The 139,770-nt window shown below is 38.2% G+C and overlaps 14 protein-coding genes, 2 long non-coding RNA genes and 1 pseudogene across 42 annotated transcripts; 2 read left to right on the top strand and 15 right to left on the bottom strand.

Annotated features, from left to right (window-relative positions):
* Positions 1-631: 631 nt before the first annotated feature.
* On the bottom strand, positions 632-17,260 carry LOC103447145 (E3 ubiquitin-protein ligase UPL1-like). 3 transcript variants are annotated; one of them, XM_070807420.1, is made up of 17 exons: positions 16,907-17,260; positions 15,188-15,283; positions 14,900-15,106; positions 7,063-14,611; positions 6,596-6,954; positions 6,196-6,513; positions 5,567-5,768; positions 5,188-5,471; positions 4,476-4,747; positions 3,203-4,334; positions 2,951-3,097; positions 2,674-2,754; positions 2,246-2,471; positions 2,017-2,156; positions 1,412-1,518; positions 1,129-1,297; positions 632-1,012 (listed from the first exon to the last, which is right to left on the bottom strand). In XM_070807420.1, exons 1-16 carry the CDS (start codon positions 16,937-16,939, stop codon positions 1,195-1,197), a joined length of 11,256 nt encoding a protein of 3,751 aa, XP_070663521.1. In that variant the 5' UTR covers positions 16,940-17,260; the 3' UTR covers positions 632-1,012; positions 1,129-1,194. The 3 variants fall into 3 exon arrangements, with proteins under 3 accessions (XP_070663521.1, XP_028943761.2, XP_070663520.1); XM_029087928.2 differs by having other exon boundaries at positions 6,596-14,611; XM_070807419.1 differs by having other exon boundaries at positions 6,596-14,608.
* A 3,301-nt stretch (positions 17,261-20,561) lies between these two features.
* LOC103447144 (poly(A)-specific ribonuclease PARN) lies at positions 20,562-25,551 on the top strand. Its single transcript, XM_029087925.1, has 7 exons — positions 20,562-21,019; positions 21,507-21,637; positions 21,766-22,097; positions 22,870-22,983; positions 23,507-23,633; positions 23,713-23,983; positions 24,496-25,551. The coding sequence occupies exons 1-7, from the start codon at positions 20,655-20,657 to the stop codon at positions 25,331-25,333; spliced, it is 2,178 nt and encodes a 725-aa protein (XP_028943758.1). The 5' UTR covers positions 20,562-20,654; the 3' UTR covers positions 25,334-25,551.
* A 2,507-nt stretch (positions 25,552-28,058) lies between these two features.
* Positions 28,059-35,037, top strand: LOC139189142 (uncharacterized). Its single transcript, XR_011572713.1, has 4 exons — positions 28,059-28,225; positions 28,686-28,790; positions 29,011-29,229; positions 34,576-35,037. It is a non-coding gene; the product is annotated as an uncharacterized lncRNA (long non-coding RNA).
* Positions 35,038-35,699: 662 nt separating this feature from the next.
* Positions 35,700-38,115, bottom strand: LOC103422607 (probable L-type lectin-domain containing receptor kinase S.7; annotated as a pseudogene).
* Positions 38,116-39,699: 1,584 nt separating this feature from the next.
* LOC103412727 (putative disease resistance RPP13-like protein 1) lies at positions 39,700-45,595 on the bottom strand. 4 transcript variants are annotated; one of them, XM_070807435.1, is made up of 5 exons: positions 45,442-45,595; positions 45,212-45,320; positions 44,754-44,967; positions 44,494-44,631; positions 39,700-44,205 (listed from the first exon to the last, which is right to left on the bottom strand). In XM_070807435.1, the coding sequence occupies exon 5, from the start codon at positions 44,138-44,140 to the stop codon at positions 39,935-39,937; it is 4,206 nt and encodes a 1,401-aa protein (XP_070663536.1). In that variant the 5' UTR covers positions 44,141-44,205; positions 44,494-44,631; positions 44,754-44,967; positions 45,212-45,320; positions 45,442-45,595; the 3' UTR covers positions 39,700-39,934. The 4 variants fall into 4 exon arrangements, with proteins under 4 accessions (XP_070663536.1, XP_070663535.1, XP_070663538.1 ...); XM_070807434.1 differs by having other exon boundaries at positions 44,494-44,622; XM_070807437.1 differs by lacking the exons at positions 45,212-45,320; positions 45,442-45,595 and having other exon boundaries at positions 44,754-45,037.
* LOC139187728 (putative disease resistance RPP13-like protein 1) lies at positions 39,740-72,284 on the bottom strand. 2 transcript variants are annotated; one of them, XM_070807427.1, is made up of 6 exons: positions 72,142-72,284; positions 71,902-72,023; positions 71,066-71,269; positions 70,808-70,941; positions 66,188-70,557; positions 39,740-39,856 (listed from the first exon to the last, which is right to left on the bottom strand). In XM_070807427.1, the coding sequence occupies exon 5, from the start codon at positions 70,491-70,493 to the stop codon at positions 66,237-66,239; it is 4,257 nt and encodes a 1,418-aa protein (XP_070663528.1). In that variant the 5' UTR covers positions 70,494-70,557; positions 70,808-70,941; positions 71,066-71,269; positions 71,902-72,023; positions 72,142-72,284; the 3' UTR covers positions 39,740-39,856; positions 66,188-66,236. The 2 variants fall into 2 exon arrangements, with proteins under 2 accessions (XP_070663528.1, XP_070663529.1); XM_070807428.1 differs by lacking the exon at positions 39,740-39,856 and adding an exon at positions 40,045-40,167.
* LOC103405916 (putative disease resistance RPP13-like protein 1) lies at positions 47,544-55,157 on the bottom strand. Of its 2 annotated transcripts, none has more exons than XM_029087919.2 (4): positions 54,854-55,157; positions 48,427-52,817; positions 48,224-48,319; positions 47,544-48,052 (listed from the first exon to the last, which is right to left on the bottom strand). In XM_029087919.2, the coding sequence occupies exon 2, from the start codon at positions 52,751-52,753 to the stop codon at positions 48,551-48,553; it is 4,203 nt and encodes a 1,400-aa protein (XP_028943752.1). In that variant the 5' UTR covers positions 52,754-52,817; positions 54,854-55,157; the 3' UTR covers positions 47,544-48,052; positions 48,224-48,319; positions 48,427-48,550. The 2 variants fall into 2 exon arrangements, with proteins under 2 accessions (XP_028943752.1, XP_070663552.1); XM_070807451.1 differs by lacking the exon at positions 54,854-55,157 and adding an exon at positions 53,138-53,296.
* LOC139189138 (uncharacterized) lies at positions 62,937-80,606 on the bottom strand. Of its 2 annotated transcripts, XM_070807456.1 has the most exons (7): positions 80,139-80,606; positions 79,394-79,703; positions 79,099-79,302; positions 78,542-78,696; positions 78,280-78,371; positions 78,077-78,172; positions 77,567-77,905 (listed from the first exon to the last, which is right to left on the bottom strand). In XM_070807456.1, exons 2-6 carry the CDS (start codon positions 79,655-79,657, stop codon positions 78,126-78,128), a joined length of 762 nt encoding a protein of 253 aa, XP_070663557.1. In that variant the 5' UTR covers positions 79,658-79,703; positions 80,139-80,606; the 3' UTR covers positions 77,567-77,905; positions 78,077-78,125. The 2 variants fall into 2 exon arrangements, with proteins under 2 accessions (XP_070663558.1, XP_070663557.1); XM_070807457.1 differs by lacking the exons at positions 77,567-77,905; positions 78,077-78,172; positions 78,280-78,371 and adding an exon at positions 62,937-63,060.
* Positions 63,361-65,734, bottom strand: LOC114819432 (uncharacterized). Its single transcript, XM_070807459.1, has 7 exons — positions 65,193-65,734; positions 64,927-65,109; positions 64,358-64,512; positions 64,084-64,190; positions 63,882-63,977; positions 63,645-63,704; positions 63,361-63,557 (listed from the first exon to the last, which is right to left on the bottom strand). Exons 1-5 carry the CDS (start codon positions 65,280-65,282, stop codon positions 63,931-63,933), a joined length of 582 nt encoding a protein of 193 aa, XP_070663560.1. The 5' UTR covers positions 65,283-65,734; the 3' UTR covers positions 63,361-63,557; positions 63,645-63,704; positions 63,882-63,930.
* Positions 74,901-75,303, bottom strand: LOC139189143 (uncharacterized). Its single transcript, XR_011572715.1, has 2 exons — positions 75,179-75,303; positions 74,901-75,095 (listed from the first exon to the last, which is right to left on the bottom strand). It is a non-coding gene; the product is annotated as an uncharacterized lncRNA (long non-coding RNA).
* Positions 80,607-80,998: 392 nt separating the features above from the next.
* On the bottom strand, positions 80,999-88,864 carry LOC114823242 (putative disease resistance RPP13-like protein 1). Of its 8 annotated transcripts, none has more exons than XM_070807449.1 (6): positions 88,725-88,864; positions 88,478-88,537; positions 86,955-87,050; positions 86,749-86,786; positions 82,226-86,545; positions 80,999-81,353 (listed from the first exon to the last, which is right to left on the bottom strand). In XM_070807449.1, exon 5 carries the CDS (start codon positions 86,479-86,481, stop codon positions 82,279-82,281), a length of 4,203 nt encoding a protein of 1,400 aa, XP_070663550.1. In that variant the 5' UTR covers positions 86,482-86,545; positions 86,749-86,786; positions 86,955-87,050; positions 88,478-88,537; positions 88,725-88,864; the 3' UTR covers positions 80,999-81,353; positions 82,226-82,278. The 8 variants fall into 8 exon arrangements, with proteins under 8 accessions (XP_070663550.1, XP_070663543.1, XP_070663545.1 ...); XM_070807442.1 differs by having other exon boundaries at positions 80,999-81,271; XM_070807444.1 differs by having other exon boundaries at positions 80,999-81,271; positions 88,732-88,824.
* A 3,848-nt stretch (positions 88,865-92,712) lies between these two features.
* Positions 92,713-94,999, bottom strand: LOC139189140 (uncharacterized). Its single transcript, XM_070807460.1, has 6 exons — positions 94,514-94,999; positions 94,222-94,422; positions 93,669-93,821; positions 93,427-93,518; positions 93,224-93,319; positions 92,713-93,052 (listed from the first exon to the last, which is right to left on the bottom strand). Exons 1-3 carry the CDS (start codon positions 94,769-94,771, stop codon positions 93,756-93,758), a joined length of 525 nt encoding a protein of 174 aa, XP_070663561.1. The 5' UTR covers positions 94,772-94,999; the 3' UTR covers positions 92,713-93,052; positions 93,224-93,319; positions 93,427-93,518; positions 93,669-93,755.
* A 406-nt stretch (positions 95,000-95,405) lies between these two features.
* LOC114819433 (putative disease resistance RPP13-like protein 1) lies at positions 95,406-107,046 on the bottom strand. Of its 3 annotated transcripts, none has more exons than XM_070807423.1 (11): positions 107,030-107,046; positions 103,993-104,056; positions 103,753-103,874; positions 102,917-103,120; positions 102,659-102,792; positions 97,261-102,408; positions 96,995-97,177; positions 96,456-96,610; positions 96,182-96,288; positions 95,980-96,075; positions 95,406-95,802 (listed from the first exon to the last, which is right to left on the bottom strand). In XM_070807423.1, the coding sequence occupies exon 6, from the start codon at positions 102,342-102,344 to the stop codon at positions 98,088-98,090; it is 4,257 nt and encodes a 1,418-aa protein (XP_070663524.1). In that variant the 5' UTR covers positions 102,345-102,408; positions 102,659-102,792; positions 102,917-103,120; positions 103,753-103,874; positions 103,993-104,056; positions 107,030-107,046; the 3' UTR covers positions 95,406-95,802; positions 95,980-96,075; positions 96,182-96,288; positions 96,456-96,610; positions 96,995-97,177; positions 97,261-98,087. The 3 variants fall into 3 exon arrangements, with proteins under 3 accessions (XP_070663524.1, XP_070663527.1, XP_070663526.1); XM_070807426.1 differs by lacking the exon at positions 107,030-107,046 and having other exon boundaries at positions 95,406-95,655; positions 95,743-95,802; positions 103,993-104,135; XM_070807425.1 differs by lacking the exon at positions 107,030-107,046 and having other exon boundaries at positions 102,659-102,783; positions 103,993-104,135.
* A 2,371-nt stretch (positions 107,047-109,417) lies between these two features.
* Positions 109,418-112,457, bottom strand: LOC139189137 (uncharacterized). Its single transcript, XM_070807455.1, has 7 exons — positions 111,990-112,457; positions 111,245-111,554; positions 110,950-111,153; positions 110,393-110,547; positions 110,131-110,222; positions 109,928-110,023; positions 109,418-109,756 (listed from the first exon to the last, which is right to left on the bottom strand). Exons 2-6 carry the CDS (start codon positions 111,506-111,508, stop codon positions 109,977-109,979), a joined length of 762 nt encoding a protein of 253 aa, XP_070663556.1. The 5' UTR covers positions 111,509-111,554; positions 111,990-112,457; the 3' UTR covers positions 109,418-109,756; positions 109,928-109,976.
* A 392-nt stretch (positions 112,458-112,849) lies between these two features.
* LOC114823241 (putative disease resistance RPP13-like protein 1) lies at positions 112,850-120,715 on the bottom strand. 7 transcript variants are annotated; one of them, XM_070807441.1, is made up of 6 exons: positions 120,576-120,715; positions 120,329-120,388; positions 118,806-118,901; positions 118,600-118,637; positions 114,077-118,396; positions 112,850-113,204 (listed from the first exon to the last, which is right to left on the bottom strand). In XM_070807441.1, the coding sequence occupies exon 5, from the start codon at positions 118,330-118,332 to the stop codon at positions 114,130-114,132; it is 4,203 nt and encodes a 1,400-aa protein (XP_070663542.1). In that variant the 5' UTR covers positions 118,333-118,396; positions 118,600-118,637; positions 118,806-118,901; positions 120,329-120,388; positions 120,576-120,715; the 3' UTR covers positions 112,850-113,204; positions 114,077-114,129. The 7 variants fall into 7 exon arrangements, with proteins under 7 accessions (XP_070663542.1, XP_028954539.2, XP_028954540.2 ...); XM_029098706.2 differs by having other exon boundaries at positions 112,850-113,122; XM_029098707.2 differs by having other exon boundaries at positions 112,850-113,122; positions 120,583-120,678.
* Positions 120,716-124,563: 3,848 nt separating this feature from the next.
* Positions 124,564-126,850, bottom strand: LOC139189141 (uncharacterized). Its single transcript, XM_070807461.1, has 6 exons — positions 126,365-126,850; positions 126,073-126,273; positions 125,520-125,672; positions 125,278-125,369; positions 125,075-125,170; positions 124,564-124,903 (listed from the first exon to the last, which is right to left on the bottom strand). The coding sequence occupies exons 1-3, from the start codon at positions 126,620-126,622 to the stop codon at positions 125,607-125,609; spliced, it is 525 nt and encodes a 174-aa protein (XP_070663562.1). The 5' UTR covers positions 126,623-126,850; the 3' UTR covers positions 124,564-124,903; positions 125,075-125,170; positions 125,278-125,369; positions 125,520-125,606.
* Positions 126,851-127,256: 406 nt separating this feature from the next.
* LOC103413682 (putative disease resistance RPP13-like protein 1) lies at positions 127,257-139,068 on the bottom strand. 4 transcript variants are annotated; one of them, XM_070807422.1, is made up of 11 exons: positions 135,844-136,054; positions 135,604-135,725; positions 134,768-134,971; positions 134,510-134,643; positions 129,112-134,259; positions 128,846-129,028; positions 128,307-128,461; positions 128,033-128,139; positions 127,831-127,926; positions 127,594-127,653; positions 127,257-127,506 (listed from the first exon to the last, which is right to left on the bottom strand). In XM_070807422.1, the coding sequence occupies exon 5, from the start codon at positions 134,193-134,195 to the stop codon at positions 129,939-129,941; it is 4,257 nt and encodes a 1,418-aa protein (XP_070663523.1). In that variant the 5' UTR covers positions 134,196-134,259; positions 134,510-134,643; positions 134,768-134,971; positions 135,604-135,725; positions 135,844-136,054; the 3' UTR covers positions 127,257-127,506; positions 127,594-127,653; positions 127,831-127,926; positions 128,033-128,139; positions 128,307-128,461; positions 128,846-129,028; positions 129,112-129,938. The 4 variants fall into 4 exon arrangements, with proteins under 4 accessions (XP_070663523.1, XP_028954535.2, XP_028954538.2 ...); XM_029098702.2 differs by lacking the exon at positions 135,844-136,054 and adding an exon at positions 138,924-139,068 and having other exon boundaries at positions 127,257-127,653; XM_029098705.2 differs by having other exon boundaries at positions 127,257-127,653.
* Between the last annotated feature and the right edge of the window lie 702 nt (positions 139,069-139,770).

The raw sequence follows: 139,770 nt of genomic DNA, 5'->3' as shown, positions 1-139,770 counted from the left end.
AGAATGCAACAACACTTCCATTTTCTTCATGAAGAATCCAATTTCTTGTGGAACAGCATTTAGAAGTACTTATCGAAGAACCTTGTCCCAAAAGTACTAAAAAAATGTTTTTATAATCCTAACCACATTGTACGTTGCCTAAAGCATCCAAAGGCAATGTCGAACAAACCCTTCCTTTCTTATCCCTTCTTTTCTCTGTATTTCAAAGCAAATGTCAACGGAAAATCAAGCATTTTTGCTCCATTCGTGAAAACTAATAAATTTTCAAGTGTGGAGCTTTTTTAAGCATAATTTTCTAGAACGTTCAAAGAAAAATTACAGAAAATCATGGCAAAAAGGCTACACGGATGGTGTCGTGCATACGCGAGTCAGGCAAATTGGCCAGAATACTCCCCTTTGCGTACTGCATTGTCGAAAAATGGTTACGAATCCGGCAAATCACGAGGACTTTCAGGAAAGAGGATGTAATTGTTACAGTATCCTAAGCTAATCATGCATTGCCATTAGCAAATGACAAAACACGGTTTGGCTTAGGATACCGCCAAAGCCAGACGAGTTTCTCTCGCAAGAACCACGAACAAGAGGGCATGTCAGCATGTCCGAGTGCACAAATAAAATTGAAGGAGCAAAATTGGAATCACCTTCTCGCCTTTAAATAAATTGAAACCCAAAAGAAACCATCTGGAATTACATATACATAAATATGTTCCTAGGCTTATTACCAAACATTCAGGTCGGAGAAAGTGAAAACTGACTAATCTAAAACAGATATCTACTATGAACACCAAAACAGATTTTCTATCCACGTCCATCTGTACCGAATCCCCAATTTTCCGACATGTAAAGAATTCGCTAAAGAATTTCTAAGATTCCAATCCATTGTCACCTGAGAAGCTTGCCGGCCTCCCGTCAATAGATAATGCTTTCGGAATTCTTTACAAAATCCATCATCGGTTTCCTCAGAAGTTGCTGTAATACTGGAAGACAAAATTCAGGAACCGGGTTCTTTCATCTGCGCAAAGAATGGTGGAGAATAAGAAAGAAACAAACGAATTACAATTAAGTTGATTTCAGAAAAGATTAACCAAGGTTTTCGAAATAAGGAAAGAAAAAAGATGTCGAACTGACATGTACATGCTAACTATACGACCGATGACTGGAATGCTGGGGAAATATCTGCTGAGATTCCTTCTGTCAACCAAAGCCAAATCCTTCACTAGCTTCATGAATAGCAAGTATCAATCGTTCGTGAAGCTGTTCTTTGGTGGTGTACTCAGGAAGGTCTAGCTGGTTAAAGCTGGAAAAGACATAGGACTACATTAGAAACATCGAGCTTGACGAGAATGTGAAGGGGACAAAGAAACTGACTTTTTCAAAGAAACTAACTTTTTCAAATTATGTTTACACTAACCATGTATGAGCAGAAGGTAGCCTGTCAGGAGCTCCATAAGCCTTGTGGATCTGAAATTTCTGAGGACCAGAGATACCTTGCAAAGCCCTGAAACCTTCCAATGGAACCTGAAAGTCACAAATATGTTAGTTTTACCGAGTACAAAAATTTGCCCCCACATATGCATCATGTTGCAAGCATACATTTAAATCATTAGCTACGCATGCCATCTCCAATCATTATACAATGGCAAAGTTCAATGAGACAACATGCGCATTGTGAAAAACCATGTTCACAGGAAATGAAATTGACAAATGATATCAAGGTAAAATCAACGCAAGTCACACTTCCAACGGACCCTGTGAAAAAAAGGAAATGAAATTGACAAATGATATCAAGGTAAAATCAACGCAAGTCACACTTCAACGGACCCTTTAAAAAAGTTATGAACATTATAAAGGGAGGGGTTGGGTTGTTGGGAAAAAGGGATGGGACAAGGGAAAAGAGGGGTCGCATACACTCAGAAAGTACAAAAGCACATACAAAATCCCTTTTAGTCGTGAACCAGCGGATATGGAGAAGTATATATACTATTTTCATATTTCTTTTGTAGTACAAACAGTTACCTTTGATGTTCCAGTCACAAATTGCAGCAGTCTTGCCATGTCCTCCTTGTCGAAACTTTCAACCACGTCCCAGAACCATTTAACAACATCAGATGATGATGTGTAGCCAGTGTACTCGGTATTGGCCTTCAAATCAGCCACTGTAAGGACAATGCCACCATTCAGATATCACAAGAGAAACAAAAGACCATATCAATTATGTAATAAGCTCATTTTAAATGCAACTCACAATCTATCTCTGGAAGACCACTGATAAGTAGCTCAAGCTCCTTGTCATTGAAAATTGAGATAAGCTCTCGCGGGACCAATTCCTTAAACCCCTCCATGAAGGAAGTAATTTGAGGTCGGATAGCATTTGTCAAGATATGTTCAGCTACAAGGTCAACATACTCGTGCTTCGTCTCTTCTGTAACCCGAATATTTCTTCCTCCAGGTTTCAGCTCATAATCAGTAACCTTTTCAAGAAGGTATAAAGAAAGGAAAACACAACAAACAAGTACAACATTAGTCAAACCCGCGAGCTCAATTTAATGTTATAACATTGAATGAAAATCAGATTGGCATTTAAGTAAAGACTTTACAATAACACTACGTGAAAACCCAAAAGCTTTCAAAAATAAAGAACAGAACTTAAAAGTAACATATAAATTCAAATACCTGGTTTTTCTCATAAAGGATATGCTTTTCTTCATCCGCATCCATGCTAAACGTCAGGTCAGGAATATCACTCACGTCATTCTGGACACGAGAAAAAAAATCAAATTAAAGAAACTTACGCAATAGAGGAACTGAGTCTTAATCCTGCAGAGAATTTCAGAATAACGAATATGACACATTTTAGATCAGTTAAAAAGATATAAAAACCTACAACGAAACCCATTCCAATCCAACCTTGAACTCTTAAAAATCAGAGTGTGATCAAAAGCACGCTAACCTCTAACATCCACTTTAAATTCTTGTAGTAATCAGGATCCACAGCCTCTATATCATGGTAAGTCACCTTTACACCAAGTATATGCTTATAGAAGGATCGAGTGAAATAAACATCCAAAAGTTGCCCATCAAAAAGTGCCTTTGCAACCTGAATAAATTATCACAGCAGCAAAAGTTAAAGAAAAATCTAACACAGACGGAAGAAGCTTATAAAGTCAGTTTCAAAAAGTCAATAATAGTCCAGAAGAATTACCACACGGCCCACAAATTTAAAATAAGACAGATGTTCTGTCTGGTAGACAGAATTAGGGTTTGGCTGGAAAGTTGCATTGTTTCCTACGGTGGTGAAAAGCAATGCCCCCTTGTCAAATATGACCCTTGACAGTAATTGATACCACTCTCGTGTCAGACCTCCAGCATCAATACCCTCTTCCCCTTGGAATTGGACATTTAATCGTCCCTTCATGTCCAGAGTAGGCCGCATGCGCAACTGATTATAAGAATCCTCCAAAACGTATGCCCGCCGAACACTTATTCTCAGAGGACCAGAGAGATGTTGCTCATGCTGCTGCCTAATTCTTGACCGGAAATATGCTCTTTTGTTATCAAAATCAATTAGCCTTGGTGCCTTCAGCATCATAGTAAGGGATTTCTCCAACAAACCTGGATTCTGCCTGATAAAAGCATTTAAAAGCCGGCGATGCTTCTCAGCGAACTTTGTAAATGTAATAGCACCATCAAGCTTTCTCTGAGAATCCCCACAACTGTGGCACTTGGTAGTTGAAGGATCTGAGTTTCCAGAGGACTCTTTGACTTCTCTTGCAGTCACATTCGCCTGGTCTTGCAGCATAGTAGAGAGGTTCTCTTGTAGCTTTTCACACAGAACAAAAAAAGCCTCCATAAAAGGCAGGAGTCTCTGGGTTCCAGGAGGGAGAGGAGACGAAGAAGAACCCTGTGCATGGTCCCCAGTATTTACTATAGACATGGTTCGACAAAAAGTACTCTGACCCAGTGCTGTTTCAGTCGCACTTATACAGTTGCTTAATTCTAGCCACAGTGGCTCAAGTGCAACATTTAGTTTCCACATGATGGCATGCTCCTCCTGATCCGCATCATTCTCCAATCCTGAATTCTCACTAGCCCTAGGTGAAGTGAGAGAGCAAAGTGCTTGTAATACACGTAGGATTGCTAACCCAGCCATTGATCCGGCACTCAAACCCAGCATATGTGTGTTCCGGAGAGTAACAAGCTCACCAACAGCTGAGGCACTCAAGCGATGAGCCAGTTCTGACAGCGCTGAGACAAATAGTTTTCGATGGGGTGCTGCAACTGAGGCCAACTTCTTCAAGACCTCACCAGCAAGCATATAAAGTTTATCTGAAAGCCTAATCAAGTAAATGGACTCAGATTAGACACTCATAAAAACACAGTTCATATAGTAGCACAAAGAAGAGAGTAGTTAATCTGACAAATACTGCATCTACGTTCAAAGAATGAACATATAAGAATTAGTGAGCTAATAATACCCCTCACGACCAAGAAGGCTGCAAAGATTGTGTAGATCAGATTCTGGCAGCTTCAAGAAAACATTATATGTATCCGTACTCCTCTTTCCATCTGAAGTTGATGATTCACCACTAACAGGCTTCTCTCCCTGATTAGATTCTGATTCCAAAGGAGGAACCTTTTGACCATCTCCTGAAGCTTCACCAACAGGCTTATCTGCCCTCTCAGATTGAGACTGGCCCTCTAATTTTGAAGCTGAAGTATACACAACAACCTGAAGCAGGCCCATCACCTGTAGCACACAAAAAAAAAAAATTAAAAACATGAGATGGTGCTGAATTATAATTTTTTTTGAAAGGATCATGCTGTAGGACATGCTTCAGCAATAAAATAATCAAGATTATGACTCCACATGTACAACTAGAGATACGGCAAGCAATACACACGTTCTCTACCATATACTTAGTTTTTTTCTTAATTTTTAAGGAGAGAAATAAAGTTATGGAGCAGGTACTAGCCTTTGTCCAGAATAGTTAACGAGTCAAACATTACAAACAATTGAATTACTCCAATCTTAAATTCATATAAGCTCTCAAGTTGAAGTACTAAATATGTGGATACCTAACAACTACCAAGGGATTTTACACACTACACTTTTAAATGAATAGACAAACAGCAGCTAATCTCTCCACGAGGTCATTTTAAACTGGTTAACCATAGAGTAGGTAGTACCTGCTCAAGATGAGCAGTGCCATAATGAGGTCGGTTCAGGAGCTTCAGGAACAATATCAGGGGAATGTCCACATCCTGGGTGTTTCCAGATGGTTTTGATGAAGATCCTCCTTCTCCAATTTTCTCCTTGCCTTTGTCCTTCTTGGTTTCCATATGGATAGGGCTTAATGACTCAGGAACACCAGAGAAATCAAAGAAGAATAACATATTTGCCACAGCAGAATGATTTGTGGCCAAATAAGTCAAGATCTCAAGAATTCGACGTAGCACCAAGGGAGGAAGACCTATTGAAAATGAATATAAAGCAAACAAATTGTTAGTCCATAAATAGAAGAAACAAATGTATTGCAGATAACTGTTGGAGCGTCAGATGACTTACCATCTAACAACTGTGATCGACCATAAACAACATTTGAATTGCAACCGTAAAGCCTTTGAGCATTAATAGCTGCTAATCCACCGACTGAGCCCTCAGCCTCAGGTTTGATCATATCAAGCAAATGACGAACTAAGATTGCTCGTGTAACGCTATGGGTACATAAGTTCAACAAGAGCCTCTGCAAGAGTCCTTTGCCCAGGGGCTAACCACACACAAAAAAATAAATGGATCATGTTAGCAGAAGATAGTCATTTAATGAATGATTTTATGTGACAGTATGTAGAAAAAAAAAAAAAAAAAGTAGTACATGTATGTGTACATGCGATTTTCAAATAATGCGTTATTTTGAGGTCTTTTAAAGCACAAATTGAGAAAATATAACCCACTTGGTTTTCTACTCTTCAGCCAACCGAAAATTCTTCATATGACGTTTTTTACACATTATTATTCCCATCAACAGGAGCTTTAACACTTATATAGTACACATAAATTTGTTCAAACCTCCAAACTTTCTAACCATATATGGATTTTTTAAAAAGAAAACCTAATATTCATATTTCAACGAAACATAAAACTTTCATAACCAGTTATAAACACTCCAATTACCATTAATTGGAATATGAATTTACCTGCGCTAATCGTAATAGCCTAATTAAGGCTTTCAATTCATCGGCATCCAGAAGTGGCTCTCCTTCGATTTCCTTAACCTTTAAGCTGTCTGCAAGAGCAGAAACTGCCCTCCGGCCAATTGTGACTCCAACACCTCTGTCCATCACCGTCTGCCGATCAAAACCCAATCCATTTCTCCGGTTGTTTAGCCTCTGGCTGGTTCCAAAAAGGCTGCGAGCCTGATAATGACTCATTGCTCGGTCTCTTAGCATTTGGGCTTCAGCGAGCAATGGAGAAGGCAATCCAGACAGAACTGCTTCTGAAGAAGTTAAAAGTACCTGGACCAAGAGAAAAATTACATATATAAGACAAATAATCATTACAATCAAGGTCATGAAAGATGCAGTTCCAGATGAAAACCTCTTCACGTAAATCAGCAGGAAAAGTAGCAATTATTGAAGCGTTGTCCATGTCAACTGGTCCCTCAGCCTGATGTGCAACCCTTTGTGCTCTTTGTTGAGCCAAAACTTCTTCTTGGATATCTGGAGGAAGGGCTGCTAAAAACTCAGGATCAATGTCGTCTGCAGAAGGTGGTGCATAAGATGGAGGTTGAACCGGCTGAGCTTGTTGTGAAGCAAGAACTTCGGCCCTCAAATATTCAGGTAAAGCATCCAAGAAGGTCGGATCAATTGTATTAGCACCAGCAGCCTCATTATTCAAATCTTGTTCAGCCTGATTAGCTTCTGGAGCAACAGTTGTGTTTTCCCTTGATGGTTCAACTGTACGATTTTCAAAAGTAGGCATGGGATGGCCAATTTCATTTATTTCACCAATGTAATTCATATCAACGTCAATATTTGTTGGCACCAAAGAAGTATGAGAATCACCTGGATTAGGCACATTGAAACCCAAACTTGCCGACACATTACCAACCTGACCCTCTGCTCTTGAGGATCTATCACAACCCACAGCCTCCACAGTAACATCATGGGGATTAGAAGGCACAGAACCCCCTTCACATTGTAAACCAGCACTTATTTCTGCAGACGAGTTGACAGAACCTGGCACTGACCCTACTTGCTCACCAGCAGCACCATTTCCATCACCAATGTCCATGCTATCGCTTGGTGTACTGTTCGTTGAAGGTGGCATAATTGACATTGGTTCAGGTGCTTGTAAGAACTCCCCTGCACCTTCGACTATAGATTCTGGATTGACTTGTTCTTGACAGGGAGCAGTGTCAGAACTTGAGTTAACTTGATGTGTTGTTTCATCAACCCCATCTTGACGCTGATCTTCATTTCTTTCATGGCTGTCATTGCACTCCCCTGCTACTTGACTATCACTTAAAGGAGGGAGATCTGGCTGTTTCTCCTGCACTCCTGAGTTCTGGGACTGTCGTTCAGCAGGGATATCAGCTGGAGCAAGACTGCGTAATTGCGATATAAAGTGTTCCTCCACTGCTTGTGCAATAGCAGCAGCTTGAGGACCTGCTTGAGGCTGGCCATCATCAGTCCATCGACCATCACCTGGCCCTCTTCTCCCCGATAACTGCAATGAGTCCATACCTACTGAATAATCAGTCAATGGTGGGGGTGCAGCACCACTCAACCGGTCACCAAAAAGATTGCTTGGTACGTGATCATAAGGTAGAACAGGAGCATCAAACATGTAGAAATGAGCAACATCAAAGCTCCCTGATGACAGAGCTTCTAAATCCCTGGATGAATTTCCACCTGCTGACCACATTGAGACCAAATCCCCAGACTGGGATGGTCTTAAAAGGAGAGGATGTTGAAATCCATTTGCTTCTGCAACAGATCGCTCAAAGGAAGACCTACTTGTCTGACGGCGGCGATCAAAACCTATCGGCCTTCTCAGACCAAACAAGTCATCCACATTAACACCTTCAAAAGGTTCAGCAGCAACATCAATGAGACCACTTCCAGCTCCAGGTTGTTCAAGTACCTGCAAATGATCAAGCCCATCAAGGGCTTCTCTCCATCTCACTTCTATGACACGATTCTCATGAAAATCATCATCATCTTCATCAATCATCCCATCATTGTAATCATCTCCCAAGCCGGTATCATCATGGTCTTCCACATCAGTATCAGCAAGTGACATCATGCCACCACCGCCCTCTGCTATATCCTCATCCTCATCCTCTCCCTCATCATCATCCTCATCATCCTCACCATCATCACCCATGTCATTTTCTAAATCAGCCATGTCCTCTCCCTCGTCGTCATCCTCACCATCATCACCCATGTCGTTTTCTAAATCAGCCATGTCATCATCTGTCCTATTCTCAACACGAAAAGACATCTCAATTTGATCAGTGTTGTGTAGTACATTACCTTCATCCATCTCCTCACGCATGAAATCCATCCCAAGCTCCATGGGTGGATTAGAAGCTATTGGTCCTTCAACTTCTATCCTCATATCTTGTTCCACCAACTGGATCAGATTTACTTCAGGATTACCTTCACTTTCAGAAATTCCTTGATCCCCTTGAACAACCTGTACGACGTCTCTCACACCCTGTTCACTGCTTGCATTCTGATTATCCCCCACAGTAGTATCAGCTGATGGGGCAGTTACCTGATCGTCAGAACTTCCATTCAACCCTGTGGATTTTTTCTTGCTCGTCTCATCAGATTTAAAGTATTGCTCACTAGCATTAGCAGCCCTTGTTAGGCTTTCTAACGTCTTGAGTATCAAATTCACAGTTTTGGGAGCATCAGGATGGTCTAAGTCAATCACCCGGAGGATACCAGTCAGACACTGAATCATTCCCCCATCTATCATGCTTTTTGCTATGTCTGGTGAAAACCCAGAACCAGGTAAGTTGCTGGATGATGAATTTTTTGACAAAATTGAATACACCAAATCAACAAAAGCATAAACGCTTTTATCCGGTAATAAGATGCTCTTGGTGGAAGTACATCCCAAATTCGAAAACGAGGATAAAGCCTTTACAAGTTCACTAATTACTCGTCTGCGCCCTTCACTGGAACGACCACACAGAACTACCAGGAACCAAGAAGCTTTTTCAGACAGTTTGTCTCTCCATTCATCAGGTCCAGCAGATTTATCAATGGTGCGTGGAAGCAATCGATGAATTACATGGTGAAGTATACCACCATGTCCAAGACCATCTGTTTGATTAGATCCCCGCAACTGAGTCATTTCTAAATCCCGTTTAAGTATAACCCCAACTGCATGTACATACATAAGAAGGATATCACTCAGTAATTTGAGAACAAAGGTAACTTTAGCCAACCCTGCAGATCTTTCAGATTCTGACTCCACTTTCCTTGTCTCGTCAACCTTTGATTTACCCTTCACCTTCATAGAGGGTTCATCTACTTCCATAGCAGATGGGTTATTCGAATAGTCTTCCTGGCTATTTGGGAAATGGTATTTGAAGACTATTTCAAGAAGCTGATCTATCACTTGAGTGAGATTGGCAGGGATCTTCTTGTGACTTTTTGCGCATTTACCAGATCCATCATGTATCTTATTTTCAGAAATCCGTACACACTCATTGGAAGATAATCCAGCCTCATCACCTACTGCTTTAGATTTTTCCTTTTCCTTCTCTTTTTCCTTCAATAACAGAACAAAGGTTCTACCTCCTGATGTCTCCAACTGACAAACTGCAGAAGCAGCTTTCATAAAAACTACTGGATCTCTAGAGATTACAGGTGCCATTGATGTCAAGAACGTTCGTGCAGAAGTGCGCCCACCATGCCTGTTTCCACTCAGGGCTTGGCGAATCTCCAATTCCATTGCTGTTTGCAGTGTTTGTGGATCTTCAAGGAGATGGCGAACAATAGCAGATGCAACAGTATCATATCCCGGGAAAAAACAACTTCTTGGAAGGCCAAATAGAGCTGCCAAGCCTCCATTTTCAAGGAATTGTAAAGCTAGAGCATGAGTTTTTGTCAAGCGAGCACATAATTGTAAAACAGCCTGCATGATCATTGCTGGGACATGCTGCTTTATCAAGTCACAAGCAACTGCTAGCACTTTATGACTCTCTTCCATAGTCAAATAACCAGTAGATTTCCCCAATATTTTCTCAAATGCTGTGGCAGAATCCTTTTCATAGGCATCCATAAGCTGTTTTTTCTCTGTATCTGATGCAGGGATTGACATACGCTCTCCAGATAATTCAGGTAAAGGCCCTGTCTGAGTATCTTCAACCTTTTCAGAAATTCTGGACCTTGATTGCAACATGTTATCCAAAATAAGCAGTAGAGCACTGATACATTTTGGGACAAGAAGCTCATTGCCTGACTCATCTTTGCCCTTAAAGTTCATCAAGATATCTGTTGCAGTAGTCACAATACCATACTGTGCAGCGACTTCCCTTGTGCTTCCATCCTCAGAAAGAAGTAATGCAATAACATGTGACACCATACTCAACGCACTGGTATCATTAGAAAAATCCAATGGACAATTCTTTAGCTGCTGAGTAAGATAAGATACAACTCTTGGACGGTCTTCCCCTTTGTTCTGGTTGCTAAGTGTCACAAGCAAATCTGTCAAAGGGAATGCCATGGTATCATTACTTTGAAGTAATTTAACCGACGCTGCAAGGACATCATCAACAGGAGGAGCTTTCACACAACCCTCTTCTGCCGGCACATCAACAGGCTTTTCAACACTCTCAGCTTTAGATGCATCTGATGAATTTCCCAGTGAAAGAGCAAGTGCTCGAGCCAGTTCATCATCATCCTGCACAGGATCCTCAGGATGACTAAAGAGCCACTCCATGGCCATTTCAACGCTATTTGTTCCCACCCGCCTAAGAGCTTCCTCTGCCCTAGCCCTTGGAAAACCCATCTCAACAATGGTGGTAATAGTATTTTCATCAAGTGGTGGGGGCATGAATCGCTGGTTTGTACTTCCAGCAATGCCACTGCGATTCTGCTTCACATCTCCAACACCAGAATATACATGCATGACAAGCGAGACAATAGAAGCAATGAAACCTGGACTACAATTTGGAAACAAAGGGTGGTTCCAGACAGGAAGTATCACATCAAGAACTTGAGATTGCAGCATACGAATAAAAACTTCTGGGTCCCTTGGCACAGGGAAAAGCCCAATTGACAAACCAACTGCAACTGGCTGCTGAACAAGCAACTGTGCTTGAGAAGCAGAGGTTGTGGATAAGAGTAAAGAAGAATTAACAAAATACTCGAGCACACGGCAATAGCTCTGTAAAGTATCAAGCAGCCACGAACTGTGGGACAGTTTACTTCCTTCACCTGTCCTTTCGGGATCAATACCTGACGTTGACACGGAGTATGGTAGTGTCCACAACAACTGACTAGTAGCTTCAAATGTTGTAAGCAGCTCCTTAAAAGTACCATGGACATAGAAATTATTTACTGTTGCAGTATAACAAGTACGTCGCCTGCTGTCAAATGTAAGTGATACCATATCATCGACAACTTTGCCAAGATATCGACACTTGACTGACAGTGATGTATCGAGCCCAGTTGATGTAGAATGCCTAGAGAAGCTAAGAGACTCGAGAAATATTTTAGCTAGGGCAGTTCCAAGAGTCTTGGAAACCAAACTCAACGACCCAGAGTCGACTCTACGCCGATTTGGTGATGTGAATCCCTTGACAAGAGCTGTGAAGAAGGAACGCAGTGTGGAAGCCAGCTTGTTGAGGATTTCTATCACAAGAACATCAGGACTTTTCTTTTTCAAATCTTGGGAAGTAGATGTCTCTGATACCGTTGAGGAAGATTCAGAATCAACATTTAAAGCCTCCAAATGCCGGCCTGTCCTTCCACCCCTTATGCGTGTAAAACCATGACGACTACGACGGTGCAAACCTTCACCAGAGCGAACAACTGATAGAAACTCACGTTCTCCACCCCACAAGGGCTGATTCCTGATAGAAACTGGGTTCATATATCTCACCATTGGAATATTTGCATCATCATCACTCTCCCTTCCAGAAGCATTAGTCGGAGCTGCCTCAGCACTCTCTGGTTCTTGTTCAGCATTGATCTTCTCATCTGACTTGACATCATTGCACAGAGAGATTTGCCAAATTATTTCCCGGTAGGTGCTCCCGAGATCTTTCAATACATCAGCATCAGCTGCACCCAGTTCAGACACCACAGTAGTCGTCCCTTTCAACAGAACATTAGACAGAGACAGAATAGCTTCAAGACTGGAAAGATGTCTCAAAACTTGAGTTTGCTTCACAGATTCCACCAAAGCAAGTTGAGTCCCTCCAACTGAAACTAAAAGTTCATTTGTTGATTTCAGATGCTCTCTCAAGAATGAACATACTGCCCGAGCCAAAGAAGCAGAATGTTGTGGTGAGAAGTTCTTAAATGCGACAGAAATACTCTGGCCAACTGAAACAGAAAGAGGCATCAAAGGCAAGGTAAATAACTGCAGGACAGCTTCAACCCCCTTCTTCTCCACAAATATACGACATGTGTCACCATTCTGAAGTATTGTTTCAAGAAGACGTGCAACATTGCTCACACAATCAGGAAGAAATAATTCAACATTCCCCACTGAAGAATCAGAAGGTGGTTCCACAGTCTGCTCTGAACTCTCCGTTTTGGATGATTCCCCATTATCAGACATGACCAAATTCCTCTCTTCTCCATCTGTTTCCATGGGAACAGGAGTAGAAGAGCCCAAAGGATCAATTGACATGTACGAAGCATCAACCCCATGTCCAATTTTTGAAATGGCATTTAAGATCTCAATCAGCATATCCACTCCAGGCCCACGCAATGAGGAAGCGTGGCGCATTAACTCATCCAATCCACTAGATAACGAACCTGGTGTGTCACTGGTCAGGGCCTTCAGATAAGTTCTTGAAGTAAATATCTTCACAAAGCACCTCAAAGCATTGCGATCTTTCACAGCCTGAAGACCATTAGTAGTATTTAAACATAGGGCATCCAGACACTGTGGTATGCATGTAATGGCTTCTGCAGAGCAAAGAACACCATCCATTATAGCATCCAAGAAGGCAGAAGGAAGGCCTGCTGCATCTAAAACTGGAAAACAGGTAGGATCTTTGTGTATTAGATCACTCATGACAGTTGCCGCAAGTGAGAATACCCCACCACCAAAATCCTTTGCCCTTTTAAATATTATGCATAAGCATTGTGGCAATAGACTCTCCTCTGAGCCATAAACACGAGCAGTATTTCCAGGGGCATAAGTCCCCAGGGATATAGCACGCAATAGAGCTTTCATAAGCAATCGTCTGTGATATGAAACCAGTGGTTCTGAATACAAAGGCTGCATGCTGTCTAGCTCTGTGGAAGTTCCTACAGCTACTTGTGCACTACTCCCAATGATGTCAGAATCATCATCTTCATGCTTTGAGCCATTTTCTACATGAGACACTTCCACCTGTAGGCGAGAGATTGTATCGTCTAAACCACCCAAATCCCGAAACAATGCAGCAGCAGGATTACTGTAATCCATAAAAGCTTCTAAAATGTGCACAGATGTGCTGACCAAATGAAGGTGTTGCGGGTCTGTATCTTTAAGCAAAGGCAGAAGGGTGGGAATAAAACCAGCTTCACGCATGGCTGAACAACCTGATGATGATGACACCAAAACTGTGACAAGAGACAATAGAGCCTCAGCAAAAACAACAGACCACTTTGATGTATCTTTGGTGACAAAATCAATGGCCTTCTGCATGAGACTGGACAGGATTCCACGATGCCCACCAGATGTGACAGCAGTTAAAACAGTAGGCTGCCGGGATCGATCTTGACAAAGAGCAACCAGTGAAAGAAGACAGAGAATTCGAATTTTCTCAGGAACCACATCCTCAAAGCTCAACAATGACACTAATTCATTGATAAACTCAGGTTCAGCATTGAAGAAAGAAACAAGGTCGTCAGCATCACTATTTGCTTGAACAAGAACTATGAAGGCATACAAGCGGATGCATGCATACTGCTGCCGAGTAGCTACAGAGCCAAAAGCCCTTGCAAACCGCAATCTTGTCAATAAAGAAAATCTTAAGCTAGAGGGTACTTTGTACTCGGCAATTAACTTACACAAAAGCTCAAGATCCGTCTCTGGATGAGTATTGATGTTGGGTAAGTGAATGATTTGTAAACCTTGGTTGGCAGGGATGTCACCTGTTGAATCATTTGATGCATAGAACTCAAAATGAAGGGTGCAGCCTAACTCGTAAGCAACAGGGTCACAACCATTCTGTATTGCACTAGCAATTAATCCAAGACCCTCTTCTTTTCCCCCCCAACCTTGTGCAAGAGCGAATAACTTTGAATTTAGTGCAGCATCCCTAATGGAATACTTTCCAACTGTTTTCTTTAAAAATGCAGCCAATGTCTGCAGGCAACCCTCAACCACATCCGCATGAGTGCAAGCAAGAAGAGATGAAAGATGCTGCTGCAATAACATATGAAACAAAGACATAAAACTAATGAATGGGAAAAGGAGGAATTGAAAATAAATGAAATTGACTGATGTAAAGAATAAAAATTAACACAATCAAATGCACAATAATCAGAGTTGTTAATTATCACAACCCAGCTAAAAATAAGCCTTCATCCCATATACAATACCCAAAAAGCAATAATGGTATAATTGTATATCTAGAAGGAATAAAAACTAACTAATAATAAACAACTGAAAATTACACACCAACGACGGAGAGGTGAATGATGGAAATTTTACCTCATAAGAACTGTAGAAGTGCTTATTTGTGCAATTCTCCAAAATTATCCTTATTACACGGAGAACTTGAAGAACAGCTTCTCTCGGAAAAGGAGGATCAGTGTCTAGAAAATTATCATCAACCTGCAAATCCTTCCTGGATTTTATGTGCTTCTCAAAAAATGAATCAAAATGGTTGAAAAGATCAACCCAATGATGGAAATCTCCCTGCACCAGAAATAAAAGCATATAAATCATATTGCATGTAAATAACTGTATTAATGTAACAGTTAAAGGTAATAAAATCACCTTATCGAACTCCCAGATGAAACCTTTCAGAGGTTCCTCTATATTCTCAAAGGGAACGGCAGTGACACTATTGATGAAGGATCTAATTTTTGGGGGCTGAAACAAAACAAGACCAAACAAATAGTTGTTAGTACTTTGCAGACTCGCCAAATTGCTTTTATATAAAATTAGTACCCAGTACCACAGAGACAACAAATAAACAATAAATAGATGACTTATTTGTAAACATAAGTTCTTCAAGTGCAATAAGGGATGTTCAAGGTGTGCAAACAATGAGAAGGGTACACACAACATAGTGCAAACAAGACCATATCCTAGAGATAATTTGTTTTAACACACATTACCCCCTATCACTTTGTTAGAAGTCTCCATACTACTAACAGGAAATAAACAACATTGAAACTAATGTCAAAAAGTTTCAAGAAGCACACAAGTTAAAATGTTGTTAATAGATGTTGTTAATAGTGCCACACTTGTCTGGTACCTTTAAAGAAAGGATTGAGGTGGCTTGGATTGACCTTAATGAACCTTAACATAATATGGTTAAGTTCACTTAATAAAATTTAATTACTGAAAATCTTAAGAGTGACATATTCAAAGAGATGCATATAAGGAACTAAGATCATTCACGCACTCACCATTTCATCTCACACTTTTAGCTAAGCGCAGTATCCGTTTGAGCAAAATTTTATTCTGTGTGATGTGAATGTACTAAATTTATAACTTGAAAACAATTCATACATCTAAGTCCCACATATTTTAATGCATAGAAAAGTCTTAAAGAAAACAACGAACTCCTAACTTCACACATGTTTAATGCATAGCGAACGAACTCCTAACTTCACACATGTTTAATGCATAGCGAAAGTCTTAAAGAAAACGACGAACTCCTAACTTCACCTTGCTGTAACAATTATCCAGTTTCCACACATTTTCTACAAAACATTAAAGCATAAATGTCAAAACCAATTAATCTTGTTCCATCTAGATATTGCCTCCTTATAAAAAGATTAAAACTTCTTTTTCGACAAAATAATCTGTCATGCATGACATTTGCTCCATGAACGTTAACACACTGATAAACAGACTGACGAACCGACCAAACCTCCACCCCCTCCTCTTCTTCTCTCTCTCTCTCTCTCTCTCTCTCTCTCTCTCTCTCTCTCAATGCTAGCAATTTCAACAAAAACATATAAAGTCATATAGACATTCGATGGAGAAAATAACTCTTTGAACTAAGAAACAATAACGAAACTAATACAGTCAACTGGGTTGGTCATGAATAATCATGTATAATCATGTCTCTAGGATCTTCCTAGTACTGGTTGTAATCCTCATGCAAGAATGAAAACCTCACTTCATAAGCTGAATATGTTTGCATTTTCGTACTCCGAATTATATAAACAATTCAATAATAAGGTAAAAAAAATTAAACTTTCTTATCTTGTATCAGTCCCTAGTTAAACAACCAAAGAAAACATCAAATTGATAGATGCCCAAAACGAATTATATAAGCAATTGCATACAAAAGTGCCACTCACTGGGAAATGAGAAAAAAAAAAAGAGAAAAAGAACATAACCCAGAACCATCAACTTCTTCTCGAAATCAAAACATAGGGAAAACCCAGTACTTTAATCATGTACAAACACATACATATATATATTATGCGCAGTATGCATACAAGAATCTAATCGATTCCACAGGTGAAATATACTGACCACTTCAACCGCCCTCCTTCTCTTTAACTTCATATTGGAACTGAAAGCATTGCACGATTGAGAACCGCCTTGAATTGGTACCCGATCAATCGCTAAAAAACCAAGAATTGATCGAAGAGCAGAGACTGAATTGGGGAAATTAAAATTATGCGGCAACTAAAATTGAAGTGAGGAACGTTTTGTAGCGGCTGTTTGACGACGATCGGATCGTCAAGCTTCGATTTTTCGAGAGTGATAAGAGGAAATTTGAGCTTCTTCGCGATCAAGATTAGGGTTTTGATGAGGATCGCACAGAGACAGAAAGGGAAGCAGAGAATTGGAGAAGAAATGAATAACTGAGAAAGAAGCTAGAGTGTGGTATATATAGAGGGGGCAGGAAATTATAGTAAAATTCGGAAAAACAAAAAAAAAATAGACATAGATAAAGGGAGGAGATAAAAATAAAATAATTGTTTTTCATAAAAAATAAAATATAATAATTAAATATACATTGTGCTCTCCATTTGGGCCTATTTTATTATCATGGTGAGAATGTAATTATATGAGACAAAACGACACAGTACTTTAGATAATTAGTCTAACACATATAAAATTCATCTATTATGAATTGGATGCGACAAACAAACACATTGACTTAACACACATATCTATCATGAAAATCCTGATACAACGAATAAGATAATTTGAATTGAATGTGACTCTAGATTATTGTGTTAATGTCTCTATTATTTAACTTGTTTGATGTTCAAAAAGTATAATTGTAATTATGTCCAGCTTGTTAAGTAGCTTAATTTTCCTAAATTATGTTTTATTATTATCCAGGAAAATAAATAAATTATATTACAATATTAATTCTTTTTCTTACCAAGCAATGTTTGAATCCAAATTTGCTACAATATCCTTCTAAGTAAATATTTGCTAAATCCAGACCAAAAATGGTGTTTGATCTTTTGTTCTCTGTTTTGATCTTTTACTTTTGTTGGTTTCTTATTTTCTTACTAACATCACCCGTATCTAATTTAAGTTTCTCCAATAAATCTCTTTGGGCCGAATTTATACTTGGTTGTATCGTATTTATCACATAAAATGGCCACCAAATAAATTCATAAAAATTGATTTATTGTAAGAATTTATATATATTTTGGATTCCTAACTTCGATGATAGAACATAACGATATGTTTGGCAACAAAAGCTAACCCTTAGTATTTTTATTTATGCGCTTTTAATAAAAACAATTTTACTAGAAGTGTTTGTGAATAGAAGTGTTAAAAAAAATAAAAATAAAAAACAGTTTCAAACGAGATTGTCAATCAAGTTTGCATTTGTGAAAATGGTATATATCCTATAGAGAAATTTTTCAATGTGCCAGGAATACGGCTCAATTGATTGAAATTTTTTTTTCAAGTTTCAAATTATTGTATTATGACAGTTAATGTACCGAATTGTGTTTTTGATACACTGAAAAATCTCTTTCCGATACGTGAGGGAAGAAAAAAGAAAAAGGAAAACAGAAGCAATGATGTGTGTTTCCTTGGTAAAATCGAAAATGGCTAGTAGTGACTAGTAGTGCATGTACGTGCATGTTTCGGCCCTCTACTTTTGGGACTTTCTTAATTGCGAAGGAAAAGAGCTTCCGGGGGTTAACAACTTTATTCCAAGACCAACCAAAACATTGAACCCAAATATGCTTTTTTTTTTTTTTTTGATGAAATAAAACAAGCAAAATTGGAAACATGGACACAATTTGGACGTCCTAAATGGTGACATTTGGAGGGTCATCATGTGGGGCTTTGTTGAATGATGACCAATTGTAGGAATAAAAGGATGAAGTTGAGTGCATATAGAGTATGAAAATATAAGATTGTAAATAATATTGCTATTAGTGTCACTTAGTATTTCAAATTAGTAATATTTATTTTCGCTTGTATATGAGATGTTTTAAATTCGATTCTCATCAAAGGTAAAATTGAACCATATTATTATGACAAACTCCCACCCCTTAGTGTAAATACTATTGCTTGTTAAAAAAAAATATTACTATTAGTAATTATTTACCATTGTAAGTAGTGGATTGTTTTGTGGTCAAGCCTTTCATCTTCAACTTTATTGTGTTTCTTTTATTAAAGGGGATCAGTTGGTCGCTTCGCTGTGACAATCTACTATTTGAGAGTCTAGAAGACTCACATAGACATTTTAACCTCCCCCAGGGCACCATCGTGTAATTCATCAACTTCAAAGAGAGAATACATGATGTGTTGTGTGAAATATAGGTTTGAAATTTGCCCCGACCACTTGTATTAAAAAATAGTGAATTACGACTTATTTATTAAGAGGTGAGGGAACTAAACACAATAATAGGTGTCTTACCACTTGAGTTTTAAGTCTATTTCATAATAAATTAGAGAATGACATAAATAAAGACACTGAAGATTTCACAACTAAAAACCAGTTGAAAAAAAACATCTAAGTTACCAACTAATTAAGTTTTTTTTTCTCCAACTCCCTCTAAGTGTTTTATATAAAATTTATACTTTGAAAATCTTTCTTTATAATTCATTTCATGGAAGAAAGTTACATAAAAGTTGGCAAAACAGTTGGACTAAGAGAATTTTTAAATTATAAATACTCCAACCCTACATAGACTTTTGTGTTGTCTACGTTGCACTTACATATCCATGAATCATGCCATACATTATCTGGTCCTAGTCGTCAATTAAGAGAATTTTTTCAATGTCCGAAGCACGATTGGCGTGTCAAGTATCAATACAATTGGTTGCAACTTTTTTTTTTCAAATTTATATTCAATTATATTATTACGCTTAGTGTATCGAGCCGTTTTCCGACACACCGAAAAATTGTTCGTCAATAAGATGTGCCTAACACAAAAAGATTTGACAATAAATATGTATAGCTCTCTACAACCAAACCACAAGTTTCTTGTTACTTTACATATTCCCAAAACATCTTTTCCCCTTCATCACAATGAAAAAAGTGAGCACAAAAAGTGTATGCCATTAAAATAAGTTATTCCTTTCTTGTAAATTAACCTCAGAACCTTCAATATGGACGTGCTCTAGCAATGGCTTGTTCTTGGTCCTTACTTTTGTCCCTAACTGAATAAAGATAATGTTATTAGACATACAAAATTGATTCACCTGCTGACACAATTTTTAATAAGACAACGAGTGAGTCTTATATACAATAATAGAGCCGTCTGTATTAGATTGTGTGTCATCATCAAGTGTGTTAATTTTTCAGGGGAGTCCTCTTTATTATTCGTCTCTATTTCTCCAACCCTTTAGCAAAGCGTTCCCTCGCATTAGCCGCTCGTTTAACTCGAGCTTTATGAATGTAAGTAAATCAAACGTGTAGTTTCATTGAGTTTCATCGTAACAAGAAATTCTAAGCACAAAAAGTATGCGTTTGTTAATTCGTAATCAGAATCAAAATAAGAAATGACTTAATCATACAAGAAGGAAAATATACACATTCCAGGTGAACGTTTGAAGAAAGAGAAAATGACGCGTAAAAATCATTTCTCCGGGCAGAAAACAGAACTCCCTTGGTTGGCTGGGCCTTTCTATATAGCTTTCAAGTTGGGCTAACCCGACCCGATTCCCCCAGGAAAAGATTTATTGAAAATTGCAGAAACGACGTCGTAGGCGGTATCATTTCATCTTCTACCTTGGGTCGAAAACTCTCTGCATAAACCCCCGAGGGCCGAAAGCTCAGGCAAATGCTCAGAAAATGAACACTCACCGCCCGGTGAGGGCACTGTCACGTGCGATATCACGTGCCCTATCCCACTCCTCTTCCTCTTCGTCGTCCGTACAACAACAATCCTCCACCTTCCCTCTAAAAAACGTGACCAAATCCAACTTCGAGCCGGCCCTCGCCGACCTGCGCCGCCATGTCGCCGCCGCCGATTTCGTGGCCATCGATCTCGAGATGACCGGAATCACCAGCGCTCCGTGGCGTGACTCCCTGGAATTCGACCGCGCCGACGTCTGCTACCTTAAGGTCAAGGACTCGGCCGAGAAGTTCGCCGTGCTTCAGTTCGGAGTTTGCCCCTTCCGCTGGGACTCCTCCAAGCGCTCCTTCATTGCTCATCCGTATGTGACTTTTTCTTTTCCATTCTTGATTTTTGTTTGTGCTCTGTTTGGCTGCCCAGAAAGTGAGGAAGAAAGTAAGGAACAAAAATTAGGGATTTTGCTTGATTTTATTGTTATTGAAACATTGGCAATTGCTTCTCTCTCTTGCAATTACGTGTTAGTTAGCTGATAAAATTTAAAGTTCGAGTCTTTTGCTTTGATCATGATATTTGGATTGAAAAGCTAAATGTGACTGGATTTTCTGGTAAATGTAGTAAGTTGAACTTTAAAAGGAGAAAAAAAATTTAAATTTTGAAATTTTTTACGTAAAATCGGTTGCTTTGCCGGGTTTGTAAATTATATTATACATGTGTTTGCTGTCTAGGATTGTTTGAAGCAAATGCGAAGGCACACAATTTCCGAGATGAATAAGTTTGTGCAATGATGGTGTTTCGTTTTGAACTTTTTATGTGGTTTTTATTGTGTAATACTATGGGTGTGCTGACAGGCACAATTTTTACATTTTTCCGCGTCAAGAGCTTCCGGTTGCAGGCCCCACTTATGAGTTTCTTTGCCAGACAACATCGATTGATTTCTTAGCTAAATACCAGTTCGATTTTAATGTCTGCATACATGAAGGTAGTGAAATTGTTTGATTTCTTTTTGAAGTAATGGTTAAGGTTTTGTAACTGGTGTGAAAGTTACTTCCCTGGCTTTTCTTTTATGATGGTTTCAGTTTGTAAAGTTAAATGGTTGTACAATCTCAGGAATATCTTATTTATCCAGAGGGCAGGAAAGTGAGGCACTGAGACGTTTGAGCTTGACATATGATGATGAGTTATTGACTAGATGTTCAAACTTGAAAGAACCTGTGCACATGCCAGTGGTCAAGATTGCTGACACTCTCTTTGCTGAACGGATGAAGAACACATTCACTGAATGGCGTGATGGTTTGTTGAACTTGAGAAGTAGTAATGGAGGATTCCAATTTCAGCAAAACTCAAATGATTCCCAACAGTTACAAACCATTTTCTTCAAGATGCGTCCAGCTCTTAGTTTGAAGGGATTCACTTCTCATCAGCTTAGGTTGATTCAAATGGTGGGTTTGGTTTTTACATTTTGATCATCTATCATAAGATTCTCACTTGTAACAAGTTAATCTTGGACATGTGATCCATGACATGATCCTAGGTATTCTTTAGTAATTGCCTCAAATAATTCAAAAACTTACTCTATGTCTATTCGCCTTTTCCCTGGTTGTTCAAGGAAAAGTAACTCGAAACCGGGTTTTGAAATTTTTGTTATAGATAAGTATAAAAGTTCTAGGAAGAGATTGAAATTGGTGAAATGCTCACTGAGGCTGGTAAGGAACTGAAATTGGAAATTATGAAGCAACAACTTTTATTTGACTTTGATCTGAGTCTTAAGTCATTGGATGGATATTTTGTTGCAGTTATCTTGACACTTTATGCTGCGAGTATCTTGACACACTATAATAGGTCTTCTTTTTGGCAAGTTTGTGTTTCTTATTCGCATTCATGATTCTGTAATCATTCACATTTGCTTTTGCATGATATCTCATAAATTGGATGTGAATATATTTATTGTATTTTAACCTTTTTAGCCAAGCAAATGATTTGATTGATACTTGGGAGCAGCCTCTCCATAAATGGGGGTAAGGCTAGCCAACATTCACCTCTCCCAGACCCTGCGTAAAGCGGGAGCCTTGTGCACTGGGTACGAAAAAAAAAAAAAAGTATTGTTTTACTTTTTATAATAATGCAGAGATGTACTCTATATGCGTAAAAAACATTTTTTCTTCTTCTTAGTCATGGTTTTGTTAAGCTGAATATTAAAATTAACGTTTGCAGGTCATGAGAAAGCATTTCCAAGATCTTTCTTATGTTCAGGTAAATGGTGAAAAGTCGTGTCAACAGCAACTAGTTGTGCGGACAGATTCCAAGGATGACAGGGATTTGCTTCTGGTAAGTAATTTGTGTCCTCCAGTTTATATGATGTGAAATTTTCAAATGCTCTTCAACTGTGAAAGACTACTTAGGATGTTTACTTTGTGAAATAGTTTTCAGACTTTCGGTTATTAGAATTTGGTTGTTTTCTTATTGAAAATGATTTACTTTCTAAAGGTCTTGATGGTCCGAGTTTGGGCCTGGAGTTGTTTTTACTTTTTAGTATTCCAATAAGTCAATCAACAAGTTTTCTCTGGATTTCTATCGTAGCCATCGAAACAACCATTAGAGATATTGAAACTCTTCTTTCTCTTCTTCTTCTAAGTCTTAACTAAAATGTCTCAACACTGTTAATTTCTCGTTAATAAACAAACGGCAGTGTGTATGATAATTACTATCTGGGCATAAATTTTGCATAATGCTGTTGGTGCATTAGGGAGAACAGAAATTATCACCAAAGGAAGTCAGTGTATTTGTTATTATGTGATGATCATCTACACCTCAGGAGGAATTATAGTTTTCTGTATGCAATCTTTTGCAGAAAGAGGTTAAGGATGAACATCGTAGGGAAGCAGAGGTGAAAGTTCAAGCTGCAGTTGGGTTTCGTCATGTTATTGACCTTCTTTCCTCAGAACAAAAGTTGATTGTTGGTCACAATTGCTTTCTTGGTATGAGTATTGATGTTACTTTCATAAAAGGTCAATTTGATTTTATATATTACTAAGATGTCTTCTTGTTGTCATACAGATATTGCCCATATATACAACAAATTCTTGGGACCTCTACCTTCGACTGCTGAGGAATTTGTCTCTGCTGTTAACAAGTATTTTCCACACATCATTGACACCAAAGTACTGTTGAATACAGATAATGTGCTCCAACAACGGATGAAGAAGTCCAGAACATCACTTTCGTCAGCATTTGCTTTGTTATGCCCGCAAATTGCTCTTGGGAAGAAAAGCACTGATTCAGAAGTCCAATTGTGTGTCAAAGTTGAAGTTCAGGTGGATGATTTGAGGTTTGCTTTTTCCATTCTCTGTCCATAATGATATCTCGGCCGTGCTCAATTCATTTAGTTGGTCTCAGTGGTTTCCATTGTCACAGTTTGAATGGAAAAAGATATAGAGTTGAAACCCGACAGATGAAGGAGAGCATTTTCATTAACTTTCATTAATGGCGTAGGGCACTTAGAGATCTGTCTGAAAACGACTAGGTTGGCATGACATTTTTGACCGGGGTTAATTACACATTACATTCTTTAGATGCAACCAACTTTAGAAATCTGTCGGATAACAAGTTCGTATAAGTTTGTCAATTTGTTTCTATTTCTACTTGCTTTACGAGATGTATATACTTGTGCATGCCACGTGGCTCTCTCTCATAGAATAACCATTACATATTGGTTAAAAGAATAACCATTACATATGGAGAAAGATAGTTTTAGTAATGTAACTAAAATTGGCAGTTTATATACAAATGAAAGGAAAAGCAAAGGAATAAGTCTTTCATATCACGATTATCTATTTGCAGGTCCTCCAACTGGAATTCTGGAGCCAAACATGAAGCAGGATACGATGCTTTTATGACAGGCTGTGTCTTTGCTCAGACATGCAGTCATCTCGGAATTGATTTTCAGGCTTGTTTGTCATCTGAAAAGTTGCCCCACAATGAGAAGCTCCAGAAGCAAATCAACCTTTTATACCTCAGTTGGAGTAATGGAGACATTATTGATTTAACCACCGGCAAGAAGAAAGCAATGTCTTCGGGGTATAATAATCACAAAAAGAGGTACGCGCAGATTATGTTTGAGAACATTGCTTTAATCTGGGGATTCCCATCAAAACTCAAGGCACGAGATATAAGGGAGTGCATCACAAAAGTCTTTGGCCCGACCTCTGTCACGTCTGTCTACCACTTGGATGAAACTGCAGTATTCATTCAGTTTAGCAAGGAAAAATTTGTCTCTGAATTTCTGGCGTTGAAGGAAACATTAGAGAGAAGTGATGGTCCAGTCTCGGTTTTGCATCCCCTCACGGGACTTTTGGAAGGTGGAAGCACCCGAGCTGCTAATTATGAAACTTACAAAGAAATCTGCAGTTCAGCTAGCGCAAAAGTCTTGTTTGCAGATCAGGCTGAGGCAGTTGGTATTAAATGGAAAACTAAATTGGTTGAATCCAAGGAAGCATCAGAGACCCTAAAACGAGAGATCTTCGATGAGAAAAGTGATATGAATCCTGCTTCGAAGTCTGAAAAACTGAGAAGTAACACAGATAATGCGCAAGATGATCCGTTGCGTGGGCGTCTCTCACATTACAAGATCATAGACACTTTAATTACTTCTGAAGGCGATCGAATCAGAACTAATTAGTACCCGGATTGGAGGTTTTGCTGACTTAGTGATTCAAACTAATTCATACAGTTTCTACTTATTGTGACATTGTCTTGAAGCAATCTGCAGGTTCTGTACTTTACTGAGATTTTGTTATGCTGTTAGGAACGTGAGATTATGAAGAAAAGAAATGTAATTATCTGTACTAAAATGGCATTTTTTTAGCCGATGCTTATATGAATTATTGATTTGATTTATTGCCAGTTGTTTCCAAATCTCATTTGCCTTGAATCCATTGTATCAAGGCTTTGGCACTTACGATTATTCACTCTTTTTTATGAACACAAATGAGGTTAATTGGAAATTATACATTACTTGTGATAACGATCAAGCAGATTCACGGTTTAAACGTAAGATGAACGATTAGTTCACTTTTTTAACGTATGAGAAATATCGATTAGACGAGTGACGTCAATGGATATATGTCTCCGGTCGCTCTCAGGCATCAAAATATCTGAATTATTTTCAGCATGCCTTTTCATTTTTCTTCTGTATCGGCGCATGAACTTCACCTGCATCTCTAGGGCATGAACACGTGTCTCGTGGCAGAAGGCCCCACATTTCAATCAATGGATCCAACGGTTGTGATCCATTCATCGATTCCTCTCCCCAGGACCATCTGAGATGATGAGGGGAGCTTTCTGATAGCAATATTGCAGGCTTCCTCTTGATTTTTGAATTTTTATGGGAACCATATATTTTACGTGTGGCTGAAAAGGGAAAACATTCATTTTCACATGAGTTTGAGTAATTTTTCAATATATTCGAAACATGGGTGGTACATAATATGTCATTATATATATAAACAAAAGTTTTATTTTAAGTTTTGCAAGTATCTTTTCATTTGTACAGTGTCATGTAATGTACAGTCTCGTATTTCAAATATGTTGAAAAATCTCTCCAATTATAGCTACAAGAATAAGACCTAACGAGTGTTGACCAATCAAAGATGCTCAGAGTCTATTAATCTTTCAAGCTCCTTGTCATGGCTGATGACCCCATTAAATGGACCTCCCTAATGCTGCTAATTTGAATTAGAGGGTGGACAATGACATTACAACGATCGATATTTAAACTATCTGGGTAATTAGTCGGGAAATATAATCAATCATGAGATTCGAACATAATATTTCTCATTTAAATAAAAATAAATAACATGATGAAATAACAAGTTTAGGTGTATTATAGTAGAAGATTAAAATCAGTACCACGAACGTCTGCAAAAGTAGTCTAATGCTACACTTAACTATAATTTTCATATCATATTATTCGTACCACTTTTTAATAGAAGTAGGACCAACCGACACATATAGATCCCCTTTTTATTATAAAGATGGTACAAATATAGTATGAAAATGTGGTAAAAGTAATATGTTTGAATTGTAAATGAAAATTTTGATTTGATTTGGTATATTAATAACAATGTATTACGAAGAGTTTCACTAAATCATAGAGATTAGCATGGCACCGATCTAATAATTAGTACACTGTTGTTTGCATTTTAAAAATTTTTATCGTGCACTTTTGACAAATGTATTATTTTTTTAATATAAAGTTTCGGCGTGGAAAATAAGATAATAAACTAAAGTATGCAAAATTCATGAGAGGAAGGTAGTCACTGTTCATATCCCAAATCACCAGCCTACCACCCGTGCATGTCCTCCACGTGGCACCACTCAACGGTCTCGATATTCTCCACAGTCGCGAAAGCGACGAGTTTATCGGTTATCACGGGTGATGTCAGGTGAGGTGAGAGAGAAACAAAGACCCTTTCTTGGATCCGGCCGACCTGAAATAGCCGGTCAACATCCACCCCCACCATTTTTGGTTACCCATTTATGACGTTGCTTACACCACGGGTCTTATTATTCTTTATCAACGTCATTTTCTTCTTTATTAAATACAATTTTAAATTTTAAATTTTATTGGTGCCATTAACGACTTTGAGTCCTTTGACAGTGAAAAGTTTCATCACGTTTGAAAAGAATCTCCCAAGTCCTAACACCAAATTTGTACAAACGGATAAGCTTGCAGACTCGAGAAAAAGGAAGTGTTATTTTATATCTTGTTATGTTAATCAGGTAGCCTGTTTTTAATTAAAATGTAAGTTTAATTCCGGATAATAGTAACGTTTGGGTTTGAATATATTTGAAATCCTATATACTACCTTGTGTTTAAAATATTTACAAATCGTCAATATTTTCGTTGAAATATTAAAAAAAAATTAAGAATCAATATAGAAGGGGTAAAATACAAACTTCATCCTATATCACCAAGATAAAGAAAATCAATAAATATCTACAATATTTACTAATACACTACATATATTTTGCGGGAACTCATTTCAAATTTCAAACTTTTGAAATTTTATGAATTTTTTTTTAATTTCAACTAAATCTGAATGAGATATATCACACATTGCAAATTTCTTTAATATTTATGAAGGCAACCGATATCGACGTGTCCACCTACATTTTTATAAATTTGCATATTGATATTTTCACGCATATTGATATTTAAAACGGTGGCTATCCATAATGTTTAATACAACATCTAAATCATAAAATAAAAACTAGTGTCGAAACCAGTTTACGCTCACTAGACGGTCATAAATCATACTACAAGTCACCGGTTATAGTCAGCGGCCAGGTCCCTATAAGATGAACACTATTCATCAACAACTGATACATTGAGGTATAGAATTTGTAGCTTATACGTATCTCTCACTCCCACACTTGTTCTCTGCTTTTATCTACTTCTTTATTTCTTCTTTCCTCTTTATCTTTCATGGAAAGTGAAGAGAAACTAGTAGTTTCTGCAGTGAAAATCGTATCTGATGACCAGCTAAGCAAAAGTTGAAGAACCCTAAGAGTAAAATTCTCACTCTCCTCTCTCTCTCTCTCTCTCTCTCTCTCTCTCTCAATTTTTAGCCAGTGTTTTGATTAAACTGTCATGATAAATTATATTTATTTGTATGAAGTAGTTCCTGTGATAAGTAGATATATTGTTTTAATCTGATTTTTGATGCATATGCATACATTAGGTATATATAAATACATATCTGAACACATTATATATACATATAAATTTTATAAATTCAGTATTGATTTCACTCACAAATTACCCCTTCATGGTGATGGATGTTGATATTGATCAGTTTGTTTCATGATCAGTACATATTTATTGGCTTGATGAAAAAAAAAATCCCAGATCATGGTTAATTTTTGGCTATATATAGAGGCAAGTTCTTATGTTTAATTATTTATCTGTTAGCAAAAATTATGCTTATAATAATGAATTAACGGATATTTAAAATCATATATCTATGCAGAGTATGGTGTGTGAGTAGAAGAGGAGTTTCACGGCACAAACTGTTTGTCCCCCGCAACTCATGGGCCAAAATCTGACTTCGAGACCGAAAGTTGCACTAAACCGGGTTTGTGCCATTAAATACCTCTTCTACAACTGCGCCAGTATCTATACATATGATATGCTTATATATATATATATATATATATATGTATATATATGTATATGTATGTATGTATGTATGTAAGGGGTAGTAGACATGCTAATATGCATTGTATACAATATATCAGATTTATATGAGCCTGAATGCGTTACCTCACCCTATTAATTGATGGTTTGCTCTGCAGGGATGAATGCATGAGTTTTGTGGCATTAAGGGTGTATAGATGAGATGGGGAATGAGGTTAGAGTTCATATATGTTGACAGAAGAGAGAGAGCACAACCCGCCATCGGCTAAGGAGAGTCTTTACCGTTGCTGGGAGTGTGCTTTCTCTTCTTCTGTCATCATCTCTTACATTCCCATCTGTCAGCACCGTCGTCTGATCTACTTCGATCTAACCTCAAAGTAAGATATTCTCTCACAAAATTAAGGAACATTGTTATCTACAAATATATATATATATATATATATATATATATATATATATATATATATATATATATATATATAGCTCTATTAAACTAAACATGGTAAATACCAATATTAAACTCAACATAGTAAATACCAAAAATATATATGACAATATTTGAGAATTTCTTATATATTCATTAATCTTCAAAGTGGAGTATATATAGGAGTTACAGTTGATATTACATATGTACTTCACCAATATGGGACAATAAACTACTATTTACACTTTAACTAATGTATAACTCGCAATACTCCCCCTCAAGTTGGTGCAAAGATGTCACGCATGTCCAACTTGTCAAGCGAGTTGGAAAACACACTATTAGACACAGCCTTAGTAAGAGCATCAATAAGTTGATCTTCATATCTCACAAACGGAAACATAATAATTCTAGCATCCAATTTTTCCTTAATGAAATGTCGATCAATCTCCACATGTTTTGTTCGATCATGTTGCACTGGATTATGAGCAATCTCAATAGCAGCCTTGTTATCACAATGAAGTTTCATAGCACCTTTGGGTTTAGACCCAAGATCTCTCAACAATTTTTTCAACCACAACAACTCACATACACCATGAGACATATCACGAAACTCAGCTTCTGTGCTTGACCTAGCCACCACTTTTTGTTTCTTGCTTCTCCAAGTAACTAAATTACCACCTACAAACGTAAAGTATCCAGATGTAAATCGCCGATTAGTGATAGAACCTGCCCAATCTGCATCTGTATACCCTTCGATATTCAAATGACCATTCTTGGAGAAAACCAAGCCTCTGCCAAGAGCCATCTTCAAGTACCTCAAAATACGGGTTACTTCATCCATATGAGCTTCACTAGGTGAGTGCATAAACTGACTTACCACATTAACTGCATAAGCAATGTCAGGGCGAGTGTGAGACAAATAAATTAATCTCCCCACAAGCCTCTGATATTGTTCCTTATGAGTAGAAACTTGATCTGGAAATAAGCCCAGACGATGATTCTGCTCAATCAGAGTATCAACAGGTTTGCAATCTAACATACATGTTTCAGCTAACAAATCAAGAACATACTTTCGTTGAGACAGAAAAATACCATGCTTAGATCGTGCAACCTCGATTCCAAAAAAATACTTCAATTCACATAATTCTTTCATCTCAAACTCAGTAGCTAGGTACTTTTGAAGGCGTTGTATCTCCTCATTCTGATCATCACCAGTCACTATCATGTCATCAACATATATAATCAATGTAGTTAGCTTACCATTTTGTCGCTTTAGAAACAAAGTATGATCTGAATGACTGTGGATATACCCAAACTTCTTCATTGAACTTGTAAACCTCAAAAACCACGCTCTAGGAGATTGTTTCAAACCATATAAGGCCTTTTGTAACCTGTATACAACACCTTTTCCAGGAGATGTTCCAATACCAGGTGGGAGATCCATATACACTTATTCCTTAAGATCACCATGAAGGAAAGCATTCTTAACATCAAACTGCAACAGAGGCCAATCCTGGTTTACTGCTAAGGACAAAAGAACACGCACAGTATTAAGTGTGGCAACAGGAGTAAAGGTCTCCTGATAGTCCACCCCATAGGTTTGAGTATAACCCTTAGCAACTAATATGGCTTTATACCAGTCAATAGAACCATATGCTTTGTGCTTAATAGTAAACAACCATCTACATCAAACGACTTTCTTCCCGTTTGGTAACGGAACCAAATCCTAAGTAGAATTCTTTTCCAAAGCTTCCATCTTAACTTTCATGGCATTAACCCACTTAGGGTTAGACAAAGCATCTTGCAATTTTATTGGAATTGATACACTAGATAGCTGACATATGTAAGATGCATATGGTTTGGACAAACGATGAGTAGACAGATAATTGTTGATAGGATATTTGGCTTTGGCATGCATATCAGGATCATATTGTACTTTATGTTTTCCACGATTAGCTCATGGAGGCAACTGATAAATAGAAGAATCGTCAGAATTTACTTCATGTGTACCAAACTGTTAGAAGAATCATCACTGGACGAACCATCATCAGGCAACTCTTTAGACATATTAGCAACAGACAACCGATCATCAGAATGTAATTCGTTAGACATACTAATAGGCAATTCATTGGGCACATCTGATCTGTCATCAGTAGAAATAGTTCCGGGAATGACAGGTGATCGATCATTATCTGTAGCCAACTGATTAGTATCACGCAACATAATAGGTTATGTTCCCAACTCTGCCTGTAACACATCATCCATACCATTTATTTGAATATGCATTTCACTCCCCCTCTCCGCCTGAAGTGGAGAGTCGGAAGAGAGCTTCATAAAATACAAAATTTTCTTATGCAAGGTAACATCCATGGTAATATAAGTTTTTTGAGTCGGATGATGATAACACTTATAGCCTTTTTGATTGTTAGCATACCCAATAAAGACACACCGGAGAGCACATGCATCAAGTTTACTCCGCTGATGAGAGTAGACATGCACATACGCAATATACCCAAACACTTTCGGAAGAAGCTTTAATACAGAAACAAGAGAAACATGTTTTTGTAGCACATCAAACGGTGTCTGAAAATGAAGAACCCTACTTGGAACACGATTGATCAAAAACATAGCAGCCAAAACAGCATGACCCCACAAATGATTAGGAACACATTTATCCAACATCAAAAAGTGAGCAACCTCCATTATTTGACGATTCTTCTGTTCGGACACACCATTTTTTTGGGGTGTAAATGGAGTAGTCTGGTGAATAATACCATAATCACGAGAAAAAAACATGTCAAAGTGTGATTTACACATTCTCATCCGTTATCAGACCTGAAGACGTTAACTTTGGTCTGAAACTGAGTAGACACCATTGTACAAAATTCTTGAAGAAGTAACGGAACATCACTCTTATTCTTCATCAAGAACACCTAAGTTAACCGAGTATAATCATTAATAAAAGTAACAAACCAACGGAATCCATTAGAAGTAACTTTCGCCGGACCCCACATCAGAATGTATCAAATCAAATGACAAAGTAGCTTTAGAATCACTTACAGGAAAGGAAGCACGATGACTCTTAGCCATGACACATGTTTCACACTTAAACTCTGAATCACTACAAGTGCGAAACAAAGAAGGAAATAGATGCTTCATATAACTGAATGATGGATGTCCCAATCGTCGATGTCACAACCAAATTTGATGTCTGTCATCCACTTTAGCTATAAGATCCCACATCGCCCATGTGAGTGATCCTTAAATGTATATTCTCATCCCTACCTAGCACGAGGCCTTTTAGGAGTTCACTGGCTTCGGAGTTCATCGGAACTCGGAAGTTAAGCGAGTTGCGCACGAGAGCACTCTCATGATGGGTGACCCATCGGGAAGTTCTTGTGTGAGTTCCTAAAAACAAAAATATGAGGGTGTGGTCAGGGCCTAAAGCGGACAATATCGTGCTATGGCGGTGGAGCGGGCCCGGGATATGGTGGACCCCGGGTCGGGATGTAACAATTTGGTATCAGAGCCTAACCCTGGCTGTGGTATGCCAACGAGGACGTCAGGCCCCTAAGGGGGGTGGATTGTAAGATCCCACATTGCCTAGGTGAGTGATCCTTAAATGTATATTCCCATCCCTACCTAGCACAAGGCATTTTGGGAGCTCACTGGGTTCGGAGTTCATCGGAACTCGGAAGTTAAGTGAGTAGCGCACGAGAGCACTCCCATTATGGGTGACCCACTAGGAAGTTCTCATGTGAGTTCCCAGAAACAAAATCGTGAGGGCGTGGTCGGGGCCTAAAACGGACAATATCGTGTTACGGTGGTGGAGCGAGCCCGGGATGTGGTGGACCATGGGTCGGGATGTGACATTAGCACTTAAAACTTGATGATTATTTGAACCGGAAACAACAGTATCCTCCATAGTCAAGATGTACAAACCCCCTATTTTTTTATCATGACCAATTATCTTCTGAGTTTGAATGTTTTGAAAATAACAATACGTAGGATAGAAGTAAGCAGAACAATATAAGGTATCAAGAAGTTTTCATACCGACAAAAGATTGCACTTAACATCAGGAACAAGTAAAACACAGACCAGTGATAAGGTTGGAGTTAGAGAGATAGTGTATTCACCCTTCACAGGGGAAAGTGCTCCATTTGCACTAGTAATATACGGATCACAAACATAGTCACATAACTCATCAAACACTCTAGGGTCACTAGTCACATGATCAGTAGCCCCAGTATCAATTATCCATTTATTTGTTCCACCAAGATGCATAACAATACTATGATTATATTGAGTCATTGAACAAAATCACGAACAATAAAGGCACAAAAGATACGCAGCAGAATGAAAACAATTTACCAGAACCTGTAGCAATCATTGTTCACAGCACTGTAGCAGAGAATATTCACGGCACTGTAGCAATCACTGTGCACGGCAATGTAGAGGACCACTATTCATGCACTGTAGCAAACGTTGTATTGTAGCGCGACACTATTCACTAATTTTTTTTTTCACATAGGAGATCACGAAAAATGTGGGCACAAAATTAAAGCACACTGGTCACCAAGAGCGAATTGCTCTGATACCATATTAAACTAAACATGGTAAATAGCAATATTAAACTCAACATGGTAAATACCAAAAATATATATGATAATATTTGTGAATTTCTTATATATTCATTAATCTCCAAAGTGGAGTATATATAAAAGTTACAATTGATATTACATATGTACTTCACTAATATGGGACAATAAACTACTATTTATACTTTAACTAATGTATAACTCGCAACAAGCTCAACATTCTATATGGTGAATCGGGAAATCACTTAATTTGTGGATATTGTGTATGTGTGTGTACATTATTGTTTAATTCCTATGTAAACCGCGAAACTCTATTTTCCTCGTGGATTTTGTATTTATATTATGCAGATGATTCTTGGAGCAGAATAATCAGTTGAAGCAAGTATATGTCAGTTTTGTACAAATTCTTATTTTGTAAGAATGATGAGAAGAAGTTGAAGTGCTTTTCAAAATGATTGAAATGTTTCTTTTAGAAATGTATTTTTTTAAGTGCTTTCGAGGATTTACTTGTATTTTCACAAATAATTGGTTCCAAAAATATTTTCACCATAAGTGTTTTCTTTCAGTGTATTTGCTTTTACATTTTTTTTAATATTAGATCTTATGAATTATTTTGAAGCTCTTGATCAAATATACAAGGTTAGTTTAACTTATTTCTGTCACAATTGATAAGCTACGGCAGTTTGCTGCTAATTTGCAGGTCTTGTACAGCATTGAAATGTTCTTCGGAAACTTGATGTTGTAAACCGCTTAGTGATTGATACGGTTATCTGCTTTGTCATGAGGGATACTTCTTAAGTTCCATACTCCTGGCTCATCGTCGACGTGAAAGGAACAGTAAAGACCTATTTCGCAAAACAAAGATCCGAAACCAGGATCGGAGAGGGAGACCACAAAAAGGGCCATCGAGAATTCACTGATGTTGTGCACAATTCGATTTCAGGGGAGAAGAACGATGTTGCATATTCTGGTTCAGCATTTCTCCAAGCTTGCTGCCTTGAGTCTGGGCCTGGCAGATTACTTGACCAGCACGGAGTTCTTACTTGCAGAACGTTCTGGTTTGGCTTTGCCTGGTACACAGTTTTTATCTGTACATCAAAAAGGAGTTGAACTGGAATAATGTCAATGGTAATTAGACGCAAGGATCCGGTAAATTTCAAAATCTTGTGCTCATAAGAACTCGTCCACTTTCTTAGTTCTGTTTGTGCATAGCAGGTCGAATTCTTCCATAACTGATTGCACGTACTTATCTGCTTAATACACTTCAGTACCAAACTTGAGAATTTATCCCGATGGCGAAAAGCTTCAAATCTGCGTGTATAAAGGAGGTCAATTATGAAACAGAAGGATTGCAGTGTACTATTCTTGAATACTTCACTACCAAAACTTGAGAATTTCTCCTGATAGCGATGCAATCCGAAAAATTCTCAAGTTCTGCAAAGCAGATAGTTCAAATTCTCTTCTGGCATAGAGGGAGATTAAAAAAGTTCAGAATCTGTAAGTTCTATGAATGTCATCGCTATATCTACTTTCTGCATCTTCTTACTCTCACACCCAAAGAACACACACACACACACACACACACACACACACACACACACACACACACTCTCTCTCTCTCTCTATCTCTCAAAAACCTTCCTAGTTCTCCTCCCTTTGCCATGGCTACTTTAGCCTGAGAGAGGGAGAGGGTGTGTGTCGAACAGATTTACGGGTGCAAACAGAATCACTCTACAGATCACCCACTGCTCAGTATCGTACCATTAGGAAAGACCAAATCAAACTACCCAAGAAACAGAACGGTATAAGAACAGTAAGATCGAATAGTATAGAAATCGTTCGTGTGTAACATTCAACTTGTAAACCAGTCAGAAATTAGTCTTCCATTACAGTTGAAATATTCAAGCAAGAAGCTTTTTTTGTCCTGGACAAAGTAGAGACCACACAGTTCAACAGAAAGCTTTGAACTCAGGCCAGTGGACTATACAGTCTCTAATCTTCAAACTACAGGATAGATAAAAAAAAAAAAAAAGCAGTGGTAAAGTTAAAAGAATGGAAGAATCCAACTATCTATAAACTCTTCAAATCTGCATATATTTTTCAGTGAATGACGATCTCACACATCGAGCTTGTAGGGCTATTGGAATCCTCCTCACAATCCGAAACAATGTCATCAAGGGACAAAGGCAATCTGCTAGACAAACTCAGACTCGGCTTCACCCTTGGGACGGCTTGAACTTCTGCCTCATTGCTCAGAATCTGCAGAACCCTCCTCATCGTAGGCCTCTCCGCACTATCAGGGTTAGCACAACTTAATCCGACAAGCAACAGATTTCTCATTTCTTTCACATTAAACTCCCCATTCAGCAGCTTGTCAGCCGCCTCGATAATCATCCCTTCTGAATGCAGCCCCCAAACCCAATCAACCAAATTCACCGCCTTCTCACTTCCCGGCTCTTTTTCTATTGGCCTCCTTCCACACGCCACTTCAAGGATCACCACACCATAGCTAAAACCATCAGTCTTTTCGGTGGCTTTTCCATATTGAAGATACTCAGGCGCAAGGTACCCCATTGTTGCCGCTGTCAGTGTGGAAACAGGGCTTTTATCGTGATCCATGAGCTTTGCAAGCCCGAAATCACTGAGCCTTGCGTTTAAATTCCCGTAAAGCAACACATTTCCAGTCTTTATGTCTCTGTGGATGACCTGCTGCTCACATTCCTGGTGCAGATATGCCAAAACAGACGCCAATCCGACCGCAATATTCAGTCTCCGAGACCAATCTAACAAAGTTCGTTGTACAGATTCTTGGTACAGCGCCTTTTCGAGGTTCCCATTAGGCATGAAATCGTAAACAAGAAGCAATTCACCCTTCTCAACGCACCAGCCTTGAAGGTGAACTAAATTCTTGTAACGCAAGCAAGCAATAATCGACAACTCAGAGAGGAATTCGGTTTTACCTTCATGGGAATGCTTGGATCTTTTCACCGCAGAAATGGTGCCTGAAGACACAAAAAACGCCTTGTAAACAGTCCCAACCTACTGGGATGAAACACTCCTGTGGCAGATTTCAGCTCCTTGTAACTAAACTCTCTTGGCCCTGCCACCAGCTCTGCTTTGAAGCTCTTCTGTTTTCTCACCTCCATCCATTTCATCACGGAAACATAACTGAAAACCACCAGCGCCACGCAAAAGAACGCTGGCCCAGCAATCCCAGGTCCCAAACCGAGCCGCCGGTGATGCTTATCCCCTGAACCGGACACGGGAATCCTCGGACTCACCGCCACCTAAGTATCGGACACATTGTGTGGCTACAACCTCGGCATTTTCGCAACAAACCCGAAGGTATGAAAGCTCCAATTCTCAACCAGATGAATATCCGTGCTCCCCTCCGTTGAGGCTGAAAAACCCACGAACATAACCTCCTTCAGATGCTCGGAGAGATCGATGTCCACGCTCAAAACCGGCTTTTCAGGCTTGAAATTCGAGTAGCTCAGATACACTTTAAGCTTTTATTGGTCGTTCTTGTAATCAATCCAAGCAGTGATCGAATTCCGCCCTTGAAATCGACACCCTGTGAAATCGGATCAGCGGTCTTGATCGAATTGAGGCTCTCAATGTCCAATCCGACCTGATTGTCGTTCGGATCGTCGAAGTGAAGATCGAGCTTCGTGTCAAATTCGACGGCTACGAACTTGTTCTTGGTCAATTGCGAGGAATTGACGAGACCCAGATATCCACCAGGGCTGCCCAGCGTCCAGTTCTCCTGCGAGAGGAAAAACGATATGCCGTCGCCGTAGGAGCTCGGATTGACGTTGGCGATGGAGAAAGCGAACTTTGTGGAGAAAGAAGCAGTGATGTTGGACTCCGGGTCGAAGAACCGAATTGGGTTGTTGTAGATGACGGCACCGGCGCTGGAGGAGGGGACGGTGAGCTCGCGGTGAGCCCCAAGACACCGTTTCGGATGTGGGAGTCGCCGAGGAAGGTGAGGTTTCGGAAGTTCAAAGATGGGAAGTAGAAGTTGACGTTCTCGGCCGAGCCACGGCGGAGGAAGAGAGTTATGAGGAAGAAGACGTCGACCCAGAAAACAAGAAGCTTTCTTGGAGACATGAATATGGAGATTTCGAGTTCTGATGGATGGAAACAAATGGGTTTTCGATTTTCGTTGCCAAAGCAGAGGACTTGGAGATTTTGACTGAGAACATGTATAGAGTGAGTGAGAGAGAGAGAGAGAGAGAGAGAGAGAGAGAGAGTGGGAGTGAGTGGGGTTTAAACGGTTGGAGAATGGGCGCGTGGGTTCTGAGAGAGGGTTAGCAACGGTTATGAGGGACTTTTCGGGGTGGGGGAATCTCAAAACGACAGCGTATTAGGGAGCTGGGGGCGTCATGTTTCAATGCTATGGAATTTCATGGTGGATTTTGGTCAGGTTAGGGAACATAGTCAATATAATAACATGGAGGAGTGGGTCTCCCTCTCAATTATGCATTTTGTCAATTTCTTGCATCAACTATTAATCTAACACGCAATGACACAAAAAATAACATGTTTTTGATCAACTCGTTAACGAATCAGGTCATCCATTAAGAGCCCGTTAACGAATCGGGTCATTAGGTGTCACCCATTAAAAACTCGATAAGACATCTTTTGCTAGATCTGGACATTGGATATAATAAATTGTGCGGTTAGGGGGAATTGGATCCTCGCCGGATCTAATTCATGGGGATCCTAGGGATCAATCCATGTGGGCCGTTGATAAAAAATTGTGCGGCCACAATTTTTTTCTTTTTTATATTTTTCAATCAAAACGAGACTGTTTTACTTTTAAAACATTTAATTGTGACCGCACGATTTTTGATCAACGGCCCACGTGGGTTGATCCCTAGGATCCCCAGCAATTAGATCCGGCGAGGATCCAATTCCAGGTTAGGGAACATATTGTCAATATAATAACATGGAGGAGTGGGTCTCACTCTCAATTATGCATTTTGTCAATTTCTTGCATGATCTAGACATTAGATATATCAATTTCTTGCATGATCCGTTATCTTGACAAGAAATGACATGATTCGTTAACGAATTAGGTCGTTATAGGGTCACCTGTTAAGAACATGTTAAAATAATAGTTTGACACGATAAGATCCATGAAGATATAACGGGATGAGACAAATAAGACCCGTATGCCAAGTCTATTCACGACTGCAAACTTTTTTGATGGTGTGTGTGAGGTTTATTGCAAGTCATGACTCGTTATTCATTAACGGTTATCAATTATTTAACACCAGTTTATCATTAAAGAAAGCTTTCTTTTATCATGAAGGATGATAAATTTATATTATTACACTGTTAATCTCAATTAAGAACGGTTAAATATAATTATGTATAATTCTTTAGTATCAAATTCGATAATTTGACAATATAATGTAACTAGAGTGTTTTCTTAGTTAGTTTTGTGCAAAAACATGTTAACCTTGACTCTAACCCAAGAAAATTAAAGAATTAAGTATACTTAAGGGGCATAGTTGGCATAAAGTTAGGAGAAGGAGTAGCACACTTATAATACAAACTAGCATTTGCCTACACACTTTTGTGTGTATGAACATATTTTTTTAGAAAATGAGAAGGAGAGAGGGAGAGAGAGAGAGAACGTGAGGGGAGTGGGAGATTTTTGTTTTTGTTTTTTTTTGTTTTGTTTATTTTTGTTTTTTAATGTTGAAGGTATTTTAATATCACTTGTGGATGAAACTTTAATAAAAAACAGTAAAATTTAGACCTATAAAATTACATTATTGTCCATCATTTTTTTTGTGTGTGATAAAAGATTAAATTATCTTTTTACCCTCTTTTGATTGATAAAGGGGGTTGCATTAATAAGTAGAGATAAGTGAAAGGGGAGCAAGCAAACATAGGAATCCGGAAGAAGAAACGTTGGCCGAGAAATATCCCGGTTGTCGCCAATTGAAGGCCTCCCAAAGCAGCCACTCCTCAACCCCCAAAACCATACTAATAATATTAAAACATTCCTCGAGAGATGATACTTGGACCATCAGCTTCAAATCATCTCAAAACAGATGTACGGCAGGGATGTGGGATATTTTGTGCCAGTAGCGTCCTTTTCCTGGTTGGCATCTCTCTTTTAGCACTGGACACTTATGGATGTTAAGATGCTCTAGTGAAGGAGGCAGACCCTCCTCTGGAATGGATGCTAGCTTTGGACAATTCCAAAGTCCCAGATATTGAAGGGAGGTGAGGAATTGAAAGCCCTTGCTGCTCAGTTTCTTCAGATTCGGGAAGCCTTCTATTTTGAGAAGAGTGAGAGATTTGGGGAGGGGTGTCTCTATCCGGACCATGTCGGGTGGAAACGACACCGTATCTGGGTCTTCACCGATGATCCATAATTCTCTAAGAGAGGTGAGTCTGTGCAACCCCCACTCCAACTCCCACAATGACTTACAACTCTTGACCTTCCATATTATAAGTGATGTTAGGTTGGGAGGAAAAGTCAAACCTTCACGGTAGTCGATGCTCAAGTACTCAAGAGAGTTGAGATTGAGCATGTCTTCGGGCAACGCCTCCAATTTGTCGCAATCGGTGATCTCGATATTTCTCAGGTTGGAGGGTCTTCTCCCCTCACTCAGTCTCGGGATGGAAACAAGACCTCCACATTTTCGAATACCTAGAGTTTGAAGATTGCTGAGGTGGCATAAGCCATCCGGTAAGGATTTCAGATTTTGGCAATTCCAGATGGTAATATATTCAAGGCAGTGATTGGTGTTGTCGCTGAAGAACCCGTTCGGTGCTATTAAACCCAGTCGTTCACAATTCTCTATCTCAAGGTGTTTAAGTGTCCTGGGAAGCTGGCCACTCAATGATAACGACGTCAGAGATTCACATCCTTTGATACTCAAGTACTCAAGACAAGTATGAGTAGAAGACGACCAAGAAGAACCAACAGTCTCCTCATCTACTAGTGATTTCAAGCTTTTGCACCATGTTATCTTTATTCTTCGGAGATTTTGGGGAATCTGGAATTTTGCAAAATATATCAACGAATCGCACTCTCTAATCTCGATGTCTTTAAGAGAAGGTGGCGGACCAACATCTGGGAAAGAAACTAGACTTGAACATTTGTGTATGCGAAGCTCTTGAAGAGACGACAGCTGATTTAATCCTTTTGGTAGCTTCAAAAGATTTTCGCACTTTTTTAACTCCAGAAATTCAAGCTTGCATTCCGATATTTGCAACTCCTCTGCTTCTTTTCCCAATTCTTCAACTAGACGAGAGTTGTCTTCAATTTTCAAACTGCCAAGAGAAGTCAACTGTTGCAATAATCTACCCTCCTCATTCTTCAGTGAAGACGTCACCTCCTCACATCCACTGATCTTCAAATCTCTAACCTTGCTTAATCCCTTCTTCAACAATTCCCCTGTTTGCAGAGACATCACCTTCGAAATGTTTGAAAAGCACAAGGACTCTAAGTACTCAAACTCAACCTTAGCAGCTGTGTGCACCAACACTTTACAACCGTCAATGTTTAACTGACGAAGTTGTTTACAGTTGGCAATTGAAACCACTAATTCTTCACATTCAACAATTTCAAGCTTAGCTAAAGAATTGAGGTTCTCTGGCAGTTTACCCTCCAGTTTAGAACATTTTTTTACTAAGAGTGTTTTCAGGCAAGGGAAAGCACCACCTTCGTGATCGGCTTGGAAAGGAAGCCATTCCTTCCAATGCTGCATTTCCACAAACTCAAGAGTCTCTAATACCCGAAAAGGCAACATACGCTCTCCACAAAACTCAGCACCAACACTTTCCACTGCATTCATTCCAATAATATAAAGTTCTCTGAGATGAGGCAATTGTCCGAGAGGAGGCAACGATAAACAATTGTTACATTCCTCTAAGCGCACAAGCACCATATTAGAGAACAAATGACCTCCAACCCATGATGAAAATTCCTTTCCGGCATAACTCTTGATGGTGAGCTCCTTGATCTTTCTATGAGGCTGTAACATGTCAAGCAAAGCGGATTCAGTTTCTCTTGTGTCGCTTGAATGAGACCATTCTAGAACCAAAGAATCAAGCCACTCCTTGCATTTTAAGTCAGCCTTCTGAGCATCCTCGAAATCAGTCACATTCTCCAATCTTGAGATGCACAATGTCCCTCGGAGATGCGATAGGGGCCCTATCTCTCTTATCCCTGATTCATCACTTCCACCACACACCACAAAATTGGGCAAAGATTGGAGATTCTCCAATCTACCTAGTTTTGGAGGCATTCCTTCCAACGAAGATACATTTGAGTTGTTGAGATGGCGCAAATTAACTAGATTACTCATGTCTGCAGGCAATGACTTCAAATCATTACAGCCTTCCAATATCAATGTCTGCAAGTTGTAAAGAGTACTTATCGATTTAGGCAAACTAGTTATAGCTGTGTAGGAAAGGTCAAGATACCGTAGATGTCTCAAATCACCGATTGAGTTTGGCAGCTCAGTTATACGATAGCCATTAAAAGAGAGCACCCGCAAGTACTGCAATTTTGGCAATAAATCAAAGGTAACCAGACGACTTAAAAAATTGTAGGTAGAACCCTTTCTTAGTGGCAAGAAGGTTCGCAAACATTTCACTTCAGAAAATGCCTCAAATCTTTTAACCCCATCACAATGACCCAAAAGGTAAGACGAATGGCGTGCCTTCGGATTAAGTTGTACACCATCATCATTTTGCTTATCCTCCAATCTAAAACAAATATCTCCAGCTGCCCATCGTGCTAAATCACCAATGAGGTCATGCATCATATATCTTGAAATATTTGCAGTTGATTTTTGAAACAATGACCTAGATACAAGCTCCCGAAAATAATCAGCACCTAAATCTTCAATTTGCTTATTATCTTCTGGTCGAGGATGAATCAAACCCTCGGCCATCCACAAAAGGATCATTTGCATCTCCCCGAATTCATAGTCATTTGGAAGTATTGAGCAATAGGCAAAGCATCTTTTCAAATGTGAAGGAAGATAAAAGTAACTTAGTCTCAACACGGGAAGTATGTCATGCTCATTCGAGAGACTCCACAATTTGTTGTCCAATATTTCTTCCCATTCGTCTATTTCTTTACGAAGTAGAACACCACCGAGGGTCCTCGCGGCCAAAGGCAATCCCCTACACTTTGCAACAATTTTCTCCTTAAGTAACTCGTAGTTTGGTGGTCTATTGTTGTTAGCATTCAAAAATGCATGCTGCTCAAATACTTGCAAACAAACATCATTTTCCATAGGCACCAAATTGTGAACCAGCGTGGCAGCTCCCATCATTTTTGAAACATCTGTATCACGTGTTGTCACAACTATCTTGCTTCCTTGTGCTCCATCACGAAAAGGGGACTGCAGCTTCATCCATTCACCATAGCTACACGTTTTCCAAACATCGTCTAAAACAATTAAAAACTTCTTCCCCGCTAACTCCTTATGCAGATCATTTTGAACCTTCTCGTAATCTTCTGTGGTATATTGCCGAGATGTGATTGATTGAAGAATTTGCTTTGTCACTCTTTCAAGGTTGAAGTTGTCAGATACGCACACCCAAACGGCTGGTTGAAACATTTGGGTTGCAACCATATCTTTGAGTACTTGTCCAGCAAGTGTTGTCTTTCCGACTCCAGCCATACCGACAATTGCAACTACATCGAAATTGACAGCACGATGCTCTTGTTTTGACAGCAGCTCAACAATCTTCCTTTTGTCCTCCTCCCTTCCAATCACAGGTCCATCTGGTAGGCTAGAACTAGGCGGTATGTGTTGGCGTGCCCTTGTAGTCAACGTCCCAGTATCAATTTTCAAACCGAGCTGGTCTTTTCGTACAGATATCTTTTGTAAACGCTCAGTAATCTTCTGTATGTCTGAGTTCATCTTGAAGTTGAAAACACCATTAGGAATTGATTTCCATGCTTTGCTTGTTGCGCTGGAATGAGCATGATGTATCTGACGTTTCAACATTTCAGTATGATATTTATCCAACACGTCTTCCGCATCAAAAGCCAAGTCCCTGAGATCATCGAGCCAGAGCTTCAGTATGTTGCTCTCATCCGCCAGTTGCCTTTTCTCCGCGTCAATCAGCACAGCTCCAATTGCAGACAAGGTGGCAATCCATTCCGTCAGTTTCTTATCGACGCCTTTTACGAGTCCAAAGTACTTCAAGACGTCGCGACGCGCCAACTTGTCAACCAGCAAGTGGAGGAATGACACAAGAAAAGCCTCTGCCGCCATAGTTTCTTGAATTGGAAGTTTGATCCGTTGAAAAAATACCAATCAAGACCCACAAGTAGTCACATCTGCACAATTTAAACAGATGAAACTAATTATTTGGGTACACGGGCTCCATCGGGTATGTGAGTCACGTTACGTTTTACTGTCAAATAGTTCAATTACATGATAAGTTCAATTACGTTTTACTCAAAATTGCTTAATTTGACAGACAAAGCACAAAAGATAAATTCGAGACTACAAAATCATATCTTTGTTACATTTTAAAATAACATTATTAATTTATAATCCGACACGGTACACAACTTGAAACACGTTACACTAGTAAGAGGACCAGATGCGTAGCAATAACTTACGTGAAAGTCGTCAGGTCGTCAGATCAAGAGAACACTTGTTTCCAGGGATCAAGTTTTTGTTGAAGTTGAAAACTTTAGCGCAGTTAAGACTGAGTAGTTCCCTGAAAGCTTGAGCTCTCGAGCTTAAAACTGCACAAACTGTTGACCATTAAACCACATAAATATATATATATATTTATAGCTGTAATTAAGATGAAGAAAATGAAATAATTAAATAAAAATAATGGATTTCCCATATAAATATAATTGGAAGAACTTACTGCATTAAATTGAAGTTTTCAGATGATCATGAAGACGAAGAGACTTGATTGCATCTGATCTGATCTGATCTCGTATTGGAGTCGAAGAATCCAGATTCCAGACGACAAAGACTTCAGAGCTTTCAATAGTTCAATTTGCTATGATAAATCCTCCTCTTTCTTTTCTCTATCTCTTCATTGTCGCAGGGCATAATTTTGTCTTCTCCTGTTTCCTCTGTGTAATAAAAAACTATTGTCCTGAGCGCACAGCACAAAGCACAAGAAGCAGCACATGGTAGTCACAAATGCACAATTTAAGCAGATGAAACTAATTATATGGGTACACAGAAGCTCAATCAGATATGTCAAAAATTATATATTGTTTACATTTTAAACTACCACTATTAATTTAGGACACGACAAGTTACATAACTCGAAACTCGAATGAATATAAAACCGGATGTGTAGCAAGAACTTACATGGAAGTCGTCGGATCACGAGGACACTTGCTTCCGAGGATCAGTTGAAAACTTTAGTGCAATTAAGATTTAAGTAGTTCCCTGGAAGCTTGATCTCTCGAGCTTAAGACTGCACAAAGTGTTGAACATTAAACCATATATATATAGCTGCAATTAAGATGAAGAAAATGAAATATTTAATGAATAAATAATGGATTTCCCATATAGATATAGCTGGAAGAAGAACTTACTAAATTAATTGAAGTTCTCGGATGATCAAGAAGATGAAGGGACGCGTTTCCATCGATCTGATCGCTTATGAAAATCAACAATTCTAGATTCCATATGGCAAAAGACTTTAGAGCTCTTCAATAATTCAATTTACCATGATATATCCTTTGTGGCAAAAATTTTTGTTATCCCCTCTTTACTATCCTTGGGTCATAAATTTTTGTTATAAAAAAATAAAAAAAATAATGTTAAGATGATTAAATTTGTAAATTAAAAAAAATGTTTAATATAAAAATTAATCAGAGTTAAATTAAAAATACATAACAGAATTTAAAATAGGGAACTTTAACGAAAAGCACTCTGTAATGTTCACTTTAACGAAAAATCATATTTTTACATTAAAAAGTCAATCCTGGTACTATTTACTTTACCCTTTATTTTATCCTTATCATTAAAACTCAAAGTTTTCAAAACCTTTTCATTAGTTTTTCTTTTAAAATATATGATGAAAGTACATCCTAATTTAAGATGAGGAGTAAAAATGCAACTTTTATCGTGAGCCACACAGTTGGAAGGACAAGAAAGCAAAGTTGATGATTTGGCAGATCACGAAAAAGCATTGGAAATTGGCAAACACCCCAAGAGCTCTTAACCCTACCGACACTAGATTTTACCGAAGTCGCCGCCATGAGTCCTGATTCGGCTTTTCCATCGTTTAGTCACAAGAGCAGTAACTCCACACTTATACTTACCATGTCCCGAAGATTTTTTAGTTAAAATAGTTCTTTAAATTTGTATAATTCATTATTTTGGTTTTTAAGATTTGAAATTAATAGAATTGATTCTTGAAATTGTCCACATTAATGGTTATTCTATGAAAAATATTCATTAAATAAGAATAAAATGACAAAAATATTCTTAATTTTTGTCAGATCATTTTGGCCTATTGTTTATTAAATTAAATGTATTTTATCATTTTGATCCTTATTTAACATAATGTTTCACGGAATAATCAAAATGATTGATGGTAGACAATCTTATAGACCACTTATATTGATTTCAAATCTCAGAAACAAAATGATGAGTTATGTAAATCTCAGAAACTATTTTGGCTAAAAAGCCTATCCCTTGAATAGATGTTTAAGAAATGAAAATTGAGTAAGATTCATGATGGAGTGAAGTTATTACAAGTGGATTGCCCCAGTATTTTGGGTTTAAATCCTAGTTCTTCCCATAATTTAGATGAATTTAATATAGATTATTTATCTTTTGTCATTTTATTTTGGTAATATCTCAATGGTACAAGGAATTTTTTTGATATAAAAAAAAACATAAACCTTACTCTTTGTAAAAAAAAATACATAGATAAAAAAATAAAAGACAAAATCTCTCTAAAACAAAATATAAAAGATAAGAAAGCTACAAAACAAACAATTTTTAAAAGGATTAGGTTTGCGATTGTGTCAGAATTCCACATGCTAGAAAAGTTGCAGTTCCACTATCCTCATGGCAATCCACGTACAACAAAAGTTAATAAGTTATATTCTTTCGAGTATCACTTATCTACTTTATCATTGAGTCAATATTTCAAATATAACACAATAATGCGCGATGAATAACTTAGCATCAAAGAAAAATAATTAGAAAAACTTTTATGTTTTGAAGAATTGATTCATGTGCCTAGTTTTAAGTGTAACGGTACTAAAACAATATACAGTTATCATGATATTATATTTCTTGAATAATATAAAGAAAATTAGAATAATATAAAGAAAATTAGTCACAAACTTATTGTGAACATCTTTTGACAAATGGTGGCACTTATAATTTCGCTTTTTAAAACTGCTTTTTTTAATCAATTTTATAATATATATGTGAAGGTTCGTAGTGCCCTTCATTTATCTATAAAAGGGGGCAAAAATACAACAACTACCTTAACACAACACAAAGGACAAGAAGACAAAGTTGATCATTTGGCAGACTAGGAAAACGCATGGCAATTGTTCCTATGTTTTGAATGACTAATTCATGTGTATAGTCTAAAAGTGTAACGGCCATAAATAATTTTTTTAGGGTAAGTACGCTATCATTTTGATATCACATTTGAATAATACAAGGGTAATTAATCACAATAGGTACGTTTTGATAAATTGTATCCGTAAGAAGTTATATAGTGTCCTTCATTAATTGGAAAGGGGGTGAAATATGAGCTTACTCAATTGACAATTTTTTAACTTTGAGCTTACCCAATTGGAAATTTGTCACCTTTGAGCTTAATCAATTGGAAATTTCTAAACTTTCAGCTTACCCAGTTGGTGATTTGTATCAGAAAGTTTTCAGATATGCTTTTTTTTTTTTATTTGGAGAAAGCGTCCTCTTAGACATCTTCCATCCGATATGAAGCCCTATACTAACCAGTGGCAGTCGAAGTGGCGGTGCCAAAGAAACAAGAAAGCAGCAGGAGATGCTGACCAAATTACTCAATAGCTTAGGCAATTGGCCTTCTGCCAATGGAACTTGTTACTCTTCTAAACTACAATCAGTCTGCCAATTATCTGAGATAACAATTACATTTCGGCTTGAAAGGGTGTCGCCTGCTCAAGAAACTGTCCACAAATAGACTTTGAAAATCTGCAACGAGAAACAAAAACCAATTATTACAAGTATCTTGGTTTCAATAGGCAGTAACTACAGGCATTTTACATTTTGCAGAAGGAAAATTGCTCCTTTAACAACCAAACTGCCAGCACAAAAGTAGTTTAGAGCAAGGAAAGGAAAAATGAGAATAAAGGTAAACATTACCTCTTCTTGATCAAAAGCTCTTATTACTGAAGAGTATACTGAATAGAGTTTATCGCATTCTGCTGTTGTTTAATTGATGGTTTCTGGGCAAGAGGACTGCAAATGAGCATATTGGAACTTAGTCCAGCAGTATCTAAAAATTGACTAGCCAAAAATGCCAAAGCAATAGCTACTAAGACCATGGCTTTAAACCATAAAAGTACCTTCAGATATGCAGCAAAAGCTTTCTGGGGGGAAGACCATGGCATTAAACATTCCTTGAGAAGATGATACCTGAACCTAGAGAATGGGATCGAATCGACCATCAGCTTCAAATCATCTTAAAATCTATATCTGCATGGAAGGAATGTGGGATATTTTGTGCCAGTAGCGTCCTTTTCCTGGTTGGCATCTCTCTTTTAGCACAGGACACCCAAAGATCCAAAGTTTCGTAAGTGAAGGAGGCAGACCCTCCTCTGGAATGGATGCTAGCTTTGGACAATTCCATAGTGTAAGCGATTGAAGGGAGGTGAGGAATTGAAAGCCCTTGCTGCTCAGTTTCTTCAGATTCGGGAAGCCACAAATATGGAGTTGAGTGAGAGATCTAGGGAGGAGCAACTCCATGCGGACCATGTCTGGTGGAAACGACACCGTATCCGGGTTATCACCATAGATCCCCAACTTGCTAAGAGAGGTGAGTCTGTGCAACCCCCGCTCCAACACCCACAATGACTTACAGCTCTTGACTTTCCAAATTGTAAGTGATGTGAGGTTGGGAGGAAAAGTCAAACCTTCACGGTAGTCGATTCTCAAATCCTCAAGAGAGTTGAGATTGTGCATGTCTTCGGGCAACGCCTCCAATTTCTCGCAATTTCTGATCTCGATCTCCCTCAGGTTGGAGGGTCTTTTCCCCCCACTCAGTCTCGGGATGGAAACAAGACTTCCACATTCTTGAATATGTAGCTTTTGAAGATTGCTGAGGTGGCATAAACCATCCGGTAAGGATTTCAGATTTTCACACTTCCATATCCTAAAATATTCAAGACAGTAATTAGTGTTGTCGTAGAAGAACCCATCTTGTGCAATTAACTCCAGTTGTTCACATCTGTATGTCTGAAAGTGTTTAAGTGTCCTGAGAAGCTGGCCACTCAATGATAACGACGTCAGAGTTTTACATCCATCGATAAACAAGTACTCAAGACAACTATGAGAAGAAGACGACCAGGAAGAACCAAAAGCCTCATCCTCTACTAGTGATTTCAAACTTTTGCACTCTCTTATCTCTATTCTTCTGAGATTTTGGGGAATCTGGAATTTTGCAAAATATATCAACGAATCACACGATGTAATCTCGATGTCTTTAAGAGAAGGTGGCAGACCAACATCTGGGAAAGAAACTAGACGTGAACATTCGTGTATGCCAAGCTTTTGAAGAAACGACAATTGATTTAACCCTTTTGGTAGCTTCATAAGATTTTCGCACTTGTTTAACTCCAGACATTCAATCCTGCACTCCAATGTTTGCAACTCCTCTGCTTCCTTTCCCAATTCTTCAACTAGAAGAGAGTTGCCTTCAATTTCCAAACAGCCAAGAGAAGTCAACTGCTGCAATAATCTAGCCTCATTCCTGAATGAAGACGTCACCTCCTCACATCCATTAATCTTCAAATCTTTAACCTTGCTTAATCCCTTGTTGAACAATTCTCCTGTTTGTAGAGACATCACCTCTGAAATGCTTGAAAGCCACAAGGACTCTAATAACTCAAACTCAACCTTAGCAGCTGTATGCACCAACACTTCACAACCGTCAATGTTTAATTGACGAAGTTGTTTGTAGTTGGCAGTCGAAACCACTAATTCTTCACATTCAACAATTTCAAGCTTACCTAAAGAATTGAGGTTCTCTGGCAGCTTACCCTCCAGTTTAGAACATTTTTTTACTATGAGTGTTTTCAGGTAAGGGAAAACACCACTTTCGTGATCCAGTTGGAAAGGAAGCCATTCTTTCCAATGCTGCATTTCCACAAACTCAAGAGTCTCTAATACCTGAAAAGGCAAGTAACGCTCTCCATAAAACTCAGCACCAACACTTTCCACTGCATTCATTCCTCTAATATAAAGTTCTTTGAGTTGAGGCAATTGTCCAAGAGGTGGCAAAGATAAACAATTGTTACATTCCTCTAAGCGCACAAGCACCATATTAGAGAACAAATGACCTCCAACCCATGATGAAAATTCCTTTCCGGCATAACTCTTGATGGTGAGCTCCTTGATCTTTCTATGAGGCTCTAACATGTCAAGCACAGCAGATTCCATTTCTCTTGTGTCGCTTGAATAAGACCATTTTAGGACCAACGAATCAAGCCTCGCCTTGTATTTTAAATTGGCCCTCTGAGCATCCTTGACATCAGTCACATTCTCCAATCCTGATATGCACAATGTCCCTCGGAGATGCGATAGAGGCCCTATCTCTCTTATTCCTGATTGATCACTTCTACCACTGACCACAAAATTAGGCAAAGATTGGAGGTTCACCAATCTACCTAGTTTTGGAGGCATTCCTTCCACCCAAGATACATCTGAGTTGTTGAGATGGCGCAAATTAATTAGATTACTTATGTCTGCAGGCAATGACTTCAAATAGGAACAGCGTTCCAATAACAATGTTTGCAAGTTGTAAAGAGTACTGATTGATTTAGGCAAACTAGTTATAGCTGTGTAGGAAAGGTCAAGATATCGTAGATATCTCAAATCACCAATTGAGTTTGGCAGCTCAGTTATTCTATAGCCATTAAAAGAGAGCACCCGCAAGTACTGCAATTTTGGCAATAAATCAGAAGTAACCTGATGGCTTAAGTAATTGTAGCCAGAACCCTTTCTTAGTGGCAAGAAGGTTCGCAGACATTTCACTTTAGAAAATGCCTTAAATCTTTTAGCCCCATCATAGTGACCCATAAAGTAAGACGAATGGCGTGCCTTTGGAAAACATCTAAGTTGTACACCATCATCATTTTGCTTATCCTCCAATCTAAAACAAATATCTCCAGCTGCCCATCTTGCTAAATCACCAATGAGGTCATGCATCACATATTTTGAAGTATTTTTGGTTGACTTTTGAAACAATGACCTAGATACGAGCTCCCGGAAATAATCAGCGCCTAAATCTTCAATTTGCTTATTATCTTCTGGTCGAGAAAGAATCAAACCCTCGGCCATCCACAGAAGGATCATTTGCATATCCCCGAATTCATAGTCATTTGGAAGTATTGAGCAATAGGCAAAGCATCTTTTCAAATGTGAAGGAAGATAAAAGTAACTTAGTCTCAACACAGGAAGTATGTCATGCTCATTTGAGACACTCCACAACTTGTTGTTCAATATTTCTTCCCATTTGTCTATTTCTTTACGAAGTAGAACACCACCGAGGGTACTCGCAGCCAAAGGCAATCCCCTACACTTTGCAACAATTTTCTCCTGAAGTAACTCATAATTTGGCGGTTTGTCGTTAAAATTTAAGAATGCATGCTGCTCAAATACTTGCAAACAAAAATGATTTTCCATAGGCACCAAGTTGTGAACCAGCGTGGCAGCTCCCATCATTTTTGAAACATCTGTATCACGTGTTGTCACAACTATCTTGCTTCCTTGTGCTCCATCACGAAAAGGGGACTGCAGCTTCATCCATTCTCTGTAGCTACACGTTTTCCAAACATCATCTAAAACAATTAAAAACTTCTTCCCTGCTAACTCCTTATGCAGATCATCTTGAACCTTATTGTGATCTTCTGTGGTACATTGTCGAGATGTGATTGATTCAAGAATTTGCTTTGTCACTCTTTGAAGGTTGAAGTCGTCAGATACACACACCCAAATGGCTGGTTGAAACATTTGGGTTGCAACAATATCTTTGAGTACTTGTCCAGCAAGTGTTGTCTTTCCAACTCCAGCCATACCAACAATTGCAACTACATCGAAATTGACAGCACGATGCTCTTGCTTTGACAGCAGCTCAACAATCTTCCTTTTGTCCTCCTCCCTTCCAATCACAGGTCCATCCGGTAGACTAGAACTAGGCGATATGTGTTGATGTGCCCTTGTAGTCAACATCCCAGTATCAATTTTCAAACTAAGCTGGTCTTTTCTTTCAGATATCTCTTGTAATCGCTCAGTAATCTTCTGTATTTCCAAATTCATTTTGAAGTTGAAAAGACGATTAGGAATTGATTTCCATGCTTTGCTTGTTGTGCTGGAATGAGCATGTTGTATCTGACGTTTCAACATTTTAGTATGATATTTATCCAACACGTCTTCCGCATCAAAAGCCAAGTCCCTGAGATCATCGAGCCAGAGCTTCAGTGCGTTGCTCTCAGCAGTCAGTTGCCTTTCCTCCGCGTCATTCAGCACCGCTCCAATTGCAGACAAGGTGGCACTCCACTTCTTCAGTATCTGATCGATGCCCTTTACGAGTCCAAAGTACTTGAAGACCTCGCGTTGCGCCAACTTGTCAACCAGCACTTGGAGGAATGCCACAAGAAAATTTTCTGCCGCCATAGTTTCTTGAATTGGAAGTTTGATCCGTTAAGCAATACCAATCAAGACTCACAAGTAGTCACAGCTGCACAATTAAAACAGATGAAACTAATTATTGTATACAAATTTATGCAATTCCATAACCGTCCAACCGGCTACACAGGGGCTCAATCGGGTATATATGTTAAAAACCATATGCTTTTTACATGTTAAAATCTTTATGTTCAATCGGCTACACAGGGGCTCAATCAGATTTCAGTTGAATTTGAAAACTTTAGTGCAATTAACAAAGTGTTGAACATGAAACCATATATATATTTAGCTGCAATTAAGATGAAGAAAATGAAATAAATAACGAATAAATAATGGCTTTCCCATATAGATATTGTTGGAAGAAGAACTTACTGCATCAATTGAAGTTTTCAGATGATCATGAAGATGAAGGGACTTGTTTCCATCGAACTCATCTGATCGCTTATGAAAGTCAACGCATCCAGATTCCAGACCACAAAAGACTTTAGTGATAAGACCCAGACCTGCTATGGCCTCAACCTGCAATGGCAGCTGTGGCGACAGTGATGAAGGGACAGAGTAGAGAGAAAAGAGAGAAGGATATTCTGCTCATTAATTTCATCATGCCCTTACAATTTCCTCTGGCCACCATTTAACCACGCGCCAGTGTTATTTTCCCCACTACATGTGTGCCAGCTGGACACCACTAACAAATTAACTAGGCTCCACTAAAGACTTAGGTGATTACAATTGAACCCGATTACAAAAACCCTTACACTTTAACCCAAAATCCCTTACAAAACAGTCCTACATCACCACTACTTATTTATTTCTTCTACTGAGCGATCCTCCATTACAGTTCACAACATTTAGAGCTCTGCAATAATTCAATTTGCTATGCTAATTCCTTTTACCATCGTTTACGTTTAGTCACAAGGGCTGTAACCAATCTCCACGCTTTACTTGCCATATCCTGAATAGATGTTTAAGGAATGAAAATTGAGCAGGATTTTCATGGAGTGAAATATCACAAATTGTGGGTTATCTTGGGATAAGGTTTTTCTATTCAAACCATTGTGTTTTGGGTCTAAATTCTTCTTTGTTTTCATAATTTAGATGAATTGTGGGTAGATTATTTTTCATTTGTCATTTTCTTCTGGTAGAACCTCAATGGTAGAAGGAAATTTTATTAAAGGTCGTACCCAGTGTACAAGGCTTCCGCTTTACGCAGGGTCTGTGAGAGGTGAATGTCGGCTAGCCTTACCCCCATTTATTAAAATGAAAAGAAAAGAAAAAAGTTACACCTAATGTAACGAAAATAGACAAAACAAAATGACATATGACCAAACGCCTCTAAAACAAAACTTTGAAGATAAGAAGCTACAAAACAAACAAATTTTTTAAAGGGAACTTTAACTAAAAGCACCCGGTACTGTTCACTTTAACGAAAAACCACATTTTTACACTAAAAAGTCAATCATGGTACTATTCACTTTACCCTTTATTTTGTCCTTATCATTAAAACTCAAAGTTTTCAAGCATTTTTCATTAGTTTTCCTTTTTTAAAAGAATTAGGTTTGCAATTGTGTCAGTATTCCACCAACAGCACAAAATGACAATCCACGCGCACAAGAAAAGTTAGAAACTTGTAATTTAGAGATGGGCACCGGCCGGGCCGGGCCAGACTCAAATTTGGAGGGACCGGACCTGATCCACTTAAAAAGGAAACAGGACGGGCCGGTTTGGGCCGAGAACACGGGCCCTATGTTCCTTTTTTTTTTTTTGAGAAATTACACAACCAACTTCCCCAATAAATTAAATCCAGAGCTTAATAGTTCTCTACAAATTATAACCAAACATAGCATTATATTAACATCTTTAATATCAAATAAACTTCAAATAACCACAAAGACAAATAATTTCATAACAAGCAAAATAAAAACAACCCAGAAAATAACAAACAATCAAAACCCAGAAACAAAACACCTAAAAAGAACAAAGTTTCAATTTTTCAGAGAGGAAAAAGAAAGAGAATCGAGATGGAGAGGCTCCCAAAAGTTGAAGACCTCGTCGCAGTCATGTATGATGTTTGATGTGGCGATCATGTACCTCAGCATTCCCAGAGCCACCACCGGAAAGAACCACCCAAACCCTTTGTTGACGGCGAACGCGAACAGGTACGGCGGGATTGGCTACTCCATCAGGAACTCATCAACGACCTTGTCGTCGGCGCACCACAAAGAGTCGCCAAAGATCAAGCGAACGAGGCCTGATAATGATGGCAGCGGACCGAGTGAGGAAGACAAGAGTGAATCAGGAGGAGAAATCAAGGTCTGATGATGATGGTGGCGGCGAGAGAGCAAATGAGATTCAAGGAGGAGAGACCTAGAGAGGGGAGGTCTGAGAATGGAATGGGGTCTTGGGAGTCTCGGACAAGAAAAAGAGAGAGAGAGAGTCAACGGTGGGAAATCAACGGTCCAGGCCGGGGCCTTTTTTTCCAATTTCTAGAACCATCTCGCCCCATTATTTACCTATACCCGTCCCGTCCTGTTCTGTTCCGTCTCGTTTTGTATTTATAATTTTTGAACCCGTCTCGACCCGTGGTTCCTATACCTGTTTGCCCATCCCTAACTTGTATTCTTTCCACGAGAATCACTTATCTAGTTCGCCATTTAGTCAATATTTTAAATAAATAACACAATAATGCGTGAAAAAAAATTTAACATAAAAAATTAAAAATAAAATTAAAAAAACTTTATGTTTTGAATGATTCATTCATTTGTCTTATCTAAATTATAAAGATCATGAAGACTTTCCATAGAACGAGTATACCATACCATTGATGTGGTATCACATTGCTCGAGTAATACAAGGGCAATTAGTCACAAACTCACAGTTTGACAACTTTTGACAAATTGTGGCACTTTTGATTTCACTTTTTAAAACTGCTGTTTAATCAATTCTATATGCGAAGGTTCATGCCCTTCATATATTAATCAGAAAATGGGGGCCAAAATGCAGGAACTACTTAACAAAACACAAAGGACAAGAAAATGATCATTTGGCGGACCAGGAAAACACATGGCAACTGTGATTATGTTTTGAATGACTTCCATGTGTACATTCTAAAATGTAACGGACGCGAAGAATTTTCATAAAGTGAGTACATTGTCGTTCTGATATGACATTGCTTTAATAATACAAGGATAATTAATCACAATAGGCACGTTTTGACAAATCATTATACTTTTGATCACACATTTTAAAAATTGCTCTGTTAAGTGAATATTGTAATATGAGCTTACTCAATTGACAATTTGTGAACTTTGAGCTTACCCAATTGGGAATTTGTCAACTTTGAGCTTACCCAATTGGAAATTTGTAAACTTTGAACTTACCCAATTGGAAATTTGTAAACTTTGAGCTTGCCCATTTGGTGATTTGTGTCAGAAAGTTTTCAGACTACGCATCATGGCTGTGATGTATGCTGTTTTTTTTTCAGAAAGCGTCCTCTTCGACATCTTCCATCCGATACGAGGCCCTATACTAGTTGGTGTAGCAAATTTGTGGTCGGGATTGAAACTATCATTCCGCTAATGTCTCGCTCAAGTTTTGCGTTTAAACACTCCGTTACATTGAATTATTCATGAATTGACTTTTTTTATTTTTTTTATTTCCATTTCCAAACCATAGAATAATTTATACTAAATTCAACTTGGGTGCAAAAAAGTAAGTACACTGCTCTAGTCAAACAACAACAACAACAACAAAGCCTTTTCCCACTAAGTGGGGTCGGCTATATGAATCCTAGAACTCCATTGCGCTCGGTTTTGTGTCATGTCCTCCGTTAGATCCAAGTACTCAAGTCTTTTCTTAGGGTCTCTTCCAAAGTTTTCCTAGGTCTTCCTCTACCCCTTCGGCCCTGAACCTCTGTCCCGTAGTCACATTTTCGAACCGGAGCGTCAATATGCTTTCTTTGCACATGTCCAAACCACCGGAACCGATTTTTTCTCATATTTCCTTCAATTTTGGCTACTCCTACTTTACCTCAGATATCCTCATTCCCAATCTTATCCTTTCTCGTGTGCCCATACATCCCACGAAGCATCCTCATCTCCGCTACACCCATTTTGTGTACGTGTTGATGCTTCACCGCCCAACATTCTGTGCCATACAACATCGTTGGCCTTATTGCCGTCCTATAAAATTTTCCCTTGAGCTTCAGTGGCCTACGACGGTCACACAACACGCCGGATGCACTCTTACACTTCATCCATCCAGCTTGTATTCTATGGTTGAGATCTCCATCTAATTCTCCGTTCTCCTGCAAGATAGATCCTAGGTAGCGAAAACGGTCACTTTTTGTGATCTTCGCTAGATTGCTCCGGTCATTAGTGTTGATAAGTATATAAATGGATAGAGATAGGAAAGCAAACACAAGATGCACGTGGTTCACCCAGATTGGCTACGTCCACGGAATAGAGGAGTTCTCATTAATTGTGAAGGGTTTACACAAGTACGTAGGTTCAAGCTCTCCTTTAGTGAGTACAAGTGAATGATTTAGTACAAATGACATTAGGAAATATTGTGGGAGAATGATCTCGTAACCACGAAACTTCTAAGTACCGGAGTGTGGTATCGTCTTGACTTGCCTTATCTGTCTCATAGGTAGATGTGGCATCTTCTCTGGAAGTACTCTTCCTCCATCCAGGGGTGGTATCTGTAACTGGTGGAGATGCACAAGGTAATGTATCAATTTCACTTGAAGCTTACTTGTAGTTTCAAGCTTGGTCAAGCGCGATACAAACCATGTAGTAGGAGTCCCCAAGTCGCCGAGCTAGGGGATCTGCTGAAAGAGGTGACAGACAAGGTAAGCAATCAGAGCTCCGGCTGATTGTTCACATTCTCCTTATCTTGCAGGCAGCATGAAGGATAAAGAGAAGAAAAATGAGAAGAGATGATATGGGATACTTTTGCTTTTGAAGAAGTAACTTTCCACAGGCTTATTCTTGAACTGAGCTGGAGGGTTTTCTGGTTTCCTCCAGTGTATAAGGCCGACTGAAGAATTTGAGGGTCAAAACAAGTCCATCAAATCTAGAGTATGTTCGACCTTGCTGATATGGGATACTTTTGCTTTTGACAGAGTAATGGATGTATCGGCACGTGTGCTGTTACGCTTGTCTCCATATGCTTCCTTGTATCCTTCTCACTTGCCCTATCTGTTCCTCAGGCATATGCGGTATCTTCCCTGGGAGCATAAGATGTTGAAGATGAGTACTCAAGAGCAATGCCAGGTAAGTAATCAGGTAAGGGGTTCCAGGCAGTCAGTTCCTGGCTGGAAGCTTGATTCCAAGTGCTGACTGATTGCTCTCTTTCTCCTTGTCTTGCAGGTAAGAACAAGGCCAAAGGAAAAGACAGGGAAAAAGCATGATATGGGATACTCTTGCTTTTAACCCTGATGATATGAGATATTCTTGCTCTAGTATAGCTTGTTTGCAGAGGTATTATCGGGGGGAAGAAAGCTGAATATTTCGAAAGGCTTCGTTGGGAGTGCCCTCTCAGATATAAGGAAGGGTTGAGCATTTTTGCAGGTCTGCCTGTCCGTTAGGGATGAAGGTCGACATATATAGGAGTTTCCCTAACAACAAGTAGTAATGCTATTCCTTTACCCTGCTTGGTCATAGCACGGTAGTGGGAGCTGCCAGCTTCACATGTTTTAACTCTGTCAGAGCACTTTGAAAAAGTGGTCTGTGGTATCTAGAAAGCTGATGTTGCGTGTGAAGATTACAGACAAGCTTTATCCAAGGAGATCCGGCTCTTGAAGTTGGGAAAGTGGTGCCTCTTCGATTTTCGAACAAGCAATCCTATCGAGGATCTGGCTCTCGAGATTCGGAGAACGATGCCTCTTCGATTTTTGAGAAAGCAATCATGCGGGGGTCTGGCTCTCGAGATTCGGAGAGCGGTGTCTCTTCGATTTTTGAAACAGTAATCATGTTGGGAGTCTGGCTCTCGAGATTCGGAAGGCGGTGCCTCTTCGATTTTGGAGCAAGCAATCTTGTTGGGAGTGTTTTCTCGAATGTGAGTAAAGGTTGGGCATGTTTGCTAGTCTACCTTGCCACGAAGCACAGAGGTTGACACACAGGGACTTTCCAATTATCCAGCAATGGTACTGTTCCTTTACCCTCTTCGATTTTTGAGAAAGTAGTCATGTTGGGAGTCTGGCCCTCGAGATGCGGAGGACGGTGGATTTTGGAGCAAGCAATCTGGTTGGGAGTGTTTTCTCGAAAGTGAGTAAAGGTTGGGCATGTTTACTAGTCTACCTTGCCACGAAGCACTGAGGTGGACACACGGGGACTTTCCAATTATCCAGCAGTGGTACTGTTCCTTTACCCTTGTGGGTAATAATATGGTAGCTAGACCTTCAAAATTTATGTGTCTAAACTTTGTTAGTGCTATTTCTTTGCTATTCTTTTACCCTTCTTGGTCAGAGCGATGTAGTGGGAGCTGCAAGCTTCACGTGCTCAACTTTGGCAGAGAACTTTGGCAAAGTTATCTGTGGTACCCATGAGCTATTGTTGTGTGTGGGAAGTGGGTGATTGAACAGTAAGATTCATGTGCTTTCTACTTCACCAGAAGTCTTCGACAGAATGCCCATAATTTCTGCAAAGCTGAGTGTGCGTGTGACAGGTGCTGACAAGGCTAGAAAAGTAGGTGCCTCTTCGATTTCTGAGATCGGCCCTCGTGGTCTCTGAGCAGCCCAGCTTTTGAGAAAGCGAGCGCCTCTTCGATTGATTCGGAGAACGATGCCTCATCGATTTTTGAGAAAGCAATCATGCTGGGGGTCTGGCTCTCGAAGATTCGGGGAGCAGTGTCTCTTCGATTTTTGAGAAAGTAATCATGTTGGGAGTCTGGCTCTCGAGATTTGGAGGGCGGTGCCTCTTCGATTTTGGAGCAAGCAATCTTGTTGGGAGTGTTTTCTCGAATGTGAGTAAAGGTTGGGCATGTTTGCTAGTCTACCTTGCCACGAAGCACAGAGGTTGACACACAGGGACTTTCCAATTATCCAGCAATGGTACTGTTCCTTTACCATCTTCGATTTTTGAGAAAGTAGTCATGTTGGGAGTCTGGCCCTCGAGATGCGGAGGACGGTGGATTTTGGAGCAAGCAATCTGGTTGGGAGTGTTTTCTCGAAAGTGAGTAAAGGTTGGGCATGTTTACTAGTCTACCTTGCCACGAAGCACTGAGGTGGACACACGGGGACTTTCCAATTATCCAGCAGTGGTACTGTTCCTTTACCCTTGTGGGTAATAATATGGTAGCTAGACCTTCAAAATTTATGTGTCTAAACTTTGTTAGTGCTGTTTCTTTGCTATTCTTTTACCCTTCTTGGTCAGAGCGATGTAGTGGGAGCTGCAAGCTTCACGTGCTCAACTTTGGCAGAGAACTTTGGCAAAGTTATCTGTGGTACCCATGAGCTATTGTTGTGTGTGGGAAGTGGGTGATTGAACAGTAAGATTCATGTGCTTTCTACTTCACCAGAAGTCTTCGACAGAATGCCCATAATTTCCGCAAAGTTGAGTGTGCGTGTGATAGGTGCTGACAAGGCTGGAAAAGTAGGTGCCTCTTCGATTTCTGAGATCGGCCCTCGTGGTCTCTGAGCAGCCCAGCTTTTGAGAAAGCGAGCACCTCTTCGATTGATTCGGAGAACAATGCCTCTTCGATTTTTGAGAAAGTAATCGCGCTGGGGGTGTGGCTCTCGAGATTCGGAGAGCGGTGTCTCTTCGATTTTTGAGAAAGTAATCATGTTGGGAGTCTGGTTCTCGAGATTCGGAGGGCGGTGCCTCTTCGATTTTGGAGCAAGCAATCTTGTTGGGAGTGTTTTCTCGAATGTGAGTAAAGGTTGTGCATGTTTGCTAGTCTACCTTGCCACGAAGCACAGAGGTTGACACACAGGGACTTTCCAATTATCCAGCAATGGTACTGTTCCCTTACCCTCTCTTCGATTTTTGAGACAGTAGTCATGTTGGGAGTCTGGCTCCCGAGATTCGGAGGACGGTGCCTCTTCGATTTTGGAGCAAGCAATCTTGTTGGGAGTTTTCTCGAATGTGAGTAAATGTTGGGCATGTTTGCTAGTCTACCTTGCCACGAAGCACAGAGGTTGACACACAGGGACTTTCCAATTATCCAGCAGTGGTACTGTTCCTTTACCCTTGTGGGTAATAATATGGTAGCTAGGCCTTCAAAATTTATGTGTCTAAACTTTGTTAGTGCTGTTTCTTTACTATTCTTTTACCCTTCTTGGTTAGAGCGATGTAGTAGGAGCTGCAAGCTTCACGTGCTCAACTTTGGCAGAGAACTTTGGCAAAGTTATCTGTGGTACCCATGAGCTATTGTTGCGTGTGGGAAGTGGGTGATTGAGCAGTAAGGTTCATGTGTTTTCTACTTTACCAGAAGTCTTCGACAGAATGCCCATAATTTCCGCAAAGTTGAGTGTGCGTGTGACAGGTGCTGACAAGGCTGGAAAAGTAGGTGCCTCTTCGATTTCTGAGATCGGCCCTCGTGGTCTCTGAGTAGCCCAGCTTTTGAGAAAGCGAGCGCCTCTTCGATTTCTGAGATTGGCCTTCGTGGTCTTTGAGCAGCCCAGCTTTTGAGAAAGCAAACGCCTCTTCGATTTCTGAGATCAACCCTCGTGGTCTCTGAGCAGCCCAGCTTTTGAGAAAGCAAACGCCTCTTCGATTTCTAAAGCTCCGTCGAGTGCAGATTTTTATAAGGGCTGGCATTAAGTTCTAAAGCACACTTGAAATCCACCAGTAGAAGCTCCATTCTTGCACTTCTAAGATCTTGATTTGTCCGACCTCTTCTCTCTTCAACACCTTTGAAAATGTCTGGCCCTTCCGACCGTCGTTTTGACTTGAACCTTGTTGAAGAGGCAGCCCCGCCTTCTCCAGACAACATATGGCGCCCATCCTTCGTCTCCCCTACTGGTCCTCTTACCGTTGGGGATTCCGTAATGAAGAATGATATGACCGCTGCGGTGGTGGCCAGGAACCTTCTCACTCCCAAAGATAACAGACTACTTTCCAAACGGTCTGATGAGTTAGCTGTTAAGGATTCGCCAGTTCTCAGTGTTCAGTGTGCAGGTTCTGTGTCTAATATGGCCCAACGCCTATTTGCTCGAACCTGCCAAGTTGAATCATTGGCGGCTGAAAAGATGAGTCTCAAACAGGAGATTAGAGGGCTTAAGCATGAGAATAAACAGTTGCACCAGCTCGCCCATGACTATGCTACAAACATGAAGAGGAAGCTTGACCAGATGAAGGAATCTGATGGTCAGGTTTTACTTGATCATCAAAGATTTGTGGGTTTAATCCAAAAGCATTTATTGCCTTCATCTTCTGGGGCTGTACCGCGTAATGAAGCTCCAAATGATCAACCTCTGATTCCTCCTCCTTCTAGGATTCTGTCCAGTACTGAGGCTCTGAATGATCCCCCTCCGGTGCCTTCTCTTTCTGGGGCTCTACCGACTGCTGAGACTTCTCCTAAGCAACCTTTGTGAAGACTCCCTCTTGTTTGTTTATTTTGACTTATGTATATGTACATATTTGTATCTTATCGGGAATATCAATAAATAAGCTTTCCTTCATTTCAACGTTTGTGTTAAATACACCAAAGCCTTCTTCGCTAAGTTCTTTGAATTTTCTTTTATTGAAGCTTGTATGTTGAAGCTTTGTGAGTGGAGCATGTAGGTTGAGGTAGTGTTCCCTTAATTTCCCGAATGAGGAAAACTTCTCGGTTGGAGACTTGGAAAATCCAAGTCACTGAGTGGGATCGGCTATATGAATCTTAGAACGCCATTGTGCTCGGTCCTGTGTCATGTCCTTCGTTAGATCCAAGTACTCTAAGTCTTTTCTTAGAGTCTCTTCCAAAGTTTTCCTAGGTCTTCCTCTACCCCTTCGGCCCTGAACCTGTGTCCCATAGTCGCATCTTCTAATCGGAGCGTCAGTAGGCCTTCTTTGCACATGTCCAAACCACCGTAACCGATTTTCTCTCATCTTTCCTTCAATTTCGGCTACTCCTACTTTACCCCGGATATCCTCATTCCTAATCTTATCCTTTCTCGTGTGCCCACATATTGGAACTTAGTCCAGCAGTATCTAAAAATTGATTAGCCAAAAATGCCAAAGCAATAGCTACTAAGACCATGGCTTTAAACCATAAAAGTACCTTCAGAGATGCAGCAAAAGCTTTCTCGGGGGAAGATCGTCGCTGGGTCTGCTCTATTCTGGCAAGAAACGGCAAAAGCCAGGCAGTTTTTACTGTACAAAACAAGAACCAAACAATAGATTATTTTGGAGCCCGGCAGTTTCTACCAGTGGTTCAGATTTGAGTTTACAATAAGCTATTAGGAGTTTTAACATAAGAAAACTCTTGCACTTAGTCGATTGTAGCCTTCTTTCCTATATTGTGGTAACGATAGCAAAAGGAAGGCCACAAAAGAGTTAAAACCCAACAAGCTTAAAGGTCCCATGCAAACTACATCAACAGAGGATTATAATTCATGCTACGCTCACAGTTTATCACTCTGCTCCAGACTATGCAAGTAAAAGCACTCAACATGCAAAATACATACTTTTTCTAGCCTTCTCTTATCATCCTTCAGGAGGGCTAAAAGTAAAACTGAAACCAATGCCGACCAAAGTGGCGGTGCCAAAGAAAAAACAAGGCAGCAGGAGATGCTGACCAAATTACTCAATAGCTCATGCAATTGCCCTTCTGCCAATGGAACTTGTTACTCTTCTTAACTACAATCACACTGCAAATTATCTGAGATAAGTTACAACAGACTCCTATATATAAAAATAAAAAAATTAAAAAAAAAAGTTCTACACGTTTCAGCTACATTTCGGCTTGGAAGGGTGTTGCCTGCTCAAGAAACTGTTCACAAATAGACTTTGAAAATCTGCAACGAGAAATAAAAACCAATTACTACAAGTATTTTGGTTTGATAGGCAGTAACTAAAGGCATTTTACATTTCGCAGAAGGAAAATTGCTCCTTTAACAACCAAACTGGCAGCGTAAATGTAGTTTAGAGCATGGAGAGGAAAAATGAGAATAATCAATAAAGGTAAACATTACCTCTTCATGATCAAAAGCTCTTATTACTGAGGAATATACTGAATAGAGTTTAGCACATTCCGCTGTTGTTTAATTGATGCTTTTCGGGCAAGAGGACTGCAAATGAGCATATTGGAACTTAGTCCAGCAGTATCTAAAAATTGACCAGCCAAAATGCCAATGCAATAGCTACGAAGATCGGGACTTTAAACCATAAAAGTACCTTCAGAGATGCAGCAAAAGCTTTCTGGGGGGGGGGGGGGGGGGGCGAATATCGTCTTTGGATCTGCTCTATTCTGGCTAGAAACGGCAAAAGCCAGGCAGTTTTTACTGCACAAAACAAGAACCAAACAACAGATATTTTATAGCGCAGCTGAGTTGACACTTTCAAAGGGTACACAATCTATGCCTTTCGCTAAAGATACATATCACCAAGATGATTGTGACGCTCTTTAACTTGAAGATCATATTTCATATATAACAATTGAAAAACATACCTTAACCATGAAGGAATAAATTTACTATTTGGTATGACATTATCGTCATCGTCGTTTTCATCATCAGATTCTTTGTATGCAGAGATGTCATAATACTGCACTTGACTTGTAATGCCAAGTGAATTCTCCATTTCTCTGTCTAAATTGCTAGGTACCTTAAATATCACAGGAAGTATCAGCGAGAGGCTTTACAGACAAGGTAAAAGTGCACAACAGCATGCAGCTATTCATGAATAAGAAAACTTTCTAAAGGTGGTTCAGACTTGAAAAACTTTCTAAAGGTGGTTCAGACTTGAGTTTACAATAAGCTATTAGGAGTTTTAAAAGAAGAGAACTCTTGCACTTAGGCGAGTGTAGCCCTATTTCCTGGTATAAAGAAGGCCTCAAAATAGGTTCAACCCAACAAATTTAGAGGTCGTATGCAAACTTCAACAACAGAGGATTATAATTCATGCTATGCTCACAGTTTATCACTCTGCTCCTGCCTATGCAAGTAAAAGCACTCAACATATGCAACTAGATCCTAAGATATGGCGGGTATCGATTGTTAAAAAGTCATTAGCATTTACCTCTGCTTTATATCCATAACTACTCGAGGCCTCATGGAACTTTTCGTGGATAATATTTTCTCTTCTGGCATTGCTTATTGAAATCCTGGAAGTACTAGGCTCAGTCTCCAAAATATTTCTGGAATTGTCAAATCCCCTTTCTTTGTCCATTTTAAATTTCTTACCGCCAGGGCTTCTTCCATCCTATACAAGAAAGCCCAATATAGAATGTGAAATCTAACATTGCAAAATATATATGAAATGAGGCAGAGCATAAAGAATCATACAGTGGAGTGGTTTTTCATTTCTTTCTCTAGTTTTTCAGCAGGTAACTTGTCTTCATGTTCTCTCCGCTGTCTACGAGCTTCAACACGCATTCTTTTTCTTTCCTTCTCCTTCCTTTCTTCCTATTCCCTTTGTCTCTTCTTTGATGCCATATCAGCCTCTTTTTTCTTCCTCTCTTCTTCTTTCCATTTTTCTGCAGCTCCAACTGCTTCATATTCTCCTGCTCCATTCTTGACCGCTCAAGTTTCAGACCATCCTCTAATTGCTTGACAGCACCATTCATGGTCCTCATATCCACACCCTCTAGAAGCCCAGTTGGAAGAGACTGGTAGAGATGTGGAAAATTATGCAACTTATATGGTCCTCATATCCACACCCTCTTGACCTTCCATAAAACGCCTGACCAATATCATAAAGTTTCTTTCTCGAGCAACTATGACTATCCTCACTCGTCAAAGCTATTTCCCTTTCCAGCAATGCTAGTTGGTTCATCATCTGTTTGCATAACGAACCCGTCAAGCTCAGGCTTTTGTATCATCAGAACCAATCAAATCCAAGGATTGGCCATGTGGAGATCCAAATGGTCCCTTCAAGATCAAACGATTTCATGCATTTTTTTTTCCCACCACACCAGATTCCCAGTTTTTCCAGTCCTCTGCCCCCCACGCCAGGAAATCATATTCAAATTCAACAAAACTATCCTGCTCACTCAACTCGATCTGAGATCCCATGGGCTCCAAATAAACTAGTGTTGCGAGGAACGCGAGAGAAGAAACCTTGGCCCAGAAATAGCCATGGTTGTTGTCGTCAAAGAATCGCCCTCAAAGCAAGACAGAACCAGCTCTACTGTGTGAGCCAAATGAAGGTCTCCCAAAGCAGCCACTCATGAAACCCCGAAAATCTTCAGCCACATGAAGGACATAAATTTAAAAAAAATAAAAAACAAATATTGTGGATAATAATAATAATAACAAAACATTCCTTGAGAAGATGATACCTGGACCTAGAGAATGGGATCGAATCAACTATCAGCTTCAAATCGGCTGTCAATCGATCTGTATTTTAGGGATGTGGGATATTTTGTGCCAGTAGCGTCCTTTTCCTGGTTGGCATCTCTCTTTTAGCATTGGGCACTCAGAGATGGTAAGTCGCTCTAGTGAAGGAGGCAGACCCTCCTCTGGAATGGATGCTAGCTTTGGACAATTCCAGAGATGCAGAGATTGAAGGGAGGTGAGGAGTTGAAAGCCTTTACTGCTCAGTTTCTTCAGATTCGGGAAGCCTTTTATTGTGAGGTGAGTAAGAGATATGGGAATGAGCGTCTCCATCCGGACCATGTCGGGTGGAAACGACACCGTATCCGGGTCTTCACCTCCGATCCACAAGTATCTAAGAGAGGTGAGTCTGTGCAACCCCCATTCCAACTCCCAAAATGACTTACAGCTCCTTACCTTCCAAATTTCAAGAAACGTGAGGTTGGAAGGAAAAGTCAAACCTTCACGGTACTCGATCCTCAATTCCTCAAGAGAGTTGAGATTGTGCATGTCTTCAGGCAACGCCTCCAATTTCTCGCAACTGGTGATCTGGATCTCTCTCAGGTTGGAGGGTAGTCTCCCCCCGCTCAGTCTCGGGAAAGAAACAAGACTTCCACAATCTTGAATATATAGCTTTCTCAGATTGCTGAGGTGGCATAAGCCATCCGGTAAGGATTTCAGATTTTGGCACTTCCAGAGATTAAGGTATTCAAGACAATAATTAGTGTTGTCGTGGAAGAACCCGTCCTCTGCGATTAGCTCCAGTTGTTCACAACCAAGTATCTCAAGGTGTTTAAGTGTCCTGAGAAGCTGGCCACTCAATGATAACGACGTCAGAGATTCACATCCTTCGATCTTCAAGTACTCAAGACAAATATGAGAAGAAGACGACCAAGAAGAACCAACAGCCTCCTCATCCACTAGTGATTTCAAACTTTTGCACTTTCTTATCTCTATTCTTTTGAGATTTTGGGGAATCTGGAATTTTGCAAAATATATCAACGAATGGCACTCTCTAATCTCGACGTTTTCAAGAGAAGGTGGCAGACCTACATCTGGGAAAGAAACTAGACGTGAACATTCGTGTATGCGAAGCTCTTGAAGAGACGACAGCTGATTTAATCCTTTTGGTAGCTTCAAAAGATTTTCGCACTTTTTAAACTTTAGATATTCAAGCCTGCACTCCAATATTTGCAACTCCTCTGCTTCTTTTCCCAATTCTTCAACTAGACGATAGTTGTCTTCAATTTCCAAACTATCAAGAGAAGTCAACTGCTGCAATAATCTACCCTCATTCTTCAATGAAGACGTCACCTCCTCACATCCATTAATCATCAAATCACTAACCTTGGTTAATCCCTTCTTGAACAATTCCCCTGTTTCCAGAGACATCACCTCCGAAATGTTTGAAAGCCACAAGGACTCTAATAACTCAAACTCAACCTTACCAGCTGTATGCACCAACACTTTACAACCGTCAATGTTTAACTGACGAAGTTGTTTGTAGTTGGCAATTGAAACCACTAATTCTTCACATTTAACAATTTCAAGCTTCGCTAAAGAATTGAGGTTCTCTGGCAGCTTACCCTCCAGTTTAGAACATTTTGTTATTGACATCCTTTTCAGGCAAGGGAAAGCACCACTTTCGTGATCCAGTAAGAAAGGAAGCCATTCCTTCCAATGCTGCAATTCCACAAAATCAAGAGTCTCTAATACCCGAAAAGGCAAGTTACGCTCTCCATAAAACTCAGCACCAACCCTTTCCACTGCATTCATTCCTCTAATATAAAGTTCTTTGAGTTGAGGCAATTGTCCGAGAGGTGGCAACGACAAACAATTGTTACATTCCTCTAAGCGCACAAGCCCCATATTAGAGAACAAATGACCTCCAACCCATGATGAAAATTTCTTCCCGGCATAACTCTTGATGGTGAGCTCCTTGATCTCTCTATGAGGCTCTAACATGTCAAGCACAGTAGATTCCATTTCTCTTGTGTCGCTTGAATGTGACCATTTTAGGACCAACGAATCAAGCCTCACCTTGTATTTTAAGTTGGCCCACTGAGCATCCTCGACATCAGTCACATTCTCCAATCTTGAGATGCACAATGTCCCTTGGAGATGCGATAGGGGCCCTATCTCTCTTATTCCTGATTGATCACTTCCAGCACTGACCACAAAATTAGGCAAAGATTGGAGATTCACCAATCTACCTAGTTTTGGAGGCATTCCTTCCAACGAAGACACATCTGAGTTGTTGAGATGGCGTAAATTAGCTAGATTACTCATGTCTGCAGGCAATGACTTCAAATCTGAACAGCCTTCCAATATCAATGTCTGCAGGTTGTAAAGAGTACTTGTCGATTTAGGCAAACTAGTTATAGCTGTGTAGGAAAGGTCAAGATACCGTAGATATCTCAAATCACCAATTGAGTTTGGCAGCTCAGTTATTCTATAGCCATTAAAAGAGAGCACCCGCAAGTATTGCAATTTTGGCAATAAATCAAAGGTAACCTGACGACCTAAATAATTGTAGGGAGAACCCTTTCTCAGTGGCAAGAAGGTTCGCAAACATTTCACTTCAGAAATTGCCTCAAATCTTTTAACCACCTCATACTCACCCATAAGGTAAGACGAATGGCGTGCCTTCGAAAAACATATAGGTTGTACACCATCATTATTTTGCTTATCCTCCAATCTAAAACAAACATCTCCAGCTGCCCATCGTGCTAAATCACCAATGAGGTCATGCATCACATATTTTGAAGTATTTTTGGTTGACTTTTGAAACAATGACCTAGATACGAGCTCCCGAAAATAATCAGCACCTAAATCTTCAATTTGCTTATTATCTTCTGGTTGATGATGAATCAAACCCTCGGCCATCCACAGAAGGATCATTTGCATCTCCCCGAATTCATAGTCATTTGGAAGTATTGAGCAATAGGCAAAGCATCTTTTCAAATGTGAAGGAAGATAAAAGTAACTTAGTCTCAGCACGCGAAGTATGTCATGCTCCTTTGACAGACTCCACAACTTGTTGCTCAATGTTTCTTCCCAATCATTTATTTCTTTACAAAGTAGAACGCCACCGAGGGTCCTCGCGGCCAAAGGCGATCCCCTACACCTTGCAACAATTTTCTTCCTAAGTAACTCGTAGTTTGGTGGTCTGTCGTTAGCATTCAAGAATGCATGCTGCTCAAATACTTGCAAACAAACATCATCCTCCATAGGCTTCAGATTGTGAACCAGCATAGCAGCTCCCATCATTTTTGAAACATCTTTATCACGTGTTGTCACAATTATCTTGCTTCCATGTGCTCCATCTATAAACGGGGACTGCAGCTTCTTCCAGTCACCGTGGCTACACGTTTTCCAAACATCGTCTAAAACAATTAAAAACTTCTTCCCTGCTAACTTCTTATGCAGATCATTTTGAACCTTATTGTAATCTTTTGTGGTACATTGCTGGGATGTGATTGATTCAAGAATTTGCTTTGTCACTCTTTCAAGGTTGAAGTCGTCAGACACGCACACCCAAACGGCTGGTTGAAACATTTGGGTTGCAACCATATCTTTGAGTACTTGTCCAGCAAGTGTTGTCTTTCCGACTCCAGGCATACCGACAATTGCAACAACATAGAAATTGGCAGCCCGATGCTCCTGTTTCAACAGAAGCTCAACAATCTTCCTTTTGTCCTCCTCCCTTCCAATCACAGGTCCATCTGGTAGACTAGAACTAGGCGATATGAGTTGGCGTGCCCTTTTAGTCAACGTCCCAGTATCAATTTTCAAACCAAGCTGGTCTTTTCTTTCGGATATCACTTGTAATCGCTTGGTAATCTTCTGTATTTCCGAGTTCATTTTGAAGTTGGAAACACGATTAGGAATTGATTTCCATGCTTTGCTTGTTGTTTTGAAGTTGGAAACGCGATTAGGAATTGATTTCCATGCTTTGCTTGTTGTGCTGGAATGAGCATGTTGTATCAGACGTTTCAACATTTTAGTATGACATTTATCCAACACGTCTTCCGCATCAAAAGCCAAGTCCCTGAGATTATCGAGCCAGAGCTTCAGTGCGGTGCTCTCAGCCATCAGCTGCCTTTCCTCCGCGTCATTCAGAACCGCTTCAATTGCAGACAAGGTGTCACTCCATTTCTTCAGATTTTTATCAATGCCCTTTACGCGTCCAAAGTACCTGATGACCTCGCGATCTGCCAACTTGCAAATCAACACTCGGAGAAATGCCCCAAGAAAAGCATCTGCGGCCATAGTTTCTTGAACTGGAAGTCTGATCCGTGGAGCAATACCAATTAAGATTCACAAGTAGTCACAGCTGCACAATTAAAACAGATGAAACTAATTATTGGTATGTTCAATTAGTTCAGTTACATGGTATGTTCAATTACGTTTTACTTAAAATTGCTTAAGTTGAAAGACAGAACACGAAAGATAAATTCGAAACTACAAAATAATATATTTGTTACATTTAAAATAACATTATTAATTTAGAACGTGACACGTTCCACAACTTGAAACACATTACATTATTAATTAATAAGACCAGATGCGTAGTGAGAACTTACGTGGAAACAGATCGTCAGATCAAGAGAACACTTGCTTCCCGGGATCAAGTTTTAGTTGAAGTTGAAAACTTTAGCGCAGTTAAGGCTGAGTGGTTTCCTGGACGCTTGAGCTGTTGAGCTTAAAACTGCACAAACTGTTGAACATTAAACCACATAAATATATATATAGCTACAAAGCCTGCAATTAAGATGAAGAAAATGAAATAATTAAATAAATAATGGATTTCCCATATAATTATAAATGGAAGAAGAACTTACTGCATTAATTGAAGTTTTTAGATGATCATGAAGATGGAGAGACTTGATTCCATCTGATCTGATCTGATCTCGTACTGGGGTCAAAGATTCCAAACGACAAAGATTTCAGAGCTTTCAATAGTTCAATGTGCTATGATAAATCCTCCTCTTTGTTTTCTCTCTCTCTTCGTTGCCGCGGGGCATAATTTTGTCTTCTACTTTTTCCTGTGTAATAAAAAACTTATGTCCTGAGCGCACAGCACAAAGCACAAAGCACAAGAAACAGCACATGGTAGAAAAGTTAAAAAGCTATAATGCTTTGTAACATAGATTACATTATTTTGCTTTGTGAGTAATCAGTTCAGTTTTTTTCATTTTTTGTATGCTATTGTAGTTAATGTAAAAATGGTCGCGATCTGGTATGGATTGGGTTTTAGCTTTAATCATGGGCTTTTTTTTTTTTTTTAAGTCAATTGATTTGAAACCCCCTGAATTTTAATTAATTCTACTAGAAGTGTTTTTATTGTTTTTATTTTAAGAAATTTTCTTCAATACTACGACCTATGAGCATTGAATTTTTTTTATTTTTTTTATTTTTTTATTATTATTTTTTATGGAAGAAGAGAAAGAATTTAAGTTTGATCCGCTGACCAATACCAATCAAGGCTCACAAGTAGTCACAGCTGCACAATTTAAGCAAATGAAACTAATTATATGGATGCACCGGAGCTCAATCGGATATGTCAAAAATTATATATTGTTTACATATTTAAGAAACACTATTAATTTAGGACACGACAAGTTACACAACTTGAAACTCGGATGGATATAAGACCGAATGTGTAGCAAGAACTTACATGAAAGTCGTCGGATCACGAGGACACTTGCTTCCGAGGATCAGTTGAAGACTTGAAGTTGAGAACTTTAGTGCAATTAAGATTTAAGTAGTTCCATGGAAGCTTGAGGCTCGAGCTTATGACTGCACATGGTGTTGAACATTAAATCATATATATATAGCTGCAATTAAGAAGAAGAAAATGAAATAATTAATGAATAAATAATGGATTTCCCATATTGATATAGTTGGAAGAACTTACAGTATCAATTGAAGTTTTCGGATGACCAAGAAGATGAAGGGACGCGTTTCCATCGATGTGATCGCTTATGAAAATCATCAAATTCAGATTCCAGATGACAAAGATTTTAGAGCTCTTTCAATAATTCAATTTGCCATGATAAGTACTCTTGTGACCAGAAAGAAAGTGATCGCTTATTAAAATCAACAAATCCAGATTCCAGATGACAAAGACTTTATAGCTCTTTCAGTAATTCAATTGGTCATGATAAGTCCTCTTGTGACCAGAAAGAAAGTGTTGCTTTCCTCTTTATTGTTCTCTCTTTACTGTCGTGGGGTCATAATGTTTATGTTATAAAAAAAAGGTAATCGGGACTAAATTTGTAAATAAGATTTACAAGCTAAATAATGTAGCATTAATAAGGATAAACACTTTTATCAAATAATAGTCCAATTATTAATACGGAGAAGGAAGAGAGGGGCCAGAATGAAGAAGAAGGGGATATTTTTGTTTTTTTTAATACTTTTCAAAATTAAAAAAATAATATTTAATATAGAAGTTACTTAGTCATTTAGTATTGTGGTCTAGTGGTATTCCTCTTCACTGGTAAGTGAAAGGTTTTAGGTTTGATTATATCCAAATGTGAATTTGAACCATATTATTACAAGTCTATTGTGAGGCTAAGTTCATCATTCTTTTAATGTAGATAATATCAATTGTTCAAAAAAAAAAAAAATATATATATATATAAGTTAATTAGAGTTGGATCAAAAGACACATGACATAATTTAAGATGTATAATGAACGTAGATCATAATTTATAGTAATGAGCAAATTAAAATGTACTATTTATCGTGAGCCAAGGACAAGAAAAGAAAGCAAAATTGATAATTTGGCAGAGACCAAGAAACGCATGGCAATTGGTAAACGGACAAGGATTCTCTCCTTCTTTTTTCCAAACACTTCCATCATTTCCTATTTGTGTGGTCATGGTTAAGTCATGTCAATATTTTATATTGATTTTTTATAGAGATAATAAGACAAAAAGACTTAACTTAATCGTGACCACACAAACAAAAGGATGATGGAAATATATGGGAAAAAAGGAGAAGAGAATCCTTGTCCTTGGTAAACACCCCCAGGGCTCTTTATCCTACCGACCCCAGATTTTACCAAAGTTACTACCATGCGGATTGCTTCAGCTTTACCATCGTTTAGTCACAAGGGCTGTAACTAATCTCCACAGGTTACTTGCCATATCCTGAATAGATGTTTAAGAAATGAAAATTGAGCAAGATTTTCACGATGGAGTGTAATATCACAAATTGTGGGTTATCTTGGGCTGAGGTTTTTCTTTTCAAACTATTATGTTTTGGGTCTAAATTCTTCTCTTTTCTCATAATTTAGATGAATTTAGTGTATATTATCTATCGTTTGTCATTTTGTTTTGGTAGAATCTTGGTGGTACAAGGAAACTTTATTGAAATGAAAAAAAAATTACACTTAATGAGAGAATGACATAAATTTTACTCATCTTGATGACGAGACACGAAAAAGTGACATATGACCAAATGCCTCCAAAACAGAACTTAAAAGATAAGAAACTACAAAACAAACCAATTTTTTAAAAGAATTAGGTTTGCGATTGTGTCAGTATTCCACCAACAGCATATGCTAGAAAAGTTGCAATTCCAGTATCCCCACGACAATCCACGAACAAGAAAAGTTAGAACGTTATATTCTTTCTACGAGAATCACTTATCTAGTTCACCATTGAGTTAATATTTCAAATAAATAACATAATAACGCCTGAAGAGAAACTTAACATCAAAGAAAAAAAAATTAGAAAAGCTTTATGTTTTGAATGATTCATTCATTTACTTAGTCTAATATATAACGGCCATGAAAATTTTCCATAAAACAAGTACAACATTGATGTGATATCACATTCCTCGAATATTACAGGGGCAATTAGTCATAGACTCATAGTGGACAACTTTTGACAAATTGTGGCACTTTTGATTCACTTTTTAAAACTGCTGTTCAATCAATTTTATATGTGAAGGTTCATGCCCTTCATTAATCAGAAAAAGAAAGAGGAGGGGGGGAGGTGGGATTGCAGGAACCACCTAACAAAACACACGAAGGTCAAAGAAACAAACTTGATCATTTGGCAGATCAGGAAAACGCATGGCAACTGTTATTATGTTTTGAATGACTTTCATGTGTACAATTTAAAATGTATAAAGCACAAAGAATTTTCATATAACGAGTATACTATAACTTTTTGTTTTTTTGAACGAACGAGTATACTATAACTTTGATATGACATGACTTGAATAATATAAGGGTTGTTAGTTAGCACGTTTTGACAAATTATTACACTTTTGTTCACACATTTTAAAAATTGCTCTTTTAATCAATTTTATCTTTGAAATGTGAATATTGTCCATCTTTAATCAGAGAGCATCATTAATCAGAGAGGGGGTGAAATATGAGCTTACTCAATTGACAATTTTTGAACTCTGAGCTTACCCAATTGGGAATTTGTCAACTTTGAGCTGGTGATTTGCATCAGAAAGTTTTCAGACTATGCATCCAGATTCCAGACGACAAAGACTTAATTTAGAGCTCTTCAATAATTCAATTTGCCATGATAAGTCCTCCTCTTTGTGACCAGAAAGAAAGCTGTACTTTCCACTTTTTTCTCTATCTTCATTGTCATGGGGTCATAATTTTTTGCTTTTGCTTTTATTTTTTCTCTATCTGGTTTGGATTGGTTTCTAGGAGTGCTTTTGTTGTTTTAATTATAAGAAAACTTTTTACAAGACAATTTTTGAACTCTGAGCTTACCCAATTGGGAATTTGTCAACTTTGAGTTTACCCAGTTGGTGACTTGCATCAGAAAGTTTTCAGTTGAAGTTGAAAACTTTAGTGCAATTAACAAAGTGTTGAACATGAAACCATATATATAGCTGCAATTAAGATGAAGCAAATGAAATAAATAACGAATAAATAATGGATTTCCCATATAGATATAGTTGGACGAAGAACTTACTGCATCAATTGAAGCTTTCAGATGATCATGAAGATGAAGGGACTTGTTTCCATTGAACTCATCTGATCGCTTATGAGTTATGAAAGTCAACGAATCCAGAACCCAGATGACAAAGACTTTAGAACTCTTCAATAATTCAATTTGCTATGATAATTCCTTTTTTTTTTTCTTTCTTTTCATTGTCGTGGGGTCATGATATTTGTCTTTTACCTTTTCTTTATCTTTTATATTTGTTTTCTTATACGAGCTTCAGCTTCAGCTTCATCCTGCCGGCACTAGATATTACCAAAGTTACCACCATGCGGACTGCTTCAGCTTTACCATCGTTTAGTCACAAGGGCTGTGACTAATCTCCACGCTTTACTTACCATATCCTGAATAGATGTTTAAGGAATGAAAATTGAGCAGGATTTTCATGACGGAGTGAAATATCACAAATTGTGGGTTATCTTGAGACAAGGTTTTTCTCTTCCAACTATTGTGTTTTGGGTCTAAATTCTTCTCCGTTTTTCATAATTTAGATGAATTTAGGGTAGATTATCTATCATTTGTCATTTTGTTCTAGTAGAACCTCGGTGGTACAAGGAAATTTTATTGATATTTAAAAAAAAGTTGCAACTAATGAGAGAATGACATAAACTTTACTCATCTTGATAAAGAAAACACACAACAAAAAGTGCATAAGACCAAACGCCTCTAAAACAAAACCTAAAAGATAAGAAGCTACAAAACAAACAAAATTTAAAAGAATTAGGTTTGCGATTGTGACATAAACTTTACTCATTTTGATAAAGAAAATACACAACAAAAAGGACATAAGGCCAAACGCCTTTAAAACAAAACCTAAAAGATAAGAAGCTACAAACAAAGTTTAAAAGAATTAGGTTTGCGATTGTGACATAAACTTTACTCATCTTGATAAAGAAAATACACAACAAAAAGGACATAAGACCAAACGCCTCTAAAACAAAACCTAAAAGATAAGAAGCTACCAAACGAAAGTTTAAAAGAATTAGGTTTGCGATTGTGTCAGTATTCCACCAACAACACATGCAAGAAAAGTTGCAATTCCGGTATCCCCACGACAATCCACGAACAAGAAAAGTTAGAAAGTTGTATTCTTTCTACAAGAATCACTTATCTAGTTCACTATTGAGTTAATATTTCAAATAAATAACAGAGAAACTTAACATCAAAGAAAAAAAAAATTAGAAAAACTTTATGTTTTGAATGATTCATTCATTTGTCTTGTCTAAAATATAACGGTCATGAAGAATTTCCATAAAACGAGTACACCATTGATGTGATATCACATTGCTCGAATAAGACAAGGGCGATTAGTCACAAACTCACAGTGGACAACTTCTGACAAATTGTGGCACTTTTGATTTCACTTTTTAAAACTGCTGTTTAATCAATTTTATATGCGAAGGTTCATGCCCTTCATATATTAATCAGAAAAAGGGGGCAAAATTGCAGGAACTACTTAACAAAACACAAAGGACAAGAAAACAAACTTGATCATTTGGGAGACCAGGAAAACGCATGGCAACTGTTATTATGTTTTGAATGACTTTCATGTGTACAGTCTAAAATGTAACCGATGCGAAGAATTTTCATAGAGCGAGTACATTGTCGTTCTGATATGACATTGGTTGAATAATACAAGGATAATTAATCACAATAGGCACATTTTGACAAATCATTACACTTTTGATCACACATTTTAAAAATTGCTATGTTAAGTGAATATTGTAATATGAGCTTACTCAATTGACAATTTGTGAACTTTGAGCTTACCCAATTGGGAATTTGTCAACTTTTGAGCTTACCCAATTGGAAATTTGTAAACTTTGAGCATACCCAGTTGGTGATTTGTATCAGAAAGTTTTCAGACTATGCATCAGGGCTGTGATATGTGCTGTTTTTTTTCAGAAAGCGTCCTCTTGGACATCTTCCATCCGATACGGATACAAGGCCCTATACTAGTTGGTGTAGCAAATTTGTGGTGGGGATTGAAACTATCATTCCGCTAATGTCTCGCTCAAGTTTTGCGTTTAAACATCGCGTTACATCGAATTATTCATGAATTTTTTTGTTTTTTTGTTTTTTTTAACAAACCATAGAATAATTTATACTAAATTCAACTTGGGTGCAAAAAAGTGAGCACACCGCTCTAATCAACTTAACTCAAATCAAGTATGCGGCTTTATAGGTGCAATTTTGTATTCTAACCTCATATGGACTTCTCTATACTAGTTCGTGTAGCAAATTTATATATGCTTTCAAGAGTTGCAAAGTTTTATTTTTGGAAAACAAGTATATGATTCAATGTTCAACCTTTTGGTGTATGATCGTGAATAAGCAAATTGACCAAAAGAGGAAGAATAAAGGCAATAAAGATTGCTTTATATATACATAATCTTACAACACCCCCATACCAAAACACATACATTTCTAGCATTCACTTATCATCCTTGAGGAGAATGAGGTTAAAAGTTAAATTAAAACCAGTGCATACCAAAGTGACTGCGCCAAAGAAGCAAGAAAGCAGCAGGAGGCGATGACCAAATTACTCAATAGCTCAGGAAATTGGCCTTCTGCCAATGGAACTTGTCACTCTTCTCAACTACAATCAGTCGGGAAATTATTTGAGATAACAATTACATGTCAGCTTGAAAGGGTGTCGCCTGCTCAAGAAACTGTTCACAAATAGACTTTGAAAATCTGCAACGAGAAACGAAAACCAATTATTACAAGTATTTTGGTTTTGATAGGCAGTAACTCAAGGCATTTTACATTTTGCAGAAGGAAAATTGCTCCTTTAACAACCAAACTGCCAGCACAAATGTAGTTTAGAGCACGGAAAGGAAAATGGAGAATAAAGGTAAGCATTACCTCTTCTTGACCAAAAGCTCTTATTACTGAAGAATATACTGAGTAGAGTTTAACGCATTCTGCTGTTGTTTAATTGATGGTTTCGAGGCAAGAGGACTGCAAATGAGCATATTGGAACTTAGTCCAGCGGTATCTAAAAATTAACTAGCCAAAAATGCCAAAGCAATAGCTACTAAGACCATGGCTTTACACCATAAAAGTACCTTCAGAGATGCAGCAAAAGCTTTCTGGGGGGAAGATCGTCCCTGGGTCTGCTCTATTCTGGCAAGAAACAGCAAAAGCCAGGCAGTTTTTACTGTACAAAACGAGAACCAAACAACAGATTATTTTAGAGCCCAGCTGAGTTGACAGTTTCAAAGGGTACACAATCTATGCCTTCTAAAATACATATCACCGAGATGACTGTGATGCTCTATAATTTGAAGATCTAAACCATATTTCATATATAACAATTGAAAAACATACCTTGACCATGAAGGAATAAATTTACTATTCGGTATGATATTGTCATCATCGTCATTTTCATCATCTGATTCTTTGTATGGAGAGATGTCATAAGACTGCTCTTGACTTGTAATGCCAATTGAATTCTCCATTTCTTTGTCTAAATCGCTCGGTACCTTAAATATCACAGGAAGTATCAGCACAAGGCTTTACAGAGAAGGTAAAAGAGCACAAAAGTATGCAGCTATTCATGCATAAGAAAGCTTTCTACCAGTGGTTCAGATTTGAGTTTACAATAAGCTATTAGGAGTTTTAACATAAGAGAACTCTTGCACTTAGTCGATTGTAGCCTTCTTTCCTATATTGTGGTAACGATAGCAAAAGAAGGCCTCAAAAGAGTTAAAACCCAACAAGTTTAAAGGTCCCATGCAAACTACATCAACAGAGGATTATAATTCATGCTACGCTCACAGTTTATCACTCTGCTCCAGACTATGCAAGTAAAAGCACTCAACATGCAAGTAGATCCTAACATATGGTGTGTATCGATTGTTAAAAAAAAAGTCACCAGCATTTACCTCTGCTTTATACCCATAATTACTCCAGGCCTCATGGAACTCTTCATGGACAATACTTTCTCTTCCAGCGTTGCTTATTGAAATCCTGGAAGTACTAGGCTCAGTCTCCGAAATATTTCTGGAATTGTCAAATCCCCTTTCTGCCTCCATTTTCTTATGTGGCGTTTCATCCTTAGATTTCTTACCGCCAGGGCCGCTTCCATCCTGCACAAGAAAGCACAATGTAGAATGTGATACCTAACATTGCAAAAAGAAAAAGATATAATGAAATGAGGCAGAGCATAAAGAATCATACAATGGCCTGGCTTTTCATTTCATTCTCTACTTTTTCAGCAGGTAACTTGTATTCATGTTCTCTCTGCTGTCTACGGGCTTCAACACGCATTCTTTTTCTTTCCTTCTCCTTCCTTTCTTCCTCTTCCCTTTGTCTCTTCTTTGATGCCATATCAGCTTCTTTTTTCTTCCTCTCTTCTTCTTTCTTTTTTTTCTGCAGCTCCAACTGCTTCATATTCTCCTGCTCCATTCTTGACTGGTGAAGTTTCAAGGCTTCCTTCTTCATCTTGCGTTCATTCTCTTTCTTTTCTGCAAGACGCTTGTAGCTTCAGCTGCAAGAGAGCACAAATAGGTCAAAATACTAATTCATTCGAGAAAAAGAAAAAACAAAGAAAAGAAAAATATCCCAGAATGCTTATAAGACATTCACAATGATACAATTAAAAAACAAATGAATCACTATCAAGATCCTTACGACAAGTTGAAGTCACCTATAATTTTTTCTTTTGAAGGATAATAAGGCAACTCAATTTTCATGGGACTTTCAAACATGCACTCTAATTTTTACTCGATGATCCCAAGATATGCATTACCAATTTAAAGCTCCAAACAAAACATTCCCTAATTCAGTAAAAACAAAACCATCATCCATACTGTAACCCAGTTTAGACATACGATTATTATCCATACTCGAAAAACAATCATATGGAAATGTACATGTAAGCAACATCCAAAGTTCAAGATTAAGATTACTAGTAAGAAATTACCTGTTATAACTGCAGCTGCTTGTTTCTGTTGAACAAGTGGAATGAAAGAAGTCATGCTGGACACGATATTGTTACGTTTCGGCTCCTGCTCTGACAAACTTGGACCACCTTTTCTCAAACTGGTTTTTCCAGATAATTTTGGTTTACTGAACATGTTATGAAGTGATCCAGTGGTCCTCTTAATATCGTTTGTCTCCTTATTGTTATATCTTCTCTTGCTGCTGTTTTGGATTCCAAGCCTCTGTTTGAAGCTCTTATGAGTGCCTGTAAAGCTGATTTCAGTGTTCACGGAATCTAGACTAAGTCTATCTGCATATGGTTCAGCTTTAGAAACTGATGCAGGAGGGTTTGAAATCTCAGTAATGTCAGCAAGGGGTACTCTTTGTATTGAGCTATTTAATGCATCTGAAACAATGCCATCTTGGAAAATATCAGCTACCTCATCTGCATTCTCATTTTCTTCACTGATGCAGGGAAGCTCCGGATTTAAGCTTCCTCGCTTCCTTGAACTGCTAGTCCTTGAACCAGTTATATCCCAAAGTTTCCCTACTGGAGACATATAAGGTTTCTTAGTATCCCAACTAGATTGACAACTATGATTTAATAGGCAATCAGAATAGGACCTTGCATAAAACACCTGGCCAACTTCCTCAGCAACTATGATCATCCCTTAATTGCTTGGCAGCATCATTCATGGTCCTCATATCCACACCCTCTAGAAGCCCAGTTGGAACAGACTGGTAGAGATTTGGATTATTATGCAACTTATATGAAGCAGAAGAGCATGCAGTAGCTGCTCCAGAATGCTGGCATGTTCAATTGTAGTGCTTGGAAGGTTCCACTCGTCAAAGCCAACTCCCTTTCCAGCAATGCTTGTTGGTTCATCATCTGTTTGCATAACGAACCCCTCAAGCTCAGGCTTTGTATCATCAGAACCAATCAAATCCAAGGATTGGCCATGTGGAGATCCAAATGGTCCCTTCAAGATCAAATCATTTCCTGCATTTCTTTTCACCACACCAGATTCCCAGTTTTCCGAATCCTCTGCCTCCAAGGCCAGGAAATCATATTCAAATTCAACAAAACTATCCTGCTCACCCAACTCGATCGAGATCCCACGGGCTCCAAATACACTAGTGTTGCGAGGAACGCAAGAAAAGAAACACATGAAAATATTGGAAAAATATTTAGATTCCGATAAATATTAAAAAATTACTAAACTGACAACATGAAACTTGTGAAACATTATGAAAGAATATGAAACACATGAAAAGATTTTTCTAATTATTTTAGCCGTTGAATTTAAATTTGAACTATTAAATCTTTTAATTTTCTCCTTCTGTACATATAATCTTTTTATCTATAGAATTTAACAAAATAAAGCGAAACTAACCAATAGATATAGTAGAAGAAATGCAAAAAGGAGAAAACAAAAAGGAAGGGAATGTTTTCATTCTTTACAGTTAGATTATTAGATCTTTTCCGTTGGATTTAATGAATTTATAAATATAAAATTAAAAGAAAAATACACATATATGGTGGGCCAACCCACTAACCCGGAAGGAATTATGGGCTAAATTTGCTATAAAACTCATATTTGCCTCAAGGTTGAAACAACTTGGAATAGGTTTGGAATCTAAAATTTAAGTTTTACTCTAATAGTTAAAGTAGATCTTACATGAATAAAGATGATAATCTCTACTAATTAATGAAATCCTCTTTGTCAACCAAAAGATGATGAAAAGACAAATTAGTCTTCTATCACACAAAAAAAAAATGATGGGCAATAATGTAATTTCACAGGTCCAAATTTTACTGTTTTTTATTGAAGCCTCACCTACAGATGATGTTAAAATACCTCCAATATTAAAAAAAAGAAAAAACCAAAAAAAAAACCTCTCACTCCCCTCACGTTCTCTCTCTCTGTCTCTCTCCCTCTCTCCTTCTCATTTTCTAAAAAAATGTGTTGATACACACAAAGTGTGTAGGCAAATGCTAGTAATAATAATAATAATAATAATAATAATAATAATAATACTCTACTTTACATGAAAATAATAATAAAACATTTCTTCAGAAGATGATACCTGGACGTAGAGAATGGGATCAAATCGACCATTAGCTTCAAATATCTTAAAATCTATATCTGTATGGAAGGGATGTGGGATATTTTGTGCCAGTAGTGTCCTTTTCCTGGTTGGCATCTCTCTTTTAGCACTGGACACCCAGAGATCCAAAGTTGCGTAAGTGAAGGAGGCAGACCCTCATCTGGAATGGATGCTAGCTTTGGACAATTCCAGAGTCTAAGAGATTGAAGGGAGGTGAGGAATTGAAAGCCTTTGCCGCTCAATTTCTTCAGATTCGGGAAGCTATGTATTGAGAGATGAGCGAGAGATTTAGGGAGGAGCGTCTCCATGCGGACCATGTCGGGTGGAAACGACATCGTACCCGGGTCATCACCATAGATCCCCAACTTGCTAAGAAAGGTGAGTCTGTGCAACCCCCACTCCAACTCCCACAATGACTTACAACTCTTGACCTTCCAAATATGAAGTAATGTTAGGTTGGGAGGAAAAGTCAAACCTTCATGGTAGTCAATTCTCAATTCCTCAACAGAGTTGAGATTGTGCATGTCTTCGGGCAACGCCTCCAATTTCTCGCAATAGATGATACAGATATTTCTCAGGTTGGAGGGTCTTCTCCCCCCACTCAGTCTCGGGATGGAAACAAGACTTCCACATCTTTCAATATGTAGCTTTTGAAGATTGCTGAGGTGGCATAATCCATCCGGTAAGGATTTCAGATTTTGGCAATTCCAGATCTCAATATATTCAAGGCAGTGATTGGTGTTGTCGTTGAAGGACCCGTCCTCTGCGATTAGCTCCAGTTGTTTACATCTGTATGTCTGAAGGTGTTTAAGTGTCCTGAGAAGCTGGCCACTCAATGATAACGACGTCAGAGATTCACATCCATCGATAAACAAGTACTCAAGACAACTATGAGAATAAGACGACCAAGAAGAACCAACAGCCTCCTCATCTACTAGTGATTTCAAATTTTTGCACTCTCTTATCTCTATTCTTCTGAGATTTTGGGGAATCTGGAATTTTGTAAAATATATCAACGAATCGCACGATGTCATCTCGATGTCTTTAAGAGAAGGTGGCAGACCAACATTTGGGAAAGAAACTAGATGTGAACATTCATGTATGCCAAGCTTTTGAAGAGATGACAACTGATTTAACCCTTTTGGTACCTTCAAAAGATTTTTGCACTTGTTTAACTCTAGACATTCAATCCTGCACTCCAATATTTGCAATTCCTCTGCTTCTTTTCCCAATTCTTCAACTAGAGGAGAGTTGTCTTCGATTTCCAAACGGCCAAGAGAAGTCAACTGTTGAAATAATCTACCCTCATTCTTCAATGAAGATATCACCTCCTCACATCCATTAATCTTCAAATCTCTAACCTTGGTTAATCCCTTGTTGAACAAATCCCCTGTTTGCAGAGACATCACCTCCGAAATGTTTGAAAGGCACAAAGACTCTAATAACTCAAACTCAACCTTAGCAGCTGTATGCACCAACACTTCACAAACGTCAATGTTTAATTGACAAAGTCGTTTGTAGTTGGCAGTTGAAACCACTAATTCTTCACATTCAACAATTTCAAGCTTAGCTAAAGAATTGAGGTTCTCTGGCAGCTTACCCTCCAGTTTAGAACATTTTTTTACTAAGAGTGTTTTCAGGTAAGGGAAAACACCACTTTCATGATCCAGTTGGAAAGGAAGCCATTCTTTCCAATGCTGCATTTCCACAAACTCAAGAGTCTCTAATACCCGAAAGGGCAAGTTACGATCTCCATAAAACTCAGCACCAACACTTTCCACTGCATTCATTCCTCTAATATAAAGTTCTTTGAGTAGAGGCAATTGTCCAAGAGGTGGCAACGACAAACAATTATTACATTCCTCTAAGCGCACAAGCACCATATTGGAGAACAAATGACCTCCAACCCATGTTGAAAATTCCTTGCCGGCATAACTCTTGATGGTGAGCTCCTTGATCTTTCTATGAGGCTCTAACATGTCAAGCACAGCAGATTCCATTTCTCTTGTGTCACTTGAATGAGACCATTTTAAGACCAACGAATCAAGCCTCGCCTTGTATTTTAAGTTGGCCCCTTGAGCATCCTCAACATCAGTCACATTCTCCAATCTTGAGATGCACAATGTCCCTCGGAGATGCGATAGGGGCCCCATCTCTCGTATTCCTGATTGATCACTTCCAGCATTGACCATAAAATTAGGCAAAGATTGGAGATTCACCAATCTACCTAGTTTTAGAGGCATTCCTTCCAACGAAGATACATCTGAGTTGTTGAGATGGCGCAAATTAATTAGATTACTCATGTCTGCAGGCAATGACTTCAAACCGTAACAGCATTCCAATATCAATGTCTGCAAGTTGTAAAGAGTACTTATCGATTTAGGCAAACTACTTATAGCTGTGTAGGAAAGGTCAAGATACCATAGATATGTCAAATCACCAATTGAGTTTGGCAGCTCAGTTATTCTATAGCCATTAAAAGAAAGCACCCGCAAGTACTGCAATTTTGGCAATAAATCAGAAGTAACCTGATGGCTTAAATAATTGTAGGCAGAACCCTTTCTGAGTGGCAAGAAGGTTCGCATACATTTCACTTCAGAAAATGCCTCAAATCTTTTAACCCCATCATAACGACCGATAATGTAAGACGAATGGCGAGCCTTCGGAAAACATCTAAGTTGTACACCATCATCATTTTGCTTATCCTCCAATCTAAAACAAATATCTCCAGCTGCCCATCGTGCTAAATCACCAATGAGGTCATGCATCACATATTTTGAAGTATTATTGGTTGACTTTTGAAACAATGACCTAGATACGAGCTCCCGAAAATAATCAGCACCTAAATCTTCAATTTGCTTATTATCTTCTGGTTGAGGATGAATCAAACCCTCGGCCATCCACAGAAGGATCATTTGCATCTCCCCGAATTCATAGTCATTTGGAATTATTGAGCAATAGGCAAAGCATCTTTTCAAATGTGAAGGAAGATAAAAGTAACTTAGTCTCAACACAGGAAGTATGTCATGCTCATTTGAGAGACTCCACAACTTGTTGTTCAATAGTTCTTCCCATTCGTCTATTTCTCTACGAAGTAGAACACCACCAAGGGTCCTCGCGGCCAAAGGCAATCCCCTACACTTTGCAACAATTTTCTCCTTAAGTAACTCGTAATTTGATGGCTTGTCGTTAGAATTTAAGAATGCATGCTGCTCAAATACTTGTAAACAAAAATGATTTTCCATAGGCACCAAATTGTGAACCAGCGTGGCAGCTCCCATCATTTTTGAAACATCTGTATCACGTGTTGTCACAACTATCTTGCTTCCTTGTGCTCCATCATGAAAAGTGGACTGCAGCTTCTTCCATTCACCGTAGCTACACGTTTTCCAAACATCGTCTAAAACAATTAAAAACTTCTTCCCCGCTAACTTCTTATGCAGATCATTTTGAACCTTATTGTAATCTTCTGTGGTACATTGCCGAGATGTGATTGATTCAAGAATTTGCTTTGTCACTCTTTCAAGGTTGAAGTCGTCAGATACGCACACCCAAACGGCTGGTTGAAACATTTGGGTTGCAACCATATCTTTAAGTACTTGTCCAGCAAGTGTTGTCTTTCCGACTCCAGCCATACCGACAATTGCAACTACCTCGAAATTGACAGCCCGATGCTCTTGTTTCGACAGCAGCTCAACAATCTTCCCTTTGTCCTCATCCCTTCCAATCACAGGTCCATCTGGTAGACTAGTACTCGGCGATATGTGTTGGCGTGCCTTTGTAGTCAATGTCCTAGTATCAATTTTCAAACTAAGCTGGTCTTTTCTTTCAGATATCTCTTGTAATCGCTCGGAAATCTTCTGTATTTCCGAGTTCATTTTGAAGTTGAAAACACGATTAGGAATTGATTTCCATGCTTTGCTTCTTGTGCTGGAATGAGCATGTTGTATCTGACGTTTCAACATTTTAGTATGATATTTATCCAACACGTCTTCCGCATCAAAAGCCAAGTCCTTGAGATCATCGAGCCAGAGCTTCAGTGCGTTGCTCTCAGCCATCAGTTGCCTTTCCTCCGCGTCATTCAGAACCGCTCCAATTGCAGACAAGGTGGCACTCCATTTCTTCAGGTTTTGATCGACGCCCTTTACGAGTCCAAAGTACTTCAAGACCTCACGTTGCGCCAACTTGTCAACCAGCACTTGGAGGAATGCCACAAGAAAAACCTCTCCCGGCATAGTTTCTTGAATTGGAAGTTTGATCCGTTGAGCAATACCAATCAAGACTCACAAGTAGTCACAGCTGCACAATTAAAACAAATGAAACTAATTATTGTATACAAATTTATACAATTCCATAACCGTCCAACCGGCTATACAGGGGCTCAATCGGGTATGTTAAAAATGAAACACTTTTTACATGTTAAAATACTAAAGTAGGACTCTACAAGTTACACAACTCGAAACTCACATGGATATAGGAGCAGATGTATAGCAAGAACTTACATGGAAGTCGTCAGATCATGAGGAGAGGACACTTGCTTCTGAGGATCAGGTTTCAGTTGAAGTTGAAAACGTTAGTGCAATTAACAAAGTGTTGAACATGAAACCATATATATATTTAGTTGCAATTAAGATGAAGAAAATGAAATAAATAACGAATAAACAATGGATTTCCCATATATAAAGATATAGTTGGAAGAAGAACTTACTGCATCAATTGAAGTTTTCAGATGATCATGAAGATGAAGGGACTTAGGGCTGGTTTGGTATTGCTGTGCTTTAAAAAAAAAGCTGCTTCTGCTTTCCTGTAATTTCCCAAAAAAAAAAGATGAAAATTTATAACAATCATCCAGTTAACTAGGAAGTGGGTAACTTCCAAATCAAAAATAGAAGAAAACCCAGATGCCATTGCCTATTTTTATCCAAAAGGAAAATTCACAACAATTATCAAGTCCAACTAGCAACTGGGTTATCTTCCAAATCAAAATTAAACAACACCCAGATGTTAAAAATTGCTTCTTTCTATCCAAATTAAAGAGCAAGTCAAATGCATTAGCCTCTAAGCAAAGTGGCAGATCTCAAATGGTAACATCACACCAATTGTCCTAAGAAAAATTAATCTAAACATTTCCTAAAAGGAAGAATAGAAACAGAGAGCCTGTGAGACCCTCTTCAATTCCAAATACTCGTTCAACATAATCCAAAAAAAGGTAGTGTGTTTAAGAAACAAACAAACAGAGTACATAAACAAAAATTAAAAATAAAAAAGGGCAGAAAAAGAAGAGGTGTACATAAACAAACAAAAGAAGAGGAGTACATAAACAAACAGTGTGTGTTTAAGAAACAAACCAACATCATCACTGCACCAACTCAGGAAAACATACATAAGGATTCGACGTAACTGTGGAGTGCCGGCTGTCGACTACCTGAAGCCCTCCCCCTCCTCCTTTACCCGGGCTTGGGACCGGCAATGTAAGATAAACTTACATAGGCGGAGTTACTCAGGAAAACATAATCTAAATAATTAAACTACTTAGATTTATTAGAATCAGACAACACTGTTCCAATTTAACTTCTCTTTGGTTAAAGTGAGGACCTTTATGCTGGAGATCTACAATTCCATTTTCATTTATCAAATTTTGATCAAATAACGCAAACAGTTTGCATCTCAGTTAATTAAGAGTATGTATCCATTGAATCCCCTCTTCCCCACTATTGCTTGTGCCAAAGAAAAAATAGCACCAATGACGGCAGCCTCGGTTATAAAACATAAGTACAACAGCGTTGTCACACGAAACTATTGTTTGTAGTTGTAACTGGAAAACAACGACATGGTTATCGACATGTAGAAAATTTGCTTAACGTAGAAGTAAAGGATTCGATGGTTCAGATTTCGGATTTCTGGATCTTCTGACTGAAGAATATTATACATTGGTGTTACATCTAATTTTAGAGCAACATAATCCTAAATATATAATCCAGACATATATTAAGAGCAACACTATCGTTGCCAATCAAACCCAAAGAGCTGAAATTGCTTCATGGATCTCATGATAATAATTAGAACCTTATTTCAATAATTAGGACCTTAATTCAAACCCCAAAACTAAAATTTAGAGAATTAATTCAAACCCCAAAACTGAAAATTAGAACATTAATTCAAACACCAAAACTGAAATTGCTTCAACGATGGGGGAGAGAGAGAGAGAGAGAGAGAGAGAGTTATGTTTACCTAATCGATGAGATCGAGCCTGTGTTCGCCTTCACTGGTTCGTTGGTTGCCAAATAAACCCTGTTTCAGAAAACCCCAAAAAAATCGATTCATCATCCATGTTAGCTGCTAGAACCAAACCTTGAATTAAAATTAAACTACAAAAATAGAAGCAAACTGAGAGAGCAGCCAAACCCGAACCTACCTAAATTAAATTAATTAATTACAGCAAATATATTCAAGCAAATCGAGTATGCTCGGTCTGTACCTGGTACCTGGTACCTGGAAGGCGACGACGGTGTGGCGCTGAGACTGACGGAGAGAGAGGAAAAGGAGGAGGAGGAGGAGGAAGAGGTGCAGCTGCAGAAGGGAAGACGGCGTGCAGTGTTTTGCGAGAGAGAGGAGAAAAGAGGGCAAGGTTGGAGAAAAGGAGAGGAGAAATGAGAGCAAGGTTGGCAATTGAAAATTTCATTAAAACGTCACTGTAGCTCCGTGTTTTCAATTTGTAAGCTGTTTTCTGAAGCTTCTTTTTGCAGCTTCCATTTTTGACTTTTTTTCATGTGAAACTTTGAAATAAAATTATTTTAAGATGTTTATCAAACACTAAAATCCCTAGCTTTTTTTTCATTCCAGTTTTTTTTTTTTTAATCATCTCAATCCCAAACCGGAGCTTATTTCCATCGAACTCATCTGATCGCTTATGAAAGTCAACGAATCCAGATTCCAGACCACAAGATACCTTAGAGCTCTGCAATAATTCAATTTGCTATGCTAATTCCCTTGACCATCGTTTAGTCACAAGGGCTGCAACTAATCTCCACGCTTTACTTACCATATCCTGAATAGATGTTTAAGGAATGAAAATTGAGCAGGGTTTTCATGAAGGAGTGAAATATCATAAATTGTGGGTTATCTTGGGATAAGGTTTTTCTCTTCAAACTATTGTGTTTTGGGTCTAAGTTCTTCTTCGTTTCTATAATTTAGATGAATTTTGGGTAGATTACTTTTCATTTGTCATTTTGGTCTGGTGGAACCTCGGTGGTACAAGAAAATTTTATTAAAATGAAAAAAAAAAGTTACACCTAATGAAAGAATGACATAAAATTTACTCATCTTCATAACGAAAAAACACAAAAAAAAAAAAATGACATATGACCAAACGCCTCTAAAACAAAACTTAGAAGATAGGAAGCTACAAAACAAACAAATTTTTTAAAAGAATTAGGTTTGCAATTGTGTCGGTATTCCACCAACCCACGACAATCCACGAACAAGAAAAGTTAGAAACTAGGTGGGCACTGGGCCGGGACGAAATTTGGAGAGACTTGATTTAAAAAGGAAACAAGAAAGGCCAGGTACACGGATTTTTTTTTTTTTTGGGAATTACCGTAACGAAGTAAATCACATCGGTTCATATGAAAACTGCATTTAGTTCATGAGCTGCAATGCTCTACAAAATTTTGTACGTTAACAAGCACTAAACTTTTCAATGACAACCAACTTCCCCAATAAATTAAATCCAGAGCTTACTAGTTCTCTACAAATTATAACCAAACATAGCATTATATTAACATCCTTAATATCAAATAAACTTCAAATAACCAAAAAGACAACTAATTTCATAACAAGCAAAATAAAAACAACCCAGAAAATAACAAACAATCAAAACCCAGAAACAAAACACCTAAAAAAAGAACAAAGTTTCAATTTTTCAGAGAGGAAAAAGAAAGAGAATTGAAATGGAGAGGCTCCCAATAGTTGAAGACCTCGTCGCAGTCGTGTATGATGTTTGATGTGGCGCTCATGTACCTCAGCATTCTCAGAGCCACCAGCGGAAAGAACCACCCAAACCCTTTGTAGACGGCGAATGCGAACAGGTACGGCGAGATTGGCTGCTCCATCGGGAACTCATCGACGACCCTGTCGTCGGCGCACCACAAAGCGTCGCCAGCGATCGAGGCCTGATGATGATGGCAACGGACGGAGCGAGGAAGACAGGAGCGAATCAGGAGAGATCGAGGTCTGACGATGATGGTGGCGGCGAGAGAGGAAAGGAGATTCAAGGAGGAGAGATCGAGGGAGGAGAGATAGAGAGGGGAGAGTTGAGTGAATTGGGTGAGAATGGAATGGAGTCTTGGGAGTCCCGGACAAGAATAAGAGGGAGAGAGTGAAATCAACGGTTATTTTTCTTTACCCGCCCCGCCTCGTCCCGCTTTGTATTGATAAGTTTTGGACCCATTCCGAATCTTAATTACCAGTCCCGACCTGAGTTTTCTATATCCGTTTGCCCACCCCTCTTGTATTCTTACCACGAGAATCACTTATCTAATTCGCCATTGAGTCAATATTTTAAATAAATAACACAATAACACGTGAAGATAAACTTAATATATATATATATATTAGAAAAACTTTGTTTTGAATGATTCATTCATTTGTCTTGTTGAAAGTATAAAGGTCATAAAAAATAGGGATAATAATTATAGCCGTTAAAATCGATAACAGTGGATAACCACCCGAATAGATTGGATTTGGATGTGATCGGGTATATTTTGGATATGGGGAAAAACCGTGAGTAATATTCGGTTTTGGTTTTGGATACGGTTATAGAGGTCCCCAATTCATATATGTCCCCGAATCTTAATCGAATTATATATAATATAATTGTATGATAATATATATATATATATATATATATATATATATATATATATATATATATATTATTCACTAAATCTATTACCTTGATAATACAAAAGCTGCACTGTGTGAGTTGCATTTTGTGGGTAAGTTAAAAAGTTTTGATATTAATCAAAATCTATGAGAATCCAGACCAATAGTACTTATAGGAGATATCAAAGATTAGCCAACATTATAAATGTCTAGCTTTAATTTTTATGCTCCACAAGATCCATTCATTAAATCATTTTATACATCAAATATTTAATGACGAAATTAATATTTACTAAATTATTATGCATCAATTAAACGAATAAAATTTTTGTATTGATGAATGAGTATAACCGTTAACCGATGGGGAATCTGTTACTCGATGGGTATGGTTATGGATAATACCTGATGATTAATTGGCGATTATGGATATGATTAATTTTTGTGATTATGGGGATAAATATAGTATTTCCGTCCCAAACCGAACCATTGACATCCCTAATAAAGAATTTCCATAAAACAAGTACACCATTGATGAGGTATCACATTGCTCGAATAATACAAGGGCAATTAGTCACAAACTCATAGTGGACAACTTTTGACAAATTGTGGCACTTTTGATTTCCCTTTTTAAAACTGCTGTGTAATCAATTTTATACGCGAAGGTTCATGCCCTTCATATATTAATCAGAAATAGGAGGCAAAAATGCAGGAACTACTTAACAAAACACAAAGGACAAGAAAACAAACTTGATCATTTTGGCAGACCAGGAAAACGCATGGCAACTGTTATTATGTTTTGAATGACTTTCATGTGTACCGTCTAAAATGTAACGGACGCGAAGAATTTCATAGAGCGAGTACATTGTCGTTCTGATATGACATTGCTTGAATAATATAAGAATAATTAATCACAATAGCACGTTTTGACAAATCATTACACTTTTGATCACACATTTTAAAAATTGCTATGTTAAGTGAATATTGTAATATGAGCTTACTCAATTGACAATTTTTGAACTTTGAGCTTACCCAATTGGAAATTTGTAAACTTTGAGCTTACCCAATTGGTGATTTGTATCAGAAAGTTTTCAGACTATGCATCAGGGCTATGATATACGCTGTTTTTTTTAAGAAAGCATCCTCTTGGACATCTTCCATCTGATACGAGGTCCTATACTAGTTGGTGTAGCAAATTTGTGGTGGGGATTGAAACTATCATTCTGCTGATGTCTCGCTCAACTTTTGTGTTTAAACACCCTGTTACATCGAATTATTCACGAATTGTGTGTGTGTGTGTGTTTTTTTTTTTACAAACCATAGGATAATTTATACTAAATTCAACTTGGGTGCAAAAAAGTAAACACACCGCTCTAGTCAACTTAACTTAAATCAAGTATGCGGCTTTATAGGTGCAAATTTTGTGTTCTAACCTAATGTGGACTTCTCTATACTAGTTCGTGTAGCATATTTATATATGCTTTCAAGAGTTGCAAACTTTTATTTTTGGAAAACAAGTATATGATTCGATGTTCAATCTTTTGGTGTATGATCGTGAATAAGCAAATTGACCAAAAGAGGAAGAATAAAGGCAATAAAGATTGCTCTATATATACACAATCTTACAACACCCCCATACCAAAATACATACATTTCTAGCATTCACTTATCATCCTTGAGGAGAATGAGGTTAAAAGTTAAAACTAAAACCAGTGCATACCAAAGTGGCTGCGCCAAAGAAGCAAGAAAGCAGCAGGAGGTGATGACCAAATTACTCAATAGCTCAGGAAATTGGCCTTCTGCCAATGGAACTTGTTACTCTTCTCAACTACAATCAGTCGGGAAATTATTTGAGATAACAATTACATTTCAGCTTGAAAGGGTGTCGCCTGCTCAAGAAACTGTTCACAAATAGACTTCGAAAATCTGCAACGAGAAACGAAAACCAATTATTACAAGTATTTTGGTTTTGATAGGCAGTAACTCAAGGCATTTTACATTTTGCAGAAGGAAAATTGCTCCTTTAACAACCAAACTGCCAGCACAAATGTAGTTTAGAGCACGGAAAGGAAAATGGAGAATAAAGGTAAACATTACCTCTTCTTGACCAGAAGCACTTATTACTGAAGAATATACTGAATAGAGTTTATCGCATTCTGCTGTTGTTTAATTGATGGTTTCGGGGCAAGAGGACTGCAAATGAGCATATTGGAACTTAGTCCAGCAGTATCTTAAAATTGACTAGTCGAAAATGCCAAAGCAATAGCTACTAAGACCATGGCTTTAAACCATAAAAGTACCTTCAGAGATGCAGCAAAAGCTTTCTGGGGGGAAGATCGTCGCTGGGTCTGCTCTATTCTGGCAAGAAACGGCAAAAGCCAGGCAGTTTTTACTGTACAAAACAAGAACCAAACAATAGATTATTTTGGAGCCCGGCAGAGTTGACAGTTTCAAAGGGTACACGATCTATGCCTTTTGCTAAAATACATATCACCGAGATGACTGTGATGCTCTATATATATAACAATTGAAATATATATACCTTGACCATGAAGGAATAAATTTCCTATTTGGTATGACATTGTCATCATCGTCATTTTCATCATCTGATTCTTTGTATGGAGAGATGTCATAAGACTGCTCTTGACCTGTAATGCCAATTGATCTCCATTTCTTTGTCTAAATCGCTCGGTACCTTAAATCTCACAGGAAGTATCAGCACAAGGCTTTACAGAGAAGGTAAAAGAGCACAAAAGTATGCAGCTATTCATGCATAAGAAAGCGTTCTACCAGTGGTTCAGATTTGAGTTTACAATAAGCTGATAGGAGTTTTAACATAAGAGAACTCTTGCACTTAGTCGATTGTAGCCTTTTTTCCTATATTGTGGTAACGATAGCCAAAAGGAAGGCCTCAAAAGAGTTAAAACCCAACAAGTTTAAAGGTCCCATGCAAACTACATCAACAGAGGATTATAATTCATGATATGCTCACAGTTTATCACTCTGCTCCAGACTATGCAAGTAAAAGCACTCAACATGCAAGTAGATCCTAACATATGGTGGGTATCGATTGTTAAAAAGTCACCACCATTTACCTCTGCTTTATACCCATAATTACTTGCCTCATGGAACTCTTCGTGGACAATACTTTCTCTTCCGGCGTTGCTTATTGAAATCCTGGAAGTACAAGGCTCAGTCTCCGAAATATTTCTGGAATTGTCAAATCCCCTTTCTGCCTCCATTTTCTTATTTGCCATTTCATCCTTAGATTTCTTACCGCCAGGGCCTCTTCCATCCTACACAAGAAAGCACAATGTAGAATGTGATACCTAACATTGCAAAAAGAAAAAGATATAATGAAATGAGGCAGAGCATAAAGAATCATACAATGGCCTGGCTTTTCATTTCATTCTCTACTTTTTCAGCAGGTAACTTGTATTCATGTTCTCTCTGCTGTCTACGGGCTTCAACACGCATTCTTTTTCTTTCCGTCTCCTTCCTTTCTTCCCCTTCCCTTTGTCTCTTCTTTGATCCCGTATCAGCTTCTTTTTTCTTCCTCTCTTCTTTTTTTTTTTTTTTTTTTTTCTGCAGCTCCAACTGCTTCATTTTCTCCTGCTCCATTCTTGTCCTTTTCCTGGTTGGCATCTCTCTTTTAGCATAAGACACCCACAGATGCGAAGCTGACTAAGTGAAGAAGGCAGACCCTCCTCTGGAATGGATGCTAGCTTTGGACATCTAGAGAGTTGCAGAGATTGAAGGGAGGTGAGGAATTGAAAGCCCTTCCACATCAAAGGCCAAGTTCCTGAGATTGTCGAGCCAGAACATAAGGAACCTATTAGGGAACTTAATAGGTTCCTTATGTTTATTCTCATGAAAAGTGGGAACGACAAGGAAATTCTGTGTTCAGATGACCACTTATGTCCGCGTCCGTACCATGATCAGCATCTCGTCCTCATTAATATCGTCCATCAAGTATTCAGTAAAACCCAACCATCAATTCCGACAGATTCATTCCTATCACTGCCGTCTTGTCTTAAGTGGATGTGGTCCTAAAATTAGTTTTTCACCATCAGTTTCTTTCTGATGATCAATGACTGTTGCCTGCTACTCCTCCACCTCCAGTTTCCTGCTGCGGGGTTCCGAGGCCTCCATTGGTGTAAGAAATTTATATATGTTCCAAGAGTTGCAAGCTTTAATTTTTGGAAAAGAAGTATATGATTCGTTGTTCAATCTTTTGGTGTATGATCGTGAATAAGCAAATTGACCGAAAGAGGAAAAATAATGGCAATAAAGATTGCTATATATCCATAATCTTACAACACCTCCATACCAAAATACATACTTTTCTAGCCTTCTCTTATCATCCTTCAGGAGAATGAGGCTAAAAGTAAAACTGAAACCAATGCCGACCAAAGTGGCGGCGCCAAAGAAAAATCAAGGCAGCAGGAGATGCTGACCAAATTACTCAATAGCTCATGCAATTGCCCTTCTGCCAATGGAACTTGTTACTCTTCTTAACTACAATCACACTGCAAATTATCTGAGATAAGTTACAACAGACTCCTATATATAAAAATTAAAAAATTAAAAAAAAAAGTTCTAGACGTTTCAGCTACATTTCGGCTTGGAAGGGTGTTGCCTGCTCAAGAAACTGTTCACAAATAGACTTTGAAAATCTGCAACGAGAAATAAAAACCAATTACTACAAGTATTTTGGTTTGATAGGCAGTAACTAAAGGCATTTTACATTTCGCAGAAGGAAAATTGCTCCTTTAACAACCAAACTGGCAGCGTAAATGTAGTTTAGAGCATGGAGAGGAAAAATGAGAATAATCAATAAAGGTAAACATTACCTCTTCATGATCAAAAGCTCTTATTACTGAGGAATATACTGAATAGAGTTTAGCACATTCCGCTGTTGTTTAATTGATGCTTTTCGGGCAAGAGGACTGCAAATGAGCATATTGGAACTTAGTCCAGCAGTATCTAAAAATTGACCAGCCAAAATGCCAATGCAATAGCTACGAAGATCGGGACTTTAAACCATAAAAGTACCTTCAGAGATGCAGCAAAAGCTTTCTGGGGGGGGGGGGGGGGGGGCGAATATCGTCTTTGGATCTGCTCTATTCTGGCTAGAAACGGCAAAAGCCAGGCAGTTTTTACTGCACAAAACAAGAACCAAACAACAGATATTTTATAGCGCAGCTGAGTTGACACTTTCAAAGGGTACACAATCTATGCCTTTCGCTAAAGATACATATCACCAAGATGATTGTGACGCTCTTTAACTTGAAAATCATATTTCATATATAACAATTGAAAAACATACCTTAACCATGAAGGAATAAATTTACTATTTGGTATGACATTATCGTCATCGTCATTTTCATCATCAGATTCTTTGTATGCAGAGATGTCATAATACTGCACTTGACTTGTAATGCCAAGTGAATTCTCCATTTCTCTGTCTAAATTGCTAGGTACCTTAAATATCACAGGAAGTATCAGCGAGAGGCTTTACAGACAAGGTAAAAGTGCACAACAGCATGCAGCTATTCATGAATAAGAAACTTTCTAAAGGTGGTTCAGACTTGAGTTTACGATAAGCTATTAGGAGTTTTAAAAGAAGAGAACTCTTGCACTTAGGCGAGTGTAGCCCTATTTCCTGGTATAAAGAAGGCCTCAAAATAGGTTCAACCCAACAAATTTAGAGGTCGTATGCAAACTTCAACAACAGAGGATTATAATTCATGCTATGCTCACAGTTTATCACTCTGCTCCTGCCTATGCAAGTAAAAGCACTCAACATATGCAACTAGATCCTAAGATATGGCGGGTATCGATTGTTAAAAAGTCATTAGCATTTACCTCTGCTTTATATCCATAACTACTCGAGGCCTCATGGAACTTTTCGTGGATAATATTTTCTCTTCCGGCATTGCTTATTGAAATCCTTGAAGTACTAGGCTCAGTCTCCAAACTATTTCTGGAATTGTCAAATCCCCTTTCTTTGTCCATTTTAAATTTCTTACCGCCAGGGCTTCTTCCATCCTATACAAGAAAGCCCAATATAGAATGTGAAATCTAACATTTTAAAATATATATGAAATGAGGCAGAGCATAAAGAATCATACAGTGGAGTGGTTTTTCATTTCTTTCTCTAGTTTTTCAGCAGGTAACTTGTCTTCATGTTCTCTCCGCTGTCTACGAGCTTCAACATGCATTCTTTTTCTTTCCTTCTCCTTCCTTTCTTCCTATTCCCTTTGTCTCTTCTTTGATGCCATATCAGCCTCTTTTTTCTTCCTCTCTTCTTCTTTCCTTTTTTCCGCAGCTCCAACTGCTTCATATTCTCCTGCTCCATTCTTGACCGCTCAAGTTTCAGACCATCCTCTAATTGCTTGACAGCACCATTCATGGTCCTCATATCCACACCCTCTAGAAGCCCAGTTGGAAGAGACTGGTAGAGATGTGGAAAATTATGCAACTTATATGGTCCTCATATCCACACCCTCTTGACCTTCCAAAAAACGCCTGACCAATATCATAAAGTTTCTTTCTCGAGCAACTATGACTATCCTCACTCGTCAAAGCTATTTCCCTTTCCAGCAATGCTAGTTGGTTCATCATCTGTTTGCAAAACGAACCCGTCAAGCTCAGGCTTTTGTATCACCAGAACCAATCAAATCCAAGGATTGGCCATGTGGAGATCCAAATGGTCCCTTCAAGATCAAACGATTTCATGCATTTTTTTTCCCACCTCACCAGATTCCCAGTTTTTCCAGTCCTCTGCCCCCAGGCCAGGAAATCATATTCAAATTCAACAAAACTATCCTGCTCACTCAACTCGATCTGAGATCCCATGGGCTCCAAATAAACTAGTGTTGCGAGGAACGCGAGAGAAGAAACCTTGGCCCAGAAATAGAGAATGGGATCGAATCAACTATCAGCTTCAAATCGGCTGTCAATCTATCTGTATTTTAGGGATGTGGGATATTTTGTGCCAGTAGCGTCCTTTTCCTGGTTGGCATCTCTCTTTTAGCATTGGACACTCAGAGATGGTAAGTCGCTCTAGTGAAGGAGGCAGACCCTCCTCTGGAATGGATGCTAGCTTTGGACAATTCCAGAGATGCAGAGATTGAAGGGAGGTGAGGAATTGAAAGCCCTTACTGCTCAGTTTCTTCAGATTCGGGAAGCCTTTTATTGTGAGGTGAGTAAGAGATTTGGGAATGAGCGTCTCCATCCGGACCATGTCGGGTGGAAACGACACCGTATCTAGGTCTTCACCTCCGATCCACAAGTATCTAAGAGAGGTGAGTCTGTGCAACCCCCACTCCAACTCCCACAATGACTTACAGCTCTTTACCTTCCAAATTTCAAGAAACGTGAGGTTGGGAGGAAAGGTCAAACCTTCACGGTACTCGATCCTCAATTCCTCAAGAGAGTTAAGATTGTGCATGTCTTCAGGCAACGCCTCCAATTTCTCGCAACTGGTGATCTGGATCTCTCTCAGGTTGGAGGGTAGTCTCCCCCCACTCAGTCTTGGGAAAGAAACAAGACTTCCACAATCTTGAATATATAGCTTTCTCAGATTGCTGAGGTGGCATAAGCCATCCGGTAAGGATTTCAGATTTTGGCACTTCCAGAGATTAATGTATTCAAGACAATAATTAGTGTTGTCGTGGAAGAACCCGTCCTCTGCGATTAGCTCCAGTTGTTCACAACCAAGTATCTCAAGGTGTTTAAGTGTCCTGAGAAGCTGGCCACTCAATGATAACGACGTCAGAGATTCACATCCTTCGATCTTCAAGTACTCAAGACAAATATGAGAAGAAGACGACCAAGAAGAACCAACAGCCTCCTCATCCACTAGTGATTTCAAACTTTTGCACTTTCTTATCTCTATTCTTTTGAGATTTTGGGGAATCTGGAATTTTGCAAAATATATCAACGAATGGCACTCTCTAATCTCGACGTTTTCAAGAGAAGGTGGCAGACCTACATCTGGGAAAGAAACTAGACGTGAACATTCGTGTATGCGAAGCTCTTGAAGAGACGACAGCTGATTTAATCCTTTTGGTAGCTTCAAAAGATTTTCGCACTTTTTTAACTTTAGATATTCAAGCCTGCCCTCCAATATTTGCAACTCCTCTGCTTCTTTTCCCAATTCTTCAACTAGACGATAGTTGTCTTCAATTTCCAAACTATTAAGAGAAGTCAACTGCTGCAATAATCTACCCTCATTCTTCAATGAAGACGTCACCTCCTCACATCCATTAATCATCAAATCACTAACCTTGGTTAATCCCTTCTTGAACAATTCCCCTGTTTCCAGATACATCACCTCCGAAATGTTTGAAAGCCACAAGGACTCTAATAACTCAAACTCAACCTTACCAGCTGTATGCACCAACACTTTACAACCGTCAATGTTTAACTGACGAAGTTGTTTGTAGTTGGCAATTGAAACCACTAATTCTTCACATTTAACAATTTCAAGCTTCGCTAAAGAATTGAGGTTCTCTGGCAGCTTACCCTCCAGTTTAGAACATTTTGTTATTGACATCCTTTTCAGGCAAGGGAAAGCACCACTTTCGTGATCCAGTAAGAAAGGAAGCCATTCCTTCCAATGCTGCAATTCCACAAAATCAAGAGTCTCTAATACCCGAAAAGGCAAGTTACGCTCTCCATAAAACTCAGCACCAACCCTTTCCACTGCATTCATTCCCCTAATATAAAGTTCTTTGAGTTGAGGCAATTGTTCGAGAGGTGGCAACGACAAACAATTGTTACATTCCTCTAAGCGCACAAGCCCCATATTAGAGAACAAATGACCTCCAACCCATGATGAAAATTTCTTCCCGGCATAACTCTTGATGGTGAGCTCCTTGATCTCTCTATGAGGCTCTAACATGTCAAGCACAGTAGATTCCATTTCTCTTGTGTCGCTTGAATGTGACCATTTTAGGACCAACGAATCAAGCCTCACCTTGTATTTTAAGTTGGCCCACTGAGCATCCTCGACATCAGTCACATTCTCCAATCTTGAGATGCACAATGTCCCTTGGAGATGCGATAGGGGCCCTATCTCTCTTATTCCTGATTGATCACTTCCAGCACTGACCACAAAATTAGGCAAAGATTGGAGATTCACCAATCTACCTAGTTTTGGAGGCATTCCTTCCAACGAAGACACATCTGAGTTGTTGAGATGGCGTAAATTAGCTAGATTACTCATGTCTGCAGGCAATGACTTCAAATCTGAACAGCCTTCCAATATCAATGTCTGCAGGTTGTAAAGAGTACTTGTCGATTTAGGCAAACTAGTTATAGCTGTGTAGGAAAGGTCAAGATACCGTAGATATCTCAAATCACCAATTGAGTTTGGCAGCTCAGTTATTCTATAGCCATTAAAAGAGAGCACCCGCAAGTATTGCAATTTTGGCAATAAATCAAAGGTAACCTGACGACCTAAATAATTGTAGGGAGAACCCTTTCTCAGTGGCAAGAAGGTTCGCAAACATTTCACTTCAGAAATTGCCTCAAATCTTTTAACCACCTCATACTCACCCATAAGGTAAGACGAATGGCGTGCCTTCGAAAAACATATAGGTTGTACACCATCATTATTTTGCTTATCCTCCAATCTAAAACAAACATCTCCAGCTGCCCATCGTGCTAAATCACCAATGAGGTCATGCATCACATATTTTGAAGTATTTTTGGTTGACTTTTGAAACAATGACCTAGATACGAGCTCCCGAAAATAATCAGCACCTAAATCTTCAATTTGCTTATTATCTTCTGGTTGATGATGAATCAAACCCTCGGCCATCCACAGAAGGATCATTTGCATCTCCCCGAATTCATAGTCATTTGGAAGTATTGAGCAATAGGCAAAGCATCTTTTCAAATGTGAAGGAAGATAAAAGTAACTTAGTCTCAGCACGCGAAGTATGTCATGCTCCTTTGACAGACTCCACAACTTGTTGCTCAATGTTTCTTCCCAATCATTTATTTCTTTACAAAGTAGAACGCCACCGAGGGTCCTCGCGGCCAAAGGCGATCCCCTACACCTTGCAACAATTTTCTTCCTAAGTAACTCGTAGTTTGGTGGTCTGTCGTTAGCATTCAAGAATGCATGCTGCTCAAATACTTGCAAACAAACATCATCCTCCATAGGCTTCAGATTGTGAACCAGCATAGCAGCTCCCATCATTTTTGAAACATCTTTATCACGTGTTGTCACAATTATCTTGCTTCCATGTGCTCCATCTATAAACGGGGACTGCAGCTTCTTCCAGTCACCGTGGCTACACGTTTTCCAAACATCGTCTAAAACAATTAAAAACTTCTTCCCTGCTAACTTCTTATGCAGATCATTTTGAACCTTATTGTAATCTTTTGTGGTACATTGCTGGGATGTGATTGATTCAAGAATTTGCTTTGTCACTCTTTCAAGGTTGAAGTCGTCAGACACGCACACCCAAACGGCTGGTTGAAACATTTGGGTTGCAACCATATCTTTGAGTACTTGTCCAGCAAGTGTTGTCTTTCCGACTCCAGGCATACCGACAATTGCAACAACATAGAAATTGGCAGCCCGATGCTCCTGTTTCAACAGAAGCTCAACAATCTTCCTTTTGTCCTCCTCCCTTCCAATCACAGGTCCATCTGGTAGACTAGAACTAGGCGATATGAGTTGGCGTGCCCTTTTAGTCAACGTCCCAGTATCAATTTTCAAACCAAGCTGGTCTTTTCTTTCGGATATCACTTGTAATCGCTTGGTAATCTTCTGTATTTCCGAGTTCATTTTGAAGTTGGAAACACGATTAGGAATTGATTTCCATGCTTTGCTTGTTGTTTTGAAGTTGGAAACGCGATTAGGAATTGATTTCCATGCTTTGCTTGTTGTGCTGGAATGAGCATGTTGTATCAGACGTTTCAACATTTTAGTATGACATTTATCCAACACGTCTTCCGCATCAAAAGCCAAGTCCCTGAGATTATCGAGCCAGAGCTTCAGTGCGGTGCTCTCAGCCATCAGCTGCCTTTCCTCCGCGTCATTCAGAACCGCTTCAATTGCAGACAAGGTGTCACTCCATTTCTTCAGATTTTTATCAATGCCCTTTACGCGTCCAAAGTACCTGATGACCTCGCGATCTGCCAACTTGCAAATCAACACTCGGAGAAATGCCCCAAGAAAAGCATCTGCGGCCATAGTTTCTTGAACTGGAAGTCTGATCCGTGGAGCAATACCAATTAAGATTCACAAGTAGTCACAGCTGCACAATTAAAACAGATGAAACTAATTATTGGTATGTTCAATTAGTTCAGTTACATGGTATGTTCAATTACGTTTTACTTAAAATTGCTTAAGTTGAAAGACAGAACACGAAAGATAAATTCGAAACTACAAAATAATATATTTGTTACATTTAAAATAACATTATTAATTTAGAACGTGACACGTTCCACAACTTGAAACACATTACATTATTAATTAATAAGACCAGATGCGTAGTGAGAACTTACGTGGAAACAGATCGTCAGATCAAGAGAACACTTGCTTCCCGGGATCAAGTTTTAGTTGAAGTTGAAAACTTTAGCGCAGTTAAGGCTGAGTGGTTTCCTGGACGCTTGAGCTGTTGAGCTTAAAACTGCACAAACTGTTGAACATTAAACCACATAAATATATATATAGCTACAAAGCCTGCAATTAAGATGAAGAAAATGAAATAATTAAATAAATAATGGATTTCCCATATAATTATAAATGGAAGAAGAACTTACTGCATTAATTGAAGTTTTTAGATGATCATGAAGATGGAGAGACTTGATTCCATCTGATCTGATCTGATCTCGTACTGGGGTCAAAGATTCCAAACGACAAAGATTTCAGAGCTTTCAATAGTTCAATGTGCTATGATAAATCCTCCTCTTTGTTTTCTCTCTCTCTTCGTTGCCGCGGGGCATAATTTTGTCTTCTACTTTTTCCTGTGTAATAAAAAACTTATGTCCTGAGCGCACAGCACAAAGCACAAAGCACAAGAAACAGCACATGGTAGAAAAGTTAAAAAGCTATAATGCTTTGTAACATAGATTACATTATTTTGCTTTGTGAGTAATCAGTTCAGTTTTTTTCATTTTTTGTATGCTATTGTAGTTAATGTAAAAATGGTCGCGATCTGGTATGGATTGGGTTTTAGCTTTAATCATGGGCTTTTTTTTTTTTTTTAAGTCAATTGATTTGAAACCCCCTGAATTTTAATTAATTCTACTAGAAGTGTTTTTATTGTTTTTATTTTAAGAAATTTTCTTCAATACTACGACCTATGAGCATTGAATTTTTTTTATTTTTTTTATTTTTTTATTATTATTTTTTATGGAAGAAGAGAAAGAATTTAAGTTTGATCCGCTGACCAATACCAATCAAGGCTCACAAGTAGTCACAGCTGCACAATTTAAGCAAATGAAACTAATTATATGGATGCACCGGAGCTCAATCGGATATGTCAAAAATTATATATTGTTTACATATTTAAGAAACACTATTAATTTAGGACACGACAAGTTACACAACTTGAAACTCGGATGGATATAAGACCGAATGTGTAGCAAGAACTTACATGAAAGTCGTCGGATCACGAGGACACTTGCTTCCGAGGATCAGTTGAAGACTTGAAGTTGAGAACTTTAGTGCAATTAAGATTTAAGTAGTTCCATGGAAGCTTGAGGCTCGAGCTTATGACTGCACATGGTGTTGAACATTAAATCATATATATATAGCTGCAATTAAGAAGAAGAAAATGAAATAATTAATGAATAAATAATGGATTTCCCATATTGATATAGTTGGAAGAACTTACAGTATCAATTGAAGTTTTCGGATGACCAAGAAGATGAAGGGACGCGTTTCCATCGATGTGATCGCTTATGAAAATCATCAAATTCAGATTCCAGATGACAAAGATTTTAGAGCTCTTTCAATAATTCAATTTGCCATGATAAGTACTCTTGTGACCAGAAAGAAAGTGATCGCTTATTAAAATCAACAAATCCAGATTCCAGATGACAAAGACTTTATAGCTCTTTCAGTAATTCAATTGGTCATGATAAGTCCTCTTGTGACCAGAAAGAAAGTGTTGCTTTCCTCTTTATTGTTCTCTCTTTACTGTCGTGGGGTCATAATGTTTATGTTATAAAAAAAAGGTAATCGGGACTAAATTTGTAAATAAGATTTACAAGCTAAATAATGTAGCATTAATAAGGATAAACACTTTTATCAAATAATAGTCCAATTATTAATACGGAGAAGGAAGAGAGGGGCCAGAATGAAGAAGAAGGGGATATTTTTGTTTTTTTTAATACTTTTCAAAATTAAAAAAATAATATTTAATATAGAAGTTACTTAGTCATTTAGTATTGTGGTCTAGTGGTATTCCTCTTCACTGGTAAGTGAAAGGTTTTAGGTTTGATTATATCCAAATGTGAATTTGAACCATATTATTACAAGTCTATTGTGAGGCTAAGTTCATCATTCTTTTAATGTAGATAATATCAATTGTTCAAAAAAAAAAAAAATATATATATATATAAGTTAATTAGAGTTGGATCAAAAGACACATGACATAATTTAAGATGTATAATGAACGTAGATCATAATTTATAGTAATGAGCAAATTAAAATGTACTATTTATCGTGAGCCAAGGACAAGAAAAGAAAGCAAAATTGATAATTTGGCAGAGACCAAGAAACGCATGGCAATTGGTAAACGGACAAGGATTCTCTCCTTCTTTTTTCCAAACACTTCCATCATTTCCTATTTGTGTGGTCATGGTTAAGTCATGTCAATATTTTATATTGATTTTTTATAGAGATAATAAGACAAAAAGACTTAACTTAATCGTGACCACACAAACAAAAGGATGATGGAAATATATGGGAAAAAAGGAGAAGAGAATCCTTGTCCTTGGTAAACACCCCCAGGGCTCTTTATCCTACCGACCCCAGATTTTACCAAAGTTACTACCATGCGGATTGCTTCAGCTTTACCATCGTTTAGTCACAAGGGCTGTAACTAATCTCCACAGGTTACTTGCCATATCCTGAATAGATGTTTAAGAAATGAAAATTGAGCAAGATTTTCACGATGGAGTGTAATATCACAAATTGTGGGTTATCTTGGGCTGAGGTTTTTCTTTTCAAACTATTATGTTTTGGGTCTAAATTCTTCTCTTTTCTCATAATTTAGATGAATTTAGTGTATATTATCTATCGTTTGTCATTTTGTTTTGGTAGAATCTTGGTGGTACAAGGAAACTTTATTGAAATGAAAAAAAAATTACACTTAATGAGAGAATGACATAAATTTTACTCATCTTGATGACGAGACACGAAAAAGTGACATATGACCAAATGCCTCCAAAACAGAACTTAAAAGATAAGAAACTACAAAACAAACCAATTTTTTAAAAGAATTAGGTTTGCGATTGTGTCAGTATTCCACCAACAGCATATGCTAGAAAAGTTGCAATTCCAGTATCCCCACGACAATCCACGAACAAGAAAAGTTAGAACGTTATATTCTTTCTACGAGAATCACTTATCTAGTTCACCATTGAGTTAATATTTCAAATAAATAACATAATAACGCCTGAAGAGAAACTTAACATCAAAGAAAAAAAAATTAGAAAAGCTTTATGTTTTGAATGATTCATTCATTTACTTAGTCTAATATATAACGGCCATGAAAATTTTCCATAAAACAAGTACAACATTGATGTGATATCACATTCCTCGAATATTACAGGGGCAATTAGTCATAGACTCATAGTGGACAACTTTTGACAAATTGTGGCACTTTTGATTCACTTTTTAAAACTGCTGTTCAATCAATTTTATATGTGAAGGTTCATGCCCTTCATTAATCAGAAAAAGAAAGAGGAGGGGGGGAGGTGGGATTGCAGGAACCACCTAACAAAACACACGAAGGTCAAAGAAACAAACTTGATCATTTGGCAGATCAGGAAAACGCATGGCAACTGTTATTATGTTTTGAATGACTTTCATGTGTACAATTTAAAATGTATAAAGCACAAAGAATTTTCATATAACGAGTATACTATAACTTTTTGTTTTTTTGAACGAACGAGTATACTATAACTTTGATATGACATGACTTGAATAATATAAGGGTTGTTAGTTAGCACGTTTTGACAAATTATTACACTTTTGTTCACACATTTTAAAAATTGCTCTTTTAATCAATTTTATCTTTGAAATGTGAATATTGTCCATCTTTAATCAGAGAGCATCATTAATCAGAGAGGGGGTGAAATATGAGCTTACTCAATTGACAATTTTTGAACTCTGAGCTTACCCAATTGGGAATTTGTCAACTTTGAGCTGGTGATTTGCATCAGAAAGTTTTCAGACTATGCATCCAGATTCCAGACGACAAAGACTTAATTTAGAGCTCTTCAATAATTCAATTTGCCATGATAAGTCCTCCTCTTTGTGACCAGAAAGAAAGCTGTACTTTCCACTTTTTTCTCTATCTTCATTGTCATGGGGTCATAATTTTTTGCTTTTGCTTTTATTTTTTCTCTATCTGGTTTGGATTGGTTTCTAGGAGTGCTTTTGTTGTTTTAATTATAAGAAAACTTTTTACAAGACAATTTTTGAACTCTGAGCTTACCCAATTGGGAATTTGTCAACTTTGAGTTTACCCAGTTGGTGACTTGCATCAGAAAGTTTTCAGTTGAAGTTGAAAACTTTAGTGCAATTAACAAAGTGTTGAACATGAAACCATATATATAGCTGCAATTAAGATGAAGCAAATGAAATAAATAACGAATAAATAATGGATTTCCCATATAGATATAGTTGGACGAAGAACTTACTGCATCAATTGAAGCTTTCAGATGATCATGAAGATGAAGGGACTTGTTTCCATTGAACTCATCTGATCGCTTATGAGTTATGAAAGTCAACGAATCCAGAACCCAGATGACAAAGACTTTAGAACTCTTCAATAATTCAATTTGCTATGATAATTCCTTTTTTTTTTTCTTTCTTTTCATTGTCGTGGGGTCATGATATTTGTCTTTTACCTTTTCTTTATCTTTTATATTTGTTTTCTTATACGAGCTTCAGCTTCAGCTTCATCCTGCCGGCACTAGATATTACCAAAGTTACCACCATGCGGACTGCTTCAGCTTTACCATCGTTTAGTCACAAGGGCTGTGACTAATCTCCACGCTTTACTTACCATATCCTGAATAGATGTTTAAGGAATGAAAATTGAGCAGGATTTTCATGACGGAGTGAAATATCACAAATTGTGGGTTATCTTGAGACAAGGTTTTTCTCTTCCAACTATTGTGTTTTGGGTCTAAATTCTTCTCCGTTTTTCATAATTTAGATGAATTTAGGGTAGATTATCTATCATTTGTCATTTTGTTCTAGTAGAACCTCGGTGGTACAAGGAAATTTTATTGATATTTAAAAAAAAGTTGCAACTAATGAGAGAATGACATAAACTTTACTCATCTTGATAAAGAAAACACACAACAAAAAGTGCATAAGACCAAACGCCTCTAAAACAAAACCTAAAAGATAAGAAGCTACAAAACAAACAAAATTTAAAAGAATTAGGTTTGCGATTGTGACATAAACTTTACTCATTTTGATAAAGAAAATACACAACAAAAAGGACATAAGGCCAAACGCCTTTAAAACAAAACCTAAAAGATAAGAAGCTACAAACAAAGTTTAAAAGAATTAGGTTTGCGATTGTGACATAAACTTTACTCATCTTGATAAAGAAAATACACAACAAAAAGGACATAAGACCAAACGCCTCTAAAACAAAACCTAAAAGATAAGAAGCTACCAAACGAAAGTTTAAAAGAATTAGGTTTGCGATTGTGTCAGTATTCCACCAACAACACATGCAAGAAAAGTTGCAATTCCGGTATCCCCACGACAATCCACGAACAAGAAAAGTTAGAAAGTTGTATTCTTTCTACAAGAATCACTTATCTAGTTCACTATTGAGTTAATATTTCAAATAAATAACAGAGAAACTTAACATCAAAGAAAAAAAAAATTAGAAAAACTTTATGTTTTGAATGATTCATTCATTTGTCTTGTCTAAAATATAACGGTCATGAAGAATTTCCATAAAACGAGTACACCATTGATGTGATATCACATTGCTCGAATAAGACAAGGGCGATTAGTCACAAACTCACAGTGGACAACTTCTGACAAATTGTGGCACTTTTGATTTCACTTTTTAAAACTGCTGTTTAATCAATTTTATATGCGAAGGTTCATGCCCTTCATATATTAATCAGAAAAAGGGGGCAAAATTGCAGGAACTACTTAACAAAACACAAAGGACAAGAAAACAAACTTGATCATTTGGGAGACCAGGAAAACGCATGGCAACTGTTATTATGTTTTGAATGACTTTCATGTGTACAGTCTAAAATGTAACCGATGCGAAGAATTTTCATAGAGCGAGTACATTGTCGTTCTGATATGACATTGGTTGAATAATACAAGGATAATTAATCACAATAGGCACATTTTGACAAATCATTACACTTTTGATCACACATTTTAAAAATTGCTATGTTAAGTGAATATTGTAATATGAGCTTACTCAATTGACAATTTGTGAACTTTGAGCTTACCCAATTGGGAATTTGTCAACTTTTGAGCTTACCCAATTGGAAATTTGTAAACTTTGAGCATACCCAGTTGGTGATTTGTATCAGAAAGTTTTCAGACTATGCATCAGGGCTGTGATATGTGCTGTTTTTTTTCAGAAAGCGTCCTCTTGGACATCTTCCATCCGATACGGATACAAGGCCCTATACTAGTTGGTGTAGCAAATTTGTGGTGGGGATTGAAACTATCATTCCGCTAATGTCTCGCTCAAGTTTTGCGTTTAAACATCGCGTTACATCGAATTATTCATGAATTTTTTTGTTTTTTTGTTTTTTTTAACAAACCATAGAATAATTTATACTAAATTCAACTTGGGTGCAAAAAAGTGAGCACACCGCTCTAATCAACTTAACTCAAATCAAGTATGCGGCTTTATAGGTGCAATTTTGTATTCTAACCTCATATGGACTTCTCTATACTAGTTCGTGTAGCAAATTTATATATGCTTTCAAGAGTTGCAAAGTTTTATTTTTGGAAAACAAGTATATGATTCAATGTTCAACCTTTTGGTGTATGATCGTGAATAAGCAAATTGACCAAAAGAGGAAGAATAAAGGCAATAAAGATTGCTTTATATATACATAATCTTACAACACCCCCATACCAAAACACATACATTTCTAGCATTCACTTATCATCCTTGAGGAGAATGAGGTTAAAAGTTAAATTAAAACCAGTGCATACCAAAGTGACTGCGCCAAAGAAGCAAGAAAGCAGCAGGAGGCGATGACCAAATTACTCAATAGCTCAGGAAATTGGCCTTCTGCCAATGGAACTTGTCACTCTTCTCAACTACAATCAGTCGGGAAATTATTTGAGATAACAATTACATGTCAGCTTGAAAGGGTGTCGCCTGCTCAAGAAACTGTTCACAAATAGACTTTGAAAATCTGCAACGAGAAACGAAAACCAATTATTACAAGTATTTTGGTTTTGATAGGCAGTAACTCAAGGCATTTTACATTTTGCAGAAGGAAAATTGCTCCTTTAACAACCAAACTGCCAGCACAAATGTAGTTTAGAGCACGGAAAGGAAAATGGAGAATAAAGGTAAGCATTACCTCTTCTTGACCAAAAGCTCTTATTACTGAAGAATATACTGAGTAGAGTTTAACGCATTCTGCTGTTGTTTAATTGATGGTTTCGAGGCAAGAGGACTGCAAATGAGCATATTGGAACTTAGTCCAGCGGTATCTAAAAATTAACTAGCCAAAAATGCCAAAGCAATAGCTACTAAGACCATGGCTTTACACCATAAAAGTACCTTCAGAGATGCAGCAAAAGCTTTCTGGGGGGAAGATCGTCCCTGGGTCTGCTCTATTCTGGCAAGAAACAGCAAAAGCCAGGCAGTTTTTACTGTACAAAACGAGAACCAAACAACAGATTATTTTAGAGCCCAGCTGAGTTGACAGTTTCAAAGGGTACACAATCTATGCCTTCTAAAATACATATCACCGAGATGACTGTGATGCTCTATAATTTGAAGATCTAAACCATATTTCATATATAACAATTGAAAAACATACCTTGACCATGAAGGAATAAATTTACTATTCGGTATGATATTGTCATCATCGTCATTTTCATCATCTGATTCTTTGTATGGAGAGATGTCATAAGACTGCTCTTGACTTGTAATGCCAATTGAATTCTCCATTTCTTTGTCTAAATCGCTCGGTACCTTAAATATCACAGGAAGTATCAGCACAAGGCTTTACAGAGAAGGTAAAAGAGCACAAAAGTATGCAGCTATTCATGCATAAGAAAGCTTTCTACCAGTGGTTCAGATTTGAGTTTACAATAAGCTATTAGGAGTTTTAACATAAGAGAACTCTTGCACTTAGTCGATTGTAGCCTTCTTTCCTATATTGTGGTAACGATAGCAAAAGAAGGCCTCAAAAGAGTTAAAACCCAACAAGTTTAAAGGTCCCATGCAAACTACATCAACAGAGGATTATAATTCATGCTACGCTCACAGTTTATCACTCTGCTCCAGACTATGCAAGTAAAAGCACTCAACATGCAAGTAGATCCTAACATATGGTGTGTATCGATTGTTAAAAAAAAAGTCACCAGCATTTACCTCTGCTTTATACCCATAATTACTCCAGGCCTCATGGAACTCTTCATGGACAATACTTTCTCTTCCAGCGTTGCTTATTGAAATCCTGGAAGTACTAGGCTCAGTCTCCGAAATATTTCTGGAATTGTCAAATCCCCTTTCTGCCTCCATTTTCTTATGTGGCGTTTCATCCTTAGATTTCTTACCGCCAGGGCCGCTTCCATCCTGCACAAGAAAGCACAATGTAGAATGTGATACCTAACATTGCAAAAAGAAAAAGATATAATGAAATGAGGCAGAGCATAAAGAATCATACAATGGCCTGGCTTTTCATTTCATTCTCTACTTTTTCAGCAGGTAACTTGTATTCATGTTCTCTCTGCTGTCTACGGGCTTCAACACGCATTCTTTTTCTTTCCTTCTCCTTCCTTTCTTCCTCTTCCCTTTGTCTCTTCTTTGATGCCATATCAGCTTCTTTTTTCTTCCTCTCTTCTTCTTTCTTTTTTTTCTGCAGCTCCAACTGCTTCATATTCTCCTGCTCCATTCTTGACTGGTGAAGTTTCAAGGCTTCCTTCTTCATCTTGCGTTCATTCTCTTTCTTTTCTGCAAGACGCTTGTAGCTTCAGCTGCAAGAGAGCACAAATAGGTCAAAATACTAATTCATTCGAGAAAAAGAAAAAACAAAGAAAAGAAAAATATCCCAGAATGCTTATAAGACATTCACAATGATACAATTAAAAAACAAATGAATCACTATCAAGATCCTTACGACAAGTTGAAGTCACCTATAATTTTTTCTTTTGAAGGATAATAAGGCAACTCAATTTTCATGGGACTTTCAAACATGCACTCTAATTTTTACTCGATGATCCCAAGATATGCATTACCAATTTAAAGCTCCAAACAAAACATTCCCTAATTCAGTAAAAACAAAACCATCATCCATACTGTAACCCAGTTTAGACATACGATTATTATCCATACTCGAAAAACAATCATATGGAAATGTACATGTAAGCAACATCCAAAGTTCAAGATTAAGATTACTAGTAAGAAATTACCTGTTATAACTGCAGCTGCTTGTTTCTGTTGAACAAGTGGAATGAAAGAAGTCATGCTGGACACGATATTGTTACGTTTCGGCTCCTGCTCTGACAAACTTGGACCACCTTTTCTCAAACTGGTTTTTCCAGATAATTTTGGTTTACTGAACATGTTATGAAGTGATCCAGTGGTCCTCTTAATATCGTTTGTCTCCTTATTGTTATATCTTCTCTTGCTGCTGTTTTGGATTCCAAGCCTCTGTTTGAAGCTCTTATGAGTGCCTGTAAAGCTGATTTCAGTGTTCACGGAATCTAGACTAAGTCTATCTGCATATGGTTCAGCTTTAGAAACTGATGCAGGAGGGTTTGAAATCTCAGTAATGTCAGCAAGGGGTACTCTTTGTATTGAGCTATTTAATGCATCTGAAACAATGCCATCTTGGAAAATATCAGCTACCTCATCTGCATTCTCATTTTCTTCACTGATGCAGGGAAGCTCCGGATTTAAGCTTCCTCGCTTCCTTGAACTGCTAGTCCTTGAACCAGTTATATCCCAAAGTTTCCCTACTGGAGACATATAAGGTTTCTTAGTATCCCAACTAGATTGACAACTATGATTTAATAGGCAATCAGAATAGGACCTTGCATAAAACACCTGGCCAACTTCCTCAGCAACTATGATCATCCCTTAATTGCTTGGCAGCATCATTCATGGTCCTCATATCCACACCCTCTAGAAGCCCAGTTGGAACAGACTGGTAGAGATTTGGATTATTATGCAACTTATATGAAGCAGAAGAGCATGCAGTAGCTGCTCCAGAATGCTGGCATGTTCAATTGTAGTGCTTGGAAGGTTCCACTCGTCAAAGCCAACTCCCTTTCCAGCAATGCTTGTTGGTTCATCATCTGTTTGCATAACGAACCCCTCAAGCTCAGGCTTTGTATCATCAGAACCAATCAAATCCAAGGATTGGCCATGTGGAGATCCAAATGGTCCCTTCAAGATCAAATCATTTCCTGCATTTCTTTTCACCACACCAGATTCCCAGTTTTCCGAATCCTCTGCCTCCAAGGCCAGGAAATCATATTCAAATTCAACAAAACTATCCTGCTCACCCAACTCGATCGAGATCCCACGGGCTCCAAATACACTAGTGTTGCGAGGAACGCAAGAAAAGAAACACATGAAAATATTGGAAAAATATTTAGATTCCGATAAATATTAAAAAATTACTAAACTGACAACATGAAACTTGTGAAACATTATGAAAGAATATGAAACACATGAAAAGATTTTTCTAATTATTTTAGCCGTTGAATTTAAATTTGAACTATTAAATCTTTTAATTTTCTCCTTCTGTACATATAATCTTTTTATCTATAGAATTTAACAAAATAAAGCGAAACTAACCAATAGATATAGTAGAAGAAATGCAAAAAGGAGAAAACAAAAAGGAAGGGAATGTTTTCATTCTTTACAGTTAGATTATTAGATCTTTTCCGTTGGATTTAATGAATTTATAAATATAAAATTAAAAGAAAAATACACATATATGGTGGGCCAACCCACTAACCCGGAAGGAATTATGGGCTAAATTTGCTATAAAACTCATATTTGCCTCAAGGTTGAAACAACTTGGAATAGGTTTGGAATCTAAAATTTAAGTTTTACTCTAATAGTTAAAGTAGATCTTACATGAATAAAGATGATAATCTCTACTAATTAATGAAATCCTCTTTGTCAACCAAAAGATGATGAAAAGACAAATTAGTCTTCTATCACACAAAAAAAAAATGATGGGCAATAATGTAATTTCACAGGTCCAAATTTTACTGTTTTTTATTGAAGCCTCACCTACAGATGATGTTAAAATACCTCCAATATTAAAAAAAAGAAAAAACCAAAAAAAAAACCTCTCACTCCCCTCACGTTCTCTCTCTCTGTCTCTCTCCCTCTCTCCTTCTCATTTTCTAAAAAAATGTGTTGATACACACAAAGTGTGTAGGCAAATGCTAGTAATAATAATAATAATAATAATAATAATAATAATAATACTCTACTTTACATGAAAATAATAATAAAACATTTCTTCAGAAGATGATACCTGGACGTAGAGAATGGGATCAAATCGACCATTAGCTTCAAATATCTTAAAATCTATATCTGTATGGAAGGGATGTGGGATATTTTGTGCCAGTAGTGTCCTTTTCCTGGTTGGCATCTCTCTTTTAGCACTGGACACCCAGAGATCCAAAGTTGCGTAAGTGAAGGAGGCAGACCCTCATCTGGAATGGATGCTAGCTTTGGACAATTCCAGAGTCTAAGAGATTGAAGGGAGGTGAGGAATTGAAAGCCTTTGCCGCTCAATTTCTTCAGATTCGGGAAGCTATGTATTGAGAGATGAGCGAGAGATTTAGGGAGGAGCGTCTCCATGCGGACCATGTCGGGTGGAAACGACATCGTACCCGGGTCATCACCATAGATCCCCAACTTGCTAAGAAAGGTGAGTCTGTGCAACCCCCACTCCAACTCCCACAATGACTTACAACTCTTGACCTTCCAAATATGAAGTAATGTTAGGTTGGGAGGAAAAGTCAAACCTTCATGGTAGTCAATTCTCAATTCCTCAACAGAGTTGAGATTGTGCATGTCTTCGGGCAACGCCTCCAATTTCTCGCAATAGATGATACAGATATTTCTCAGGTTGGAGGGTCTTCTCCCCCCACTCAGTCTCGGGATGGAAACAAGACTTCCACATCTTTCAATATGTAGCTTTTGAAGATTGCTGAGGTGGCATAATCCATCCGGTAAGGATTTCAGATTTTGGCAATTCCAGATCTCAATATATTCAAGGCAGTGATTGGTGTTGTCGTTGAAGGACCCGTCCTCTGCGATTAGCTCCAGTTGTTTACATCTGTATGTCTGAAGGTGTTTAAGTGTCCTGAGAAGCTGGCCACTCAATGATAACGACGTCAGAGATTCACATCCATCGATAAACAAGTACTCAAGACAACTATGAGAATAAGACGACCAAGAAGAACCAACAGCCTCCTCATCTACTAGTGATTTCAAATTTTTGCACTCTCTTATCTCTATTCTTCTGAGATTTTGGGGAATCTGGAATTTTGTAAAATATATCAACGAATCGCACGATGTCATCTCGATGTCTTTAAGAGAAGGTGGCAGACCAACATTTGGGAAAGAAACTAGATGTGAACATTCATGTATGCCAAGCTTTTGAAGAGATGACAACTGATTTAACCCTTTTGGTACCTTCAAAAGATTTTTGCACTTGTTTAACTCTAGACATTCAATCCTGCACTCCAATATTTGCAATTCCTCTGCTTCTTTTCCCAATTCTTCAACTAGAGGAGAGTTGTCTTCGATTTCCAAACGGCCAAGAGAAGTCAACTGTTGAAATAATCTACCCTCATTCTTCAATGAAGATATCACCTCCTCACATCCATTAATCTTCAAATCTCTAACCTTGGTTAATCCCTTGTTGAACAAATCCCCTGTTTGCAGAGACATCACCTCCGAAATGTTTGAAAGGCACAAAGACTCTAATAACTCAAACTCAACCTTAGCAGCTGTATGCACCAACACTTCACAAACGTCAATGTTTAATTGACAAAGTCGTTTGTAGTTGGCAGTTGAAACCACTAATTCTTCACATTCAACAATTTCAAGCTTAGCTAAAGAATTGAGGTTCTCTGGCAGCTTACCCTCCAGTTTAGAACATTTTTTTACTAAGAGTGTTTTCAGGTAAGGGAAAACACCACTTTCATGATCCAGTTGGAAAGGAAGCCATTCTTTCCAATGCTGCATTTCCACAAACTCAAGAGTCTCTAATACCCGAAAGGGCAAGTTACGATCTCCATAAAACTCAGCACCAACACTTTCCACTGCATTCATTCCTCTAATATAAAGTTCTTTGAGTAGAGGCAATTGTCCAAGAGGTGGCAACGACAAACAATTATTACATTCCTCTAAGCGCACAAGCACCATATTGGAGAACAAATGACCTCCAACCCATGTTGAAAATTCCTTGCCGGCATAACTCTTGATGGTGAGCTCCTTGATCTTTCTATGAGGCTCTAACATGTCAAGCACAGCAGATTCCATTTCTCTTGTGTCACTTGAATGAGACCATTTTAAGACCAACGAATCAAGCCTCGCCTTGTATTTTAAGTTGGCCCCTTGAGCATCCTCAACATCAGTCACATTCTCCAATCTTGAGATGCACAATGTCCCTCGGAGATGCGATAGGGGCCCCATCTCTCGTATTCCTGATTGATCACTTCCAGCATTGACCATAAAATTAGGCAAAGATTGGAGATTCACCAATCTACCTAGTTTTAGAGGCATTCCTTCCAACGAAGATACATCTGAGTTGTTGAGATGGCGCAAATTAATTAGATTACTCATGTCTGCAGGCAATGACTTCAAACCGTAACAGCATTCCAATATCAATGTCTGCAAGTTGTAAAGAGTACTTATCGATTTAGGCAAACTACTTATAGCTGTGTAGGAAAGGTCAAGATACCATAGATATGTCAAATCACCAATTGAGTTTGGCAGCTCAGTTATTCTATAGCCATTAAAAGAAAGCACCCGCAAGTACTGCAATTTTGGCAATAAATCAGAAGTAACCTGATGGCTTAAATAATTGTAGGCAGAACCCTTTCTGAGTGGCAAGAAGGTTCGCATACATTTCACTTCAGAAAATGCCTCAAATCTTTTAACCCCATCATAACGACCGATAATGTAAGACGAATGGCGAGCCTTCGGAAAACATCTAAGTTGTACACCATCATCATTTTGCTTATCCTCCAATCTAAAACAAATATCTCCAGCTGCCCATCGTGCTAAATCACCAATGAGGTCATGCATCACATATTTTGAAGTATTATTGGTTGACTTTTGAAACAATGACCTAGATACGAGCTCCCGAAAATAATCAGCACCTAAATCTTCAATTTGCTTATTATCTTCTGGTTGAGGATGAATCAAACCCTCGGCCATCCACAGAAGGATCATTTGCATCTCCCCGAATTCATAGTCATTTGGAATTATTGAGCAATAGGCAAAGCATCTTTTCAAATGTGAAGGAAGATAAAAGTAACTTAGTCTCAACACAGGAAGTATGTCATGCTCATTTGAGAGACTCCACAACTTGTTGTTCAATAGTTCTTCCCATTCGTCTATTTCTCTACGAAGTAGAACACCACCAAGGGTCCTCGCGGCCAAAGGCAATCCCCTACACTTTGCAACAATTTTCTCCTTAAGTAACTCGTAATTTGATGGCTTGTCGTTAGAATTTAAGAATGCATGCTGCTCAAATACTTGTAAACAAAAATGATTTTCCATAGGCACCAAATTGTGAACCAGCGTGGCAGCTCCCATCATTTTTGAAACATCTGTATCACGTGTTGTCACAACTATCTTGCTTCCTTGTGCTCCATCATGAAAAGTGGACTGCAGCTTCTTCCATTCACCGTAGCTACACGTTTTCCAAACATCGTCTAAAACAATTAAAAACTTCTTCCCCGCTAACTTCTTATGCAGATCATTTTGAACCTTATTGTAATCTTCTGTGGTACATTGCCGAGATGTGATTGATTCAAGAATTTGCTTTGTCACTCTTTCAAGGTTGAAGTCGTCAGATACGCACACCCAAACGGCTGGTTGAAACATTTGGGTTGCAACCATATCTTTAAGTACTTGTCCAGCAAGTGTTGTCTTTCCGACTCCAGCCATACCGACAATTGCAACTACCTCGAAATTGACAGCCCGATGCTCTTGTTTCGACAGCAGCTCAACAATCTTCCCTTTGTCCTCATCCCTTCCAATCACAGGTCCATCTGGTAGACTAGTACTCGGCGATATGTGTTGGCGTGCCTTTGTAGTCAATGTCCTAGTATCAATTTTCAAACTAAGCTGGTCTTTTCTTTCAGATATCTCTTGTAATCGCTCGGAAATCTTCTGTATTTCCGAGTTCATTTTGAAGTTGAAAACACGATTAGGAATTGATTTCCATGCTTTGCTTCTTGTGCTGGAATGAGCATGTTGTATCTGACGTTTCAACATTTTAGTATGATATTTATCCAACACGTCTTCCGCATCAAAAGCCAAGTCCTTGAGATCATCGAGCCAGAGCTTCAGTGCGTTGCTCTCAGCCATCAGTTGCCTTTCCTCCGCGTCATTCAGAACCGCTCCAATTGCAGACAAGGTGGCACTCCATTTCTTCAGGTTTTGATCGACGCCCTTTACGAGTCCAAAGTACTTCAAGACCTCACGTTGCGCCAACTTGTCAACCAGCACTTGGAGGAATGCCACAAGAAAAACCTCTCCCGGCATAGTTTCTTGAATTGGAAGTTTGATCCGTTGAGCAATACCAATCAAGACTCACAAGTAGTCACAGCTGCACAATTAAAACAAATGAAACTAATTATTGTATACAAATTTATACAATTCCATAACCGTCCAACCGGCTATACAGGGGCTCAATCGGGTATGTTAAAAATGAAACACTTTTTACATGTTAAAATACTAAAGTAGGACTCTACAAGTTACACAACTCGAAACTCACATGGATATAGGAGCAGATGTATAGCAAGAACTTACATGGAAGTCGTCAGATCATGAGGAGAGGACACTTGCTTCTGAGGATCAGGTTTCAGTTGAAGTTGAAAACGTTAGTGCAATTAACAAAGTGTTGAACATGAAACCATATATATATTTAGTTGCAATTAAGATGAAGAAAATGAAATAAATAACGAATAAACAATGGATTTCCCATATATAAAGATATAGTTGGAAGAAGAACTTACTGCATCAATTGAAGTTTTCAGATGATCATGAAGATGAAGGGACTTAGGGCTGGTTTGGTATTGCTGTGCTTTAAAAAAAAAGCTGCTTCTGCTTTCCTGTAATTTCCCAAAAAAAAAAGATGAAAATTTATAACAATCATCCAGTTAACTAGGAAGTGGGTAACTTCCAAATCAAAAATAGAAGAAAACCCAGATGCCATTGCCTATTTTTATCCAAAAGGAAAATTCACAACAATTATCAAGTCCAACTAGCAACTGGGTTATCTTCCAAATCAAAATTAAACAACACCCAGATGTTAAAAATTGCTTCTTTCTATCCAAATTAAAGAGCAAGTCAAATGCATTAGCCTCTAAGCAAAGTGGCAGATCTCAAATGGTAACATCACACCAATTGTCCTAAGAAAAATTAATCTAAACATTTCCTAAAAGGAAGAATAGAAACAGAGAGCCTGTGAGACCCTCTTCAATTCCAAATACTCGTTCAACATAATCCAAAAAAAGGTAGTGTGTTTAAGAAACAAACAAACAGAGTACATAAACAAAAATTAAAAATAAAAAAGGGCAGAAAAAGAAGAGGTGTACATAAACAAACAAAAGAAGAGGAGTACATAAACAAACAGTGTGTGTTTAAGAAACAAACCAACATCATCACTGCACCAACTCAGGAAAACATACATAAGGATTCGACGTAACTGTGGAGTGCCGGCTGTCGACTACCTGAAGCCCTCCCCCTCCTCCTTTACCCGGGCTTGGGACCGGCAATGTAAGATAAACTTACATAGGCGGAGTTACTCAGGAAAACATAATCTAAATAATTAAACTACTTAGATTTATTAGAATCAGACAACACTGTTCCAATTTAACTTCTCTTTGGTTAAAGTGAGGACCTTTATGCTGGAGATCTACAATTCCATTTTCATTTATCAAATTTTGATCAAATAACGCAAACAGTTTGCATCTCAGTTAATTAAGAGTATGTATCCATTGAATCCCCTCTTCCCCACTATTGCTTGTGCCAAAGAAAAAATAGCACCAATGACGGCAGCCTCGGTTATAAAACATAAGTACAACAGCGTTGTCACACGAAACTATTGTTTGTAGTTGTAACTGGAAAACAACGACATGGTTATCGACATGTAGAAAATTTGCTTAACGTAGAAGTAAAGGATTCGATGGTTCAGATTTCGGATTTCTGGATCTTCTGACTGAAGAATATTATACATTGGTGTTACATCTAATTTTAGAGCAACATAATCCTAAATATATAATCCAGACATATATTAAGAGCAACACTATCGTTGCCAATCAAACCCAAAGAGCTGAAATTGCTTCATGGATCTCATGATAATAATTAGAACCTTATTTCAATAATTAGGACCTTAATTCAAACCCCAAAACTAAAATTTAGAGAATTAATTCAAACCCCAAAACTGAAAATTAGAACATTAATTCAAACACCAAAACTGAAATTGCTTCAACGATGGGGGAGAGAGAGAGAGAGAGAGAGAGAGAGTTATGTTTACCTAATCGATGAGATCGAGCCTGTGTTCGCCTTCACTGGTTCGTTGGTTGCCAAATAAACCCTGTTTCAGAAAACCCCAAAAAAATCGATTCATCATCCATGTTAGCTGCTAGAACCAAACCTTGAATTAAAATTAAACTACAAAAATAGAAGCAAACTGAGAGAGCAGCCAAACCCGAACCTACCTAAATTAAATTAATTAATTACAGCAAATATATTCAAGCAAATCGAGTATGCTCGGTCTGTACCTGGTACCTGGTACCTGGAAGGCGACGACGGTGTGGCGCTGAGACTGACGGAGAGAGAGGAAAAGGAGGAGGAGGAGGAGGAAGAGGTGCAGCTGCAGAAGGGAAGACGGCGTGCAGTGTTTTGCGAGAGAGAGGAGAAAAGAGGGCAAGGTTGGAGAAAAGGAGAGGAGAAATGAGAGCAAGGTTGGCAATTGAAAATTTCATTAAAACGTCACTGTAGCTCCGTGTTTTCAATTTGTAAGCTGTTTTCTGAAGCTTCTTTTTGCAGCTTCCATTTTTGACTTTTTTTCATGTGAAACTTTGAAATAAAATTATTTTAAGATGTTTATCAAACACTAAAATCCCTAGCTTTTTTTTCATTCCAGTTTTTTTTTTTTTAATCATCTCAATCCCAAACCGGAGCTTATTTCCATCGAACTCATCTGATCGCTTATGAAAGTCAACGAATCCAGATTCCAGACCACAAGATACCTTAGAGCTCTGCAATAATTCAATTTGCTATGCTAATTCCCTTGACCATCGTTTAGTCACAAGGGCTGCAACTAATCTCCACGCTTTACTTACCATATCCTGAATAGATGTTTAAGGAATGAAAATTGAGCAGGGTTTTCATGAAGGAGTGAAATATCATAAATTGTGGGTTATCTTGGGATAAGGTTTTTCTCTTCAAACTATTGTGTTTTGGGTCTAAGTTCTTCTTCGTTTCTATAATTTAGATGAATTTTGGGTAGATTACTTTTCATTTGTCATTTTGGTCTGGTGGAACCTCGGTGGTACAAGAAAATTTTATTAAAATGAAAAAAAAAAGTTACACCTAATGAAAGAATGACATAAAATTTACTCATCTTCATAACGAAAAAACACAAAAAAAAAAAAATGACATATGACCAAACGCCTCTAAAACAAAACTTAGAAGATAGGAAGCTACAAAACAAACAAATTTTTTAAAAGAATTAGGTTTGCAATTGTGTCGGTATTCCACCAACCCACGACAATCCACGAACAAGAAAAGTTAGAAACTAGGTGGGCACTGGGCCGGGACGAAATTTGGAGAGACTTGATTTAAAAAGGAAACAAGAAAGGCCAGGTACACGGATTTTTTTTTTTTTTGGGAATTACCGTAACGAAGTAAATCACATCGGTTCATATGAAAACTGCATTTAGTTCATGAGCTGCAATGCTCTACAAAATTTTGTACGTTAACAAGCACTAAACTTTTCAATGACAACCAACTTCCCCAATAAATTAAATCCAGAGCTTACTAGTTCTCTACAAATTATAACCAAACATAGCATTATATTAACATCCTTAATATCAAATAAACTTCAAATAACCAAAAAGACAACTAATTTCATAACAAGCAAAATAAAAACAACCCAGAAAATAACAAACAATCAAAACCCAGAAACAAAACACCTAAAAAAAGAACAAAGTTTCAATTTTTCAGAGAGGAAAAAGAAAGAGAATTGAAATGGAGAGGCTCCCAATAGTTGAAGACCTCGTCGCAGTCGTGTATGATGTTTGATGTGGCGCTCATGTACCTCAGCATTCTCAGAGCCACCAGCGGAAAGAACCACCCAAACCCTTTGTAGACGGCGAATGCGAACAGGTACGGCGAGATTGGCTGCTCCATCGGGAACTCATCGACGACCCTGTCGTCGGCGCACCACAAAGCGTCGCCAGCGATCGAGGCCTGATGATGATGGCAACGGACGGAGCGAGGAAGACAGGAGCGAATCAGGAGAGATCGAGGTCTGACGATGATGGTGGCGGCGAGAGAGGAAAGGAGATTCAAGGAGGAGAGATCGAGGGAGGAGAGATAGAGAGGGGAGAGTTGAGTGAATTGGGTGAGAATGGAATGGAGTCTTGGGAGTCCCGGACAAGAATAAGAGGGAGAGAGTGAAATCAACGGTTATTTTTCTTTACCCGCCCCGCCTCGTCCCGCTTTGTATTGATAAGTTTTGGACCCATTCCGAATCTTAATTACCAGTCCCGACCTGAGTTTTCTATATCCGTTTGCCCACCCCTCTTGTATTCTTACCACGAGAATCACTTATCTAATTCGCCATTGAGTCAATATTTTAAATAAATAACACAATAACACGTGAAGATAAACTTAATATATATATATATATTAGAAAAACTTTGTTTTGAATGATTCATTCATTTGTCTTGTTGAAAGTATAAAGGTCATAAAAAATAGGGATAATAATTATAGCCGTTAAAATCGATAACAGTGGATAACCACCCGAATAGATTGGATTTGGATGTGATCGGGTATATTTTGGATATGGGGAAAAACCGTGAGTAATATTCGGTTTTGGTTTTGGATACGGTTATAGAGGTCCCCAATTCATATATGTCCCCGAATCTTAATCGAATTATATATAATATAATTGTATGATAATATATATATATATATATATATATATATATATATATATATATATATATATTATTCACTAAATCTATTACCTTGATAATACAAAAGCTGCACTGTGTGAGTTGCATTTTGTGGGTAAGTTAAAAAGTTTTGATATTAATCAAAATCTATGAGAATCCAGACCAATAGTACTTATAGGAGATATCAAAGATTAGCCAACATTATAAATGTCTAGCTTTAATTTTTATGCTCCACAAGATCCATTCATTAAATCATTTTATACATCAAATATTTAATGACGAAATTAATATTTACTAAATTATTATGCATCAATTAAACGAATAAAATTTTTGTATTGATGAATGAGTATAACCGTTAACCGATGGGGAATCTGTTACTCGATGGGTATGGTTATGGATAATACCTGATGATTAATTGGCGATTATGGATATGATTAATTTTTGTGATTATGGGGATAAATATAGTATTTCCGTCCCAAACCGAACCATTGACATCCCTAATAAAGAATTTCCATAAAACAAGTACACCATTGATGAGGTATCACATTGCTCGAATAATACAAGGGCAATTAGTCACAAACTCATAGTGGACAACTTTTGACAAATTGTGGCACTTTTGATTTCCCTTTTTAAAACTGCTGTGTAATCAATTTTATACGCGAAGGTTCATGCCCTTCATATATTAATCAGAAATAGGAGGCAAAAATGCAGGAACTACTTAACAAAACACAAAGGACAAGAAAACAAACTTGATCATTTTGGCAGACCAGGAAAACGCATGGCAACTGTTATTATGTTTTGAATGACTTTCATGTGTACCGTCTAAAATGTAACGGACGCGAAGAATTTCATAGAGCGAGTACATTGTCGTTCTGATATGACATTGCTTGAATAATATAAGAATAATTAATCACAATAGCACGTTTTGACAAATCATTACACTTTTGATCACACATTTTAAAAATTGCTATGTTAAGTGAATATTGTAATATGAGCTTACTCAATTGACAATTTTTGAACTTTGAGCTTACCCAATTGGAAATTTGTAAACTTTGAGCTTACCCAATTGGTGATTTGTATCAGAAAGTTTTCAGACTATGCATCAGGGCTATGATATACGCTGTTTTTTTTAAGAAAGCATCCTCTTGGACATCTTCCATCTGATACGAGGTCCTATACTAGTTGGTGTAGCAAATTTGTGGTGGGGATTGAAACTATCATTCTGCTGATGTCTCGCTCAACTTTTGTGTTTAAACACCCTGTTACATCGAATTATTCACGAATTGTGTGTGTGTGTGTGTTTTTTTTTTTACAAACCATAGGATAATTTATACTAAATTCAACTTGGGTGCAAAAAAGTAAACACACCGCTCTAGTCAACTTAACTTAAATCAAGTATGCGGCTTTATAGGTGCAAATTTTGTGTTCTAACCTAATGTGGACTTCTCTATACTAGTTCGTGTAGCATATTTATATATGCTTTCAAGAGTTGCAAACTTTTATTTTTGGAAAACAAGTATATGATTCGATGTTCAATCTTTTGGTGTATGATCGTGAATAAGCAAATTGACCAAAAGAGGAAGAATAAAGGCAATAAAGATTGCTCTATATATACACAATCTTACAACACCCCCATACCAAAATACATACATTTCTAGCATTCACTTATCATCCTTGAGGAGAATGAGGTTAAAAGTTAAAACTAAAACCAGTGCATACCAAAGTGGCTGCGCCAAAGAAGCAAGAAAGCAGCAGGAGGTGATGACCAAATTACTCAATAGCTCAGGAAATTGGCCTTCTGCCAATGGAACTTGTTACTCTTCTCAACTACAATCAGTCGGGAAATTATTTGAGATAACAATTACATTTCAGCTTGAAAGGGTGTCGCCTGCTCAAGAAACTGTTCACAAATAGACTTCGAAAATCTGCAACGAGAAACGAAAACCAATTATTACAAGTATTTTGGTTTTGATAGGCAGTAACTCAAGGCATTTTACATTTTGCAGAAGGAAAATTGCTCCTTTAACAACCAAACTGCCAGCACAAATGTAGTTTAGAGCACGGAAAGGAAAATGGAGAATAAAGGTAAACATTACCTCTTCTTGACCAGAAGCACTTATTACTGAAGAATATACTGAATAGAGTTTATCGCATTCTGCTGTTGTTTAATTGATGGTTTCGGGGCAAGAGGACTGCAAATGAGCATATTGGAACTTAGTCCAGCAGTATCTTAAAATTGACTAGTCGAAAATGCCAAAGCAATAGCTACTAAGACCATGGCTTTAAACCATAAAAGTACCTTCAGAGATGCAGCAAAAGCTTTCTGGGGGGAAGATCGTCGCTGGGTCTGCTCTATTCTGGCAAGAAACGGCAAAAGCCAGGCAGTTTTTACTGTACAAAACAAGAACCAAACAATAGATTATTTTGGAGCCCGGCAGAGTTGACAGTTTCAAAGGGTACACGATCTATGCCTTTTGCTAAAATACATATCACCGAGATGACTGTGATGCTCTATATATATAACAATTGAAATATATATACCTTGACCATGAAGGAATAAATTTCCTATTTGGTATGACATTGTCATCATCGTCATTTTCATCATCTGATTCTTTGTATGGAGAGATGTCATAAGACTGCTCTTGACCTGTAATGCCAATTGATCTCCATTTCTTTGTCTAAATCGCTCGGTACCTTAAATCTCACAGGAAGTATCAGCACAAGGCTTTACAGAGAAGGTAAAAGAGCACAAAAGTATGCAGCTATTCATGCATAAGAAAGCGTTCTACCAGTGGTTCAGATTTGAGTTTACAATAAGCTGATAGGAGTTTTAACATAAGAGAACTCTTGCACTTAGTCGATTGTAGCCTTTTTTCCTATATTGTGGTAACGATAGCCAAAAGGAAGGCCTCAAAAGAGTTAAAACCCAACAAGTTTAAAGGTCCCATGCAAACTACATCAACAGAGGATTATAATTCATGATATGCTCACAGTTTATCACTCTGCTCCAGACTATGCAAGTAAAAGCACTCAACATGCAAGTAGATCCTAACATATGGTGGGTATCGATTGTTAAAAAGTCACCACCATTTACCTCTGCTTTATACCCATAATTACTTGCCTCATGGAACTCTTCGTGGACAATACTTTCTCTTCCGGCGTTGCTTATTGAAATCCTGGAAGTACAAGGCTCAGTCTCCGAAATATTTCTGGAATTGTCAAATCCCCTTTCTGCCTCCATTTTCTTATTTGCCATTTCATCCTTAGATTTCTTACCGCCAGGGCCTCTTCCATCCTACACAAGAAAGCACAATGTAGAATGTGATACCTAACATTGCAAAAAGAAAAAGATATAATGAAATGAGGCAGAGCATAAAGAATCATACAATGGCCTGGCTTTTCATTTCATTCTCTACTTTTTCAGCAGGTAACTTGTATTCATGTTCTCTCTGCTGTCTACGGGCTTCAACACGCATTCTTTTTCTTTCCGTCTCCTTCCTTTCTTCCCCTTCCCTTTGTCTCTTCTTTGATCCCGTATCAGCTTCTTTTTTCTTCCTCTCTTCTTTTTTTTTTTTTTTTTTTTTCTGCAGCTCCAACTGCTTCATTTTCTCCTGCTCCATTCTTGTCCTTTTCCTGGTTGGCATCTCTCTTTTAGCATAAGACACCCACAGATGCGAAGCTGACTAAGTGAAGAAGGCAGACCCTCCTCTGGAATGGATGCTAGCTTTGGACATCTAGAGAGTTGCAGAGATTGAAGGGAGGTGAGGAATTGAAAGCCCTTCCACATCAAAGGCCAAGTTCCTGAGATTGTCGAGCCAGAACATAAGGAACCTATTAGGGAACTTAATAGGTTCCTTATGTTTATTCTCATGAAAAGTGGGAACGACAAGGAAATTCTGTGTTCAGATGACCACTTATGTCCGCGTCCGTACCATGATCAGCATCTCGTCCTCATTAATATCGTCCATCAAGTATTCAGTAAAACCCAACCATCAATTCCGACAGATTCATTCCTATCACTGCCGTCTTGTCTTAAGTGGATGTGGTCCTAAAATTAGTTTTTCACCATCAGTTTCTTTCTGATGATCAATGACTGTTGCCTGCTACTCCTCCACCTCCAGTTTCCTGCTGCGGGGTTCCGAGGCCTCCATTGGTGTAAGAAATTTATATATGTTCCAAGAGTTGCAAGCTTTAATTTTTGGAAAAGAAGTATATGATTCGTTGTTCAATCTTTTGGTGTATGATCGTGAATAAGCAAATTGACCGAAAGAGGAAAAATAATGGCAATAAAGATTGCTATATATCCATAATCTTACAACACCTCCATACCAAAATACATACTTTTCTAGCCTTCTCTTATCATCCTTCAGGAGAATGAGGCTAAAAGTAAAACTGAAACCAATGCCGACCAAAGTGGCGGCGCCAAAGAAAAATCAAGGCAGCAGGAGATGCTGACCAAATTACTCAATAGCTCATGCAATTGCCCTTCTGCCAATGGAACTTGTTACTCTTCTTAACTACAATCACACTGCAAATTATCTGAGATAAGTTACAACAGACTCCTATATATAAAAATTAAAAAATTAAAAAAAAAAGTTCTAGACGTTTCAGCTACATTTCGGCTTGGAAGGGTGTTGCCTGCTCAAGAAACTGTTCACAAATAGACTTTGAAAATCTGCAACGAGAAATAAAAACCAATTACTACAAGTATTTTGGTTTGATAGGCAGTAACTAAAGGCATTTTACATTTCGCAGAAGGAAAATTGCTCCTTTAACAACCAAACTGGCAGCGTAAATGTAGTTTAGAGCATGGAGAGGAAAAATGAGAATAATCAATAAAGGTAAACATTACCTCTTCATGATCAAAAGCTCTTATTACTGAGGAATATACTGAATAGAGTTTAGCACATTCCGCTGTTGTTTAATTGATGCTTTTCGGGCAAGAGGACTGCAAATGAGCATATTGGAACTTAGTCCAGCAGTATCTAAAAATTGACCAGCCAAAATGCCAATGCAATAGCTACGAAGATCGGGACTTTAAACCATAAAAGTACCTTCAGAGATGCAGCAAAAGCTTTCTGGGGGGGGGGGGGGGGGGGCGAATATCGTCTTTGGATCTGCTCTATTCTGGCTAGAAACGGCAAAAGCCAGGCAGTTTTTACTGCACAAAACAAGAACCAAACAACAGATATTTTATAGCGCAGCTGAGTTGACACTTTCAAAGGGTACACAATCTATGCCTTTCGCTAAAGATACATATCACCAAGATGATTGTGACGCTCTTTAACTTGAAAATCATATTTCATATATAACAATTGAAAAACATACCTTAACCATGAAGGAATAAATTTACTATTTGGTATGACATTATCGTCATCGTCATTTTCATCATCAGATTCTTTGTATGCAGAGATGTCATAATACTGCACTTGACTTGTAATGCCAAGTGAATTCTCCATTTCTCTGTCTAAATTGCTAGGTACCTTAAATATCACAGGAAGTATCAGCGAGAGGCTTTACAGACAAGGTAAAAGTGCACAACAGCATGCAGCTATTCATGAATAAGAAACTTTCTAAAGGTGGTTCAGACTTGAGTTTACGATAAGCTATTAGGAGTTTTAAAAGAAGAGAACTCTTGCACTTAGGCGAGTGTAGCCCTATTTCCTGGTATAAAGAAGGCCTCAAAATAGGTTCAACCCAACAAATTTAGAGGTCGTATGCAAACTTCAACAACAGAGGATTATAATTCATGCTATGCTCACAGTTTATCACTCTGCTCCTGCCTATGCAAGTAAAAGCACTCAACATATGCAACTAGATCCTAAGATATGGCGGGTATCGATTGTTAAAAAGTCATTAGCATTTACCTCTGCTTTATATCCATAACTACTCGAGGCCTCATGGAACTTTTCGTGGATAATATTTTCTCTTCCGGCATTGCTTATTGAAATCCTTGAAGTACTAGGCTCAGTCTCCAAACTATTTCTGGAATTGTCAAATCCCCTTTCTTTGTCCATTTTAAATTTCTTACCGCCAGGGCTTCTTCCATCCTATACAAGAAAGCCCAATATAGAATGTGAAATCTAACATTTTAAAATATATATGAAATGAGGCAGAGCATAAAGAATCATACAGTGGAGTGGTTTTTCATTTCTTTCTCTAGTTTTTCAGCAGGTAACTTGTCTTCATGTTCTCTCCGCTGTCTACGAGCTTCAACATGCATTCTTTTTCTTTCCTTCTCCTTCCTTTCTTCCTATTCCCTTTGTCTCTTCTTTGATGCCATATCAGCCTCTTTTTTCTTCCTCTCTTCTTCTTTCCTTTTTTCCGCAGCTCCAACTGCTTCATATTCTCCTGCTCCATTCTTGACCGCTCAAGTTTCAGACCATCCTCTAATTGCTTGACAGCACCATTCATGGTCCTCATATCCACACCCTCTAGAAGCCCAGTTGGAAGAGACTGGTAGAGATGTGGAAAATTATGCAACTTATATGGTCCTCATATCCACACCCTCTTGACCTTCCAAAAAACGCCTGACCAATATCATAAAGTTTCTTTCTCGAGCAACTATGACTATCCTCACTCGTCAAAGCTATTTCCCTTTCCAGCAATGCTAGTTGGTTCATCATCTGTTTGCAAAACGAACCCGTCAAGCTCAGGCTTTTGTATCACCAGAACCAATCAAATCCAAGGATTGGCCATGTGGAGATCCAAATGGTCCCTTCAAGATCAAACGATTTCATGCATTTTTTTTCCCACCTCACCAGATTCCCAGTTTTTCCAGTCCTCTGCCCCCAGGCCAGGAAATCATATTCAAATTCAACAAAACTATCCTGCTCACTCAACTCGATCTGAGATCCCATGGGCTCCAAATAAACTAGTGTTGCGAGGAACGCGAGAGAAGAAACCTTGGCCCAGAAATAGAGAATGGGATCGAATCAACTATCAGCTTCAAATCGGCTGTCAATCTATCTGTATTTTAGGGATGTGGGATATTTTGTGCCAGTAGCGTCCTTTTCCTGGTTGGCATCTCTCTTTTAGCATTGGACACTCAGAGATGGTAAGTCGCTCTAGTGAAGGAGGCAGACCCTCCTCTGGAATGGATGCTAGCTTTGGACAATTCCAGAGATGCAGAGATTGAAGGGAGGTGAGGAATTGAAAGCCCTTACTGCTCAGTTTCTTCAGATTCGGGAAGCCTTTTATTGTGAGGTGAGTAAGAGATTTGGGAATGAGCGTCTCCATCCGGACCATGTCGGGTGGAAACGACACCGTATCTAGGTCTTCACCTCCGATCCACAAGTATCTAAGAGAGGTGAGTCTGTGCAACCCCCACTCCAACTCCCACAATGACTTACAGCTCTTTACCTTCCAAATTTCAAGAAACGTGAGGTTGGGAGGAAAGGTCAAACCTTCACGGTACTCGATCCTCAATTCCTCAAGAGAGTTAAGATTGTGCATGTCTTCAGGCAACGCCTCCAATTTCTCGCAACTGGTGATCTGGATCTCTCTCAGGTTGGAGGGTAGTCTCCCCCCACTCAGTCTTGGGAAAGAAACAAGACTTCCACAATCTTGAATATATAGCTTTCTCAGATTGCTGAGGTGGCATAAGCCATCCGGTAAGGATTTCAGATTTTGGCACTTCCAGAGATTAATGTATTCAAGACAATAATTAGTGTTGTCGTGGAAGAACCCGTCCTCTGCGATTAGCTCCAGTTGTTCACAACCAAGTATCTCAAGGTGTTTAAGTGTCCTGAGAAGCTGGCCACTCAATGATAACGACGTCAGAGATTCACATCCTTCGATCTTCAAGTACTCAAGACAAATATGAGAAGAAGACGACCAAGAAGAACCAACAGCCTCCTCATCCACTAGTGATTTCAAACTTTTGCACTTTCTTATCTCTATTCTTTTGAGATTTTGGGGAATCTGGAATTTTGCAAAATATATCAACGAATGGCACTCTCTAATCTCGACGTTTTCAAGAGAAGGTGGCAGACCTACATCTGGGAAAGAAACTAGACGTGAACATTCGTGTATGCGAAGCTCTTGAAGAGACGACAGCTGATTTAATCCTTTTGGTAGCTTCAAAAGATTTTCGCACTTTTTTAACTTTAGATATTCAAGCCTGCCCTCCAATATTTGCAACTCCTCTGCTTCTTTTCCCAATTCTTCAACTAGACGATAGTTGTCTTCAATTTCCAAACTATTAAGAGAAGTCAACTGCTGCAATAATCTACCCTCATTCTTCAATGAAGACGTCACCTCCTCACATCCATTAATCATCAAATCACTAACCTTGGTTAATCCCTTCTTGAACAATTCCCCTGTTTCCAGATACATCACCTCCGAAATGTTTGAAAGCCACAAGGACTCTAATAACTCAAACTCAACCTTACCAGCTGTATGCACCAACACTTTACAACCGTCAATGTTTAACTGACGAAGTTGTTTGTAGTTGGCAATTGAAACCACTAATTCTTCACATTTAACAATTTCAAGCTTCGCTAAAGAATTGAGGTTCTCTGGCAGCTTACCCTCCAGTTTAGAACATTTTGTTATTGACATCCTTTTCAGGCAAGGGAAAGCACCACTTTCGTGATCCAGTAAGAAAGGAAGCCATTCCTTCCAATGCTGCAATTCCACAAAATCAAGAGTCTCTAATACCCGAAAAGGCAAGTTACGCTCTCCATAAAACTCAGCACCAACCCTTTCCACTGCATTCATTCCCCTAATATAAAGTTCTTTGAGTTGAGGCAATTGTTCGAGAGGTGGCAACGACAAACAATTGTTACATTCCTCTAAGCGCACAAGCCCCATATTAGAGAACAAATGACCTCCAACCCATGATGAAAATTTCTTCCCGGCATAACTCTTGATGGTGAGCTCCTTGATCTCTCTATGAGGCTCTAACATGTCAAGCACAGTAGATTCCATTTCTCTTGTGTCGCTTGAATGTGACCATTTTAGGACCAACGAATCAAGCCTCACCTTGTATTTTAAGTTGGCCCACTGAGCATCCTCGACATCAGTCACATTCTCCAATCTTGAGATGCACAATGTCCCTTGGAGATGCGATAGGGGCCCTATCTCTCTTATTCCTGATTGATCACTTCCAGCACTGACCACAAAATTAGGCAAAGATTGGAGATTCACCAATCTACCTAGTTTTGGAGGCATTCCTTCCAACGAAGACACATCTGAGTTGTTGAGATGGCGTAAATTAGCTAGATTACTCATGTCTGCAGGCAATGACTTCAAATCTGAACAGCCTTCCAATATCAATGTCTGCAGGTTGTAAAGAGTACTTGTCGATTTAGGCAAACTAGTTATAGCTGTGTAGGAAAGGTCAAGATACCGTAGATATCTCAAATCACCAATTGAGTTTGGCAGCTCAGTTATTCTATAGCCATTAAAAGAGAGCACCCGCAAGTATTGCAATTTTGGCAATAAATCAAAGGTAACCTGACGACCTAAATAATTGTAGGGAGAACCCTTTCTCAGTGGCAAGAAGGTTCGCAAACATTTCACTTCAGAAATTGCCTCAAATCTTTTAACCACCTCATACTCACCCATAAGGTAAGACGAATGGCGTGCCTTCGAAAAACATATAGGTTGTACACCATCATTATTTTGCTTATCCTCCAATCTAAAACAAACATCTCCAGCTGCCCATCGTGCTAAATCACCAATGAGGTCATGCATCACATATTTTGAAGTATTTTTGGTTGACTTTTGAAACAATGACCTAGATACGAGCTCCCGAAAATAATCAGCACCTAAATCTTCAATTTGCTTATTATCTTCTGGTTGATGATGAATCAAACCCTCGGCCATCCACAGAAGGATCATTTGCATCTCCCCGAATTCATAGTCATTTGGAAGTATTGAGCAATAGGCAAAGCATCTTTTCAAATGTGAAGGAAGATAAAAGTAACTTAGTCTCAGCACGCGAAGTATGTCATGCTCCTTTGACAGACTCCACAACTTGTTGCTCAATGTTTCTTCCCAATCATTTATTTCTTTACAAAGTAGAACGCCACCGAGGGTCCTCGCGGCCAAAGGCGATCCCCTACACCTTGCAACAATTTTCTTCCTAAGTAACTCGTAGTTTGGTGGTCTGTCGTTAGCATTCAAGAATGCATGCTGCTCAAATACTTGCAAACAAACATCATCCTCCATAGGCTTCAGATTGTGAACCAGCATAGCAGCTCCCATCATTTTTGAAACATCTTTATCACGTGTTGTCACAATTATCTTGCTTCCATGTGCTCCATCTATAAACGGGGACTGCAGCTTCTTCCAGTCACCGTGGCTACACGTTTTCCAAACATCGTCTAAAACAATTAAAAACTTCTTCCCTGCTAACTTCTTATGCAGATCATTTTGAACCTTATTGTAATCTTTTGTGGTACATTGCTGGGATGTGATTGATTCAAGAATTTGCTTTGTCACTCTTTCAAGGTTGAAGTCGTCAGACACGCACACCCAAACGGCTGGTTGAAACATTTGGGTTGCAACCATATCTTTGAGTACTTGTCCAGCAAGTGTTGTCTTTCCGACTCCAGGCATACCGACAATTGCAACAACATAGAAATTGGCAGCCCGATGCTCCTGTTTCAACAGAAGCTCAACAATCTTCCTTTTGTCCTCCTCCCTTCCAATCACAGGTCCATCTGGTAGACTAGAACTAGGCGATATGAGTTGGCGTGCCCTTTTAGTCAACGTCCCAGTATCAATTTTCAAACCAAGCTGGTCTTTTCTTTCGGATATCACTTGTAATCGCTTGGTAATCTTCTGTATTTCCGAGTTCATTTTGAAGTTGGAAACACGATTAGGAATTGATTTCCATGCTTTGCTTGTTGTTTTGAAGTTGGAAACGCGATTAGGAATTGATTTCCATGCTTTGCTTGTTGTGCTGGAATGAGCATGTTGTATCAGACGTTTCAACATTTTAGTATGACATTTATCCAACACGTCTTCCGCATCAAAAGCCAAGTCCCTGAGATTATCGAGCCAGAGCTTCAGTGCGGTGCTCTCAGCCATCAGCTGCCTTTCCTCCGCGTCATTCAGAACCGCTTCAATTGCAGACAAGGTGTCACTCCATTTCTTCAGATTTTTATCAATGCCCTTTACGCGTCCAAAGTACCTGATGACCTCGCGATCTGCCAACTTGCAAATCAACACTCGGAGAAATGCCCCAAGAAAAGCATCTGCGGCCATAGTTTCTTGAACTGGAAGTCTGATCCGTGGAGCAATACCAATTAAGATTCACAAGTAGTCACAGCTGCACAATTAAAACAGATGAAACTAATTATTGGTATGTTCAATTAGTTCAGTTACATGGTATGTTCAATTACGTTTTACTTAAAATTGCTTAAGTTGAAAGACAGAACACGAAAGATAAATTCGAAACTACAAAATAATATATTTGTTACATTTAAAATAACATTATTAATTTAGAACGTGACACGTTCCACAACTTGAAACACATTACATTATTAATTAATAAGACCAGATGCGTAGTGAGAACTTACGTGGAAACAGATCGTCAGATCAAGAGAACACTTGCTTCCCGGGATCAAGTTTTAGTTGAAGTTGAAAACTTTAGCGCAGTTAAGGCTGAGTGGTTTCCTGGACGCTTGAGCTGTTGAGCTTAAAACTGCACAAACTGTTGAACATTAAACCACATAAATATATATATAGCTACAAAGCCTGCAATTAAGATGAAGAAAATGAAATAATTAAATAAATAATGGATTTCCCATATAATTATAAATGGAAGAAGAACTTACTGCATTAATTGAAGTTTTTAGATGATCATGAAGATGGAGAGACTTGATTCCATCTGATCTGATCTGATCTCGTACTGGGGTCAAAGATTCCAAACGACAAAGATTTCAGAGCTTTCAATAGTTCAATGTGCTATGATAAATCCTCCTCTTTGTTTTCTCTCTCTCTTCGTTGCCGCGGGGCATAATTTTGTCTTCTACTTTTTCCTGTGTAATAAAAAACTTATGTCCTGAGCGCACAGCACAAAGCACAAAGCACAAGAAACAGCACATGGTAGAAAAGTTAAAAAGCTATAATGCTTTGTAACATAGATTACATTATTTTGCTTTGTGAGTAATCAGTTCAGTTTTTTTCATTTTTTGTATGCTATTGTAGTTAATGTAAAAATGGTCGCGATCTGGTATGGATTGGGTTTTAGCTTTAATCATGGGCTTTTTTTTTTTTTTTAAGTCAATTGATTTGAAACCCCCTGAATTTTAATTAATTCTACTAGAAGTGTTTTTATTGTTTTTATTTTAAGAAATTTTCTTCAATACTACGACCTATGAGCATTGAATTTTTTTTATTTTTTTTATTTTTTTATTATTATTTTTTATGGAAGAAGAGAAAGAATTTAAGTTTGATCCGCTGACCAATACCAATCAAGGCTCACAAGTAGTCACAGCTGCACAATTTAAGCAAATGAAACTAATTATATGGATGCACCGGAGCTCAATCGGATATGTCAAAAATTATATATTGTTTACATATTTAAGAAACACTATTAATTTAGGACACGACAAGTTACACAACTTGAAACTCGGATGGATATAAGACCGAATGTGTAGCAAGAACTTACATGAAAGTCGTCGGATCACGAGGACACTTGCTTCCGAGGATCAGTTGAAGACTTGAAGTTGAGAACTTTAGTGCAATTAAGATTTAAGTAGTTCCATGGAAGCTTGAGGCTCGAGCTTATGACTGCACATGGTGTTGAACATTAAATCATATATATATAGCTGCAATTAAGAAGAAGAAAATGAAATAATTAATGAATAAATAATGGATTTCCCATATTGATATAGTTGGAAGAACTTACTGTATCAATTGAAGTTTTCGGATGACCAAGAAGATGAAGGGACGCGTTTCCATCGATGTGATCGCTTATGAAAATCATCAAATTCAGATTCCAGATGACAAAGATTTTAGAGCTCTTTCAATAATTCAATTTGCCATGATAAGTTCTCTTGTGACCAGAAAGAAAGTGATCGCTTATTAAAATCAACAAATCCAGATTCCAGATGACAAAGACTTTATAGCTCTTTCAATAATTCAATTGGTCATGATAAGTCCTCTTGTGACCAGAAAGAAAGTGTTGCTTTCCTCTTTATTGTTCTCTCTTGACTGTCGTGGGGTCATAATGTTTATGTTATAAAAAAAAGCTAATCGGGACTAAATTTGTAAATAAGATTTACAAGCTAAATAATGTAGCATTAATAAGGATAAGCACTTTTATCAAATAATAGTCCAATTATTAATACGGAGAATGAAGAGAGGGGCCAGAATGAAGAAGAAGGGGATATTTTTGTTTTTTTAAATACTTTTTCAAAATTAAAAAAATAATATTTAATATAGAAGTTACTTAGTCATTTAGTATTGTGGTCTAGTGGTATTCCTCTTCACTGGTAAGTGAAAGGTTTTAGGTTTGATTATATCCAAATGTGAATTTGAACCATATTATTACAAATCTATTGTGAGGCGAGGCTAAGTTCATCATTTTCTTTAATGTAGATAATATCAATTGTTCAAAATATATATATAAGTTAATTAGAGTTGGATCAAAAGACACATGACAGAATTTAAGATGTATAATGAATGTAGATCATAATTTATAGTAATGAGCAAATTAAAATGTACTATTTATCGTGAGCCAAGGACAAGAAAAGAAAGCAAAGTTGATAATTTGGCAGAGACCAAGAAACGCATGGCAATTGGTAAACGGACAAGGATTCTCTCCTTTTTTTTTCCATATATTTCCATCATTTCCTATTTGTGTGGTCATAATTAAGTAATGTCAATATTTTATATTGATTTTTTTATAGAGATAATAAGACAAAAAGACTTAGCTCAATCGTGACCACACAAACAGAAGGATGATGGAAATATATGGGAAAAAAGGAGAAGAGAATCCTTGTCCTTGGTAAACACCCCCAGGGCTCTTTATCCTACCGACCCCAGATTTTACCAAAGTTACTACCATGCGGATTGCTTCAGCTTTACCATCGTTTAGTCACAAGGGCTGTAACTAATCTCCACAGGTTACTTGCCATATCCTGAATAGATGTTTAAGAAATGAAAATTGAGCAAGATTTTCACGATGGAGTGTAATATCACAAATTGTGGGTTATCTTGGGATGAGGTTTTTCTTTTCAAACTATTATGTTTTGGGTCTAAATTCTTCTCTTTTCTCATAATTTAGATGAATTTAGTGTATATTATCTATCGTTTGTCATTTTGTTTTGGTAGAATCTTGGTGGTATAAGGAAACTTTATTGAAATGAAAAAAAAAATTACACTTAATGAGAGAATGACATAAATTTTACTCATCTTGATGACGAAAATACACGAAAAAATGACATATGACCAAATGCCTCCAAAACAAAACTTAAAAGGTAAGAAACTACAAAACAAACCAATTTTTTAAAAGAATTAGGTTTGCGATTGTGTCAGTATTCCACCAACAACATATGCTAGAAAAGTTGCAATTCCAGTATCCCCACGACAATCCACGAACAAGAAAAGTTAGAACGTTATATTCTTTCTACGAGAATCACTTATCTAGTTCACCATTGAGTTAATATTTCAAGTAAATAACATAATAACGCCTGAAGAGAAACTTAACATCAAAGAAAAAAAAATTTAGAAAAGCTTTATGTTTTGAATGATTCATTCATTTACTTAGTCTAATATATAACGGCCATGAAAATTTTCCATAAAACAAGTACAACATTGATGTGATATCACATTCCTCGAATAATACAAGGGCAATTAGTCATAAGACTCATAGTGGACAACTTTTGACAAATTGTGGCACTTTTGATTCACTTTTTAAAACTGCTGTTCAATCAATTTTATATGTGAAGGTTCATGCCCTTCATTAATCAGAAAAAGAGAGAGGAGGGGGGAGGTGGGATTGCAGGAACCACCTAACAAAACACACGAAGGTCAAAGAAACAAACTTGATCATTTGGCAGATCAGGAAAACGCATGGCAACTGTTATTATCTTTTGAATGACTTTCATGTGTACAATTTAAAATGTATAAAACACAAAGAATTTTCATAAAACGAGTATACTATAACTTTTTTTTTTGAACGAACGAGTATACTATAAACGAGTATAATTTAGTCAGCACGTTTTGACAAATTATTACACTTTTGATCACACATTTTAAAAATTGCTCTTTTAATCAATTTTATCATTGAAAGGTGAATATTGTCCATCATTAATCAGAGAGCATCATTAATCAGAGAGGGGGTGAAATATGAGCTTACTCAATTGACAATTTTTGAACTCTGAGCTTACCCAATTGGGAATTTGTCAACTTTGAGCTTACCCGGTTGGTGATTTGCATCAGAAAGTTTTCAGACTATGCATCCAGATTCCAGACGACAAAGACTTAAATTAGAGCTCTTCAATAATTCAATTTGCCATGATAAGTCCTCCTCTTTGTGACCAGAAAGAAAGTTGTACTTTCCACTTTTTTCTCTATCTTCATTGTCATGGGGTCATAATTTTTTGCCTTTTGCTTTTATTTTTTCTCTATCTTCATTGTCATGGGGTCATAATTTTTTGCCTTTTGCTTTTATTTTTTCTCTATCTGGTTTGGATTGGTTTCTAGGAGTGCTTTTGTTGTTTTAATTATAAGAAAACTTTTTACAAGACAATTTTTGAACTCTGAGCTTACCCAATTGGGAATTTGTCAACTTTCAGCTTATCCAGTTGGTGATTTGCATCAGAAAGTTTTCAGTTGAAGTTGAAAACTTTAGTGCAATTAACAAAGTGTTGAACATGAAACCATATATATATATATATAGCTGCAATTAAGATGAAGCAAATGAAATAAATAACGAATAAATAATGGATTTCCCATATAGATATAGTTGGACGAAGAACTTACTGCATCAATTGAAGTTTTCAGATGATCATGAAGATGAAGGGACTTGTTTCCATTGAACTCATCTGATCGCTTATGAGTTATGAAAGTCAACGGATCCAGAACCCAGATGACAAAGACTTTAGAACTCTTCAATAATTCAATTTGCTATGATAATTCCTTTTTTTTTTCTTTCTTTTCATTGTCGTGGGGTCATGATATTTGTCTTTTACCTTTTCTTTATCTTTTATATTTGTTTTCTTATACGAGCTTCAGCTTCAGCTTCATCCTGCCGGCACTAGATATTACCAAAGTTACCACCATGCGGACTGCTTCAGCTTTACCATCGTTTAGTCACAAGGGCTGTGACTAATCTCCACGCTCTACTTACCATATCCTGAATAGATGTTTAAGGAATGAAAATTGAGCAGGATTTTCATGACGGAGTGAAATATCACAAATTGTGGGTTATTTTGAGATAAGGTTTTTCTCTTCCAACTATTGTGTTTTGGGTCTAAATTCTTCTCCGGTTTTCATAATTTAGATGAATTTAGGATAGATTATCTATCATTTGTCATTTTGTTCTAGTAGAACCTCGGTGGTACAAGGAAATTTTATTGATATTAAAAAAAAAGTTGCACCTAATGAGAGAATGACATAAACTTTACTCATCTTGATAAAGAAAACACACAACAAAAAGTGCATAAGACCAAACGCCTCTAAAACAAAACCTAAAAGATAAGAAGCTACAAAACAAACAAAATTTAAAAGAATTAGGTTTGCGATTGTGACAAACTTTACTCATTTTGATAAAGAAAATACACAATAAAAAGGACATAAGACCAAACGCCTTTAAAACAAAACCTAAAAG

Source organism: Malus domestica, chromosome 11, assembly GCF_042453785.1.
Source record: "Malus domestica chromosome 11, GDT2T_hap1".
Classification (NCBI taxonomy): Eukaryota; Viridiplantae; Streptophyta; class Magnoliopsida; order Rosales; family Rosaceae; genus Malus; species Malus domestica.
Note: the sequence above shows the minus strand (reverse complement) of the source record. Positions and strands in the feature narration are given on the sequence as shown.

Excerpts from the sequence above, each read along its gene's own strand:
- LOC139189137 (XM_070807455.1), bottom strand. The coding sequence starts at position 111,508 with ATGAAGAAGGAAGCCTTGAAACTTCACCAGTCAAGAATGGAGCAGGAG. Across the intron at positions 110,548-110,949 it reads ATTATGGGTATAAAGCAGAG|GTACCGAGCGATTTAGACAA; the intron begins GTAAATGCTGGT and ends GTGATATTTAAG. Across the intron at positions 110,024-110,130 it reads CTTTTGCTGCATCTCTGAAG|TCCTCTTGCCTCGAAACCAT; the intron begins GTACTTTTATGG and ends GCTCATTTGCAG.
- LOC103447144 (XM_029087925.1), top strand. The coding sequence starts at position 20,655 with ATGAACACTCACCGCCCGGTGAGGGCACTGTCACGTGCGATATCACGT. Across the intron at positions 21,638-21,765 it reads TAATGTCTGCATACATGAAG|GAATATCTTATTTATCCAGA; the intron begins GTAGTGAAATTG and ends GTACAATCTCAG. Across the intron at positions 22,984-23,506 it reads ATGACAGGGATTTGCTTCTG|AAAGAGGTTAAGGATGAACA; the intron begins GTAAGTAATTTG and ends AATCTTTTGCAG.
- LOC139189141 (XM_070807461.1), bottom strand. The coding sequence starts at position 126,622 with ATGCCAACCAGGAAAAGGACAAGAATGGAGCAGGAGAAAATGAAGCAG. Across the intron at positions 126,274-126,364 it reads AAATGAAAAGCCAGGCCATT|GATGGAAGAGGCCCTGGCGG; the intron begins GTATGATTCTTT and ends TTTCTTGTGTAG. Across the intron at positions 125,673-126,072 it reads ATTATGGGTATAAAGCAGAG|GTACCGAGCGATTTAGACAA; the intron begins GTAAATGGTGGT and ends GTGAGATTTAAG.
- LOC139189140 (XM_070807460.1), bottom strand. The coding sequence starts at position 94,771 with ATGCCAACCAGGAAAAGGACAAGAATGGAGCAGGAGAAAATGAAGCAG. Across the intron at positions 94,423-94,513 it reads AAATGAAAAGCCAGGCCATT|GATGGAAGAGGCCCTGGCGG; the intron begins GTATGATTCTTT and ends TTTCTTGTGTAG. Across the intron at positions 93,822-94,221 it reads ATTATGGGTATAAAGCAGAG|GTACCGAGCGATTTAGACAA; the intron begins GTAAATGGTGGT and ends GTGAGATTTAAG.
- LOC103412727 (XM_070807435.1), bottom strand. The coding sequence starts at position 44,140 with ATGGCGGCAGAGGCTTTTCTTGTGTCATTCCTCCACTTGCTGGTTGAC.
- LOC139187728 (XM_070807427.1), bottom strand. The coding sequence starts at position 70,493 with ATGGCCGCAGATGCTTTTCTTGGGGCATTTCTCCGAGTGTTGATTTGC.
- LOC114823242 (XM_070807449.1), bottom strand. The coding sequence starts at position 86,481 with ATGCCGGGAGAGGTTTTTCTTGTGGCATTCCTCCAAGTGCTGGTTGAC.
- LOC103405916 (XM_029087919.2), bottom strand. The coding sequence starts at position 52,753 with ATGGCGGCAGAAAATTTTCTTGTGGCATTCCTCCAAGTGCTGGTTGAC.
- LOC114823241 (XM_070807441.1), bottom strand. The coding sequence starts at position 118,332 with ATGCCGGGAGAGGTTTTTCTTGTGGCATTCCTCCAAGTGCTGGTTGAC.
- LOC114819433 (XM_070807423.1), bottom strand. The coding sequence starts at position 102,344 with ATGGCCGCAGATGCTTTTCTTGGGGCATTTCTCCGAGTGTTGATTTGC.
- LOC103447145 (XM_029087928.2), bottom strand. The coding sequence starts at position 16,939 with ATGAAGTTAAAGAGAAGGAGGGCGGTTGAAGTG. Across the intron at positions 15,284-16,906 it reads GAAGGAGGGCGGTTGAAGTG|CCCCCAAAAATTAGATCCTT; the intron begins GTCAGTATATTT and ends GTTTTGTTTCAG. Across the intron at positions 2,157-2,245 it reads TGGTCTTCCAGAGATAGATT|TGGCTGATTTGAAGGCCAAT; the intron begins GTGAGTTGCATT and ends TTGTCCTTACAG.
- LOC114819432 (XM_070807459.1), bottom strand. The coding sequence starts at position 65,282 with ATGCGTGTTGAAGCTCGTAGACAGCGGAGAGAACATGAAGACAAGTTA. Across the intron at positions 64,513-64,926 it reads GTTATGGATATAAAGCAGAG|GTACCTAGCAATTTAGACAG; the intron begins GTAAATGCTAAT and ends GTGATATTTAAG. Across the intron at positions 63,978-64,083 it reads CTTTTGCTGCATCTCTGAAG|TCCTCTTGCCCGAAAAGCAT; the intron begins GTACTTTTATGG and ends GCTCATTTGCAG.
- LOC139189138 (XM_070807456.1), bottom strand. The coding sequence starts at position 79,657 with ATGAAGAAGGAAGCCTTGAAACTTCACCAGTCAAGAATGGAGCAGGAG. Across the intron at positions 78,697-79,098 it reads ATTATGGGTATAAAGCAGAG|GTACCGAGCGATTTAGACAA; the intron begins GTAAATGCTGGT and ends GTGATATTTAAG. Across the intron at positions 78,372-78,541 it reads TTTATTCCTTCATGGTCAAG|TAAAAACTGCCTGGCTTTTG; the intron begins GTATGTTTTTCA and ends CGTTTTGTACAG.
- LOC103413682 (XM_029098702.2), bottom strand. The coding sequence starts at position 134,195 with ATGGCCGCAGATGCTTTTCTTGGGGCATTTCTCCGAGTGTTGATTTGC.